This window comes from Leptosomus discolor, chromosome 6, assembly GCF_034619465.1.
Source record: "Leptosomus discolor isolate bLepDis1 chromosome 6, bLepDis1.hap2, whole genome shotgun sequence".
NCBI classification, from domain to species: domain Eukaryota; kingdom Metazoa; phylum Chordata; class Aves; order Leptosomiformes; family Leptosomidae; genus Leptosomus; species Leptosomus discolor.
This window is the reverse complement of record NC_141396.1, coordinates 66,911,010-67,024,369: the sequence shown is the minus strand read 5'-3', so window position 1 is coordinate 67,024,369 and position 113,360 is coordinate 66,911,010. Positions and strand designations below refer to the sequence as shown.

Genomic DNA, 113,360 nt, shown 5'->3' with positions numbered 1-113,360 from the left:
GAGCCGTGGCGGAAGTGAGGGGCGGGAGCAGCGCCGGTGAGGAGCGCGTTGAGGCGCTTCAGCGCATGCGTAGGAGGCGGACACGCGCGCGGGCGCGCCCCCCCCCCCCCCCACGCCGTGCAGAAAAAAAAAAAGGGCCGCCCGCGCATGCGCCAAGATGGCGGCGGGGCTGCGTGGGGGAGGGGCGGCGGGGCGCAGGAGTTGAGGGCGGCGGCGGCGGCGGCGCCGCCGGTGGAGGGGTGGGGAGGGGAGGGGGGGGGCAGGGGTGCACCGGGGGGAGCGGAGCGCACCGGCCCAGCGCGCGGCAGCGGGGCGGGGGAGGAGGGGGAGCGTGTTCCCGAGCATGCCCGAAGGGGCGGGGCTTCCGCCGCTCGACGCATGCGCGGCGTGAGGCGGGTGGGAGGCGCAGGGCCGCGGTGGCGGCGCTCGGCGAGGGTAACAATGGCAGCGGCGGTGGCGGCGGGCGGCGGGACCGGGCCCGGAGCCGCGACGGCGGCGGCCGTGGCGGTGAGCGGAGGCCCCGGGTTGGCGGCGCTGTCGGTGGCGCGGCGGAAGGACGGCGGCCCGACGGGGAAGTTCTGGGAGAGCCCGGAGACGGTGTCCCAGCTCGACTCGGTCCGCGTCTGGCTGGGGAAGCACTACAAGAAGGTGCGGCCCGGCGGGGGACGGTGGGACCGGGCGGGGGGGTTGGGGGAGCTCCCGGCCCAAGGGGCGGGGGGGGTGGGGGACCTCCCGGCCCAAGGGGCGGCGGTTTAACGGTCCCTTCCCGCGAGGGCGGGCGGGGTGCGGGGGGGGGGGGGGGGGGGGGGAGGCACGACGCCGCCGGCCTTTGTCAGCCGCGGCCTCGCCGCCGCGCCCGTCCCCGGGGCCGTGGCGGGGGGGGTGGGGTGGTGTGTGTTTCGGGATGTAGCAGCCCCCGGGAGAGCCTGGCGTGGGCCCGCGGTGTCCCTCAGGGACGCGGTGGTTCGACCGGTGCCCCGCGTCCGTGTTTACACCGGGGCGAGCTGCAGCGGTAACTTTCTTGTGCGGGCAAGTCCCGGCTCAGCTCGGCGGGGTTTGGTACGGCTTTCACTCAAACCGCGCCCCGGAGGTGTCGGTGTGTTTAAAGAAGGGGGAAAAAAACCCAACAATGAAAAGGCGCTGGTGCTGTTCAGACGGGTTTTCGGGGAATCTGGTTCTTAAAGCTCTGCGTTTGGGGCAAGTTCACTTCTGGTGTCGCTGCTCGCTGCGTGCTGCTCTTGCAGCCCTCTTCCTCTCTCACACAGTTCGCTCTGCTCTCTGATTCTTTGCTTTTCAAGTGTTTTTCCTGCGTGATGGTTTTGTAACTTTCGTTCAAAATCTAAGCCTTGAAATATTACCTGAGGTGAACTTTCCAGAAGCCAGGTCTATCTGTCTAGACGGCTTTGTCGCGATCCCGGGGAGAGCATTAGCTGGGCCAGAACGTCAAGGGGAGGTGCTGGACAACGTAAAGGTGCCTTCATCTCTCTGTTTACCGAGATGTGCCGTCCCTCCCTCCGTTCTTCACTAGGTTTGGCATCAGTCACCCACGGACGCGTTTGCCTGTGCTCTGCGGGTGCTGGTGGCGGGATTATTTGTGTGGCAGCGCTCTGAAACGGCCACCTGAACCGGGCTGGGTTCAAAACCAGCACATGCAGGTGTGTTTTACTGGTCCTTCCACATGGCTTGTTCGAGCGCGGCCACGTACAGTTGAGTTGGCACGATGGGGCGGAGGTCGTTTTCGTCGCGACCAGCTTGAGCTGTTGATGTTGATAAGGGGATTGTAGCATAAAAATAGGTCTTTGGTTTGACTTTATTTTGGCTGTGCTTCTCTGCTGTTCCTAGACCGCTGGGGAGGAGCGTTCTTTCCCTTCGTTTCATGACTGAATACCCACAAGAACACAATAAACTTCTGAAATAACCTTGAACTGGCACCTGCCATTTTGCAGAAGAGCAGGTCACCTCATTAGCAGCGTTAACAGTTATTGTCCCTGGCCGTGGGGAGTCAACCTACCTCGACCAGCCGGTTCTCACCTTGCTAGCCTGGCAGGGCCTTTCAGCTGTAGCTCGGGAGTGGGAGCTTTCATTTTGTGTGCCAGAGAGAAACTCCTGCGTTGTAATTGGTTTATGTGGTATTAATGGTTATAAAGATTAGGTGGTTCTATTTATTTCTTAAACTCTGGAAGGCAATTAGAATTGGGCTAAGAAGGAATCTTTACTGGGCAAGTAAATTTCAAGATGTTGTGTAAAATCCTCTAAAAAAATGGAGAATTATTTTCAGTTTGGGAAACTACTACTAGTTTTTAAAGATATATCCTTAATACTCTAAAGGGAAGTGTGAATTCCTTTTTCATGTGCAGTAAAGGGACTGTGGTTCATCTTGGGTCTGTTTGCGTCCTGCTGTAGGTGCCTGACTTTCAGAAAAGTACATGGTGATTATAGCTGACTTTTGCCCAGTTTGTGCTCTTAAAAATGGATACGTGTATGTCTCGGCAGTGGTGAAGCCGTCAGCTGTCATAGGTGTTGTGTCCAGCTCCGGGGACGTTGGGGACCGGCAGAGAATCCTGAGAGCAGCAGCGAAGTTGGTTGAGGATCCGGAAGTCGTGATGGGCAAGGGGAGAGTTAGAGATTTGCAATGACGAATCTTCTCGTTCTTGTCTTTAGATTAGACAAGGCTTCAAGTATCTGGGAGTTTTCAGTGTCTCTAGAATATAACGTAAGAAAAAGAGGTTTAAATAGTGGTATGGAAGACTTGCCCTGGGTATTGGAAGCCTGGCTGGTGGGGAGGAGTGGGCTGCCTAGGCGGTGTGGTCACTCTGTCAGAGAACTTTTGATGATAAAATCTCCTGGGCAGCGATGTGGGTTTTGTAGCTCTGCATTGCTGGGCTGGGCTGTTTTCCCGAGACAAACCTGGGCCTGTTTCTTCTTGGCTAACGTGCTGGCAGCGAGGAGAGCCCTTCCCTGGCCATGCAGAAGGACGGTGTGTGTGGGAGCTTGTGTTGGGGGGGCGCCGGTGGTGGGCGCAGGGTGCCTGTCAAGATGGAGGGAACCCCGGAGGGGCCGTTAGTGACAACAGACCTAATGACAAAACAGGATTGTTTGTTCCAAACTTCCTCCCGCTCCTGTGTGTGGAAGGTGTTTTGCGCCATTCCTCTGCCTTGGGGGTTGCAGGAGGTGCCCCCCTTCTTCCCAGGCCTTGGACCACGACATGGCTGTTTGAGCCCTTCTGCCCTGTGAGCTGGGAAAACGGGTTCGTGCTGTGGTTTTCGGGGCCTGGGAGATCTGATGGGCCTGCACGGCATTTGGGTGGACTAACTTTGTTCACCTGAAGGCGTCCACTGTGAGCAGAAATTTATAGTTCAAAAGTAAAAAATTCACTTTTTATTGTGTTAATGCTCAATGATCTCTAGTATTATGTGTTGTCCAGGTGGTTCCTTGACGTTAAGCAACAAGTTGCTCTTATTAAAATGGTTTGTTATAAAGCAGAGTTATTTCTTGTGTTTAGAATATCTTCCTAAGATAGTTTGTTGGGGTTTTTTTTTTGCGTATGTATTATGAAGGATGCAGAAACTAACCTTGGCCTTACAGCTGTAGTCCCCAAGGACTGTGTCCCAGTGTGTTCCTCGTGTCCAGCCCAGTATCTTGGCCTGCAGGAACTTCAGCTGCTCGGTGGCTCTGAAGGCTGTGCCCTGCCCCTGAGACAAAAAGCTGGAAAAGTGATTTTTTGGGGGGGGCAGGGAGGAGGGTGATTTTGATTTTTAAAGAACGAGTGGAGCGTTGTCTTAGAGGGTGGGTTAGAGGAGAAGACACCGTGGACTGTCCGTGCAGGCACCAAACCGTGCAGAGTGTGAGGGGGTGTCAGCACCTGGAAGTCCGGGGGGGTTTGTCGAGTCTCTGGGACCCCCTCGCCCCAGTAGCAAGTGCAGAATAATCAGTTTTCTTTCCGCCTTAACGGAGCCCGGCGCCTTGGACTGGTGCCGGTGGCGCGCGGCAGTGTTCCCGCGGGACGGTACCGACGGGCAGCGGCGCGGGATCCCTTTAGGCCCTTCTATTAATAAGCCCCAGCCCGGCAGCGAGGAGGGATGAGCCGCTTCGTGGCAGCTGTCACGAAATGGCAGTTGTTCTGCCCAGAGACGTCTGTCTGGAGACCACCTGCTTGTTCACCGCCGGCCAGGAGCTGCACTTAGGGGCATTGCAGTTCTCTTTCGGCTGGCTCCGACTTCTCGGGTCGGTGCGAACCTCAAGTACTTCTTCAGTGACTGACTTTGATTTAATGTGGGGGAGGATTTTCTCTGTGTCTGCAGCTCTTTTGTATCCTCGCCTTTAAAAAAGGCACGAGGTTTATAACCTAAATCAAAGTGTTTGAATGCTGGTTGTCCTTTCCCTGTTATTTAGCGATCTGAGCTGAAGTGTTTGTTGTTTTGGAGGAAGGAAAGGATTTTGTGCATCAGGGCTACAAGGCAGAGCCATAATGTGGTTATTTGAGGTCAGTAGCCACATCAAACCCGGGTAGATGGATCTGGCCCTCGCGCCTGTGACAAAGGCTTCCCAGAGCAGCTGCGGTGGCAGATCTTGCTGGTGAAGAGAAGCTGTTTGCTCTGCCAGCAGTGACTCTCTTACTCTTGAATTATTTGAGTTACACCAAAAGACTTCCGACCGTCTGTGTTTTCTGCTTAAGGCTATGTTTGTATTTCTGCGTGACGTGGAGGGGTCAGGAGAACCTTCGCCGGGTCAGTGGGGCTCTGGTGTTTCAGCCCTTGAGCAAAGTCCTCTGATGCTGAGGCTGTGTGTCTAGAACAGGGCATCGCTCTGTCTTAGGGAATTCGCGGTGTAGAAATACTCATTTACTGCAGAACCACTCTCTGCTGCTGTCCGCTGTGGAGACCAGCGGGAAACGGGCAGGTATGTTGGGACTCTGGTCCTCGTCACCTCGTCGCTTACAGCAGGCAGGGTGGTCTTGGTGACTCGTTTCCGAGTGACGAAGGAACCCTGCCAGAAACCCCTGACCTTTGGCTGTTTCCTCAGCGGTTTGAATTCTCTGGTTTTGTTGGCTTGTTTGTGTGAAGATAAGTTCTTTCTCTGGTTATCTTTTTCGTGCGCTATCTTCCCGTGGTTTATGGGAGCCTCAAACTGGAAGTTGAGAGAACCTTAACTAGAGGCTTGTGCTGGAGGCGGGTTTGTTCTCGGTGCCCCGAAGCAGCTGTGAGTTTAAGCAGACCCTGTGGCCCGAGAGGTGGGTTAGTGAAATTCTGGGGGTTTGGACTGGGTTTTTTTTGTTTTGTTTTAAATGATGGCCACAGGTACAGAATTGCTTTATGCTTTTGTTTCACTCCTGTGGGAGCCATCAGTACTTTGTCTTGTTGTGTTTTAAGCATTTTTGGTGCTTTATTAATTTTAAATGCCGTGTTAAACTTGATGCAAACAGCTCTAAGAGTTAACCCGTATTAAAAAAGCAAATGTAGCAGTACAGGTTTTTTTCCCCATTGAATGAGGTAAAAAAGGTTATGAGGGGTTTTTTCTGTTCAGTGTTGCCAGAATAAAGGCTGTGCCGCTTCAGAGAAAATATGCAAAAGCTGCTTCTGCATTTTTTATCTTCCTGGAGGATGCCTCCCGTGCAGAGCTAGAGGAGTACTGCTACAAGGTACTCTGTTTTACTGGGGAGAAAAATTGTGTCTGCCGCTCTAGGTGTGGACTTGGAGAGGTGCTGCAGCCAGGGGGGTGGGCACTCTTAGCTAGCTGGGCTGAGGTTGGAGCCAGTGCCTTTGTGGTTTGAACATGTTTAATGTGTGTGGCACGTGAACGCGTTCAGGACCAGAGCTGTCTCGGTAACAGCAAGGGGATTATTTAATACAAAGTCTGGCACTTGGTCTGCTGGGCTTTTCTTTTGGCATTTGTGCAAATTCTAAACCTGCCGTTTAGCAGATACCTGTTCTGCCTCCACCTTTTAATTTACATTGGTTTGATGGCGTTTTGGTGCAGCTATGCCAGTTGTAAGCTCAGAGTTTTATTCAGATTTGCATGAGGTGGTGGTGCAAAGGTTAAACGTGCAAACTGGTGGGAGCTTTGGGGCTGTTGGCTGTGGTACATGACGTCCGTGCACATCTAAGGTGGGATAATCAAACGATACAAAAAATAATGCAAGATAAATCTTGTAACGACAGGTATAAAAATACACAGCACTGCATGCATTTCGGTAATCATCCTCCTTGGTTCAGCAGCCCTTAGGACGCTGATAAAAAGGGTTCTGGCGAGTTCAGCAGCAGGGGTTGGAGCATGATCCCGTGCCTCCCTGCTGCAGCACGTCCCCGCCTGTGACAAAGGCGAGAGAAGGGCACGCTGCCCGCGGAGCTGACACAGGGGCTGCGGGGGGGTTCGGTACAGGTGCTGGGTTAACTGGGGTGTCTGAGCGAGGCTCACCCTCCGCCTTGCCATCCTGTCCAAGATCAGTAATTCCAACAAAGGATTGCTTGACCTGCTCTGGGGAATTCAGCTGCAGCCCCCAGAGCTTCTAGTCCAAAAATTACAGGGTAGTCGCTGGCTGAGAGGAGCGTGAGGGTCTCGAGGTTTTAAAAAGCCCCAGAGCGAAGGTCTTTCTCTTCAGCTGAATTCTAGCAGCGGTGACGACTGACTGTGGCTGCTGTTGGTATCTCTGGGGCAGCTGATGTGAATTGATGGGAGCTCTGAACTGGATAAACTGCTCACAGTTGCCTGCTGTTCCTGGGGGGGGGAAGAGGGTGGAGAAAAATGCAGCTTTGGAAATTTAGCCTTCTGTTCTTTGTGGGCTCAGGTTGCGGGGTTGGGTTTTATAGGCGGGGCAGGACACTGAGGAGTCCTACAGGTATTTGTGGCCTTCGAGTCGCGAAGGTTTAATTTCTCAGGCGTGCCTGCCTCTTGCGGGGCGCTGGGGGAACTCGTGCCTCGAGGCAGTCAGGTACTGCAAAATGGCCGTGGGAAAGTCGATGTCTTTGTGCGTCTTTGCCTGTGGAGGTGGTGCTTTGGGAAGCTGGTTACCTCTGACTGCTGTTTAACACCGCTGTGTTAAGCTCTCGAGGGTTCGGGCTCTCAAGATTTTTTTTAAGGGACTTTAGGAGGATCTGATTGGAGGGAAGAGCAGAGGCCTTATGGCTCACAGGGCTGCCCAGGTAGATGACTCTAGGGTAGCTAATGTTACTCCATATTCGACATGAACGAGTCGTGTTGGCTCTGCTCATGGCAGTCTTCTGGCACGGTGAGGAGGTTGCATCCAGTGGGCGAACCCTGCAGCACTAGGAGTGATGAACCCTCAAAAGCTGCGGGGCTTTTTGCATTCCATGCTGTGCTTTCCCCTTTTACATATATGCGTTTGATTAAAGTAGAGCCTTGGAAGTCTTTAGTTTGTTGTAAAGCCTTGCAAATGCTTTGTCCCCATCGGTTTTCCTCTTTGTACGTGACACGCTGTGTAGTACCAAATGGGTGCTCGTGGGATTAACGTGCAGCGGTTGATTACAGAAGGAGCTTGTAAAGTTGCTGTAGAAAGCTTTGTGTGTGTGTGTGGGCCAGAATTAGTCTGTTCCTTTATTAGGAGCTACAAATCAGATTGAAGTAGTTAATCTCTATCTAAAACACCGGCGGCCGTGATGAACTGATGGTGATTCACAGATACGCGCTGTATTTTAAGACTAAAGCTTGAAAAGTGCTTGTGCTTGGTGCTCCTCCTGCCCACACACCTGCCCCCCAGCCACACGGTGATCCTTAAACTGTGCCCTGCAACTGATAGAGTCGTCTGGGGGTTCAGTAAACGAGTCTTCGTGTTTTATTATCCTCTGTCTCAAGTAAGCGTGTGGTTTTTGTCTTTCAGTATGTTCAAGCAGATGCTCCTACCAATAAAACGCTGGCTGGGCTGGTGGTGCAGCTGCTGCAATTCCAGGAAGATGCCTTTGGAAAACATGTCACCAATCCTGCCTTCACAAAGCTTCCTGTGAGTATTGGGGTTAACCCACCGCTGTTTCAGCTGCCTCTTTTGTTCTTTCTCCAGTGTCCGTGCTGCCGGTGGGCGTCTGGGGGACTGGGAGATCAGGGCTTAGTCTGAGGCTTTTGTTGGGGCATCCTCTGGAAGGGGGGAGATAGCGCACCCCTTAAAAGCAGATTTTCGATGTAGTACAGCTTATTTTCTACACATTTGACATGATTTCCTGAATAGTGTGGAAAGGTTTTGGGTTCTGCTACAATTCTGTGTAAGCTCCTAAGTTTTAAGTCAAGACTGCTTGGACTGATGCGTCCTAAACTGGCTGAATCATGTGCACTTTCCGAAACAAACAAGTTTCCCTTGGGCATTTCTGGTGATTAAACACCAAACTTGTAATGCTGTCAATGCTGAAAAAGGGCTTTAGCGTGTTCTTTAGTAGCACATAGTGACTTAATTAGGCTGGCATAGTTTTCCAGTTGCTCAGGCCGTTGGAATACAGAAACACCATCAACGTTTTAAGGGTTGCTCGTTTGAAGTTCAAACTTGGCGCATCTTTAGCAGTGGTACCCTAGCGGTTGTGCTCAGAGATCGGCCCCGCTGTGCTGGAACCCTGCCTGCCACCACAGAACCTTGTCCAAGGGGGTGGGAAGTCTGAACAGCTGGCAGAGGGAAGGGGGTGCAGCCCATGGCGAGGACACAGCGGCCACGGGATCGCGGGTGTGCAGGGCAAGGACGGCAGCAGGGTGTAAGCGCCCAGGTGGCCGATTTAGGGTGGGTTTGGTGGGCCAAGGCAGCTGTCGTTAGCGTGAGCGTGTATGTGAGCGTTGTGGGCGTCAGCAGGGAGGTCTTTGCTCGTCTTTGCCACGGGGTGCTGACTGGGGACCTAAGGTCTTGCAGCCTAGGGTTCTGCTTAGATATATGTCCTAAGTTGGAAATATTTATAACTGACTGCAGTGTCAAACTGAAGCTGTTCCGGAAGCTGTTGAATGCAGAATAGCATCTTGTGTTATTTTATGGTGATTCTTTTTTGCCCCAGACGTTTTCCTTATGTAACTTCTTTTGTGAGGAGCGTAAATTCGTGCGTGTTGCCTTCAGAAGAGGGGCTTTCAGACTTGTCGGGTGAATCTCCTGGTGCTTCGCAAGGCACCACAAGATGCCATTGAGATGCAGCTCACCATCTCCTCCGTTCTGATCCCCTGATTCCTCAGTGGTGATGAGAAGCTTTAGGGGCAGAGCTGAACATTGCAGTGCTTTATTTTGTTGTGGCAGGGTAGACCATAAAACTACACCCATATTCAGCAAGTTAATAAACCGTTTGAGTGCTCTCTAGTCTTAAATCAATTTGTCTTATCTTAAAAATGGGTAATAAAGATTTCAGTGGCATTGTAAATAAGTTGTTCCTGTGTTTATTCTCACTGTTTCGAAGGTCTAATCTGATCAAATTTGCTCAGCTTAAGTTTACAGCAGTCGGATCTCTCTGCTCTCAATTACTTCCGACAGGAGGCAGCTCCTCGGTGCGTCTCCCTTTGTGTTGTTTTTACGTGAAAACGCCGTGTGCTCTCTCCGGACGAGGTTCGCGGTCGCTGCTTTAGACGTGTCACTCCAGGTCCCAGTTTGGGCTGCGGAGGAGGCCGTGTTGCTCTGCCGCAGCCCTTTGAGGACGTGCAGAATGCTTCAGCTCCGCAGGACGATGTCTGGCTTGGGAAGAGAGGTGGGGTGAAAGGGTGCCTGAAGTGGTGGTTCTGCCAGTTCGCCCGGGAGCCTGTCTGTTTGTTTCCCAAGCGCCAGCCAGCGTACCTCACCCTCGTTCTCTGAAGCGTCTGCTCCGCCGTGCTGGAGCAGTCGGTGGCGAAGGGCAGCTGGTCTCTGCCGTCAGTGTTCGAGGTAAAGCTCTCCGACCTGGGCTGCCTCTGAGTCGCTGCGGGCTACAGCTGTTGCAGTAAAGTTCAGACGTTTTATGTAGTGCTTCGAGTGGCTGAAATAGGCCTTCCCTCTGAGAGAGGGCTGTCCCTTCTGTGTTTAAGCTCCTGTTCTTGGCAAGGGTGCCGTGCAGTACAGGCCTGTGACTAGATCTAGGGTAAAGGAAGGACTGTTACAGCTCGACTGCTGTATGTGTCTTCTCGTTATTGCATTTAGAGGCGTATTGTCTAACCTTACTGATGCTCAAAAAAGAGAAAAAGCTGATTAATTCTCTCAAAGGCAGCCTTGCCTGTTTCACATAAAGGCTGTATTACGATATTGACTCTTAAGCTGGCAAGTTATAAGGCCAGTTGATCTTAATTGCCTTGTTATGATTGAATTTTGGGTAAAAATGTTGAAGGGAATCTGGTTTATTGACAGCTGCGTCTCTTCTGAGGAACAGGTTTTGTCGAATTGTTAAAAGCAATTTCCTTTTATGCTCGTAGCAACGACCACAGTTTAACGAGAGGCTCTTACTAGAGTCTGCTGACACTTGGAAGAAGTGATTTAGGTCTCTGAAAGAGATTGGTGTCCTATTTTTTTTTTTTCATGATTAAGTATTGGCTGAACTTCCAGTGTGTGGCAGCGCAATCCTGACTTACTAAAGTCGCTGCGGTTGCTCGTGCTGCTGGGGGCTGCCGGGTCGCTGAGCCCCGTGCCCGGCTGCAGGACGGCCCGCCGGCATTGCCCCGGCAGTGCGGGAAGGGGCCGCCTCGTCCTTGAAAGGTTTGGTGTGGGGAAGCTTGCTGAAGGCGAAGCTGCAGCAGCAGCCCCTGAACTTGAAGTAGGGAACGTTGGGTACGACGGTGGGATCAACGGTTTCCCGAAGTGCAGACGGGGTGAGCTTTGCTGCAGCGATTTCTGCAGTTGCGTGATGGGTCCGGCCCGTCAGCAGAAAGGGAAGCCTCGATTCTGGCTGACCCTGCGGGCGTGGGACAGCTGAAGATAAGTAACAGCAACTGACGTGCTGGTGCTGCAAAAATATTCTTTACAACGAGTCTTCTGGCTTCGTAAGGAGAGTTGTTTTTCTTTTCAGAGCAGCTCGGCGTGTTTGTAAACCAACACTCGCGTTCTCAGAGCCACGTCTTAACGGCAATAAAATCATTCAGCCTGTTAAAACATTTTGTTTTAGTTGAAGCTTCTGATCAGAGACTGCTCCGTCCCTAGAGGACTTTGGTTTGCTAAGAATAGCCCCGAAAGGCAGTCGTCTCGCAGGCTGGCGGGTACCTGTGTGCAGCTTTGAGCTCTCTGTTACCCTCTGGGCACAGCAGGGCTCTCAACAGAAGGCAGACCAGGAGCAGTTCTGTTCTTGTCAAGTGCTTACGAAGGGTTTTATGTTGGATGCTGATTTGTATTTGGTATAAATATATATCTGTATTTCTAAAAGGTAAGATAGGTGCTAGATCAGAAATGTTCCCAGTGCAGAAACACTGCTCGGAAGGCGGCTGACGGCGCGATGTCTCCAGCTTTGTGCTTTCTCTAGTTCCGGCAGAAGGCAGCTTGCTGAAAGCCGCTGGTAACTGGAGCCCAGCCCTTAAACAAGTCCCCAGATTCTCTTTTGGGAATTGCACAAGTTTTTTATTTTGATTGAGAAACACAGACTAGACCGATCTTGGTCTCTACGTTCAGCATGAGCACGGAACGTTGGGTTTCCTTTCCCGTTCTGGTAACCGGCTGGGCATCGTGCGCTGCACGGAGCAGCATCAGAGGGGGTCGGCTCCGGAGGGCCCCTTGGCACGGCCCTTGTGCGCTTCTGGTGGGGCTGGGAGGTGTGGGGCTGCGCTTCTGGCGGGGGGTCCTTCCCTGGTAGTGCCAGGGGGACCGCCGTCAAGGCAGAACATGGCTGCCTGCTGTGGGGGCTCAGCTAGGCGGTGGATCTGCCTCGTTTTGTCGTTTCAGCGGGTTATGAGAACAGCTTTCTCTCAATGTAGCTGAAGTTGTCCGGGAAAAGGACCCGTTTGCCCAGATAAGCTTTTTGAAAGTCCTTCTGGTCCTGTACAACAGTTGCCAAAAGCAGTTTGCGCTGTGATCGATGGAAGGAAGCGTTCCAGGGTAGCCTTCACTGAGTGCCTCTTTGTAAATGAATTTTTACATCTCACCAGAACTTTAAAAATAATAAAAAAAATCCCTTACAGTCAAATTGATGTATCGGTCATATTGTAACGAAAGAGAAGGCCTGGAGTTTTTATTTGTTCTCTTACCATGTCGTGTGTGGCTTTCTTTATCGCTGGTTAGTTCATCAGCGCTGTTGGTATTTTTCTTCTCCCCGTTCCAAACCCTGTGCGGAGAGCCGCGGGTACCCCGGGTGCCCCTGCGCTGCAGATCGCGCTGGAGGGAGGTTCCAGTGTTGCCTTTCTCTGGTCCTGGCTTCAGCTGAGCTGTCCTGTTCCCTTCCGTTTCTAAGGTGGCTTTGGCAGCAGCTCACTTTTCCAAGCACACACAAACATTCTGACCAGAGATATCAGTAAAACAGCAAAGAGGATTCCAAACTAGAATTTACCCGAAAAGTGTACCTTTCTGTGTAGGAAACAGTCCTGGTTTTTTAGTGACCTTTCAGAGAAAGGACTTGGTGGGACCCAGCAGAGCTTTTCGGTCTCCTCGTGCTCCTGTTTGAACTGTGGCTCGGCTGGGCTCTGCTCGAGTGGACGCTGAAGGAAGGCGTTGGAGCTGGTGTTTCAGGGCAGACGGGCACGGTGGCCTTTTCAGACCTCGACTTTCTGTCACGGTGGAGGAGGGCCGTGACAGCTTTAGGAGCCGTAGTGACTACGGAGCCCGGGTGTTGGTGTTCATTTCGAAGGATTTGTTTTGGTCTGCTTGATACAGGTGAAGAGCTTCTTAACTGACGGCTACGATTTTAGGTTTAATTTACTGTGAAATGGGTGTTCAAAGAGTAGTTTGGATTTCTGTTTTACAGCTATGCGGGGGGTTCTTTGCAAGCTACTCACGTAAGGAAGGACTTGGAGCCTTCAGATCTGTCAGGTTCTGCTGGCAAACGTGAAGAATTCTACTTAAACCAAATGCATTTAATCTTGAAACGTTCCTGTAAAGGAGAATATAAAACTCCAGAAGTGATTTATCTGGAAATTAAACTAGGCATGTGATAAGTTAGATGTCTAAAACTCAGCTAACAAGTAGGTATTCGTTCAGAATAATTACATGAAAGTCAATGTCACTGTGTTTTCACTTTTCTTTTGGGTTCTAGGCAAAGTGCTTCATGGATTTCAAAGCTGGAGGTACATTATGTCACATTCTTGGTGCTGCTTACAAATACAAGAACGAACAGGGCTGGTAAGTTTTTATTTTTGATTTATACACCTCTTGCATGAACTTAAGCACATGAAATGCCTATGCAAACTACTTAAAGGTAATACTTTCTGGAGAATTGGGCAGGCAAGGGAGTTGGAGATGGGAAGAGGAAATTTTTTCCTGTTTTGCTGATGGTAGCTTTTATAAGACACACCCCCACGCTTCTAAATTTAAAGAGAAGTTGTCCAAGTGTAATGTCTTGAGCCTGTAGGTTGGAAGTTAATTAGAAGCCTGAGGGTTTCTTTGGCCATTTACTTGCCATTTGACTGAGCAAATCAACCAGTGTCTTAGAATCGCTGTTTCCCATCTAGAAGATGTAAATCCATGAACGGGGAGCGTAAGTAGTTGAGGCACTGCCCACGGAGCTGTTGACACTAGTATTAAAACTGTTCTTGTGACATGCTAGTAGTGCTTTGGCCTGTGTGTTTCTAAGTTCTAATCCTCTTTCCAGGACAGCAGTAGCATGAATTACTATATTTGAGAACATTGGAAAAAATGTGAGGGTGAAAAGCCGGTAGATAAAAGTAAGCAGAGACTGTTCTTGTACATGGATTTAAACCGTTTCTGATCTGGTGTGGTGCAGACCTGGAACTGACTGTGCTTGTGTTGCCCACGAGAGCAAATTAAAAGGCAGCAGTAAAGCTGGTTTAGCATGGTCGGTTGTCTTTAGACCTCGTTTATACTCCTATCAGCTGAAGGGGTGTCTGAGGTGGAGGTGTCGGGACGCTGGGATGGGTAAGCTGCTGCTGTCAGGTTTTTTCCTACTCCAGTGTTGCCACCACCGAGGACACGATAGATGGTTGTGGCGTATCTTTCAGGAGTGTCTTGCTACCTCTTTGCCGTAAGATCAAGGAGTTAAATGGCTCCTACTTCATGAATATTTAAACATTCTAATTTTTTTCCAAATAAATTTATTTTTCAGTCATTGGAAGCTGTCAGCAAAACTTAGATACGTGATTGCCTCCTCTCTTCTCACTCTCTTGCTGATTCGTCAAAACTAGTGTGGGTAGTGTCTTGTGTTTGTGCATGTGGGGTGTAGAGGGAAGTAATACTTGCATTTAACTGTGAGACCAGACGTAGAGCTTGGAATGTATCCTTCACTGACTCAACCAAATAATATGTGGTGTTTTGCCTGAAATATGATTTATTTTTTTTAATGGTTTGCATTGTCGCTCTTGCTTAACCTGTTTGTGAATGATCTGTCTTATAGGAGAAGTACCTTTCCTCGTCACACGAGGTATGTCTGAAAAATGCACTTACCCAGTGCAGCTGGACATACCTTGTCTGTCACTGCAGTTCAAGTAGTCGTTTGCTAAAACCTGACAGAGGAGAGCAGTTAAACTAAGGACAGGAAGAATTAGTACTGCTGTTTTATCTAAATGGGCAACTAAAAAAAGTGCTGTGTCCTAATATATTGACATGCTTCTCTTTAAAGTGTGGCTTTCAAAAGCAGGCAGGGATTTGGGGACGTACGTGGCGTTAAATGAATGCATAACGCAGGTTTTGGGTGACCAAATGTGAAAATTTGGGTCAGACTTGAGTGCTGTAAGTGTCTGTTTCACAGGTACTTTGACTTTATCAGTCTGGGTTAGCTGGTGTGTGTTGGCATTTATCTTCCTTCCCGGCCTCGAAACCCTTACCTTGGAGAAGGGTCCGTTTGAACACGGGCCGTGAAGCCGCCCGTGGCTGAATGCTGGAGAAGGGGCTTGGTCTTGGCTCTTAAAATCCCGCGTCCTACAGGTGTAAAATACTCCTTGTTGTGCAGTGAGCTGACAGCCTTCTTGATGGCTGGCCCTACTTCTAGAAGTCAGTGTAAACCTCCCAAGGTGCGCAGCGCCCTTGAAAGAGGTCGTGCGTTTCTGCTACAAGTGAAAGAGGATTCTGATAAATAAGCCGGGATATTGCCTTAACTCGTTCGCTGGGTCCGTAGGGCGAAGGGAAGAGTCCTCGGTGCTGCTCTAGGAGAGAAGCCAACACCACTGATAGGGAATGTCCCTAGAGCCGCCCAGCACTGCAGCCCGTGCGCGTGGCGCCACCGGCACGGGCAGTTTCTCCCCGAAAGTGCTAGAGAGCCTCCAGCGAAGGAAACCGTGGTGGTCTTCGGTTTAGTAGTGTGATATTGCTGTGACCCCATCGTCGTGGGGCAATGGGTTTCATGACTAAAAATCAATCTTGCTTTGGTTTACCTTCGTTGTTTATCTATAAACTTTAAAAATTGATGTGTGACTGGAAACAAGCGTGTGCTTGCAAGCAGCTGTCATCAGATATGGGCGCAGGAATGAATTCTTGTGTGTTAAGTTGTTAAAGCCTGTCAGTCGCTGCGTGGTAACGACGTGCTGGCTCTTTCACGGTGCCAAGGGTACAGGGCACTCGGGTTTTAGGTGCTGAAGTCCCCTCTGCCGGTATTGCCGCTCCTGAGGAGCAGCCGCTCAGCGCTCCAGTTAAGAGCTTTTTCTGACTCTAGCAACAGCTTTTTCCAAAACTTGGGAGGTACAGAAGTGCACCAGACGTACGTCTCGGAGTCAACCCGATCATCTGAACGTGGCAGGGTGCTTTGGAACAGGCTGAAGGGCCGAGGGTCAGGCCCAGAGCTGTTCCAGAGGCTGCTCCAGCGCTGCTTCCCTGGCTGGCAGTGGTGGTGCTGGCGCAGGCACCTCCGGGTGCTGGGCTTGGCGAGGGACTGGCTGTGGCCCTGTTATTGTCCCACCTCTCGGGTTCAGGGGGGGGGGGGGTCAGCATCCAGAGTCTTCACTTGAGTTGATTCATCCGTGACTTCTGAATGCCTGTAGGGTTCAGGTGGGGACGGCAGAAGGCCTTTGGGGGGCTCTTGTGGTTCTGCCCAGTAGAAAGTCTCAGGTTTGGTGTTTTCCCCCCCATTCCTCATAGACACTTAAATCTGCAGTGTTGTTTCAAGAATTTTGATTACTTGGTCAATGAAGTAGCAAACTTTATAAAGTACCGGAGTCCAATAAAGATGGTCATAAAAGCTTACATGGATTCTTAGCTCCCTGTGTGGTGTCGGGGGGTAGCTTGTTCTCGAGTAGGTGAGTCGTTCACAGCATCTCAGGCAGACAAATTGCTGTGTCTTTCCTGGGTTCGAATCTGGGGCTGGTGGATGGGTACAGCTAAAAGTAAGGGAAATGTAAGAGCTTGTTCACGGTTTTCTCATCTAGTTGTTGAAATCCATCGTGAGCATTTGATTATGTTTCTGTTTAATTATCCCTTGTGACTGTAGTGGAATGCACAACCCTGCTACGGGGTTTGTTGGACAACGCCAACCTTTGTTTCTCCGAAACATTTCACAAATCAGTTGCGTTTTGTTGATTCGGTTCATTGTGATTTTTTTTTTCTTGCTTGTGAGGGCTGCCAAGTGAAGCAAAAATACTTGTGATTGTGCTTTACGTGTTCTTACGTAGCTACCGTGATACACTGTTTTTTATGTGGAACATGAAAGATGCTTGACTGCTGAAGGGAGGAGAGTTGAATTTGATATTTTTGAATCATTTTCCTTAACAGGCGGAGGTTTGACCTGCAGAATCCATCCCGCATGGATCGAAACGTGGAGATGTTCATGAACATTGAGAAAACACTAGTGCAGGCAAGAAATGATGCGTTTGCGTGCTCAGGGGAAGGGATTTGCTAGCTTTTTGTGGACCTCAGCTGTGACCCGCTGAAGAGTTTCATCCTGGACTTCTGTAGCAATATGATATTCTTCCCTCCCTCTCCCACGTGTTTTATCGCTTGAGAACTTCAGAATATTTTCATTGATATTCAGCAGATAGGTATAGGGCGAGAAAAAACTGTAAGGTAGGAGAAAGCATCAGAGTGTCTCAGTCTTCCTGGGAAAGTAGCACCCTTAGGGCTGAGTAGCCTCTGTCCCTGACCGTTCGATTGCTGACTCTCTTGAGACTTTCAGCTTGATACAAGTTTTTTTTCAGGTGAGGGTATATTTTAGACTGTTTTACTTGCTTTATCAAGCAAGTTATTACCAGAAGATAGCAGGTAACAGCTGCGTGGAGTCTTAATTTGAAGTTAAATTGTTTTAATTGCTGTGTATAACAGAATCTTTTTTTCAAACTCTAAACCCAAGCTCAGTATATAGTCAAGATGGAGCTTTCAGGTGCTTGTTAAAAATGGAAATAAGAGGAAGGACAGCAAAAAGAAACAATACTCCTCTCAAAAAAAACTATTGCCGTGGTATGGTGGTTTCAGTACATAATACAGTACATGTTAAAATCCAAAATAAAACGGATGTGTACCTGCAGATGTCATGGAAATGCATGGATCTGCATGTCAGTGCAATGGGGCGGGTTCAGACTGGGAGGCCGACACACAGGGGACTTAAATTCCCTTTCAAGCAAAGTCTTCCCGAGCCTCTCAAAAGTTCTTTGAGAGGAAAGTCGTGGTTTCCATTATGATGTTGTGAAAGCAGGAGCGTGAGAACAGCTCAGTTGGGTCACGTTCCCTCTATCCCTGATGATCTCTGGCAGAGCTGACGGCAGATCTGCAGAGACCAGAGCGAAACCCGGGATAAGACCTGGGCGGGGAGGTGTGCCAAGGAAATGCTGCTGCCACAGGGGCCTCCGGAGCTGGAGCGGGTGTGCCGTGTCACGCCGGGGAGCTGTTATGGGTGCCTTCGGAGCGTTTTCAAGCAGTGGTGATCTTAACAGGAATTTTTTGATGCATGTCACAGGCAGCCTACTAATTTCTTACTGAACTTCTCATTCCCTCCGCTAGAACAATTGTCTGAGCAGACCGACCATCTACCTCATTCCGGATATAGAATTGAAGTTGGCGAATAAATTGAAGGACATTGTCAAACGTCACCAGGTAACCGCTGTTAAATAGCAGATCTTGGGACAAATGTTTTGTCAGTTGTGAGATAAAATGTATTGGCCTGACGTCAGGGCACCGGTTACGTCTGGATCGTGTCTGACAACACGAGGCAGCAGCAGCAAGTCACTTAGGGCTGGAAGTTCAGCACTTGTAAGATGCCATCGGTGGTTACACTGGTGTGGAGGCTGAGTCACGGCTCTGCCCTGAAAGTAAATCTGAAATGGCAGCTGAAGTGAAAAGTGGTGGTGGTGCCTCCCTGAGCTGGTTCAGTGCTGGGTGCCTGCTTGTCCGAATCTGAGAGCGAAGAAGGTAGTGGGTGACGCAGCTGTTCTGGGTAGGGGGGCAGCATAAGGGAGCTTTACTCTTAAAACGACCGCTACCTTTTTGCTTTGCTTCGCTTGCTTTTTCCTTGCTTGTACCGGGCGGGACACAAGCAACAACAATCTCGTGCTTGTTAGGTGGTCAGCGTGTTTCCAAGAGAGTCAACATCTTGCCATTGTACTTTAATTTACTAAGTGAAGAAGTGAAGATGAATAGCTTCATCTCTTTAAAATGTAAATGGTTTTTTCACTTGTTTTGAGAGAAATGTCCTGGAATGTGAACTCTAGATGATCTGGTGGCCTTTTGTGCTATGATAACTCATGGCTGTAGCCAAAGAAAACTGTTTCTTTTCCAGATAAAATGTTTCCTGTGTTGTCATTATGAACCGTCTCTCAACTTCCGTGGTGTAACTTTTCACAAGTTACTCATAGTTATTCAGCTGATTCAGGATGCTTGCTATTCCTTAAATTAGAGTTAATGATTTGGTTTTCCTTTCATAAAGGGATTCTGTAGTGAACCCAAAGCATGCTATGTCTAATGATTTAAGGGACTTTTAAAGCAGCCAGCTCTGTCTCTTAAAGGGATGTGAAGAATTAAAACCAGAAATTGTCCCTAATTCTGCTTTTTGGGCTTTCTTCCTTTGCCCTACCTTTAAATTCTCATCTTGTGTTTGTCTTGCTACCTGTGCTTGCTCGATGTCTTGACTTTTGTTTTTTTTAACCTGTTGCTGTCATCCTCCCTCTACCCCGTCCCTGGTGCCTGCAGCTCCTTCCTCTCTGGTGTTTCCAAGTCCTGGCTGCTCTGTCTGCAGCCTGTGCAGGAGAGTTGTGTGTCTCTTGCCCCAGCAGAGTGCTGGTGTGATCTCTGGGCTTGTAAAGAGGGGTGTCGGGGAGATGGTGGTTCTCTCTGCTGACGAAGATGCTGTTACTCTTTCTGATAGCCACGCTTTTTCTGATTTGCTTTATAAATATTGAGGGTTCTTCTGAGAAGAGCCAGAGTAACGATTTAGGAACTAGAAAGCAGGTAACGAGTGAGATTTAGCGTTTCTATCTGTCCGCTTCGAGAAGAGCGGTTTGTTGCTAGAGGACTCTTCCGTCTTGTTATGCCTTTAGCTTCCAGTCACATTCCGGTTAGCAGAGGCAGGGAATAAGCCTCACCATCTGCTTGCCTCTTGGAGAGCTGTTCTAGTGTAACGTTACCCATCCCTTTGTTTTCCGTCAAGGTGGCGTCTGAGAGAGACTTCCCTGTTCATCTGTGTGTATCGGGTTTTTTAAAGCTCCGTAGGAAACAGGTGACACTTAAGGCTCTGAGTCGCAAAGCTCAGATCAGGTGTCTCGAGAAGCGTCTTTAGCTCATGGGGAAGGAAAGGAGGATTTCCATTATTGTTCCTTAAGCGCTTTGCAGGTTCTTCTTTCCTGCCAGGGCTCTTTCCTTTCCCTTTGAACGCTTTTAAATTCTTCTTACTTTCCAGCTTGCCTTTTTGCTGTTGCTCAGCACACCTCCTCTCCCTTTGCCCGGTTCTGTGAACTCTTGTCGGTGCAGGAGCCCCTGCCCTTCGGCCCCTGATATCCGAGCGGTCTCCAAGCACTGCTGCCATGATGCAGTGCGTCTCCATGCTTTTTTAATTTTCCTTTTTTTGATGCTGTCTTCAAAGCAAGTTCTCGGCGTATTGTTGGCTGTAACCTTTCCCGCCTGCTTTTAAGTCCTTTAAATAAATCTGTCAAGTATTTCTGGGATGTAAGTTTTGAATAACATTTTCATACAAACTGTTCCAAAACAGAACTCGTCTGCAGACTGTGAATTTCATGTACGGAGGCTGGAGGGGTGTCTGCAGCATGTGGGAGAATCCTTATGGTTCTCTGCGCGAGGGAAGGGCAGGGTTTTCTTGGCTGGCCACGCTGAGCAGTGTGATGGGTGTATTTAATGGATACCTAATCATGTAGTGGAATTTTCTTGCGTGATGGTGGGGGTCCAATAGGTTTATAATTATGGCCTGTACTCGTCTGCAGAGCAATGGCTTTACGTGCCACTGCTTGTGGCACCTGCGTAAGCGTGTGAAGGACATCTGTCGCTTCTCATATGTCAAGAAAATGATGTCCTGAAGGAGCAAGGAGAAAAAGTATTTCTATGTTTGACTGTTTGACAAACAATGGTATTTTTAGCCATTTCTAGTTAAGTTTCTCATAGACTTTCTTATGTAAACTGTCATATTTAGAAGTTGTTCTGGACCAAAATGGGTACTTAGTAGAAAAAAGTTAGAGATGTTTTCTTACAGCATACTCACCAATAGGTTTGTATGAACTGGTAGTTGAACAATTTATGATGAAAACTGGGGCGGAGGGAGCTAGGAGAAGGAAGGGTTGAGATTAAAAGAGCAAGTAGTTCGGCAGCAGTCTTGAAATAATTGCCTTTTTCTGGTGGTGCTTGGGGTGGTATTCCTACGCGTTGGCGTTAGCCTTGAATGTTCCTTGGGGTGTGGGTGAAAAGCAGCTGAAGACTTTGGGGTGAGGTGTTGAACGTTTCTTATGTGTGTTTTTCTTTTGTTTTCTGCCTTTCCTGCAGGGAACAGTAACCGAAGAGAAATCAAAGGCTACCCACCATGTTTATCCAAGTCCTACCTCAATGGATGATGGTAAAGTTGCTTTCCAGTTTTGCAGTGGAATTAGCCAAGTAACCAAATTTTGTTAGTGCTTATGGGAGCTTTCATACAGACACGGAATGTTCCTAGCCTGCTCCTGAGAGCCACTGGAAGAGCGTTTCTAGGGTTACCAACTCCGAATAAAATTGTCATGTCCTGCTTCTAACTATTGGGTGTAACAGTCACGTGTTTAATTGGTGCAGCCTTTTCAGCTAAAGGTGCGTAACGCTGACTGCTCTTCAGTGATTGCTTGGAAATGGAGATATTGGTTATTGCTGAATGCAGCCCGATGTTTTGTTTGCCCCAGAGAACTTGCAGGCCGAAGGGGAGCGAAGCTGAGGGTCTGGAAGGACTTAAAGAAATTAACTTAGTTTAAAAATCAAAAGAGAAGGATCGTGAAAGTAGGGGGCTTAATGTTTCCGTTAATTACGTCTGTCTTTTGTTGCTTCTGAGGTGTGCCCCATTGTGTGAGCGTAGGTCAGAATGGAATCAAGCAGGTGTGTGAAAGGTAGATGGATGCTAAAGTAAACGAGAATCGAAGGACTGTGTGCCCTGCTCTCACCTTTCCCGGTGAGGGGTTGGGAATGCTGACACATACCACTGCCTGTGGCTTGGCCAGGTGGACACAACAGCAAGTAGACGTGGAAATAGAGATTGGTGGCTTTATTGTAGCACAGTCTGCCTCTCCGTGAGGTAAATAGTTCCACAAAAGCAATTTAACAGCTGTAACCTTCAGCAAATAGCAAAAAACCCCACTTCTTGACCTTACTGTCTTAAATACGTGTAGTTGTGTAGTGCCTCGTTGTCGAGCCTGAGCTTCACTGACAAGTGAGCTTTTTCTGGCGCTGGTGGCCGCTAGAGGGAAGTGTTCACTGCTGTGTGGGAACGGCCGCGGGTGGACTGTCCTCTGGTGCTGCCTGTGTTCTCTACCTCTGGTCATATCACGTGTAGCCACGGGTTTCTATTTGTTTTTAACCGCTTCAGGTTCTCAGAAAAGGGCCAAGCGTGGTAGATCCCAGCTGTCGTGTAGTCAGTGACCATGTAGATGTGCTAGAGAGCGCTCTTAACTCCTGGTTATGCTGAGGAATCAGCCGTGGATTCCAGCAGGGTAACTCGACACAGGCTCAGATCCTCAGGGTTTCTCTCTTGATGCTGCTCTGGGCCATATTGTCAATATTTGGGTCGCAGGGGGTAGGTTATTACATCGTGTCAGATGTGCAGTTTAAAAGAAAAAAAACCCTTTAAAGCTCAGGTCGGACTGAGCACAGGCCTTGCTGCAAAGTCAACAAAGGGCTAGTGTTGCTCAGTAAGTCTGTGTGAACTGGAAGTCATTATTAGCACTGCTGTGGAAGAAGGGAGTTGAAATCCAAGTGTTGTTGGACTCTTGGAAGTTTTTTATTAAAACTATTTCACCACCATACCCTGCCCTGACGTTCTTCCTTCAAAACTCTGTTGTTCTTTTAAATACCTGTTGAGAGTAGAGTTAGTACTTTTGAAATAAATATAATCAATAGAAGACGTTAATGAGGGGATTCAGGTGTCTAACAAGGCTACAAAAAGACGAGGGGAAACATTTACCACTTGACAGGAAGGCGTTTTGGGAGGAGTTTAGTCTTTTTGTTTATACAGAGATTAAAGAAGTGGCAGACTGGAGCGTGTGTCTGTCTCTCCATGTTGTTTCTGCTGTCTTTACCGAATGTCCTCTCGGAGGATTTGCTCGGTGCTGTTCTGAGGTCCAGGCCCAACCGGCCGAGGAGTTTGGGCGATGAGACGGGACGAGAGGAGGTGGCAGAGGATAGTGCTTCCCCCCGCCAGCCAGAAACGCCTCGTGCTCCATTGGCAGAGAGATGACTGTTTCAAGCCTCTTTGGACCTTAGTCTGCAGTGTGTTGGGGTGTGAATGGACGTGGCAGGAAAGGGAACGTAATAATTCTTAGCATTAAAGTGTCTTCACTGACGTGACATCGGTGTCGCACGCAGGCAGAGCCCCGGCATGCTTGGACGTGGCCGAGGCGTCGCTGTGGCAGGCCAGGCCCTGCAGCGGGCTTTCGTCCGAGGTGGCTGCAGTAACCTCGCTGTGACTGGAAAAGCAGATACAGTGTTTGCTGTGTTTTACGAGCTGGGTGTGATGCTAGAGCTCTTTCTCTTTGCAGATGAATGGCTGAGACCTGTGATGAAAAAAGACAAGCAGGTGCTGGTGCACTGGGGCTTTTTTCCAGACAGGTAAGAAAGCAGACCCCGAATCTTACTGGCTTTGTTGGAGGGAAGGTCCTGATTAAAACTTGCAAGTAGGAAGATCCATGTCCTCAAACAAGCTGCTGCTGTAGCTTGCTGAGTCCTGCCGGTCCGGGCAGCAGTGCCCTGGGGTGATCAGCAGGGAACCTGCCTGCGGAACGGCCCGGCGGCGGGGCTGCACGCACCACGCACGCTCCTTCCTTGCTCTGCAGAACGCGGCGGGCTCGGACCTGGCTCACGCTGGCTCGTCTGAAAAATTAACGCAAACCTGCAGTACTGCACTCCTGCTGCTCTGACTCCGAAGGACTGCGCGTTGCCGGTCCTGTTGGGAGCCAAGCAGCGTTGGCTCGTGGAGCGTAACCACGCGGTAATTTAGCGGTGCTGCCGTTTGGCTCAGTGGCCCAAGCTTGAAAAGACCTAATTGGTGGTTTGAGGCTGCCCTGTGCCTTCCCGTTTGTGACGCTGGCGAGTGGGCGAGGGTGGAAGAGGAGAGTCTGTGGTTCTGCAGGGCCTCCAGTGAGGCTGCCAACTGAACCCGAGTTTCAGAGGGTGGAGTGAGCCTTTCCATCAGACTTTGAAGCCAAAAGGGAGAACTTCCGATCACTTGGCTGAACTTTCTTCAGCAAAGAAGGATTTCACTTGCCTTTAGTCAAGGGCAAGTGGCTGTTGAAAGCAGGTATTTGAGAAAGCTGTCCTCTGTTGTTAGAAGGTGTTAAAAGGTAGTGTGTGTACTGTTAGTAACTTACATGTACTTGGAGTAACTGGTTTCTCAGTCCAGGTTATGGAAAACTCAAGAGATTGATAACCCAGCACTGGCTTCTATTTAAATAACCTTTTCAGGGCACCAAGATCTGCTCTGCTGTGCATGCACAGAATTCTCAGGAGCCAGGTGCCTATTTCGATGGAAGGGAGCAAACAGCAATCACACCTCAGTTTGCTTCTTCGTACGGATGAAGAACCTTTAAATATTTTTGTATTTATATCAGTAGTCAAGTTTGTGTTGACTCTCTGTGTGTGTGTGTATATATTTATAAGTATCAGTATAAACAGGAGGAATGCTGTGTACACATCTGTGCTTGGTACGACTTATCCCAGTTGCTCAGTGTTGCCTGGTGTTGATTACAAAGTATTTTGGCATTAGCTGTTACTAAGTGCAATTTTTTAGGGTTTATAACTAGGCTTTTGAGGGAATAGCATGTGGAAAAGTCAACGTAAAGAATGAATGGTTTCTACAGCAGTAGGGGTTGAAGGAGAGGATGCATACTTCTTCCTGGGAGATACTGGGAATCCAGTAGCTCTTGCTTTAAACTGGTAAGAACAGAAACAAGTTAATGCCAGGGTTTGAACAGGCAACTCAGAAACACGTTTGTACCCCTGAATCTAGGGAGCAGATTTGCAATTTTAAGCTGGAGCTGGCTTCACTGAGATGGCTTTTCAGTTCAGAGAGCTACAAATGGGCAGTAGCTGCCTTGGAGCCCTCCCTTTTCAGTGTGTCCTGTTCCTGTAGCAGAAACCAGTGGTTATTCCTTTAACTTTTCATGGAGTGGAAAGTACTTTGCTATTCTGTCCGAGTGATATGATTTGCACATGTCAAAATTGCTGAATATTCCTGCTGGTGATCTTTCTGGATGAAGAGCCGTGGGGACCAATTTTGTTTTCTCTTGACTCCTCTCGTTAGCTATGACACTTGGGTTCATGCCAATGAAATAGATGCTGAAATTGAAGATCCTCCAATTCCTGAAAAGCCATGGAAGGTAAGTCTCTCTCAAACAGTTTCCCAGAGTTGCTGTACTGGTACAGCTCATGCTCAGGTGCTACTAGAGATGTTTTAGCAGGGTGCTGAGGAACAAGGGCTGTATTTCCATATACATGGAAAAGCAAAGTGGTATTTCTAGAGCTGTAATGAAAACGTTAAAACTTTTCTTTGGTCTGGGGGGAACTCTGTTGAAAAAATACTGTATTTTGTCAGTGAAAAGGAGGCACTTGTGCATTCCTGATAGTGCCAGAGTTACCGTGTTTATTTTGGCGTGGCTTGGGGTGTTTTCTGTTAAAGGTAAGTCCCTCCCTTACTGCTGAGTGCAGCCATCTCTGGGGTGAAAGCTGACAGCTCGTTAGAAGGGGCAGTGGCATTGTACAGCGTTTGGGGAGAGGAAGTGGGGAAAAGACAGTGCCTTCATGATGGTTTTGGAAGAATATTGTTAGAGAAAAGGACTGTCAGGTTAGAAACCGAGACTATCACACACGTAGTACAGGGCTTGAAACCTGTTTGGTGTGCAGACGGTTCATCTGATTCTGTAATACAGAAGTGGCCAAAAATACTAGGAGTTGGAGAATGTGGAAGTTAAGCAGTTTGTTTAGGAGAACAAATCTGAATTTTTGAAGTCTATGGTACCATTGGAGTCTTGTGTGTTCTCTTGGAGTGACTGTAATGGCAGCGTTATTTCCAGCGGATTCAGCTGTTGGAATCAAAGCAGAGCTGTGGTCTGGGTGGCAGACTGTGTGTGGCCCTGGGCTCCCCGTCCCCTGGTTTCACACTGCTACAGAAGCTCTTGAGTGAGCTTGTCTTAGCCCAGTACCACGGTAGATACCAGCTTCTGTGTGCTGTTGGTACAGGGCACCGGTCAGTGTGTGTCCTTGATTTCGCTAAGTTCTCCCAAAGCCTCGGCATTGCTGGTGAATCCTAGGGTATGAATGCAGCTGTCCCTAGGGTGAGGGTCAGCCTGGGAGTGTCTGAGAGAACCAGTAGCTGTTTCAAGACCTGTGAAGGTGATACCTCACCTTCCTTTAGGGAAAGGTTCGATTTAGCGGCAGCTCTGCTCTTACCTGCTGTCGTGATGTGCAAGAAGTCAGCGCGTCTCAGTCTGCTGAACAGGCGAGCGCTCAAACCACGATCAGCAGCCGTGTTTAGGGTCTCTACACAATTAGTTCTCTTTCTGCAGAAATGATTTGCCTTTGATTTACCTCACTGCAGCTGAACCGTACAGAACAGTTACAATCACAGCGGTAAATGCTCTATCGTCCTTTTACTGGGCTTACTCTTCTATACATAACATGCGATGTTGGTCTGTGTATGCACTGTTGGTCTGAGCAGCTGAGGTCAGAAAATAACCTGATTTCTGTTCAAACACCGCTTATTCCAAGTAGTTACCTGTCAGGCTTTTTGTGTATAAATCTTACTATAAATGGTAAGATATAACAGGTTGTGTAAACCATAGATTGTATGATTCTAAAGCTCAAGAATTCAGCTATGTGAACTAGAACTTTATTTGAAGATTGATATTTTGAATCAAGATAATAAATCTTTCCAGATATGGCTCATGCTTCTTAATCTTTTTTGGTCTTTTGTGCCACATCTCCTAAGGTGATCTGGATATTTAGATGATTTTGATGGTAGTTGTCAGCATCCAAAGTCCACTCTTAATGCAGAGCTGTTGTGCCGGCTGTGAGAACTGACCTCACGCTTCGGGAGGCTTAAAGATGACTGAGGAACAGACATGGCATTCAGTAGACTTATGGCCGTGTTCATCTTTTTTGGTATTGCTTCATGAAACCATCATCTGTGGTGTGTAAAACCACTAGGAGATATTTGGATGTTCAGACCCTGATAACAGAGCTGCCAGTACTTCATCCTGTGAGGTCTGTCATTATGTTTTCAAAGAGCATCAGCGTGTCGATATGTCGCTCTGTTCTTTAGGTTCACGCCAAGTGGATTTTGGACACGGATGTATTCAACGAATGGATGAATGAAGAGGATTATGAGGTAGATGAGAACAGGAAATCAGTGAGTTTTCGGCAGAGGATCTCCATGAAAAATGAAGAGGTAGGTGGCTCTCTGCTCAATGAGTGGCCTGTTGATACATTAATATTCTTTATCTCTGTGTAAGTCAAATTTTGGGGACTCAGAGTTGCTAAAGTTAAGCTAGTTGGACAGTTTGAGGTGCCTATGGTAACTTTCTTCTGACACTTCCTTTATCCAGAAGTGTAAACGTGCACTTGGATTTTTAGTTATTATTTCCCCCTTTCTGAGGATGGTAAGAGAGAGGCCCCACTCTGTGCTTTCTCATCAATGAAGCCAGGGGTGTGTTAAACAGCATCGGTTAATCCTGGGTTTCCAAGATCTCTGCACTTGTTGAGACTAATCTTTGTATCCCTCCCCATGCAGGAGGTTAGTTCAGGCTCTGAAAACACCTTCACTCAGCCTTGAGGCCAGGCCTCTCACTGGGAGATCTCTCCTGTTGGGTAGAGTACAGCCAACAAGGCGCGCATTCCTGTTTGAATCTTGCTGGGTTTAAGAGCACAGTTCGGAGGCGCACAGCCATTGCAGCGCCTGGGGGGTGGCTGCAGAAAAGGTGTGGGTTTTCATGTTGGCAAAGGGGAGTATTCTGGAGCTGAACGTGGTGCCTGTGGTGATACTATTGCTATTAGCTTCCCTGTTGTCGGGCGTGCTAGGGAAGAGCGTAGCCTACAGCGTCTCAGTGACTGTAGTATTTGGGATGAGCTAACTACTTCACTTCTCTAACAGCCTGTACGTAGTCCAGAGAGGAGAGACAGGAAAGCAGCAGCCAGTACAAGGAAGAGAAAGCATTCTCCTTCTCCACCCCCTACTCCTGTGGAGTCAAGAAAAAAAACAGGAAAGAAAGGGTGAGTGTCTAAGTCCTGGAATTTGGGGCGAATTTTCTTGAAGAAATGCTTACGGGGAGATCTCTGTCGCCTTGCACTTGTCTCGCCTTAGATTACAGTAGAATAATTATTTCTACCATAGACTGGAGTGATTTGGTTTGTGCAGTATGTGTTCTCTTTACTCCTCTGTAGGAATGATGGCCTGCAGGAGGAGGAGGATCTAGTGCAGGGTGTGTTATCTGTGTCAGTGACAGGGTTCATTGCTGCGGCACGAGTAGAACTTCCCGAAAGTTTTACTCAGCTGCCTCTGAAATCACTCAGGCTGGTTCTGTTTGTGCAGTCACGTGGTGCGTGTGCGCTTTTTGAAGTGTAGCCCCATAAATTACTGCTTTTCATGGAATTTTTTAATCTACGTAGCCAGGTGTTTTAAGTCCGCTTCTCAAATGCAACTTTAACAGAGTAGCATTTGTGGCCTATAGATCAGGGGTTTTTGCTAGTTTGATCTCTGGGGAAAAAAAAAGCCAATATTTATTCAAATAAAAGCTTATTTATGGGGGTTTATGTGTGGATATGGAGGGGAGCACTTCTCAACTAAAAATTCAGATCTTTAATAGACCTCTTGGGCTCTAATAAGACAAACCTGGAAGTTTATCTGAGGAGAGAAGGAATTAGTTGATAATCTGAGTTCCTTTTTGTGCCAAGTGTAAAGCCTGAGTTCAGCTCTGTCAGGAGAGGTGTGGGTGACTCTGCCTTTGCTCCCAAAACGGCTTCCTCGGTACACGGAACCGACCACCCAGCGCACCTTGCAGCGGGCTGCTGCCTCCCACTCTGTGCCCCCCGTGCCCTTGCTGCGCCCCTGAGGAGGGCAGATGCGAGGGGATCGCTGCTCCCTGGAATCTCACTGGGGTGCAAGCGCTGCCGGCGGGCTGGAGACACTTCTGGGTTGGAGTCGAGATTTATTTACAGTTGTAGTCTCCGGTCTTGAAACAGTGGGGAAAAAACGTTTGTTGTTTTTTGAAACTTACTTTGTTTTAGTAAAGGACAGAGGATATTTTTCATTAACTGCACCAGCACCACTTCCTACAGCATTCATGTTCCCGTACGTGTGTTAGCTCCGTCCTTTAATCCTGATGTCTGAAGAGTAACGTCAAGATGGGAACATCTGACACTTGCAGCTGGCAGAGAATTTGTGTATGATCTGTTTTAGACAAGCAGCCTTATATGGGAAAAGGAGAGGGCAGAAAGAAGAAGATGAGCAAGAAGATCTTACGAAGGACATGGAGGATCCGACACCAGTACCTAATATAGAAGAAGTGGTACTTCCCAAAAATGGTAAAATATGCATACGCTGGATTCTTTGAGTATTAAAAGAATTGCTTAAACTGGGCTGAAAAAATACAGATGTATTTTGTCGAATCTTTGAAATACTTTGTAGCCGTGGGGCCAGCTGATCCGTGCTCATCGAAATTTATCTGGTCAGGGGTTTCAGTGTGGCAGCTGGGAAGGGCGGCAGGTTCACCTTCTCTTGGCTTTTTGAAACACGTTTACGAAAATCCGCTGAAATGTTTGGTTTCACCTATTTTAGGATTGCTCTCGCCCATTATGCAGAGTTCATGTTTTGGGGGATGGAGTTTTCTGGAGGGAAATAGCTGTACGCCGAGTACCCAAGATAAGCACATTAAATGAGTGGAAGCTAGCGATGTGCCAGATGCATTCGGGTCTTAATCCTTTTCAGAAAAGTGTTGATCTGTGCAGTACCTCTTAAGTAAAGATAAGTCAGAAAAATAATTCCTTCCATCCAGCCCTTGACGCACAACGATTTTGGGTGTCACACCGTTTGGTTTTCGCCTGGTTTGAACTTGGGCCTAAGAATCGTTACGTGTTGCACAGGTGGGAAAAGTGCCGTGCTTGGTCCCCTGGCTGCGTGACTAGGAGCTGCTTTGGGCTCAGATGAGAAGTTACAGGGAAACAAGCGGCCTGTTGTGCTCCAGGTCACAGGAGTTCCTCTGTGCAGCTGCAACGACACGACCAACAGCACTCTTTATTGATAAGATCGTAGAAGCATGCTAGGCTTTGATAATTGTGTCTTGTCTGGTGGTTACTCATCAGAGTTTCCGTCTCGCTTACTTTTGTAGTGAACCCAAAGAAAGACAGTGAAAACACGCCTGTGAAAGGAGGAACGGTAGCAGACCTCGGTAAACCCAACAAACACCCAGCACCCTCCGGCACCCCCTCCCCAAGCTTTACAGTAAAGTCTTGCTTGCAGGCCAACAGAGTGATGGTTTTAAATCTCTCAGTTTTAAAAGGAGTCTCTAATTCTACTCTTCTATTAAATTAATTCAGTTTTCGTATGTATTTGAGTTGAAATATATTGACTCTTTTTCACTTGTAAGGCTGTTCCCTTGTAGACTTCTGGGTTTTTTAATATATGACATATAAACTCTTTCCTGGCAAAAATTTTGTTTCTCACTGGGAATCAAGGTGAATCTCAGGTTCCTTGGGCTTTGCTGAGCCTTTGGCCTAAGAGAGACAAGCTAGTGTCCTGTATCCTATTATACAAGGCTACTTCAAGGGCACTGGGAAAGGCGGTAATTGGGCGTGGATTCCCAAGTGTGGAAAAATTGTAATTATCTGTCTTCTGTATTCTTATCTGTTCCCTTGCCTGGGATAGTTGAGTGCCTGTGTAAGGATGAGATTGCCCTAATGGTGTGTGGTCCACTTTGCTTTCCCCCTCACTTCCCTCCCAAAACAAATGAAGTCTTCTTTCCAGTTAAGCAGTTGCTAGGAGGCCATGTGAGCGATCAGACGCTTCTTATCAGCGTAACTCTCAACGCTTTTACCTTTCAGATGAACAGGATGAGGAGACAGTGGCAACTGGAGGAAAGGTAACAGCAGCTGTTTCCTACTAACTTTGGTAGAAATTGAGATCATGGAGTCGTGGCATGGTTTGGGTGGGAAGGGACCCTTCAAGGCCGTCCAGTCCAACCCCTGCTCCCTGCTTTAGCTGGATCACGTTGCTCCCAGCCCCGTCCAGCCTGACCTGGAGTGTTTCCAAGGATGGGGCACCCGCCACCTCTCTGGGCAGCCTGGGCCAGCGTCTTGCTGCCCTCATCGTGAAGAATTTCTTCCTTACATCTGGTGTAAATCTCCCCTCTCTTAGTTTAAGACCGTTCCTCCTTGTCCTATGCACATCTTAATCTCATCGTCAGTAACTTAGCCTGTAATGCTTTTCAAGTGATAGGTAAGATCGTTCCTGATAGGAGTGTTGTTTTGCTGTTATAAAAACGCTGCAAATGCGGTGAGATTGTTTTGTATTTTTAAATCTAGCATGTTAAAAATGAGAATGAGGAGACGGATGCAAAGTGTTTTCAAAGAAGGGTTTTTCAGATACGAGATTTTTTTTGAAAGGTTATGCTTTTTCTTTGGGTTTCAGGAGTAAATCTAAACCCTGGATAGCCTTCCTGATCGTTTTAGTGGAGTTGCCAGGGTAGTTTCCGTATCGAATGGCGTTGTTGGTGTGCCAGGCACTATTTTTAACAGCTTGCCTGGTGTAAGAGGGCCGCCGGATCGTGCGGGTTCCCGGCTGCGTTGGGTTCGTGCAGCTGCAGGCCTGCACGGGCACAAACGCTGGGTGTGTCCTTCGTTACACACGTAATGCAGAGAGCCTGACTTCCCGTGCTCGTGGTGCTTCTAGTTTTGCTGCGTTTCGGTTCGTACGTCCGGTCTGTCTGGGTGTGTTCAGCTGTGCTCAAGCATCCTTTGTCGTGGTTTAAAAGGGGGAAGGGGGCAGCTGGAGGTGTGCAAAGCACCGGCTGGCTGGTAGGCGGCCGTTCTTTTGGGGTTTAGGTGCAGGTGTCGCCCTAAAGAGCCGTGGGTTTGAGTATCGAGGTGCAGACAGGCGGCAGAGATCACCAGAATACGACTCTTAGCCCAGCGCTGCTTTCCACGTTGGGGAAACCAGCTCGGGAGGAGCGTGACAGCAGGCTTTTCCAGGGTGGGAAATGCTCTTTTGTTCTGGTGTAACTTCTCCATCCCGGGGTGTTGAGTGACCTGGAACTGTGGGACTCCTGCAGCAACCTTAGTATTTGTTCTGTGTTAGACTGGAAGACGTTTGCTTTTTGCGTCCTGTGCTAAATGGTGGGGGGTTTGGGGTGGTTGCCTGTTTCTCTGTTTAAGGAGTGCATTTTTTAGAGGAGAAGGTGGTGGGAAGTTGAGGGGATGATGAGAGGAAGGCCTTGTTTTCTATGGCCAAACTGCTAAATATATTTAGAAGAATACCTCTGGGGGAATTTAGTCCCAGAAAAAGACACATCATTGATACCAGTGACTCTCTAAGATCTTGCTTTAGCGACTTTGTTATTTTTAAGTCTGTTCTGTTTCTCTGAAATCCGTCTGGATTAGTAATTCAGGTGAAGAAAACCATTTGATGCTGAGTTGCCTATGGGCTCTTCAAATAGCACCTGAGGTTCCTTACACAGTTCGTATCCTCTCCTGACCCTCTCTTTCTGCTGCCTCACTGCCCTTCTCTGTCGTTTTGGATCGGGAAGTGGATGTGTGCTGGAACTCCGGTTGCAGAACGCCTCGTGTTCTTGGGAGGCTTCTGTTGTGAAGCAACAGAAAGTGACCAGAGACTTGTCCTCTGCTCGGGAATCCTCTGAGCTCTTGCTCACAGGAGGCGTCACGGCCCCGTGTGAGCAAACTCCGGGGCCTGGTCACCCTCTGAGTGGAGGCAAGTGCAGAGACAGGCAGAGTTACAAGCTGAACTGGGATATTTCCCTCTTGCGAAGAAGAGATGCTAAGGCCGGCTTTAAGATTGATCAAAGTGAGTTTATCCAAGCAAGAATTTAGTGTCATGAGATGCAGTTTGGCAGACATGAAGCTGTTACTGCTGACAAGTGTCTCCCAGTGAAACTAGAAGTAACGAATCTGATTTCCTCTAATGCTCTTCTGAGGAGTGAGAAAGTTAACGGGGGAAGAGTGGCGAAAAGCACAAGCCGTCTCAGCCAACATTGCGCAGGGGTGCGGTGTCGGTAGCCGGAGGTGGCGGGACGAGCTCGGCTGGCAGCTCGCAGAGTGCTCCGGAGTCGTGCCGATGTGTTGCGCGTGGCTGCAGTACGCTGCAGAACTGAAACACGGCGTTTTCTCCCGTGGTTGGAGGGTGCTTGATTTTATAAACAGGAGGGGAAGAGGGGTCTGACTGCACCGCCAAGTATGTCCCTGAGATTTGAGGGCTGGCTCTGTAAAAACTTCTCACTGGCCTTACGCTTCTTAAAATATTTCTATGAACGCAGGTTACACTTTCTCTGGTCCCTGAGATTTTTTCCTGTTAGCCAGAGATTGCGTCAGGAAAAGTTTCTTGTGCACAGGATTGGGCTGACTTTGTGCTGGCTGGGAGCTGTTCGCCATGTCTTGCAGCCTCCTAACTGTTGCATTCCCTCCATGGTACAGGAAGATGAAGATCCTAACAAGGGGGATCAAAGTCGGTCAATTGATCCAGGCGAAGATAACGTCACAGAACAAACCAACCACATCATTATTCCAAGCTATGCATCTTGGTTTGACTACAACTGGTAAGAAAGGGATTGGGAACTGGGGGAAGACTTAGCGTTTTGATGGGTTTTCTCATCAATCAAGCTGGGCTTATTTGATGAAACAAGCAGACTTCAAAGGGTTGTGCTGGAATACCAGGGTTTCTAAAAGAAATAATTTAAAACGTTACCCTTGCCATCAGTGTTCTCCCCCGAAACAGCCTTTCGAAGGTGTGCGGAGTGCTCAAGGTGATTTAGTATTTGGCAGCTGAACTGTACGTTGTCGTTGCAGCATTCACGTGATTGAACGTCGTGCTCTTCCAGAATTCTTCAACGGAAAAAACAAGTCCAAGACTCCAGAAATGTAAGTAAAACATGTGAATACAGGCGTGTTGGAGTGCAGCAAGGTATAAAGGAGCTTCCAGCGTCACGAGTCCTGTGGGCACTTCAGCTGTGCAGGGGTTAAGCAGATGCTGTCTCTAGGGGACGGAAGAAGGAGAGAGCAGCTGTGCAGCCATTTCTTGTGGTTTGGTAATGTCTGTGCGCTATTGTAGTAGAGGTAAAAGTATAAGTATCAAAGTAATGGTTAATAATGGTTATCCAGGAAAAATAAAGCTATTTCTCCCGAGAAATACTGGAACAAATTGTTGAACTTTTTTGTGTGTCCAAAGACATCTGAAAAAAATCTCAGGATACTGTAGAAACTTAATAATCCTCCTTATTTTTCTCTCTCTTCTCATACCATGCTGTATTTTTGGGACTCGGGAGTTTTGTGTGTAAGCACCGATCCCCGAGTTTGCCGTGGGATGCTGTGCCAGGCTGCGGGATGGGTTTTGCACAGTGATCTGTCTTGATTTCACGGTTCCCTGAGCGGCTGATGGGTAATTTTGAAAGTGCAGGTGGGGGTCAGAAAATGAATCTTCACAGACCTGAGATGTAACTGTGTTTTCAAAGACTTGGCAGTCTGATTTAAATCAGAGAGCTGGAGTTGTGCATTGCAGGAAGAAAAATATTTTTTCTTATATAGCTGTTCCCAGCCCTCTAGTGACATTTTAATTCTGGACACGCCTGTTAAGCCTAGTGGAGTTCTCTCTGTTGAAATTAGAGCCAGTTTGTACCTGTCTCGTCCCCTTGTGCGATGTGGTATCTCCTGCAGAACGTCAGCAAGTGTAATTTTGGATTACACACACGCAGTTGTGTAAGCCGCTTCCCTGAAGCTGTTTAAAATAAACTTTAAAAGCTGATTATTGTGTTGAGGTATTGCAGGCTTTTTGATACATCGGAGGGTTAACGTCGGGTCTGACTCAGCAAGATAAGCTGCTGCTTTTGCATCAAATGCTTGTCTTGGGACTCCAGTGCAAGGCTTGTTAGGTGCACTGCTAAAAGTACGCCTCCCCTGCTCTGAGAAATTTCTGTTACAGCAGTAAATTTAGTTACTCAGAGCGATCTCGAAAGGTGATTGACTAAAGGAAGATGATCAGCGTCAGGCTTTTGAACAATGTGCTTGTTTATTAAAATTATAATCCTGAAACCTGAGAGTCACAAAAAATAAATCATAAATTTGAACACCGTTGTGTGCTTGTCGACTTGGGCGGTGGGACGAGGCTGGTTGTGTTCACTTTGTCTTGGTACCGAGTCTTGGTCTAGGTCCCCCCAAAAGCAGCTTTGGGGGATTTTAAACCCTTTTTTTTGAATTAACTACCAAGTGAAGTGTTTGAGGTGTCTTCTCAGTGCACCAGCAAAGCCGTGTGTCTTTCATCCACAGCATTTCTTCAAACTAACTTTTTTCCTCAGTTTCTTCTTAGTGCAAATGGTGGCGGTAGCACCATCTGCGTCGCTCTTCTGGCGGGTGAGCCAGGCAGGCTTCGGAGAGAGTGGCCTCGTGCTTGAATCTCCTCTTCTCAGGCGCGACTGTTGTTTTGTGAGGCTTCTGATCTAGTGTCCAGACGGAAACTGGAAACTAAGCTTTTTCAGCCTGGAGAAGAGAGAGCTTGGGGACCTCATAGTAGTTGCCCAGTGCACAAGGAGGTTGGTGAGGTGATGGAGCCAGGCTCGCTATTGAGGTGCGTGGCAGAAAAGTAAGTCAAACTGGAACACAGCAAGTCCTGTCTGATGTGAGGGGAAATTTTAAATCTGAAGAAGATGAAGCATTGGGATGGGGCCCTGGCGAGTTGGGAATGTTCTTCCTCAGAGTCTTTCAGGCCTTGCTGGACAAAGCCCTCAGCAACCTGGTCAAAATCCGGTGCTGACCGTGGTTTGAGCAGGAGATTGGCTTAGAGGCCTCCCGAGGTCGCTGGCACCCTGAATGATTGTCAGCCTGTAATCTTAACTCGTGACTCCTCTGCGTGTCTGAGTTGCAGAGGTGACTGTAGCTGCATCATAGTGATTCCAAACTGTATTTGATCCAAAATGTGTTTCACACTAACTCTGCTCCATCAGTTTTACTCTTCAGCGTATTTTTGTTTCGGAGTTTCTAGGACTTGCTGTCTAGGACTGCAAACAGAGTGAATGGTGAAAGATTGCTTCTTTGAAAGATATTTGGCACTGATGGGGCCATCACGTGTAAGCCCGTGCTTCCTTCTTCCATTGACGTCAAAACATCAGGTCTCCTGATGCTCATCCGTGAGCTGCTACTGGTTATTGCCGATGAATGAAGCAAATCAGGGACCCCTCCCACTCCTGGTGTTATCCCAGAGATGTATTTTTGTTGCCATTTAGGGATTGTGGGAGTAGCATTTGGTCTTGGCTTTGTTCTCTTTTTAAATAAAATAGAAACATCCTTCTGAATGGCAGTGTCTTGCCTCCAGCTGAGTTTTCAGGCCAAACAAAATACCGTGCTTCAGGAGCTCACACAGGTTCATTCTTGTGACAGTAGTGCCTGGGGGGTGGTTTCTGTCTTAAAAGGGGTTTTAACTAAATACTAGTTGACTTAACCTTTCTTGCTGTTGACAAGTTGTAGCTGATGGGTCGTCGTTGCCAAAAGCAGATTTCCTTCAGGATGAACAATGAATTTCTGCAGCCAAGACCACTTGAAGGTACCTGTTCTGGAGCAGGTGCCAACCCAGTTCTCCCCCGGAGCATTCAGAAATGTTCCCGAATATTCCTCTATGGAAGATGCTCCCTTTTTGTTTCTTGCCTGCCAAACATTCAGCACGGAGGAGCACACCACCTAGTCCCACGACTTTTTTTTTCATAATTTGGTCGGAATGAAGATGTGGTATTTTGGCAGGAACGTGTTCTTGCAGCATCTGTCTGCTTCTGTCTTGCCTGCAAAAGGCCTTGGTGTTCCAGCTCAGGATGATTTGTATTTTTGGTTACCAGCTGCTTTTGCACACAGCCTGTGAGACGTTCCCAGCTTGAATTTTCCAGAGGCAGAAATCTGCCTATAATACGCTGTTTTGAACACATCTTTTGCGTAGGATACTCCCTTGTATTTGGCAGACGGGTTTTGTTCCATCTAAAGAATAGGGCTAGCAATAACTTTGTTCTGTGCAACTTGTATTAGGAAGCGTTAGTACATTCCAGAAACTTCCTGAAAATACTGAAGAAGCCTGCGAAGCAACGCCTGCAGTGCAGGAAACAGGCTGAACCCCAACACCTGCTTACTTGGGCTGAAATCTGAGGATTTCGTGGGGGGATCACTTCTGCCTTAGCTGTTCCCAGCTCAGCGAGTGGGGAGTGCTTGCTGGCTTCTGGGTTCTTGCCCTCTGCTTGTCAAAGATCTTGTCATCTCCATTTTGCTCTTCTCTAACCTCTCCTTCCTGATGTTTTTATGCGTTATGAAGTTCACATGTAGGAACAGCAGTGTTCTGTCCAGTTTTCTGCATAGCTGCTTTCCTGCCAGGTTCCCAGGGGGTATTGATGAGGATTATTTAGCCTGTTTCCACGTGAAGACCAGACCCTGGCAATTTCTTCTGCAGCCAGCAGTCTCTTGAGTGAGTACTCTGTCAGTGACCAAGCTCCAGCTGTAGTCAGAGCGATTCGGAGTGGGGCAAGGATCTATTTTTTTTGCCTATTTCCACCGAAGATGCAATGTCTGTCTTTAGAACCTGAGAGGGTAAGACCATCCACCCATCCCTGATCTCTGCGTGTAGCCGCAGAGCTGCAGCAAAGGCGTGAGAGGAGGTGCTTACCTTCCTCTTCGGGTTATTAGTGCTGGAAGAGCAGATGGTTTGGGTTGTCGTCCTGTCTTTTACCTTCTGATCCCTCTGGTGCAAGACTCGCTGCTGCTGCTCTTGGTTGCAGTTTTCAGAGTAGTCAAGGTAGCCGTTTGAGTGGCTTCATTTTGTTTATTTGACTAGCCCACGGCTATTTGTGTGTGTTGCAATTTAAGCCTGCTTTGATGTACTGCTAGTCCAAACACAGATAAAATCGAGAATGAAACAATCTGGAAGAGATGGGTCATATTCAGCGTGTGTATTTATTATAAAATTCTGCCTGCCTATTGCTTTTGAAACCAATTTGTGAATTTCTTCAATAGAAATGACCTGTTGCTGTTTGCTTGTCAGTAATACCGGTGTTTGGAGAAGGTGGATCCTAAAACACTCTAAACTTGTTAGACATCGGTGTACATGAGCTACGCCCCGATTGTCTTTCAGATACCTGGCTTACCGCAACTTCATGATTGACACCTATCGCTTAAACCCTCAAGAGTACCTGACCAGCACCGCCTGCAGAAGGAACCTGACTGGAGACGTGTGCGCTGTCATGAGGTAAAAGCCATGGATCCTTCAGCCCCTGGCTTCACCTTAACATAACACATAGGAGATGCGTTGGGAATGGCAGTGTTCCGGTGTGACAGCGTAGGTGTGGGCAACAGCCACCGTGCTGCTGATTAGCAGTTTCCCCCCTTTTAGGGTAACTGGACAATTTTATACTATTTTTTATGTATAATATTCTGTCTGCTTGCTGAACCGTGCTTGCAGCGTTTGGATCTTAGCTTCTGATTATTTAGGTTCTGCTGCTAGTAAGTATGTGGAGTTTTTTCAGAAATCCCAGTTTTGCGGCTCGGTTTTGTCAGTTTTATGTTTCGCCGATCTTAAGCCGTGAGGCGCAGCAGAGCCCTGGGAATTTGGAACTTGCTGAATGTCGATTCAGCAAAGAACAGCTCTAGATAGACGAGGGCAGCAAGTCAATGGTTGTGCAGCCCTCACAATCCGTACGTTGTCTGCCCGTGGGTCCGCGCACGCAGCTCTGGCTTGGCTTTGCCCTCGTCCTTAATTAAGTAATTTCCTTTTGTCTACATGCAACGTGCTGAAGTGCAGTCAAGTCTGCGGAAAGCTCGTGCTGTGTGATTTGTGTTGGTGTTTGTGGTCAGTGAAGGATCATAGAAGATTCTGGATCTGCGTTTGATCCAGAAACACAAACTCCCTCCTTCGCCGTCTCCTTTCCGCGGTGCCAAGCACAAGCAAGGCTTTTGTTCTCCTGACTTTGATTTGTCACGTCCTTTCACAGAGTACATGCTTTTCTGGAGCAGTGGGGTCTCATTAACTACCAGGTGGATCCAGAAAGCCGTCCCATGGCCATGGGCCCTCCCCCGACTCCTCACTTCAACGTGCTGGCCGATACGCCCTCGGGACTTATGCCGCTCCATATCCGCACTCCGCAGGTGAGCCCCGCGGGTCGCCCTGGCGTGCGTTTCCCTCCGCTCCAGCCAGTGTCCTTCAGCACTTCAGGAGAGTGACTTGTGCCCAGTTGGATGAAATGTTCCGTTGTTTTCTCCGCGTAGGTTGAGTTTCAGGTAGAGTCTCCAGAACGAGCCTGCTAGTACTGGTGCTCTGTAAAGTCATCTCTGTAGATACAGGTTCAGCTTTGTTCAGTCTGTGTTGTGTTTAACGTTGGTCTGAAAACCTCAGATAACTTCCAGTTCCTGCCCCCTCTCACCTTTCCCTTGTAACGTTTGTTCACAGGTTCCGGCTGCTCAGCAGATGCTGAGTTTTCCTGAGAAAAACAAAGAGAAGCCTACTGATCTGCAGAACTTTGGACTCCGCACAGACATTTACTCAAAAAAGACTTTAGCAAAGGCAAGTGTGTTGGGATTTTTTTTTTTTCCTCTGCGCCTTCCATTAAGCTTCCTTCCTCAAGTGTCCTCTGCCAGATGACATTGAGATGACTTGTGTTACTCTTACATTCCTGTTTTAGGTTTCTTCCATCACGGTGTAGGACACCAAGGCACATGGTTGTGCTGGGTGTCTGCTTCTGTAGAAGTAAAGACCAGTACCTGTCCCGAGCTAGTCAGTCGTCAGACGCTGAACTCTTGTCCTGTTCCTGCGTATTTTGCCTGACTGGTTCAGAACTGACAACCTATCTAGTAATTCCCTACAGAAACCGAGATCGCTCTGCAGGGTCTTCGTCCTGTTTGCCAAATCTGAGCAGGGGGTTCCAGACAGGGAGAACAGAACGTTGCTTCATTACAAAAGGTGTCCCAAACCCCACAGGGGATGTTTTAGCACGTTGCAATGTGTTGTGTTGGGTAGTTAAAGTTTTGAGACCCCCTTGCAGCGATGTCAGTAATTCCGTAACCTCTTGCCTGTCTCCTGCTGCCCGATACCCGTGTGTGTGCCTGGCAGCGCTCGGAGGTACTGCAGGAATTCCGGGTTACTGCTTCAGCACAGCCGTCAGCCGGGCGGTCTGCAGCGCTCTGCGGATTAGTGCCTCTCCTGGGCTGACATCAGGCTAATTCTCTGTAATTGGTTTCTGTAAGTACAGTGTTCGTTGTCCTAAGAGATCGCCATTTAAACCTCAGAGATAAATATTTATAGTATTTATACACTGTTATTTCTACAATATTTGCCGCCTAAGAGAAAACTATTTAAAAACGCCCAGAAAATCAAAACCACAGTAGTTCTGGAGATCACAATTTATTTATAAAGCCTGATTCCTTATCACATTTTGTGGAGCGACTTTTTCACTTAGTGTAGACAGGTATAAATATTCATCAAATTCATAAACCTTTTGCTGGTTCTAGGCTGTGGTTCTCTTTACAACCATCTACACCAATGCACTTGGGCAGGTTGGTTTGCAGAAGTTGATGTCCTGGGGGTTTTTCTGCGTGTGTGGCAGTTGCTTTTTGGGCTGTTCATACCAGCGGGTTTGAGAAGTGACGAGTTTGAGAAGCTGCTGGATAACTCACTTTGATTAACATTCTGTTTGGGTTGATGACCTAGTTGAAATGCACCTTGAGGTGGGATAGATTTACTGACCCGAATTACCCTTTTCCTCTTGCTGTGGTCTCGCACAGAGACATCCAATCTAGATAATGTTCTTTCACAAGCAGGTGACAAGCTGCTTTTGTCTTTATTTGACATGTAATGGATTAGGCCGTCTGTAATCACGGAAGGGGAGGTTTTCACCAAGAGAGTTTTAACTTTTAGAAAATCCCAGGAGTTAACCGTGAGGTATAGATTTGGGAGCAGCAACCCTTGGAGCACGTGACTGCTAACTATGCAGATTATCTTGCTGTAATTACTCTTGTCTTTTCAGATAGCTCATCTCACTTTTTTACCAAGATTTATTTTTTTTACCAAGTTACTGATGAGCTTTTAGATAGATGAGCTCTTTTTGGGCCAGCATGCACCTTACACAGTCCAGCCTGTCTGCCTTGGAAGCAGAGGTGTGGTGGGGGCTGAGGTTAAGCTGACATAAACCTCGTTCTGCTGAGAGAATCCCGGGTGTGCCTGAACCGAGCGATACCATCTCCTCAAGGGACAGCAGCCTCCTTGGGCTGTGGGGCGCTGCTGAGGGGTTGGGTACTCTGGTGTTGTGGCTGCTGCTGCCCTTCGGTGTGAACTGTAGGATGCCTTGTGGAAACTGCTCTGTTCTTGGCTTAATTGTACTGGGCAAAGTCAAGCTGACCGGAACGCCGTCAGCACTCCCAGGGGTTTGTATTATTTAGGAAGATCCTCGTTTCTGTTTGCTGTATGGGCAAGCGAAGGTAGGTGGGAGCCAGGAGGAGAGGGTACCAAATCACTTTGGCTTGGAACAAAAGAGGAGTTGCAGGTTCTTCTAGACATGTTGGGAAGGTGGGATCTGTAACCCTCGGCTCCGCAGGAGTGTACTCGCCTGCGTGCCTGAGCTACGGAAGTAAATCACGTGAACTGAGCCCTGTACGGGATAGCCGGGGCTGGGTTAGCTGTCATGGCAGGGTTGTGAAAAGGACGTGTTTGAGGGGATTAAATCACGAACTCTTCCCCTTCCCTTCCTGAAGTTTTCTGTTGAAAAGTGCTGTGCAAAGACACCTGTATTTCACTTGGTTTTTTCTGTCTTTTGTAGAGTAAAGGTGCAAGTGCTGGAAGAGAATGGACGGAACAAGAGACATTGCTGCTATTAGAAGTAAGTTCGTGGAGGTGGGAGCCAGGAAACCAAAACACGCAGGATATTACAATGTTTAAAAACCAACCACAATTTTGTGTGGTGGAGCGAGATGACAGCTGCATGCCTGCACAGAACTGGGGTGGCAGAGGAGCGTCTGTAGAGGGGAGCCGTCTTTTCAGACCCGCCTGCTGTAGCTGGAGGAGGGGGGCGGTTGAGTGTCTGTGTGCAAGGCTGCCTTTCTGTCCCTTGGGTAAGGGTTACAGCTCTCCCTTCAAACCGCGTCTCTCTATTTTGACCGTCATGGCTACGAGAATGTTAGTACTAAACCCAGGGGCTTTGTGTACTTTAAGTTTCAGTTCTCCCTGACTTGTGTCTGCAAACCAGGAATTAGGTGTTTAAGAATGTTTGCATAAACTCAGGAACAGATCTTGCAGCGCAGAGAGGTCTCTTCCTTAACAGGAGTTACTAACAGTGTCGAATAAATGCCCTTCAGGTAGCGGTTTGCCTGCCACTAAGATGAATGTTTTGAAATTCTGATGCATTTAAAGGTTCCTGGCTGTGCCATAGCATGGTAAGGGAAACCACTGATGTTTGGAGTTGAAACAGTTAAGAAACAGATGAGCCTGCTTCCTGTCTCCTGCTACTGAGAAGGGAAGCTCTTTATTTGGCAGCTTTTTAATCCCACACATCTACTCCTTCCTTTTGCCACATAGCTGCACTCGATGTATTCTTTAAGCTTTTTCTGGAAGTCTACAAGAAATACATATGAGATGACTCAAATCACATTGGTACTGTAAAAAGGAGGTCAGAGGACTGCTGGCACATAGAATCTGCTCTTTGTCCTCAGATTGCTTAATCTGATGCTCCTGAACCACATGGTGATTGTCAGGTCTCGTGGAGTTCCACTCTGGGATGAAAGCCGTCACGTGAGGCGCGCTGCAGAGGTGGTTCTGGTCTTTCTCGCTCACGCCAGGGCAGCGTTGTTTTCCATAGCACTTCGTCAGAAGCAGCTCGGTGGCCTGAAATAATTAATGTGCTGCCAATTCCTATAAAGAAATCATCGTCTACCTGCTTGCTTTGGCAGGAACATCTTCTTGATGTAAGGGTTGGGTGGCTGATTTTTTTTCCCCTTCATGTAATTCAGGGTTCTGGTATAAGAATTCCAGTCTGGGCGAGGGCGATTGTGTTTGTTTTTACTTGGAGGGAGCTTAAACCAGGCTGCAATCGCGTGATTGTTCTGGCTTTTTTGTCTTTCCATGTGTCAGTAAACCCATTGAAAAGTTAATTTCATAAGGAGAAGCATGGACAATGGATCTTGACAGCGCTTGGCGGTGCTGAACAATACTCGGCTTCTGTGGGTGGCGGCTTTTCTGAGCTCGCCCAAGTGCCTCATCAGCCGCGTGCTTCGGTTCAGCCTTCACCCATACGGAAGTGTGTTCCTCAGAGAGCCAAACCAGATATTTTTGTTAATGTTAGGTTGATGTGCACTGTTTAGCTGATGCTTTTCTAGTGGCCCGTGGAAAAATTTTGCTTGTGGGGTGAAAACAGCGAATGTGTCTTTCATGGCATTCTTGTATGGAGAAGCAGCACTAATATCTTGGTATGCTGGCTGCTTCACTTACTAGTATTGTTATTTAAAATCCATTCTTTTGAATGCTTGTGTCTTATGGTCATACATAGCAAGTAGTAGCCTAATGGAATGATCCAGATGACACATTCTTCTTTGTTTAAAAAACCAAAAAACCCCTAAGTCTTGAGATTACAATTCTGTTTAATGTGAGTTTAAATTAATAATGTTTTTGTTCTTCATTCTTTGTGGATTTAACCTATGAATAAATCAGTAAAGAGTATATCGGTTCAAGCATAAGTAATTCAGCTATAACAAGCCAGCTCAGTCCAATTAAATCCTCGGGGTAGCTTTGGGCAGATAGATGTGCAGTGAAGTTCCAAAGAATAAATCTTATGTAAAATAATTATTGTCCTTCTGCCTGCTGACTGAATAAATTGGGGGGAGGAAATACTGTTTCCCTCCCAGAATCATCTTCCCTGCCACACTGCTGCTCCCTGTCTCCACGGAGCACTATTCTTGCATAGTTAAGTGCACTTTCAGCTATTTATAGTAAGGACAACTATTGTGAGAGCCAGTTCGTCTAGCAGAAAAATAACGAGCAATGAAGGAGAATGAGTGAAAAAACCCTGCATGGCCCTGAAAAGCAGAGCTGATCTAATTTGCCAGCGTGATTAAAAATGGATAGACGCTGACACATAACTTGCAGCACAGAGATGAAATTAGGGAAAGTAAAATGAAGGTTGAACGTGGAAGAAATATTTCCCTGTGAGTATGACCTAGTGAACTGGCAGTTTCTCATTTCTTTAAACACTTGGGCAAGATCAGGCGGGGGTCAGGAGAACCCTTCACGAGCAGGTAGGGACCGGTGATTCCTGTGGTATGGACCAGCCCCATGTGGTCTGTCCGTGGTTCAGCCCCAAACCAAGTCGTTCTTTCCGTTGAGCTTTCACGACCCGTCCTGTTGTCTCGCTCCTGGTCTTCCACAGTTGCTGTGTTGTTCTTGACAGCCAGCTGAGCTCTGCTGGAGCACAGCGCTCCTCTAATCTGGGACTTGCCCGGCTGATCTTACACCCGGGGTGGGAAGGAGCAGGGAACCAGTGGCCTTTTGAAGATATACTGGGGGTTTGTTCCCCTCCTCCCCACCCAGTTTAAGCAGTGAGACCTATTCTGGGAGAGAAACTTAAAGCTTCAGCTTGAATCTGTTTCAGATCAGGGGGCTAAAAAGCTCCACCCGCTGCAGGCAACTTGGTCTGTTTTCTCTTAATTTGTTCAGTGCCTGCTGGATCTCTGGCGCTTGGATTTAGCTCATCTGTCCTTTCAGTTAGTCTGCTTCCACAGCCTGCAACGTCCTGCTCGGTTTGCATTTTTCCCCAGCTGACCTTCAGCATCCCTGACATGGCCGAGGGTCCTGTCCAGGTAGACTGCTTTGTCTTTGAAGGATTCCCAGAGCTTATGCTGTAGCTGCAAAGCCACTACAACACTTTTCCTCCAGAACTGCCGTGAAGAAAACAGTATGTTCGGATACTCCTGGATTTTTTTCAAAAATACTTTTGTGTTGATGAAGGTGACTGGTTTACGTATAGTCCTGCAGGCAAATGTCTTCTGAATGCACAAGCTCCGTGTGCAGCGTAACTTGTTTTGTGGAAATGTCCTTTCCCAGGCTGGGGAACTCTTATCACATGAGGCTGCTGGCTCGGTTGCTGTCATCTCCTTGTCACTAGTGACTCTGCAGGAGCTCTGCGGAGACATCCAGCCTGTTGACTGCGTGTACTTGTGTGCACTCCTCCGTCGTGCTGGATGGATCCTCCTCGTGGTGTCTGAGGTCGAATCCAGCTGAGCAGCCCATTTGCTCCAAAGTCTGCCTTTCTGCTATGAAGAGTTGTGCATGTGGAAAGTCAAGTCAGTCTCGCCTGTTACCCTGAAGGCTGAGATTTCTGGTAGTTCCCAGCCTCGTGGGAAAGCTTTCCAGTCTTGGAAAGCCGTTAACTTCGTTTGTTAACATCCACGCTTAAATGGACGTACTGCTCAGTGGGGGAACTCGGTTGTCATGAGCAGGTAGTTGAGGAGGAGGGTGATTTCTGTGTTGTCCTGACGGCCAGCACGTCGGTGGGGACGTGTCACAGGGATCCTCACCTGCTTCAAACCCTGTCCTTCCCCTCCCTGGGTTGGGGCTGAAACACCCGCTCTCTCGCTGTGAAGCCGTGCAGGAGCCGTTATGGCTGTTGTAGGGCCAGTACAGGGTAGGTAAAAAAACCAGCTTGACTTCTCGGCCAGGTACGTTGAACTTAAAATTGGAAATGGGATCTGCGGCTGGAACAGAAAGGTGTTGCCACCCTGCTCAGGCCTCGGGTGGCAGATCTTCTCAGAAGACTGCTGGCGGCCTGTGAGCTCTAGATCCCATTTTCATTGTTAAGTTTTAACGTATTTTGCCTGGATCTCAAATGGCTTTTTGGTTCTTCCAGGTGACTGGGCTGTGAATCATCTCAGTAATGTGAAAGTTAACGGTTCAGGATACTTCAGTGCTTATTTTATGGAATCCAAATGCTTAAATAACTGAAACAGTTTACAGGAAGAAAACTGCTTGTTAAGGGATGAGATTCTGCCAGGCTTTTTAACAGTGCTGATTTGTTAGTTTTTCGGAAACCAGTGCAGGGACTTCAGTAGCTCGTTGGTTGTAAGTTGTTTTGTTAAGACTTTCCTTATGTAACTCTAAAAAGGGACTGAAATTCTGAATTACAAAGTCTTTGATTTAATCTGGAAGATTTTGCTTTATCACGTGGCTTATCTACATGATGATGATTTGTTAACCCGAATGCATAACAAAAATCGGGCTGGTTAACAGCTGCTGGAGAACTGGTCTCTTCTGCCTTCACGAGATAGAATATATTTTCCCCTGGTATGTTGGTGATGCCCTTTCATTTTCATAACATCCGTTGAATCTAAAAACTGGACTTCACCATTGTAGCTAGTATATATGTGTGAAATAAATCCTGTTCCTGCCCCTTAGTGTGTTAGGATGTAAATGAGACACACGAGTGCCCGCAGGGGGAGTAGTTATGGGAATTAAGAGAATTGGTGAGCCTTGGTAGGATAAGCAAACTTATTTCCCCGTAAAGCTTTTCACGAGAAAGCAAAATGGGGAAACACTAACTATGCAAATATTAAGAGTAAATCTCAAATCTTCTGACAATTCTTTTTGGTACAGTAACAGCATAAAACTCCTGTGATGATCCCTGCAGCTTAAATTTAGCTGATGTCCCAGTGAGATGTTCACATTTCTTATGCAGAATAATTTTGCTACTAGGAAAAAAATACGATTTTAAATAGCTGTCTGATGCCGATTTCCGTCACCAAAATAATTAGCGTTGAAAATCTTTTTGCATAAAGTAGGTTTGTTTTCCCCAGGGTAGTCAACGTCGATACAACGGTTTGGGTCTTTTGCAGGCTCTGGAGATGTACAAAGATGACTGGAACAAAGTCTCGGAGCACGTCGGGAGCCGGACCCAGGACGAGTGCATTCTGCATTTTCTGAGGCTCCCGATCGAAGACCCCTATTTGGAGAACTCGGACGCGTCCCTGGGCCCGCTGGCTTACCAGCCCGTGCCGTTCAGCCAGTCCGGCAACCCGGTGATGAGCACCGTTGCTTTTCTGGCGTCGGTGGTGGACCCCCGGGTGGCATCAGCCGCGGCGAAGGCTGCGTTAGGTATGGGTTTGCCCCGAGAATGTCTTTCACCTGGTCTCTACGACTTTGCTCTCTGTCAGCCTGCTGTTAAATCGACTGGTTGTAGAGATCCTTAATAAGTTGTAAAAACAAATTTACCCAGTTTTGTGCCCTGTTGTTACTGAAGCTGCCAATTTACAGGCAAGTTGGAGTAGCTCTTAAAGGCCGCTGGCTGTCTAAAGGTGGCTTGCGTTCCCCTCCTGTGCGCCTTGACTCCTGGTGGTGTTTGCCAGCACCACCTAGTAGTTGGTGTCGCTGTGGCCTCTGTCCTTTAGTTTAGCTGTGGGTAAATGCACTGTGTGACATTATCTGCCACGGTTGTGGCCCCGAAGAAACTTGATGAAATAGGTCCTTTCACTCTTTTCTGTATTTTTGCACATAAAAGACAATTTTATGTATAATTGAGAAGAGACTTTACTACAACGTTTGAGAGAGAAAATTAACTACATCGTGTGAAAAGAAGGAACTTGCATATTTGAGAATTCACCTTGTCATGAGAGTTACCTGCACATAAATCATAACTTTTAATTTGCCCTAAAACCCTCACAGTATAACGTTTTCTGTGTGATTTTTCAACAGAGGAGTTTTCTCGAGTCAGAGAGGAGGTACCGCTGGAGCTTGTGGAGGCTCATGTAAAGAAAGTCCAGGAAGCAGCAAGAGCCTCTGGGAAGGTGGATCCGACGTACGGCCTGGAGAGCAGCTGCATTGCCGGAACAGGTCCAGACGAGCCGGAGAAGATCGGTAGGCTGTCCTTCAAAATGCAGAAACCTCTGCAGTTGAGATTCCTTAGGCATTTTCTTCTGACTCATAATAAACCGTAAGTTCACCTCCAATAGGAGATGGAAATCGCGGGTAAGGAGAGTGACGGGTCATTCCACTTCTGCTTGCTGCAGGATTAATAACTCTTGGCACTGAATTAATGAATTTAAGACGAGCTTGAGTTTTAGAAATCTGTTTTCCTGCTCTCACTGCATGGAAACGCCATTGCTGGGGATGCACAGAATTCGGTGAGCAGAAGTACCAGAGCAGCACGCTTCATGCTCGTTCTGTGGGTGTCGCAGGAGTCGGAGGGTGCTGCCCTTCTAGCACTGGGGTTACGGTAACGCCAGCGGAGTTTTACTGGCTTTGTGCTGCAGCTGAATCTGGTACAGGCTGTTATATCACGCCTTTTGGTAATCAGTTTCCGGGTAAGTCCGGTACTGCTGGCCGTGGTGGTGGCAGAAGAGGACCTTTTTGTTAAATGGTGGACTGGGACATGAGGATGCCCCAGTTCTTGGCTCTGGCGGTTGTGCCTTGCACTGTGGTTTAGAGCTCTGTTTCGGCTGAGCTCTTTTCTGTGGTGTTCAGCAGATACTCTGGTGTTCAGTCTCTTATCTGAAGCCTTGATAGGTGCAAATTGTTTATTCATTACTCTAGGGAGTAAAAGCATCTCCTGTGGCGATTCCCTCTAAAGCGAAACCACTTCGTGTAACCCTTCCTGCGTGACTCCATTTTGGTTCTCCTGCCGCAGTAAGAGGAGCAGGCACGCCCCGTGTGCCGCGAGCCTGCCGGCTTCCCCAGGGGCTTTCATCTCTGCGGCTCGGTACAGATCACCAGCTTGTCAGTAGATCTTCATTTTTCTCCCCAGCATTCTTGGCTGCTGCTGTGTTCAGCTTATCACAAATAATTTTGGTGAACTTAGTGATGTGTAGCTTTGGGTAAAACGGAACAGAATGTGATCTAGATGGACTGGAAGGTTTGATTTGGGCCGTGCTGCTGCGTCTCATAGTTGACCTGCTGTCACCCCGTCTAGAGACACGAGCAGGGTGCCAGATCGTGTGATGGGGCCTGGGTGTTCCAGTGCTGCTCCGTTGTCAACGGCTCGTCGTTCGGGTGAAGGTGCACATCTGCTGTTTATGGTGCTTACCATCCATTGTAAAACCACACTTGAGATTTAAAAGTACCACTTAACTTGTGAAGATATTTTTTAAATAGAAAAGAAGTTCACAGACCACTCAATCCTTCTGTCACGTTTTTCAGTCCTACACACAGTGGGCCAGACGTGATGTGAGGCGGCTTGGTGCTTCGGGGAGCTGTGTAGTACCTGCTGAAAGGGGGTGCTGGCGTCTGGAATCCCTGCTTCTGCCTGCTCTGCAGTGCTCCGGGCGCAAAACTGACCGCACGCATCGAAGCTGTGTTGAAAGGGCAAGGCTTGGGGTTCATTTTCAGGTCTGCTATAAAACAAATCTCGGTGGTATTCCATCTGGCACTAACTTTAATTTGATAAGTTACTTTAAAGTAAGCTCAGCTTAAGTTCAGGTTTTCTACCTGGGACTCTGTTTCCCTTTTCCATGTTCTCCACGTACAGGCGTCACTGTGTCTGTCCAGGAGCTCTGTAACGTGTGTGCTACTTTGGGTCTTAATTCCTAATCCCGCAGCCCGGCCGTGGAAGTTTTCCGTGGCTGGTCGGTAGGTTAGCCCTTTTTCCAGGAGAATTTGCACTCAGGTTGCAAATCGGAGATTTTGAAGTGCTTGTCATTGAATGTGGGGAGTTGGAGAGCAGATGACCATAACACGATTATTTCTGAATGAGCTGTGTGGTGAGTCCTACAAGTAATACTGTCCTGTTGTAGTTAATGCGATTTGTATTGGGCTGTGACTAATGGAATAAATTAGGACAAGAGCAGATGGTTCTCCCTGGGGGAGCTGCTCAGCAAGAGTGAACTGGGTCACTCAACAATCTGTGGTGCCTCCCACCTCCAAAACAGCTTTGCACTGGCGGGCACGGGGGAATCCATGGCTTGCACTTGCAGAGGTGTGTCTGACACGTCCAAGGATGGTGGTGTGGGGTGCAGCTGCTGAAACGGAGGTGGGGCTGGGGTTTTGCCTGGCTAGACCTGAAGTTTGTGTTGGAGTGCCACTGTGGAGAACCAAAACTACCTACTTTGGGTTCCATACTGTAATTAAAGTTCATCGGTGGTTGTATTTTAGAAATAAAATTGTATCACAGCTCCATAATAATTTTAAGAGCCTTATTATTGGTGAATTACTGTATGCAGTGTGAAAGGGGAAGATAGGACTGGAACAGACTGCAGGAGCTTATGTTAATATCCAAGAATCTCCTTAAAAAGCCTCCATTGTTCGTTTCTCTAAAAGCTGGTGATGGTTCATTTTATATTGACACAGTAAAGCTTCTGTAGAGTTAAGAGGAGATTCATGTGGCTCAGACGCTGTGGTAAGCTTGGTAGACACTGGCTTTTGCTTTCCGAGAGGTACCCACTGTGGGTTGCAGAGTAGGGTAGGTGAAGATGCCCCACATCTGTTTTAGTGGAAGTGGGCTGGGGAGAGCACACAAGGGCTCCTGGCTCTCTAGGCTGGCCATTAAGCTCCAGAGGAGGGAAGGACTGGGTACGCTGGTCGTGCTTAGTAGTTTCAATTAAGTCTTCAGTGAGGTTGTGCACGTTCTTAACGGCTTTCCAAAGGTGATTAACTACATTGACTGCCTATATGTGCACCAAATGAGGCATGAGGCAGCCTCTGAAGTGCCTGTGTTGGCAGCAGTTACTTGCGCGTTTTAGGTCTTGTTCTAACAAGTATTTCACTGAAAGTATTTCTGCTGACACGAGTGTGTGGATGCTTCGAGCTGTAGCTCATCTGTGACAGTGAGCACTGAGGGAACAGTGATCTGATTTACTGGCTCTGCTACAACTGTAGGTGACAAATGGATGATTAAATTTAACATTTTATGGATGATTTTGTATCATTCTCAAATACACATACTAGAAAACTACACACAAGTATGCATAGATGGGAGAAGTTATTTTGCTTCATTTTTGGCAGGAAGGTTTCTCTCGTGGTCTCCAGGGTGTGCTTCAACTCTGAAATAATGCAAGCGTTGCTAAAACGAGCAGACTCCGAGTGCCTCATCCACTGCGCGTGGATCCAGGTGCCTGTGAGCTGGTTCTGCGCCGCCGGAGGACTGAGCCCATCCATCCTCTCGTGAGGGACTCCTGCAGCTCGCAGGAACGCTGCAGCAGCTCTCCGTGACCTCTCCACCCTTCTCCGTGGAAGCCCCCTTGGTTATCGGGCTGCACGCCTCCAAGCTGCGTGAGGAAGCCCTGGTGGCTGCGGAGTCCTGACTCACTGGAAGATGCAAATTAGGGTTTAAATAGTAGCATAATTATTGTATTCAGACCCAGGATTTTTTCCATAGCTATAGTATATTTCCTCTCAATTAAATATTTATTAATATTCAAGCCTGGCTTTTGACAGGTTGTAAGTGTTGCCTTAGTGAAAACAAAGGAGACTGGGCTGTCTTGGGGGCACCTTTAAACTATTTCCTGAGCTGAAACTCACACTAGTCATTTAGTCGTTCTCTGCCTTTATATGTGGGGTTTTGCTTATTGCTCTTGTGATGAGAGCGGAGGTTGTGCATCTGCTTGTGCTGCAGGCCTCTGTTTGCTGGTAATGTGATCAATTCTTGCCATGGAAGTATTTTATAGTTTTTCTTGTCCTCAAGTCAATTTAACTTCCCTGTGAAGTTGCCGGGCTTTGTCAGACATCACTTGTAAGTTCATTGTGTGTTACAAAACAGGGCTCCGTGTTCTTGGAGATAATGCACAAAACAGACCGGGCTTCCGCAGGGACAGAAAGTACTCGCTGCTTCAGGTCTGGAGAGGGGCTTGGAGAGGCGACGTTTCCTGGTCTGCCAGTGGTTTCACCCTCTTGAAGGATGTCTTGTGGTGTCACAACCATCTGCCTCTTGCTGATTTAAGAAATACCATTAATTTGATTCCCCTGCGGCGTCCGAGGTATAATACCAAACCTGCTGGAGAGGGTTAAAGGGCCATCAGTGGTGCCGTGTAAAAGGGATTACAGGGTCTTTCTCATTAAAGTTCAGTCTTCCCCTTTCGTAACGGGGACATGTATCTCCAGCTAATCAATTCCCGTTTGCATTGCCAGTTACGCGTTGTCGTTAACCTCGTTAGATCATACAGAACCAGTAAGGTTGTGTTTGTATCCGGCTGAAAGGCAGGAGTCATTTCAGTCATACAGGGAATCGGAAACGTTTGGGGTTTTTCTGATCCTTTCACGTTTGGATTAGAGAATAATTTTGACGGGACTCTTAATTGTTTTGAGGTACTTCCAATAGCCTTTAGTTTACGAGCGAAAACCTGCTTCAACCCAGATAAACTTATTTAAGCCCCAAACTAATATTCCATAGCTTTAATTTTTCTTTTCCCGTGCAGATGTACTCTTTCAGCACGGTCCCCTCTGTACACAAGTGCAGAATGGCTTGTGCCGGTGGGAACTGCGGAGGCATAGCCCTGTCACTGCGAATAAGGGCGCAGGACCTAATTCGAGAAAACAGTTTTCAAAAACCATTGACTACAACCTGCCTAAAGTTGTCATCCTAATTTTAAAATAACATTTGTTATTACAGCCAGGACTAGAAAACCTGAGTTAAATCAGGATGTTCTCAATAATCTTGCTGTCAGACGTAGGTACCTCCTGACTCTCTGTAGCTGAACGTGTCCCTCTGTGATATAAAAGAACGCTTTGTTTTGGGAAGTCTCTGTCAAATGTGTTACGACACAAGGGAGAGTCCAAGGGCAGTTTTCCTCCCTGGGAGGTGCTCTGCGTGCTCTTTCGAGAAGATTTTCTCTGGAGGGTGGGTGGGTGGGAAGGAGTTTGTCTTTCTGGGACGTCCTGTTTGCCGTGGAACTTCTGCAGCAGCGGTCGCTTGACAGCTCTTGCCGTGGCCTGCGGATTGGTGTGTGGATTTGCCCAGAGAAGCTGCGGATGCCCCATCGTTGGAAGTGTTGGGGGTCAGGTTGGACGGGGCTGGGAGCAACCTGCTCCGGTGGAAGGTGTCCCTGCCCATGGCAGGGGGTTGGATGAGGTGATCTTTAAGGTCCCTTCCAGCCCAACCCATCGTGTGATTCTATGAAATAAAAAAGGAATGTTTAGTCAGACTTGCCCCAATACTTTGAGAGCATTAACAGCAAACACTTAGAATCTGTGCTAATGCTTGGTGCGCAGCACGTCGTGACCTACACCAACTCCTCCTGCACTCGTGGCTTCAGCTGCGGCACCGACTCTCGCTGCTGGACGCTGCTTTTCCGAAAAACTTTACCTTAAGCTGGGAAACCTTGAAATGCGCTGTCATCAGGAAACAATCCCCACAGTCAAAAGCTGAGTTTAGACTGGAAAGGGAGTTCAGTCTTATTGAAGAGGCCCAAGAGCAAACTGACCTTCTGAGGAAAGCGGAAAAGCGTGTGTGTCTTACAGGACTTTATGGCGCTTGTAGGGGCATCTGACATGACTGTTGCCTTACAGCTTTCTCGGTGGGGTTCAGAATCTAGCAAGGAATATTGTCACCTGGGAAGTTTTGCATTCCTGAGCAAATAATGTGCCATTGTGTGACAGGAACCTTCTAGGGAGTTTTTTTCCCCCCTCCCTCAGTGTAAATGTGAAGCTGCAGGTTTCTGTGGGAGCTCCTTTGGACGAGAAGCCTTCAGCAGATGAGGCAGTAGCCGGGTGGTCAAGATGCTCGTGGCTGCTCTGGGATGCTGAGACTTCGGTCTGTGCTCAGCCTGGTTCTAGACTGGAGAACTTGAGCTCCAGGTTCTCATCTTCCAGAAGAGTGAACAAATTATCATGTCATGAGCTGTTAAGAGACAGAAGCCTCCACATTTTGACTTAAAATTGTCCACAGATTAGAGCTTTTCTGGCCTGTTTCACTCTGACTTGGAGTTTCGTAGGGAGCAGAACTTCAGAATTGCTCCGCTTCCCCCATGGTTAAGTTTTGGGTTGTTTATACAAAATTAGAGACTTTTTTTTTTTTAGTTACACTGTATCCCAGTACTAAGAATCTCGAAATTCTTGATGTTTGGGCTAAGCCGCACCAGAATGAAAACTTGGGTATTCCTGTGCGGTATTTTCATAGTTTGAGCTCCTGATCTCCCCGTCTACCAGCCCAAGCGTGCTGGGAGTGTTCTGCACTTTGTTTCCACTTTTTTTGCTAGAGGAGAGAATAAAGCTTTCTTTGTAGAACTCTCTTTCATTTACTAGGGGGGATGACGCTTTTAAGCCCAGTTTGGAGCTCCGCTTCTAGGCTCGAAATAGTTGTCTGACGAAATCTAATCTAGATTTTCCCTGTGACGTTATGAGGTCACTACATCCTAACTCTGAGAGAGCACTTGTGAGGAGGTATGTCCCCAGTCTCCCTAAATGGAATTACAGTGGCAGATACTTCAAATGAGTAGGTTTATCATCTTAAAATAAGCCAAGAGGAAAACCATTACCTTTCCATCAGACATCTTAGTATGTTTTTCTTATATATGGAAGGGACTTTTGTCAAAACTCTGCAGAACTGTTGCTATTAAAGCAGAACACTTTGTACATCTGCTTTTCCTCAGCGTTAGCACACGGGAATTACCGGTACAGTGAGGATTGCCAAAACTGAACACCCAACGGCAGCTAATGTCTTCAGAAGCTTGGAGGCAGGGCAGGGCTCTTCACCAGCAGTTTGGTATCGGCATGGCAGCATGCGTTGGAGTCCGTGATCTAAACAAGCTCCTGCTTTAATGCCCCCGTGCATCAAGTTGTGCTAGAGTTTCTGCTCTTGTAGAACAGAAACTAAGATCCTGGACAAGGGAGTACACTTCCCTCTTGTCCAGTCTTGCAGAGCAGCTGGGAGCTGGAAATAAATTGGGATTTCTTGGATTTTTGAACGATCCGTATGCGAAGTATCGGGAGGTAGTAGCACAGTACTCGGACACCTTCGTGGTATTCTCCATCAATGTGCTTGTTGTTGTCCTCTTGTCTGAGGCCTGCAGTCGTTAGTAGGAACGTTTTCAATTAGTGCTTTGTAAAGGAGTAACTTGAAGAATGAATCAAGGGCTAGCAGCGAACGGCAAGGGCAGCACAAGAACACACTAACTGCTGTTAAACACTCGCTTCTCTTACGAGGGGCACGCATCCAGCACATGGTACCAGGGATTTCTTTTTTTTTCATTATTTTGATTTCTTTCTCCTTCCTCATTTTGGTCTCGCTTGTATACCAGTGAGGCTGTTGTCTGGTCTTCTGTTGTAGATGCTGGGGTCGGATGGGATGGTAACTGGTCAGCTGCTACTCAGAAAGCGATCTGTTGCGCAGGGGCGCCTGGCTGTGTTTTGGCCGAGCGCTTCAGCTGTCTCTGTAAGAGCTGTGTGAATGCCAAGCAGACAGTGGACAAGAGGTTACAGGCTTGGAGAGCTCAGTCGAGCCAGCCGGGAAGACAAACAAAACGAGCAATCGTGGGAAGCACGCGGTTGTGTACTGGAGCCAAGGTTTTTTCACGCCTGGTGGTAGGGCACTCCGAAGGTGCTGGTCAGGTTTTTATGGGTGTCTGGCAAACTTGGGTTTGGTTCCAAACACAAAAGGGTAAGAGGCAGCGGGTGCTGTCCAGACCCACACATCCATGGCGGTGAGAGAACTGCCAAGTGTCCAAGTAGCTCGTACGATCTGGAAACACTTCTTACGAGTGTTTCCCAGATGATTTGTACCCTTCTGTTTTGACCTCTGAGGAGAGGAAGGCTTCTTTGGTCAGACTCTAGATGGAGATTTTTGATGACCAGACTGGAGGCTGCAGTGGTGTAGGTGCCTCTGCTCTCCTTAGAGGTCTCCTCCTGAGCACATGCTTGGCACGCTTCTCTTCTTCCGTAAGGAAGTACTTCATGACTCCAGTATGGGAGCCTTGGCTTGGAGCCCATCTTGGCAGAGGCTGTCTCGTGCGATTCCTCTGAAGATTCAGGTCCTGGTGTAAAGCTGAGGCTCCACCTCCTGGAGAAGTCCAGGAAATGGCTGTTGCCCACCAACTGGTGGTTTTTTGGAGAGCCCTGCACATCTTACAACATCTGTCAGCAACACCTGAAGTCCCCGGGAAGAAGTGAGAGCTCCCCCAATGCTATTGTCTTCTTCAGCTTTAGCACTGAAGGTGTGACCCAGCTCTGTTCTTTCAGAGCACCTTGGAAAGCGTGCTTTTTAAAAAGCTGGGAGTTGAGCAGGCTGTCCTCCGACCGTTGTCAGGAGGTGTGTTCACTCAGCCTCCGCTCTGTTTCTCCCTCGCTTGGATGGCTCTACTTTAGATGCAGGGGAAACTCAGAGCTTTTGTCTGGTAATTGATGGGCTTTTCTTGCTTTATATCTAACCACCAGCCAGCTGTTGTGCTCAAATGGGATTCATACCGTGTTTAGCACCGAACTAGGCGGGTGCGGTTGGGCTCCTGAGGAGCTGCAATGCGGCTTTGTTTCAGTGAGAAGGCGAGGAAAGTGTTGGGGTTTAACTTGGGTCATTTCATCGATCCGCTCTTCAGTACCAACCCACAAGTATTGGTGTCGCTACAGCTGAGGAAGAAGCAAGAGAAGGAGCGATCAAGGTCTGAGTGAGAGCGCTGCCTAGGAACTGCCACCGTAGGGCTACAGCTTTTGGGCCAGTTTCTTTGATTTTAAGCTTCATTGTTCCGTTCAGACTCAAACCTTTGCTTTGAATATATTTCTGAGGGCTTGGATGCCGTTTCAGAGTGCTTTTCTGGAGAAATGTCTTTGGGGGAACAGCACAAAGAGCCACGCAGGGCTGGAGAACCAGTTGGCCATCGTGTTTATGCAGAGCAGCAGGCACAAGGGGTGTGAAATGATGTTTCACTTCAAACCAGTGCGGAGGATAACTCTGCACTGCCTTGAACCCCAGTGGTTTGGGGCCAGAAATAACAAGAGATCCTTAGCATTTAAAAACAGTGATAGTGCTTTAACAAATTTGCTACTGCTTAATGTTACTCTGGTGTTGAATCGTTATTTTGAAGTCTGCTTTGGAGAATTCTGGTGTTTGCACCACCTGCAAAACGGAATTTAAATCTTCAGTTGACCTGCAGCACGTGGCAGTGCCTCTGGGTAGACCTTTCGCCGAAAGCAGCTCAGGGGATCTTGTGCTAAGGAGGCATTACAAGTCTGGCAGCCCCGTAATTGAGGTTAATCACGTAGCTGACAGCCATCTACAGAGTCAAATTGGCTGCATCGGGAAAAACATCTTATAATACTGCAACTTACCGGTGGGAATTACTGTATGACTTGAATACTGCGGATCTGGGCATCAAACTGTCCTTTATGTAGCTGAAATTGATAGATAGGGTGGTTTCTCTCTGCGAGGGTAAACAGGGGTTTCATCAGAGCATAGATAATTTAATGTTTTGTCTTGCTTTTTTGGACTGAAAAGAAAAACCAGTTAAATTTAAATTTGCAAGTAAACTTGATTTTTAAACTAAAGTGAGTGTAATAAGCTTTTAGTCTTCCAGGAGTTTAGTGGTGTGGCTTGAACCACTGTTGGTAGAGAACAGAAAATTTTAGTTAACGGTGAAATAAATGTTGAGTATGATAAATGGATGTTACAGCAATCCTAAAGACTTTGTTTTCGCAGATGGAGCTGAAGAAGAAAAGATGGAAACCGAGACAGAGGGGCAGCAGTCTGAGAAGGTAAGCTTGGCTCAGTACACTGCTGCTGCAAAGGCGCTGCTGACGCTGATGAACCTGCATTGCTACAGTCTAAAATGCTGGTGAGAAAGGTAGATGGCAGCGTGCTGGTCGGTGTGTGTGTCCGTAGGGAGCACTTTTCAGTCTCTGTAGGTGCTTCAGTGTCTTATCTCAGACCGTACAGAGACATTTCTTTTGCTGGGCAAACAGCAGCGAGGTGTCAGTGTGTGGTTTTCTAGTCCTGAGGAGAAAAGGTTGGGTTGGGAGGAGCTGTGAACGGGGCAATACCAGGTGAGTTAGAGACTTAAGCCGCAGGAGGCTGCTGGTACGTTACGGCTCGTGACTTGTGGTGGTCTAAAGCAAGTGTCACTTCGAAGTCTTGCTCTAGAAAAGTTTGTCTTGTGACAAATTGCCCTCCCAAAGCTTTCGGTTCTGAAGAGGTCAGAGAGCTGAGGGCTTTGCAGGCAGTGCGCGAGTCTGGGCTACGCGCAGTGTTTGGCAGCCGCTCCTGAGGGCGGTGTGTGGAGCTGACGGGAGAACCCCAGGGAAGCCCTTCCCCCAGCTGCATCGCAGCTCTCCAGCCGCCGCGCGCTGCTGGGTGCGGGCTGCCTGCGGGCCCGTGGGTGCGGGAGGACGGGATCTGCCTGCCCGAGGTGCCCGTAGCTGAGCTGGCCGATAAAACTCCTTGGCGCAAGAAACCTGGGCCAGCTCTTGGTGCGTGTGTGTACTGCGTGCTCTTGATGTTGGTGTGATGAGTCTGCCCGTGAAGATCAGATTGTGTAGAAATTAACTCCTTCAACCTGTAGGTCGTGCCTGCACGGATACAGTTGTTGGGGGCTTGTTCATCACCCCGTGCCTGCCCACGCAGTACCTCTTTTCAGATAGCCTAAATCACGGCACTGGCGGTGACTGTTCCAGGCCTGCACTGGAGTGGAACTGGTACCCTGCAGTTAGAACATCGCCCTGAGAAGTGAAGGGTGGTGGGTGGTGGGTGTTACTGCGCCTGCAGCCACAGGTGATGTTCGTGTTGCCTGCTTAGTCAAGTGAGTGAAAGAAAACTAAGCTAATGGCCGCCGAGTGTAGGCCTGATGTCAGTTTGCTGGTTTCGGGCAGTTCGTTTGCTGCCTTTCAGGTGACAGGCAGGCACGCTTGGGTGGATGTAGGCGTAGAAGACTTGGTCAGAGCTTGAAGAGATGCGTTAGTCTGTAGAGCAGAGTAAATGAGAGAAACTCAGGTCAGCTTGGAGTATTTCCAAGGGGAAAGTGATGCTTCCAGTGTTAAGCATGAAGCCAACGATGATTTCGTTAATACAATGTTAAGGCACCTAAATTTTAACAAAGAATATTTTTGGTTTGCTTACATTTTGCAAATGTTCCTCTCTCCCACCGGTGCCTGGAGAGAAGCACCCTCCTGTAACACGTAGTTCAGTTGTAGCGTTTATTGCCACAGGAGGCTGTTATGACCACGAGTTCTGCAGAACCTGGAGCTGTGTGGATCGGGGAATACTGGGTAAATGATTAACGTAGCAGACACTGGAAGGGGTGTAACACGTACGGAAATAAATGGGGGCAGCAGAGGGGGCAGAACACGTTCTTACCTGTCATCCTAGTTCGGGATTTCTTGTACCTTCGGGTGAACCCAGGTTGCCCTGGGGTGCTGAGTCTGATGGACTTTGTTCAGTGCAGCAGGTCCTTTCTTTATTCAGATTTGGGTTAGGATTGTGGCAACAGGCCTAAGTAGCAGGCAACCTTTAAAATTTAATCTCTTCTTTATGCTGGTGGATTAATTTGAAAGCTATAAACCAAGTTAACAGTGAATGTCTTCTGCAGCTCTCATTCTTCAAACAGTCTTTCATCCCATTTAGGTTGAAAACAAAGCGGAGAGTGAAATTGAGGAAGGTGATAAAGTACAAGAAGGAGAAAATGAGAGAAATCCAGAAAAAGAGCAAGACAGCGAAGTGACTGCAGACCCCAAGCCAGGTAATGGTTCCCAGCTGTTCCTCAAGCTGTGCTGGCTTTAATAGCCTTCTCTAAAGTGGCTGGAACAGGCTATAAACTTAGCTGTGGCAGAAATACTTCCCCTTGCACATCAGGCTGCTTCATGGTTCAGTAGTAAATATTCTAGTTTAATTTCACTGCAGAGTTCGGGCACTAAATTCGTTCTTGAATTCATTTTAGACCTCAGCTCAGCTTTCTTTGGCTGTGGGTAGTGACTGGGTAAAGAAATAGCAGTGGCAAAGTGAATATAAGTCATATAAATTTTCTTTTGCCTGTATTGTTCACCGTTTCATCACTTTTGATGCAAAGAAATGGGGCTGCTCACTTCCACCCTCAGAAGTTAATATGTTAGCTTAGGTTCCCTGTGAAGTGATGCAGAGCCTTTATTTTGACAGTCTAAGGAGTCCTGGGGTTTTTTCTACATAAGACATTTATTTTTAACATGTTTCCCTTGTACCACGTGGATACACAAGTTTTTTCCTGGAACTTACACTCAGTATTTTAGCACCAGGTAGAACAAGAAGCGTTTGGATTTGATTTAATAACGGGGTTGATTGGGAAACGCAGCTGAAATGGGTCTGGTGAGAGTGAGCTGGTGGCAGAGATGAGTTGACAGGATGGAAACTAAAAGCACATCGTGTTGCCCTGTTTGTTGGATCAGGTGCTCTTAGACTAGGCTTGTTCCCCTGCCAGCGCTGGGCCGAGTAGCCGTCCCGTACCGCGTGTGGCTGAAGTGCTTCGGCTCCCACAGCGAGCCCAGCGACTCCTGTCCTGCTGCCCGGGGCAGAGTGCCCGTAACAGGCTTGGTGGGAAATCTCTTTCAGAAGAAAAGGAGGCGGAAGAGAACAAGGAGAACGTTGATGCGAGCAAAGACAAGGAAAACGAGGCTGGGAAGAAGAAAGTGGAACACGAGATCTCGGAAGGAAACGTAGCTACAGCTGCAGCTGCTGCCCTTGCCTCAGCTGCCACCAAAGCCAAGGTTGGTTTCGTGCGGTACCTGTTGGCGTGGCTTCCCGTGAGAGCGCCTCTGGAAACGGGCCTTGGTTCTGCCTCTGGGCGCTTTCCTGTTCTCCTCTCTGATACCTTGGAGGAGCACGAGTGCCCTCTCGGGTTCTTCTGCTTGAACTCCTGAGCGAAACAGCGTACGATTGTAATTCAGGCAGCTGCTTCTGTGATTGTGAAGTTGATGAACATCCCTAAGAAATAGCCTCAAAACGTGTGGGTAACTTGTTTGGAAAGCCTCTCCTCTGCTCCTTAGGTCTGGCCACAATGCTGAGGGCAGAGGTCTGGGTGACGGAACCCTTCCGTCGCCTTTCTTGCTGCGCCGCTGGCTGTTGCGTGGGCCTCACGCGAGCCTTCTGCGCCCGCGCTTGTCTGCGAAAACCCTGTGATGCTCAATTCGAGCATTACAAGTTTTTATAGCCAACTTAATGATTTTTTTTGTTAAGAGGTACCGTGTGTCTGTTAAAAACACGTTCTTGTCTTTCTGTCATTAAACTTGTTTGTAGTCTCTCGGGGAGCTGTGGTTTGAATCGGTGTCCTATCTACCAGCTTTTCTTTGCCCTGTAATTACTGACTGCATGTTGTCTTTTAAAATCAAAGACAAATTGTCGTCTTGCAGGAACCAGACCACCTTCGCTTCTTGCAGAATATCTTTTTCAAAATCTGCTTGCTCTTGACATATTTTTTTGGATTCAAGTTGTCGCTTGGGTTTCTTAATCACTGGTGGATTCGGTGCCATGTCCCGTGTCACCTACCATACAGGTACCAAAAGCAAAGCATGGATGGTGTTTGTTTCCTGATGGGTTTCCAGGACATAATGAGGTGTTGCACATCCCTTACTGACTTCTCCAGTCTGACCTTTGACTCTTATGACTCTAGCTTTGGACTTTTTTTCCCCGCTGCATCGTATGTATTGAGGATAGCGGGATGATCGGTGGTGTCATCACGATACAGCCCCTCCTTTACGAACCGGGAGATTTGAGGTTATTTTTAGTTCCTGCCCTTCAAGGCAGGTTCTCAAACCACAAGTTGTGTGAGTTCAGCGGTGCTCGCTGCCGGAGCGAGGCACCCTCGCGGTGCGGAATCCCGCTTCGCAGGCAAACTTCAGCTCCATTATTTTGGTGAAGAGCAGAGTCGCAACGGGTGCCCTTGTGTGTCCCTTTGCCTGTCCACGTCTGAACCCGCGGTGCTCCAAGCACCAGGCTCTTCTGAGAGTAACTTCCTTTCCATTCATCAACTGGTTTTTTTTCAGCCAAGTTGAAAAAAACCCGACCTGCATATGTGTAAGGAGGTGTGAAATTTCATCTGTTTTATGGAAGGCTACTTGCTGCAGATGAAGATGGTCTCCTACTTTCCTTCCTTTGGTGATAATGAGTGCTAGAGGGAGAAGGGACTTGGCTAATGGCAGTTTTCATTATGGTGATGATAATATTCTAGAAGAATTTCAGCTTTATATTACAGGAAATAATATATTATAATTAGGATGTTCACATTTCAGAGTAGAATTCAAGTTCAACAGGGATTTAGCTTTCCACTTGTACTTAAAAACCCAGACAACAGTAAGGCTTTCAGTGAGCTGTGTCTTCTCTGAGAGAGTAATTCAGTTCTTCCTAATAAACTCAAGAGCTGGTTATGTGAAGAGCTGTAGGAAGTTATTTTCTTTACGATTTTATAACAGAGGAATGTTGCAGTCGGCTTCTAAGGAGAAATGGGGGTTAAAGGCAGGCGCTTGCAGTGGTTTGGGGTTTTTGGGCTAAGTGGCTTCCCCAGTAAGTTGTGCTGTTTGAGAAATGGTGTGAATGTGTACATTTAGGGGTGAAACTCTGTATTGCTACGTATAGAATAGAGCAACAACTTTAAATGTGGTTCTGTAGAAACAACGTTAGAATTGAGGTCCCTTTTCCTCGTTTTCTTCTCAGATTCCTAAGTCAACATAAGCTGCTTTTTCCTGTCTGTGCATAAGCAGCACCGATAGAAAATGTCTCTCCTGCTGGTGGCTCGTAGCTTTTGTCCAGGTGTGACAGAGCTGCAGAGCTGCTGCCGGAGCCCTCGGTCCATCACTTGCGCTGCCAAAAGGAACTGTCCCGGTCATGACGGGACCTCCTGCATCGCGCTGATCTCATGGCTTCCCCAGCTCCTGCTTTGAGGTGGCTGTGGTTGAGGACGTGATACCGAAACTGCCAGTGATGCCCAACCTCCTGTCGTTGTAAGGTTTTGCCATGGGAGGTGCACTTTGCTGTTAAGCTTTGTTCCTAGTCTGGTGTGCTGCGGCCACTGCCCGTTGTACCGGCGCAGCCCTTTCCCACCGAATTAAAAAGCCTTCGGCCATCAACTGCTTTTGTCGTGTGCTGTAGGTATTTAGAAATGTAAAATTCAGGAATCGATGGGACCCTGTTGCTTAAATCACGTTTGTTCTTTTTGCAGGCAGCTACGCCCCATCTGCTGTTCTCAGGCAGATCAGATTGTCTTTCCTTGGTTCCTTTTTGCTGCTGCTCTAGAAACTCCCTGCAGGACCTTTTTCATCTCCTGCTTGAACGTATGCATGACCGGGCTTCGTTTTTCCCACTGTGTGCCTTCGTTTAGACAGTGCTGTGTTATCTGCCACCTTGAGCTCTTCTTTGTTTTCCTCTTGACCTCACAAAACAAAAGCTGGGCGAAACGTCTCGTGTCCTTTCAGAAAACAGGACGAGGGAAGGAAGAAAGAGCGACTTTCTCTGCCTGTCGCAATTTCCGCTGACCTCTTGCGTGTGGGTGACAGACTTTCAGCACCGCGTTCCAGTGAGACGGTGCGAGGAGGCTCTCCGTTTCCCAGGGGTCCCCTAGTTTTACAGCTGTCTGTACCAGTTGTCAGCTGATTTCACAACGAAAGCTGGGTTGAAGAAGATTAGGGGATGGGCTCGGGTCTGTGAAGCGGCCCGTAACGCGGGCGTGCTGCGTCAGCAGCTCGTCTTGCCCTTCCTCCCGGGTTTGGCAGTGTTCACCCAGAAATACAATTTCTGAGACTGGAACTCGGTGCGGTGGCAGCAGCCCAGGCAGAGGCACCGGTGGCGATACTTGTCGAGGACTCGGTGTTCCACCAGCGACCCAAAGCGTCGTTCTGCGCCCGCCCTCAGCCGGAGGCCCTGGCAGGCTCAGCGGCGCTCGGGTCCTTGGGAACGGCTGGGTCCCAGGACAGGGTCACGTGCCACCACCTTTTTTTGGTTATTTATGACTTAAGGTGGTGGATGCAGCGGTGTGTTCATCAGGCAGTTTAAAGCGCTGTTAGTTTTGTCTTACTATTTTTGGGTCAGGGCAGAGGGAGTAATGACTTGTTCTTTGCCCACATAAAGCACTGGGTAATGCCGGGCTAAGGAGCAGCCTCTTTGGGTCTCTCTAGGAAAAGCTTCAGTGATCATTTTCTTTCTAATGTGTATTTTGAGACCTGCCTTTTACCTAATCACGTGCCTTGCAGATTTTATGTTAATGTGGTTTCATTATCCAAGTCACACGCGTCAAGCGAGGCGAAATGACTGTCAGGAGGCTGTGTGTGTCAGCAGCGGTGCTTCTGCTGCTCCGACTTCCCGTGCAAATGGGTTTGTTTTCCTGAGCAGTGTTAATTGGCGTTGAATTTTCTAGTTCTGTCAGCTATTCAGTTAGTTTATTTCAGATGTGTGCACCGCTGTTGGGTCAGTATTTAGCTGAATAGCCTACTGGAATTTCCCAGTGGCGTGCTGTTAGATGAACTTGGCATCTCTCTGGTTCTCAAACTGTACCTGATGTAAAATTAAGCTTGGTGAGAGTCTCAACTGTGTGTTATCTAGATTTACTGAAGACTTGCTTTATTGCTGGTGGGTTACCAGAGGTGAACGCTGTGAAATGACACAACGTATTAGTGATGGAAACAATATCATACCATTCTGTTTGTAATTAGGATTACCAGGGAGTTTAATAATGCTTCTTTTCTCCAGCTCAGTATTTCTCCCAGTTCTGAGCCAGAGTCTGGGGCACAGCTTGCTAAACATGAGCCTCTGTTTGCAGCTTGAGCTGGATGAGATCCAGCTCTTTTATTTTTTTCCTTCTTCCCCTCGGCTCTCACCTTTCCCTTCCCAAAAGCCAACCCTCCTTCCCCCTCCACCCTTGGATGTGTCAGTGAGGCTTTGCTGGGACACCGTGGTGGGGAAACATCCTTTGACTGTTAATAGAGACTCCCCCGCAGTACGCACGAGGGGGCTTTGAGTGTGTTTTCGTTTTGAACAGCAGGCTTTTAACGAAAGCTGGTGGAAAGCATCGTGAAGAAGCCTTTCACACGTGGAGAATGTGAAACACAGGCTGTCTCGTGTATCACATGTATACACACACATATATATCTCCTCTGTCACTTATGTGTACATGTGTGTATGTACATGGGGTAAAGCTGAAGCCTTGTAAAGAATCTATTTGCCTTTTCCTGCGGCTTGCTTTTGCAGTTTAAATACAGCTCTGCCTTCAGCTTCCTTCTGCAACAGGAACACTGTGCAGCCTGGTTATAAAAGGAAAGTGGAGATGATTTTTTCTAACAGTTTCTTCTAATATCTGCGTGGCGATTTCTCTGCAAGCTCTCCCTAGCCCGAGGCGGAACTGCTGCGCCGAGACAGCTTATGGTTTAGTGGTGTGGTGCTGCATGTAATGGGAGCGTGCTCAACCGGGTACATAGCTGCTCGTTACCTTGAGCACGGAATATTTTAATGGCGAGGGCATGCCAGAGTCCTCTCGCTGCTTTTGTGATCGTTCCAGGTAAAAGCCTCCTGTGTGTGTTTTGGTGAAGGATTTTTGGATGACCTACAGCTGACTCGGTCCAGCGTACCCTCACGGCCTCATTTGCATTTCCACTGAAAGCGCGCTCTGTTGCTCAGCGCTCGGAAGGCTGCAAGGCAAAGCTGGACTGCTTATGAGTACTGAGCGTCCACAATACCTCTTGTATTAAAACTTGACACCTATGTGTTTGATTAAAAGCTTAATAATCTTCCAAAGGCTTCTGGTTCTGAGCAGAAGATTGATAATCTAATGCTTTGTTTTCTGTCCAGAAGCGGAATAGGGCGGCTAAAGCTAGATGCAGGCGTAGTTGGCTTATTTGTTCCCTTAAAGCACTTTATTTTGTGAAACGTGTGTGAAGCAAAAACCTGTGTTTTATCCTCAGCACCTAGCAGCAGTGGAAGAAAGAAAGATCAAGTCCCTGGTCGCCCTTTTGGTGGAAACGCAGATGAAGAAGCTGGAGATAAAACTTCGCCATTTTGAGGAGTTGGAAACCATTATGGACCGAGAGAAAGAGGCAGTAAGTAACGGTTCTGGATTAAATCGGTCACTGCAAGGGTCTGTGTATGCTCACAGCTGGAAAACAAGCTGGTTCCGCTGTTCCTCACCTTTATGTGGGTCTTTCTCCTTCAGCTGGAACTCATGATTACCCCCACACTAGTGTTTGAGCCCTCTCCTTGGTTATCCAGCATCTGCTCTTTACTGTCAGCAGCAAACGGGTGATACCTTGGCTTTGCTTCCTAATCCTTACTCCTGTCATCCCAGCATGAGTGTGGAATTCTTCCTGAGCATCTGCATAGGCCTTAGCGCACGAATACCTGACGTAAGAATGGCTTCTCCCTGTAAAGAGAGTGAAGTGGGTGGAAACCTTCCTTCCCTACGGGAGGGGAAACCAGCCCTGTCTGCCTGTCCTTCCTGATCCAGTTTAGACTGGAGACTTGGTGTTGAGCAGGTAGTTTGGGGGGTTTTCGGAGGGCATTCTCAGTGGCTCTTGGGAAAGTCCTCCAAGCGGGACGTGGTAGGAGATGGATACGTGCTCAGGAGCAACAGCCGCTCGTCGTGCGGTGATGATGGGTTCGCCTGAGCTGAGAGGGCAAGAGCAGCTTCAAGAGAAGGGGAGGAAGCCACGGTGTCAGGAGATGGGGAGAAAGGGGTTGCTCGTAGGGACCAGGAAGGAATCCAAATGGAGCCAAGCTGAGCTGGCAGATCTAATGACGAAGCGTGACCGAGGAGGAGGAGCTGGGCAAGCCAAGCGAGGAGGTGGTTAGTTTCTGTCCTCAGTCGAGTGAGGCTCTCAGCCGGGGTGCAGGCCTCGACTGGGGTCCAGCCCGCCGAAGGAGGGGGTGACACTAAGAGCACCTGTATACGGTGCAGCCCAGGCAGGGCTGTGCTCGCGTGGTGGCACTGTTAGTGACTGGAAGCTTGTCTGTCCCTGAAATCAGGGTGTAATGAGGAAGAGAGGCCGTCTCTGCCTCCCAGGGGCTGCGTTACGCACCGCTTACTAACTGTTCTGCCGTCCCTAGAGCAGCATACTCTGAGAAGCGGTTTCTCCAGCTACTGTGAAGATGACCCAAAAACTTTGTTTTTATCAGAGCGCAGTCAATTTTTTTATTTTCCTGTGGTACGGCTTGCTCATTTTTGTCGATAGGCAATTGCTTTAGATGTGTGGAAGATACTGACTCGTAATTCTAGGGGGTTTCGCGTTTGCCCTACCGTGTGAGTCTAATGAATTTACATCCTCACTTTGGCATTAATCACGTTGATGGAGTTTGACAAACTGCCGTCTTTCTGTTGTAGCAGAATGTCGGCAAGAATTTCGGGATTGCTCAGCATCCTCCACCATTTGTGTGGTGTTTGCCTCTGACACTGACTGGCAGCTCAAGAAATGGACCTAACTATTTTGAAAAGGTTTTCTGTGGATTTCTTTCTTTGGGGGACATACTCTGTTAGTGACAGGGGTTTTTACATTTTGAGGCATATGACATTTTCCTTTTTAAAAATGTGCATACCAATTTTTTTCCCTGGGCTTTCCAGTTGTTAAATTCAGTCTTTTCACCTGTCACTGTGGATATTTAGCGGAATAATTAAAGCAAAAAAATTCCTTCGTGCCATTGCACACTGTGCCTGCGTCCTTATTTGCTGCAAGGCCTTTTTCTTACAGTAAAGGTAAGGCCAGTGTAAGTGTTGAAGGAAATCCGTGCTGCAGACTTGGAGGGTGTTAGATTTTAGGCAAAAACCACATTTACTTCAGTGTTTAAGGTGAAGTAATTTCGGTGCTGCCAACTCTGTGTGCAACCGGGGATCCTATTGGCAGGACCCAGAATTTGAGGCAGCACGTGAATGCTTTCTCTGCTGCCTCTGCTCAGGGAGGAGTTACTGGCCGAAGATGACGTTGTGGTACAGCGATGGTGGCTGTAGGAGCACCCACTAAGCGCTCGTAATAGTCCCTCCTAATTGTGAACCGCTTCGCCGCAGCGCAGAACCAGATTTGGAGAGCGAGAGGGTCGCATTGGTGACTGCGCGCCTGAAAACGGGCCGATTTCGTGAATCGGGCTGCGCGGGGAGGCTGCGGGGCAAACCGGTCCGTGCTGCCCTTCCTTAAGGTGCCGAGCTCCTGCCTGGCGCCCGCTGCCGGTACGCCTGAGGAGCAGACGCAGACCACGGCAGCCTGCCCGCCGGCGAGCGTGTCGCTGCCGGTCGCCTGCGTGCGGATCTGGGGGTACGGCTGTGGGTCGTGGCCCTAAAGCTGCTTCTGAAATGATTGCAGCAAATGCCACAACCTGGTACGGAGCTGGGTGTGTCGGGCTCTGCATCAGGTTGAAGACCAGCTCGTGTCACGGCTTGGGTTCACCTGCCTCTTTCCTCTGCCCAGCTGTCTCTTCTCATCCTGACGGGAGGGGACGTGCGGAAGGGAAGTTTTCACTGGTTTTCCTAAGTACAAGGTGTGTTCTCAGGCACTGGATGCTCTTTGGGGTTACTTGTAAAGACTTTGGGTTTTATTTAAGCTGTAGCAGGGTAGGGCACCGTAAAGGGAGCAAAGCTGGAATACAAAAGAGTAGAGAAAGCCCATACAAAGCACGGTGTAGCCATACTTCTTGCCTAAGCCTTTGTTTCGGGTCATTTGCAGTAATTCTTCCCTGAACTGCCTGCCACCTCCCTGAATCTGTTTCCACACATGCACGATTACACCATTGGTGTACGTACCTCTTCGTTTTATCAAGTTCTTCCCGCTAATGTCTCAGATTGGTCAAGGAAAAAGGAGTCATGGCAGCATGAATAATCACATTGTAGTCCCTACATGCAGAAAACCAGCCCCCAACAAGGAGAATGCATTATTCATGAGGCGCTGTCCCCATCTGGTTCTGTGGGTGAATGCGTGCTCTGTCGCGTTGCGTTTTCACCCGTGCTTTGTCAGCAGTCAAACTGCTGCACACAAAGTGTTGATGGAGCTTTGGGAGTTTTGGAGAACTTCTGCTGGGTGGATGTCTCCTTGGCAACCTGCTTTTCAGATGGATTATGGAGCGTGTCTTAAAGTACGCATGAAATATTTGTAAACTGGTCACACAGACCCGTGTGTCCAATTGCGTCAGAGTAATAGATGTAGAAATGCATCACGATTTCTTAAATCCGTGTGCCACGGGTGTCCTTAACTGGACAGGGATCAATCATAAATGCCCAGTAGTAAGGAATACTTTCTGTAGCTATTTTGTCTTTTCATTTTGGGCTTGCTTGCCCCCTGTGTGGCTTCATAATAAGCCAAAGTAGCCTATTTTATGTTAATTGGCCTAAATTTACATAATAGTGCAGATCACTGCTGTCTGGCTATCACGATGTCCAAGTCTTAAAGGTACGGAGTAGGGTCCTGCCTGTAATCACTGAGCTCGTGTTACTGCACACACGTTCTGCTCTGGTCTTGCTCTAGCAAATCCCTTTCCTTTCCTGTTCCCCCTCGTTCCAACGTGCAGAGGATCGAGCGAAAAACGTGCAGTTTCTTCTAGAGTTGTGTTAAGGCTGAGTGCTCCGCGCAGGACAGTGATGTGTTGTGTTACTGTGAGGTTCTTTAGGACAAAACAAGGTGAGTTTGTCTGTTCCAGCTGGAAAATGCCCCGGATCCTTTACCAAAGCCTGCTGCAAATCGCAGGTGTGTGTCATAGGATAGGTGTTTGACCTGCAGAAACGTGTTTTAAACGTGTAGTTCCTAACTTCACCGTGCCTTTTTCCCCCTTTTTGTGACACAGCTAGAGCAGCAGAGACAGCAGTTGCTGACAGAGCGCCAGAATTTTCACATGGAACAGCTGAAATACGCTGAGTTAAGGGCTCGCCAGCAAATGGAGCAGCAGCACAGCCAAAACCCCCAGCAGTCTCACCAGCACTCCAGTGGGCCTGGGATGAACCCCCTCGGGGCACCAGCACATCCAGGCTTACTGCCTCATCAGCAGCCCCCGCCGTACCCTATGATGCACCACCAGATGCCACCACCTCACCCACCACAGCCAGGTAAGAGCTGGAAGGAGAAAATCCCCTTAGTTAATCACCGTTTGTAATAGAGTAAAATCAGAGGAAGAAGCGCTGCCCGGTGAAACTGCACGCGGTGTGAGGACGGTCTGGGTTGCGTCGGGGTTTGTGAAGGTGCTGCGTATGCAACAGGAGCAGGGGTTGCTGGAAAGAGGAGCTCTGCTTGGGCTGCAGCTTCTTGTATGGCTTTTGCCCCTGGGCCAGGTGCGTGGGGGCAGTTTGGGGAGGAGGTATCGTACCGATGGATGACCATCAAAAGGAAGGAGTGAAAGAGCGCCGGGCTCCTCTCAGCAGCGCCCCGTGACTGGGCAAGAGACGATGGGCACAAATTAAAACATGGCAAGTCTCATCTGGACACAGGAAAATAGTTAGTTTGGTTTTTTTTTTTTTCCTGTGAGGGTTGTCAAACCCTGGAGCGGAGTGCGCGGTGAGGCTGCGGAGTCTCCACCCCTGGGGACAGTCAAGCTCTAAAGCGATAAAATGGAGCTGCCCTTCGTTATCAGTTTCAAATGGTTTTAGCTCGTTTGTATTTCCTTAGACGTATTTCCTTAGACTTTTTTTGTGCCCAGTGATCTCTGCACCTTCGAAACCAGTCATGGCCTCAAATTCTCCAGTTGGTGACACCCCTAACTGTATAGAAAAGCTTCGGGGAAGGGAGCGGAACGAGCAGCAGAGGCAGGAAGCTCCTTGCGCAGTTGCCTTCGGCAGGACGCCTGGTTCTGGTGTGCTCCCGTGCCCTGCTCGGGGCTTTGCTTTCCGGCTTCTGCCCTTCGGTCATGCTTGGTGCCGGTGAGAGTCGCGGAACCGTGTTGGTCAGAAGGGTCACTTGGGAGCCTGCAGCCCGGAGCAAGGCCAGGGGGACCAGATCGCAGGGGGCTTGTCCTTTTGAGCTTGGCTATCCCCAAAGGTGGAGATACTCCTGAGACCAAAGGGTGGAGAAACTGGGTGGCGGTGTGGCTGTGCCTCGCCTCAGAGGAGGAACATCCACTGGGCATAAAAATACTACCGCCATTTATTCAAAACAACTCTGTGCTTAATGGCAAAACTGACAGCCCTGCTGTTAACTAACTGAGCTGCTAACAGCATTTGCAGTCTCACCCTTAAACCATTTTACTGCTAAAAGGGATTGGGACTACCAAATGTTGTGCTTCTGCTGTGAGGATGCTTATGGGAATTGGAACTGAAGGCTTTGCTTTACTTGCTCAATGTTGTTGAAATGATCATTTCGAATAGAATGGCACCACCTGACACGTAGTAACCTGATTGTCTGGCTGGACCCCGGCGAAGGAGGATAGCTTTTATCAGTTTTCAACTGTTTGGCCAAAAACTGTTCTAAAAGAAGACCTGATCAGTTATGAGCTGAAGGTATTGCAGCAGATCTTGCACGGGCTGCTGCTGCTGAAGAAGCTGGAAAGTTTTGGGGGTGATAATCAAAAATAGGATGTGGTGGCAGAAAGCCTGCAGGAGCTGAGTTTTCATCTTGGGAAAAGGCCGGGGTTAAAGGCGTGGTTTGGGAAGGAGTAGAAGTGCGTAGGGAACTAGCGGGGTTTGCAGAAGGCCTTGGAAGTGTGAAGCATCTAATCCAACTGCCTGCATCTGCCCAGTAATGAGTTAGGTACAGCAGATGGAGAGTAATGCTCGTTGGAGGGGAAGGCAAGGGTTAGTTGTCGTGTGGTCTGGGGCTCAGGCTAACTAGCTTTGTAAGAGATCAGTGAGCTCCTGGGTTCGTAGGCACTTGTGGACGAAAAGTTAGTGCTGATTTTGTTTTGGGAGCTGGTTTGGGTTTTGCTGAAACTGAGTTGGGACTGTGATAATGTACGGTCTGGTTTTCAGATTCAAGTAACATTGGAGCTGAGTTTGTCGTGCGCTGTGTTGACAAGGCAGGTCTGTTCACTCAGCAGTGGAGCGGAGGGACACCCTGTGCCACGGGGAAAATGGCTGGTTGAAAACAGATGAAAGGGGGGGGTCGTTGCGTGTCGTTAGACTAGCTCTTCCTTGCAAGCTGCGGGTGAGAAATGAAGATGTAACAAGATTAAATGCGTCGTTGTATTCACTAGGGGACTAATAAAACTTGATTTCTAATATCTTCACATCCTCGGTTCACATACTGCCTTGTTACTTCAGCCCCATCGTAATCATCCAGGCCCTCCATATCCCCAGTGATCCCTTTCAGTGTATTGTGGGGAGCGTGGTACTGTGTTAATTAGTCAGTACGTCCCTGTTTGAAATTTGATTGAAGTTATTCAATAGATTGACTTTTCCATCACCACCCCCCGCCCCGTTAAGGGCACCAAACTGATGGATGAGGCACAGCGCTTCTGGCTCCTGCGACAGCGAAGCATCTGGCGCTGTCTCCTGCCGCACAGACACGCGGCTGGGGTCTTGCCCTTCACCTCGTCCGACAGTTTGCTGGTTTGATGCTTCTGTGAAGGTTAGAGTCCAGAGAAGGCAGTCTGAAGACAAACCCTTCTGCTGCTTCTACCGTGTCCCAACTGGTCTCGCCTGGAAAGCAGGATAGTCTCTTTTCCTCAGGCTCTGCCGCAGGAGTTCGTTAGAAGTGCCTGCGAAGTCCACAGGTGCCAAAGCTCTTCGGCTTCACAGTAGAGTCTTGTGTAACTTGAGGGCAAGGAAGGAAAACTGAAAAGTTCCCTGTTTCCTCGAGTGGGTTCAGCACTTAAACTCTGAGACAGTCCTGGGGGGGTGTAAACAGGAACTGAGGGATCCTTCAGTCCCCAGAGACAGCGACTCGCAGATTGACCTGGTTTTCTGTGGAGGTAGTTCAAGATGCTCAGAGTTTGACTTCTCTTGGCGAATCACCAGAGGGTGAATCTCTGCTGGAGATACCTCTGTTGTGTGCAGCGGTGTCCAGAAATGTTCCTGACACGCTGACGTGGTCTGCAGTTGTGTTTTGGGTACACACACCCCATGTATTGCGTACACTAACAAATAATCCCTTCTCCCGTCACGTTGGTCACGCTGAGTCTGTGATACAACAGAAGTTCTGCACTTGTTATCCTACGTATTTTCCTTACTTTCACGTTTTTAGGGCGGTTGTGGTGTATTTATTGGACTTGCAAGGCTTGGAGCATTAGTAGTCCAATACTGTCCTGGCAGACCTGTGCATACATAGATCAGTAGCAATTTTTGCTGCTCAGTTGCTAATTTGGGATCCTTTGAAAGGAACTGGCGAGCTTCACCTCGACGACCGCCCATCCCTAGGTTCCCTCGCTGCGTGCCTGCCCGTCTCTTGCAGCGTTGGTGGAGACGCCGAGATTCGGAGAGTGTGGGTCGATGAATTTCACGTGCTGGGGGGGCTGAGGTACGCTTGCGGAAGGGATCTGGAAGCTCTTTCGTGCTGCTCTTAGCCCTGCAGATGAACCTCTGGCCTCAGAGCTGGCGGTGCACAGCTTCCCAGCGCGGAGCTTGGCGTGCTCTCAGGAAAAGGAGGAGCAGTTTCCTTACCCGAGTTCTCAGCTTCTCTCCCTTGACAACCTGCTGTCCCCGAGGTGGCCAATTTTGAGAAACCTCAGTGATGACTGCCGCGGCGTAGTTCTTCAGTCAGGTGTAACGATGTTATTGGAGGCTGGAGGTGCTGCCTGCTGGTCTGCCGAACGGCTCTGCGGGAAGAACCGACCCGTTCAGTTTGCGTTGAGAAAAATCCCCAAACAACTCAGCAGTAACCGAGACGCACCAGTGGGCAGCCTTCCAAAACACATCCCCAAGGGGAGGCTGGAGATGGAAATACCCGGCACAATTTCCTGTTCGGCTGCACGGTTTTAGCTCCAGACTTTACCTTGGTTCTCACTGATGTTTTCGAACGGGTTTCTGACCTTAATAGTGACTAAAAGTGTAACTGTTGGTTCAGTAGGCCGTGAGCAAAATGCCAAGTCAGATGTCTTTAAAGTGATTGACGAAAGCTGAAGAGATGGTAGGAAACACAGCGATGAAAGGATCTGAAAAGGCATTTATACATGAAAGGGGGGAAAAAAAAATAAAATCCTGCTTACGGCGTTTCTGGATTCAGAGGCGGAAGTGGTTGAGCCAAAAATCTCTCACCTAAAAGTTAACAGGGAAGCTTTTTCCAGAAAATGTTCTTTAGCTTAGCTGTCAGTCTCTAGGCATGGCTGGTGGACGTCGCCGGTGGAGGGTCGGCCTGGACGCGGCTGGTGGACGTCGCCGGTGGAGGGTCGGCCTGGACGCGGCTGGTGGACGTCGCCGGTGGAGGGTCGGCCTGGACGCGGCTGGTGGACGTCGCCGGTGGAGGGTCGGCCTGGACGCGGCTGGTGGACGTCGCCGGTGGAGGGTCGGCCTGGACGCGGCTGGTGGACGTCGCCGGTGGAGGGTCGGCCTGGACGCGGCTGGTGGACGTCGCCGGTGGAGGGTCGGCCTGGACGCGGCTGGTGGACGTCGCCGGTGGAGGGTCGGCCTGGACGCGGCTGGTGGACGTCGCCGGTGGAGGGTCGGCCTGGACGCGGCTGGTGGACGTCGCCGGTGGAGGGTCGGCCTGGACGCGGCTGGTGGACGTCGCCGGTGGAGGGTCGGCCTTTGCATCGGCACGGCCGCGTCTGGCTCTGCTGGAGCACAGATTCGTTGGGACCTGTCGAAGAGCTGAAATCTGTCCAGAGTCCAGTGCCCACAGGCAGGTTTGGTGAGGGAGAAGCCAAGATGAGCCAGGAGAGCTCCTCCAGAGGGGAGAGCTCTTGGCGAGTTCCACGTAAAGCAAAAACTTCCCGGCTGGCAGTGGGCGGCGCGCAGCCAGAGGGGCTTCTTGGAGGCTTTCGCTGCTTCTCCCAGGGCTTCTCGTCCCGGGTCTGGGTTAACTGTCTCTTTGCAAGCAACGTGGCTTGATGGTTAAATCTTGGGTTTAAAGCCTGGCGATGGAGCTCTGTTCCCGGTTTGCTGGGACGTACGGTTGAAGTTGATGCTTCCCAGTGCCAGCCCGTGCTCTGACTTTGGCTGCCTTCGGTTTGTCCTCGGGCGCCTGGGTGTGAGGAGACTGGTTGACCGCTGACAGAAGCATGCTGCTGTTCACGGGCACTGGTTTCAGACAAGTCCCCTTACTGGTTCCTTTCCCACATTTTTTTTCATTTACTCCATTTTGACTGCGCTTATTTTGTTCTCTCCGTTCCCCTGGAATGACGGCTTTTAAAACAGAACAGTAAATTGGATTCCAGTTTCACCGTGAAAAGCTGTACCTTGTAATTAGAAAAGGAAATAAAATTCCTGATTTCTTCCCGTGTTACCAGCCTTGCTGCTGGTTGCATCATTTGAAGCACGTTATTGATTTCTTTGTGCTCTGTCCTGGTTATCTGTGAAACGGTGAGAAGTGTCTCGTACTAGTGATGCGTGTGGTGTGTAACACGAGAAACTTCTTCAAATTCTTGGGGGAAGAGAGAGAGAGATGTATTAATAGCTGTCATTAATTAACTCTTCCCTTCGGGGAGGATTTTCAGCTAATAAATAATTCCTGACCCGAAGCAGAAGTGGAACGAGGAGGTAAGGACACACTTTCCACGGCAGCTGGATGAGTAACTTTAATATCCTTCCCCCACGCACTGTGTTTTACATAATTTTCTGTCGATGGTTGAAATATTCAGAAGGATGCTTTGTAAGTCGTTTTTGACTTGCAGTTTTCCAAGGAAGGGTTGTGCATTTCGTTATTTAAAACTTGTGGGTTTAAATTGAGCTACTGGATGCGATTTACTTTCTGAACTGATTGCAATTCCAGGGTTTTTGTGGACTGGGTAAGGATTTCGAGGTCACTCCTTCTGGTAAATGTCTTCTAAGAACTGTCAGCGCTTTCTTTTTATCCATCGTGTGTCACGAGCTGGCGGGCAGAGGGCCCGCAGGGAGCAGCCAGGTGAAAGGAAAGCAGAGTCAGGCGGGCGGTAAATCCACGGCGCCGTCCTACGCACGTGGCGGTGGCTTTGCAAGGCGTGGACGGCGGTTGGGAATACAGAAGCGTTAAAGCCGCGTCTGGTGCTCTCGGGGATGTTCCTGACTGTACGAAAACCTGGCCAGGCCAGAGGCTTCGTGGGCCGGAATCCTAAACAGGAGTCAACCACGGGAGAGCGGGTGCGTGCGGGTGCCGCGGGATGGCGAAGCGACTTGCGCTGTGCTGTCGTCGTAGCGTCTGCAGCGCCTCTCCCGCGGGTCTGAGCGGCTCCGAAGGCCTCGCAGGGATGTATTATTGAAGATCCATGAATATTTGAAGGTTACCGGTGCCGCAGAGCGGTTGTCCTTGCTGCTGTGACACACGAAGCAGCTTCTCGACAAAGGATCTGCTGTCGTACGTGCTTTGCTGGAGAAAACTCATGGTGAGCCCTCAGGTGGGAGGCGGCGAGGCGCCGCAAGCCCGGCACGGTGCGCCTCGGCGCTGGCAGGTGCCCGACTTCAGCCTCCGGCGGCGGCGCCGGGTGAATCGCGCCGGAGGGGAGCGACAGCGGCGCAACTTGCAAGTGAAGTGGAAATCCTGCCTCTTCCCCCCCCCGAGACGCGCTGCTCAATGAGTTATGGCGGTTAATTATTCACAGGTCTTGGCTACGGGGTTGTCCGCTGCAGCGGGGGTGGGGAGAGGACGTGCCAAAGGGAAGGACGAGTCTGGGAGGCGGGTTAGGAGCAGAGATTTCCAGGTCTTCTGAAAACCCTTCTGGGTGGGAAGGAGCACATCTTGCGGTGCTGCGGAGCTGCTCTGCGGCGAAGCTAGCGGGCGTTCCCTGGAGCGGCGCTCTGCTCGTTCCCCTCTCGGGGCTGCGAAACAATTCATTCCGTAGTAAGGGAGCGAGATTCCAGCCAGGCACGGCCCCTGCGGAGCTCAGAGGAACCCGCGCTGCTCCTTTCCGAAACCCTGGCTGCCAAAGGAGAGGCTCCCTTCACGGAGCACCGGCTGCGTTGGCAGATTGATCTGTGAATGGGAAGCAGGGAGAGGTGTGCAGGAGGGTTTGAATCGGCTCCAAGCTTTATGCATCACGCCCCGCCGGCTGCTACAGCGAAGCAAAAATGCTAAAACTGTTTACCACTCCAGTGCCCCTCAAGTAGCTGATTTAATAGAGGTAGAGGCTGATTTAATAGAGATAAATACCTCAGAGAGCCTTTAAAAACTGTTCCTCATCCGTTTCGCTGTAACGTGGGTCTGCAGTTGGCAGTTTGCTAATAGTGGAACGCTTCGGAGCACGCGTTAGGAAACGCCGACAATCTCCAACGTGTAAAGGATTTTTTTTTAGCCTGCTAAATCTCGTTTTATTGAACCTTTTGGCTTTATCTCTTCCTGTGTCTGCTGTGTTTAAGCTCTCCCCCTTATATAGGTCACACTTCCACATTTTATGCTTGAGCCGCTGTCTTGAAGCGGTATCTCTTGTAGCACGAAAAGTATGATCTCTATAGAAACAGGAGCTCCTTTTTTGCCATGTGGTGGTGGTAGTTTCCCCTGGCTTGATCCCAGTTCGGTTGGGTATTGCTTGATTTCTGCTCAGCTTCAGCATTTTGGAGTTCTGGTACGCGTGAAGCCACGCAGTGTGTAGTGAGTCTGATCCAGCTTCAGGTGTTTCTGAAGAGATTGGGGTTTTTTTCATAGTAACGACTTCGTTAGCGCGGAGAGAATCTTGTAGGCATGTGGTGTTAGACGGAGGAGGGCCGAATTACGCTTGGAGAGGTCGAGGCTCCTGTCAAGCAGCAGCTCCCGGGCTGGGGATTTCTTAGCTCCCAACTTTCCTCGTCTTCTGAAACACAGCTCCGTTGTTGCAGTTCTTGCGTTTTTATTCTCTGATCAGCCTTAATTTTGCCAGTGAATAACATCCCTCGTAGCTTGCCAGCGTCTCCTCCTTCTGCCGCGAAGCCCTCTACGTCTTTGGGCCGTGTTTTATCTCCAGTTTCTTGTTCTGGCAAGGTTCAGCCCCTGCCACCCTTCTGCCCCCAGCAGCTTTGAGCGGCCCTGTCTCTGCTCCTGCCCGTCTGCCGTGGCTTCTGCGTGCTTGTAGCTGCAATTGTTTCTTTTTTTGGAGGGGGGTGAAAATACAGGAGTTCATTAAAAACGAAAGATCTACTCAAGCCAGAGTTCTTAAGAGCATAATAATGTGATCTGGGTGTACCAAGTGGCTGCTCTTCCGCTGCGGTGCCTTTCAAGTACAACAGTGGAGCCCAAGCGTGGGAGGAGTGCGAGGATGAGGATGGAGGAGGAAGCAGTGCTCCTCTCGCTTGTGTGAGTGAGATCCGGACCCTTTCCAGTGTGGCAGCGCTGCTCTCCAGCAAACTGGACTTTTCACAAGTCGGGGGGTGGGGGTGTGTACGGGGTCAGCCCAGAGGTTCCCATCGCCGCCTCTGATCCGAGATACAGCAAATGCTTCGTGAAGACCCTAAGAAACAGTGTGAATGCAGCTCAAGCCTTCCACAGTCATACTCCTGAGGTATTCTGATGCTCAGGGGCTGCTTTGAACTGGTGTGTTCCCAGCCGCCGCCAGCCCTACCCTCCGCCAGTTCGCGGTAGCGGGTTCCACGGGGCAACCAAGTTCTGTGAAAAGCGGGTTTTTAAACCTGCAGCGTCAGAATTGCGGCGGCCACCTCTAGTTCTGTATTCAAGGAGAGAAAAGCTTCCTCTTTGCTTCTCCCACACCTTTTATGATCTTGGACACGTAACAAGCTGTCGTCTCGCCCCCCATCCAGACCCTGATGGCCGTTAGTTGTCTCTACGCTGAGGTTAAATACTGCTTTGAGCCCGCTAGGAGTCTTAAACTGACCAGGAACATGCAGCCTCTCAGTAGAGCGAGGCAGATGCTCGAATTCCCTCCTTGCCTATGAAACGACACGAACCTGCAGTGTCTTCTGTTCTGGGCTCTAGGGAATAGACTAGATTTGCAAAAGCAGCTGCTGAAGGTACGAGCTACTCTTGGAAGACTTCTCGCACAGGTAAATGGAGCAGGAGAAGAGAAATTTTTCCTGGAAAGTGACTACTTGGAGTTGAAGTTGTCAGGACGTTTTGTAAGTGAAGAGAGCAGGGTGTCAGCTGCTGAAGTGGCAGATAGCCCCCTTTTCTTCTGTATAGGCTGAGGTTGCTGGTGATACGGTTTGGGGTTTGTTTTTTTTTTCTAATATTTCACCCAGAACCTGCAGCAACTGAGATTCAAGCTGCTGTTTCATACGCCGCGACCGCAGTGCCACAGGTCATCACGTAACATCGGGCATGTCAGAAGTTCCCACATCTGTCCCCTGCAAATCGGGGAAAATCCTGACTTCTGGAGCCTGACCAGCTGCCCTTGCGCAGCTGCGTGCTCCGACCGGCTGTGCTTCGGGGCCGCCCTGTTCGGGCGGAGCGCGTACAGACCCCCGTGGTTTCGGCAGCCTTGCAGGGAGGGGAAGAGCTCCTTGCTTGTGGTCTGCCTGCTGTGCTCCTCTTTGAAGCTCCGAGATGAAGCATCCTTTAAGCTCAGCACTAGCGCAGAACCGATGACAAAGGATCGGCGGTTGGGGGCTGTTGGCGAACGCAACGGCGTTTTGTCTCTCCGTAGCTCTTGGACGCTCCTAATACTGAGGCTTGGAGGCTCAGCCGGTGCTGGCTGCTGTTTTCGGTGACGGTGTTCTCGCGTTGCCTGCCGTGCCCTTTCTGCCCGTCTCGGGGTGAGCTGGACCAAAACAGCTGCGCGAACGCCAGCGGCGGTAAATTCATGCCGTGTCTGCTTAAATCTTCCTCTCTCCGTGTGTTATCCTCGATAGCGCTCGAGGGCAGGGCTGCCATCCGGCAGGGCTGAGGCAGGCGGGAGGAACGGGCTGGCAGAAGCCGTGTGAGGTTCAGCAAGGACGAACGCCAAGCCCTGTCCCCGGGAGGACTAACCCCGAGCAGCAGCTCTGCAGCACAAGGGCCCGTGGGTCCCGGTGGGCAGCGAGCCGAGCGTGAGCCGGGGCGACCCGCAGCGTCCCAGGCTGTAGGAACAGGAGCACAGGCAGCAGATGGAGGGATGTGGTTATTCCCCCTCCCAGCTGTTAGGCCACGTCTGGAGGATTGGGTCCCCCAGTGCAAGTACAGCATTGGTTAAACTGGAGCGAGTTCAGCAGAGGGCCACCAAAGGTGGTCCAAGCACTTTCCCCATGGAGAGGCTGAGGGAACTGGGCTTGTTCAGCCTGGAGAGGAGAAGGCTTTGGAGGGACCTGCCAGCAGCCCTACAGTTCCTGGGAGGGGGTCACCGAGAAGACAGAGACAGGCTTTTCAGTGATGTGTGGTGGGAACAGGGGGCACAAGCTGGACTTGTACGGGGAGGTGGCGCAGCCTCCCTTCCTGGTGCTTTTAGAGATCAGTCAGGTCTTGACAAAGCCATGAGCAACCTGGTCTGACCTCAGAGCTGATCCTGCTCTGAGAGGAGGTTGGACCAGAGGCCTCCTGAGGTCCCTTCCAGCCCGAGTTATTCTGCGGTGGAGGTAACACTAAAGTCCTCTTGCTGCGGAGGAGGGGAGGGCGGATGAGCCACACTGAGGAACGTCCAGCTCAGCCTGCCTGCAAACGGGAAACCAGACACTGGAGCTGTTGTTGTGTAGGGGACTTGGTCACCTTGAGCCACCCACAAAGGCTGCCACGTCGTTTTAGGAAATGTCTCGTGTTTCCTCCCGCCTTTAGGTGGTTGACAGTTCCGAGGGGCTTCTTCAAAACACTTCACCATCACCAGAGCAGAAAATATTTGGTTAATAGTGGGGACAAAGGAGGGGATTAAAGGCTCCAATGTACTCAGCTTTTCTGGTTGGCTGCTGCTGCTCTTTAATATATAGCGATGGAAATACCATGGTGTGCGCTGCAGGCTGCTGATCAGCAGTGGAGTGTGTCCAGGCATAAACTTGGAGTTCTTTTCCTTTGTAAACGTTTGAGAAATCTGATGGTTCTGTAGAGCTTCGTGTCTGCGGCTCGCAGGTCGCTAGGCTGGCTCCTGTGATCAGGCAGCGGCAGGTTGGCACGTAGACCTCTCGCTTGCATGACCAGGAGTCCAATATTACGTTTGCTTGATGCTTCAGAGTCCCTGGGAATTTAAGGTGGCTCAGCACCTCTGCCACCCATCTCCAGGACTGTGTGAAGCCAGTGGGCTGGGCCGGGCTGGATCCTTTTGCACGTGGCTCCGGTTTCAGAAGCACCTACTGCCTTACGCCGTCATCCTGCCTTGCCTTTGTGAAGGACAGCCTGTCTTTCTCAATGGGAGGTTACTGGTTTAAAGTACCGTGGAACTACAGGCAGAGACCAGCCACCGAGGGCTAGACAAGCTGCCAAGGGCTTTAGATGTCCGAGATGGGCGTCTTCTGGAGGGCCGTGGCTGAGCGGGGCAGACTTGTGTGGTTGGCCAAGGCACCAAGCGCGGGGGGAGCGGAGCAAGTCCGTCTGTGTTGTGGGTTTTTTCTGTCATAACACTTGTTCAGTAGATATTCCTGCGTGCTTGGAGCGCTCTTCAGTGGTCCCCCTGGCTTTCTGCAGAAGGGTGGTGATGGAGAAGGATTTGGGATGGCTGGTGGACTTTGCCTCTGTGGGAGCGTGGGACGCGCCCCTCGGTCAGAGGCGGCTCTGCAGGCATTAAGCAGTGGCAGGTCCCGAAGAGCAGGGTTGGCTTCTGATCACCAGGGTTGTTTTTAAAGGGCAGATTATTCTTCTTCTGGGTCAGGCACAGACCAGCCCACCCTGTCTCACGCCCAGGCTGTGCTGACTCGCTGGTGGGCCCGTACGGCCCTGCCGCTGGCTGGAGGCTGCTGGCTGAGAGCTGTAACCTGTTCCAGGCAATAGCTTGTGAGCCGGGGCGATTTCCTGATGTCCTAGAAAATGGAAGTAACAGACATCACTGAAAGATCGCTCAAAGCTCTTGTTCCGAAGCTGAGCATCAGTAGGAGTTAAGAGTGTTTGCAGCGAAGTGTGAGCTCGGTCCCAAATCCAGAGCTCCCCCTTTCCTGGCTGTAACTGCTGGTGGGGCCGTGATGCTTTTTGTTGGAGGATGCTGTCATCACACTTTATTTCACATAATTGCCTGGGGTTTGGGGTGGAATGAGCTCTTCTGGAGGAAGCCTTTACAATCCGTGCTTAATAGCTGCTTTTCTGACTAAAATACTGTACCTTTATGTAAGTGTGGAAAAGTAAATGTAATTGGATTATGCAAAGTAATCTCTTCAAATGAGGTTTTAAAGCATCAATCAGCAAGTTGTAGGTGTCTGAAGCTGGGCGATTCTTGCAGTTCCTTTATGCGGCTCGACACATCGAGGTCTCTCACGCCGCTGATGTGGAGGGAAGACTCACTGGAACCCTCCCTCACACCAGAACGGGGGGTTTAGTGGTAGAAACTTCCGTACAGCACGATTTTTAACTGTATGATTTCAGTTCTCCCATGGAATTAATCCGCCAGGCTTTGTGGCTGCTCTTTTTTTCCCTCCTCCCGTGCAGTTTGCTCCCCGCGCCTTGGTTCCGATCGCTGCCGAGCTCCCTTTGAGCAGGGCTTCCCTGAAAGCGCCGGGCGGGAGGGCGGGGGTGACCTTGCGCCTGCCGCTTGTGCTGACCTTCCCGAGAGGTGACGGACGCCCCCGGCCCTCCCTGAAGGGAGCGCGTTGACTTTGGGGGGAGGAAAAGGCGTTTCCTTCGGTGTTTGGGGCACGTACGGCGCTGGGTCTCGGGCACGAGACTTGTTTCTCGCTACTCGGAGAACAGCTGGGCGCTGCTTTTCCCTTCGGATCGCTCCCACGCGAGTCTCACCGTCGTGTCTCTCCGCTGCTCTTGCAGGTCAGATGCCGGGGCCCGGTTCGATGATACCTGGACAGCCCATGCCAGGCCGGATGATGCCAAGCGTGTCGGCCAACATCCATCCAGCCGGCGGTGGTCCCCCCCCAGCTGGCATGTCCCCCATGTCGGGAAATCTCATTGGACCTCGTGTTCCTCTCGCGGCTCCGAATGGCATGTGTAAGTGGATCTCCAGTGGAAAACGTTTGGAAAATACCTGGTGCTCGCTGGAAAACTCGGTGTAGCTGAAACCCCTTTATCTGCTGCAGGAATGATGGGATCTGTGCACGTTGGCAGCCAAAGACTGGTGCCAGAGGTGTGCTTTAAGTGCTTGTCTCCCCTCTAGGCATCCAAACATACTCCATTGTCCCTTATTTTATTTATAACATCCCTTATTTTATTTATATCATCCCTTATTTTATTTATAACATCCCTTATTTTATTTATGATGACACTAAGGCTCTGTGGTCATCATCAAAAACCTCTCTCGACTTAAGTCTGGGAGAATGCACCGCAGAGGTTGGGGATTTAACTCGCAGCTCAATCCTTGAGTAGCGCAGGTCAGAGCATAATTCACTTCAACAGCACCTTACAGAAGACTTAGCACTGTGAAATTAGAAAGAGGAAGTCCTGATTAGGAAGAGGCAAAATATTGGGAATGTCCCTTACGTGGTATAAATACCTGCGCCTCCGAAAGTGAAGCTGCTTTGTGCCAGCCAAAAACCGGCAGCTGAAGCCAGCTCTGACTGGGCGTGAGAGCGTGTCCAGACCCGGGCAGGGAAAGCAGAGCCGGCACGGCTGGGGCAGGGCGCTCTGTCGCGATTTCCTCGATAAGCTTGTCTCTGTGGCTTGCAGCCCTGGGACGCGCCGCTGGTCTCCTTCGGCGCGGTGGGGTTCACCCCAAAAACGTTGTTTAGCGTGACTGTCACCGGACAGGCAGGGGTTGTGATCGCTGGCAGTACCTCTCCCAAAAAAAGGAGTTGGGAAAAGCCATCGTCCCGTGCTGGCTTCCGCTGAAGGGAGCTGCTGAGGAGCACTGACTCACCGGTGTTCACCAGCGCAGGCGTGAAATACTCCGTCCTGGTGCTGTTTTAGTTCAGGCATTTACTCCTTATTCCGCTGCTGCTCTAGCTTTCCGTAGCTTTCCTTCCTTTTTCTGAGCCTCTACCGCTGGGAATATCTGATGTCAGGTTGTATTCCTCCTCGCTCTCTTCCCTTATCTTAATTCCCTTTTTTTCCTCCCTGCTAAACAAGTCAGTCATGTTCCATTAACATCTCCTCTCTGCGCATGAAAGCCGGCCTTTTGTGTCCTTCGTTTCTTTCCTCCTACTTGCTGCATCTGTGGCTTCCTCTGCTTTAACCTACATACACTGTGCCGAGCTTAAGTGCAGGCTCTGTTTATGTAAAGTCTATTGTTCCCTCGGTTTGAAACAGCGGAGAGCCGCGATCTAAAGGCTGGAGCACAGAGCTGGGAGAGGAGGAACGCTGATTCCAGCTCCGAAAGTTGCTTGGCGTGAACTCGGCCAGCTCCTGAGCTGCCCGCCTGTCCTCTTCCCTGTAAGAAACGGGGGAGTCTTTCCCCTCTTTCGCAGGGTCCGTGCGCACTGAAACAAGCTTCACGTGAGGCTTCGCAAGAGACGGGGGAGCCGCGGTTGGGGCCGTTTCTGGGGACGGTCCCCGCTGCCTTCCCCTCGGACAACCGCGTCTCCGAGCCCTGGCCGTTGCCGTTGGGTTCCTTTCCCACCCCCGGCCCTTCCCAGCGTCCTCCTCACTGTTTCTCTGGTGGTTTTTTTTTTTTTTTGCAGATCCCCCTCCTGCACAGCCGCCTCCGCCGGCGGAAGGGGTGACCCCCCCTCCGGCAGGAGCCCCGCCGGCCTCAGCCGCTCCCTAAGCAGCCAAGGAAGAAGGAACTTCTACAGCAACACAGTGGCGACCAAAAATGAATTCCTCAGTTACCTGCTGTTCCCTGGGAGGTTCTCGCCTCCCGTTGGCCTGCCCCGCTCCTGTGTGTGTGTGCCTCACCGTGCACCCCCACGAGCACCCGCGCACAGCGTCTGTCCCCTCCCCACCGCTCCCAGCCGCGGCAGTACTCGGCATTCCTCTGGGAAAGCTTTGGCTCCGAGGTGCCGGTAGTGCCTCCGTGTTGCTGGTGGGGGAAGTCCTTTACGCTTTGGTCCGCTTGCCTTCCAGAGCGTGCTCACCTCTGGTTTCGTTCCTCTTGGTGTTCCGAGCTTTGGGTTCTCCTGGGGAAGGTAGAAAAACCGAGCTTTTAAAAGCGGAGGCATTAACTGAGCTTCAGGACGTAGCACGTGCCCGCTCCCCCTGGGATTCAGTGTTCCGGGTTCTCCGGGCGCCGCAGAGCATCCGGGTCGGGCGCCAAACCCGTGGCTGGAGCAGAGGAGGAGAATGAGGGCGGGAACGCTGGCGGCGCCCAGGACGGGTCTCTGATCGTCCAGGGCAGCGGCCGAGTCCCGGGGCTGCCTCGCTGACTTATTAACGAAAATATTGATCCAGCTGAATGAAGCCAGGAGTGACTCAATTGGAATAAAACCACTCACCGGTAGGAGTTTCCTTGCTCCGGTTCTTACCTTTTGCCTTTGGAGGTGGTAGTCGAACCTTCCCTCTGCGTAGCTTGGTACAGTAGCCAACTGAGGAATAAAACCATGATTTTTAGTCCCTCTTTTTGGAGCATATACTTTTTACTTTTTAAAATGAACAAAAACAGAAAAGAAAAAAAAAAAAAAGTAGGTAGCGAAGAAGTGGTAGCGTGCGGGCTGGGGGGGCTGGGGCGCCAACGCCAGAACTACCTCCTGCCGCCGGCCCAGGCGCGCAGAGCCGGCGCCCGCGGTACGAGGCTTGGGGCCAGCTCGCACGTCGCCTCCCGCCGCCGAGCGGCCCTGGCCCGGGGGCTTGCGGGTCAGGGAGCAGCTTCAGGCGGCGAATCCGGCAGCGCTCGTGGAGCGGGACCCCCGGCGCGGTGCTGCGGAGCGGACCCCCGGCCTGCCCCCGCGGCCGCTCCCCTCCTCGGTGGTGACTGCTACTGCCCTTTGCCGATGGGGGGGGGGGTCGGGTTCTCCGCCCTCCCCCTGGCCCCAGAGGGTCCGACAGGTTTCCTTGCCCGGGGGCTGAAGACGCTGGGTTAAAGGGTGGCTTGGCCGGAGAGCCACCTCCCAAATCACCTGAAACCTGCAGAACCACTTAAACCCTTGAGGAAAAAAAACAAAAAAAAGGATTTGCTGTGAAGAGCACTCAGGTGATTGACTCGTTGATGTTCACGGTTGAACTTCCCAGGTCCTGAGAGCGCAGGAGTGTGGGGTAACCACGTCGGGGCTGCCCGCACCCCCCACCGTCGTCTGCAGCCCCGTCCCTTCCCGCGCGGGGGGACGGTGCCGCCCGCCGTCGAGCTCTACCCACCCACAGTGCCTAGCAGAGCGGCCGGGGCCGGCCTGCCTTCCCCCTCCCGCACCGGGAATTCAGCCCCGCTCTTACCTTTCCCTCCAGGGTCTTTGGGGTGAGCATGGGATTTTCTGGGTCAGACCGTAGTCCAGTTTAGAATAACCTCAGGTTGTTTTTAGCGTGATCAACTTCAAATACAAAGGATCCAGGTGGAGACTTATTTTTTACTGTACTAGTGATGATCCTGCAGAGTACCTGAATTCTTGACACTGTCGTGTTTCTGTATAAATAATACATGTGCTGACTTTTTCATCTGATCCTATGTATAGGGCCGGTTTTATTCCTGCAACGCAGCCACCCGATTTTGTGAAATAAAAATAATAAAAAAAAAAAAAAAAAAAAGGCGGTTTTTGTACAAAGCTCGTCCCACTTTGTCTGGAGTCTCCTTTCCCTCCCCGCGTGGCGTGGATGAGCTGAGAATCGTTAATATGATCCGGGTCTATTTTTGGGGCCGCGTCTTAACTACAATGGAGTAAATACAAAGCCCGAGCTCGTTACCCGGCAGGGCGGAGGCGCCGAGGGGAGGCAGGTGAGCGGAGGGGACCCGCCGCTGTGGAGAACGGTTTGTCTGATTTGAAAAGCTTCATGAATGTGGACGAAGTAGAACGGCCTTGGAGGCCTAAGGGGATTCTCTCTGTTTGATTCCCGCTGCCGCGCTGCGCTGACGGGCGGTTGCTCCGGCGCACCTTCCCCCTCGCGTCGCCCCCCGGAAAGGAGGGCTCCGAAGTGGCAGACTTTGACGGAGGCGGCCTGGGCCCGCTGACCTGGCGGGGTCCCACCGCTCCTCGTTCCCCTGCCGGCCTCGCTGTTAATTGTTCCGGGGAGATGCCCGTTGTCCGTCCCCTCCCGCGGGGCTCCGGGGGCTGCCAGGAGAGTCGGCCTTTAGGGTGAAACGGGGAATCCGCGCTGGGTTCTGCCCTGAACGCTCCTGCTGCCTCGCCAAGGAAGAGCCTTTTCCTCCGAACGAGGGTGCTGAGGGCCCTTCTTCCCAGCGTCCTGCCCGCTGTCCCCAGTTCCCTGAAGCTGAAGAAGGATAAAGCACAGGGGCGGAGGTGTCTCCCCAGGTCCCGCACACCCCACGAAAGCCCCGTCCCCAGCTGGGGATCCCTCCTTCGCTGGCACGGGATGTCCCCAGGGCTGGGGGCTCCCTTGGGCTCCTGAGAGCAGCTCCTGCTTGGGGCCAGGCAGGAGAGGTGAGGAGCTCCTGGGGCCTTCAGCGGGGCTTCTCCCTCGCGCTGGTGCCTTCCCATCCTGCGGCGCGGTCAGCACTCGCCCTTTTTCCTCTTCTCCTCGACCTTTTTCCGAAGGAATGCAGAGGATCGGGCAGATCCCCGTGTCGGGTTTTGAACCGTTTTCCTATCGATGGGCCTTGGAAGCTTCGCGGTCGCGGAAGGTGGCTGAGGCTGGGCCGTTGTCCTGCGAGCAGCTGGAAGCGAAGGCGAGCGGAGCTCTAGGGGCAGTTTGGGACCCTGCTCCTGGTGTTTGGGGGGGTTCAGGTGCCCCTCGGCTGGCCCTAGGGAGGGTGGGAGCCAGCAGCAAAGGGCCGGGGCGCGGAGGGGTGTGGGGTCAGAACAAATTCACTCCCGCTCACAGCTTTGCTGTACGATTCAGGTAAGCTTGGGGGCAGGTTTAGGACAGGGCTCTAACCTGTAGCTTTTCTAAACTGGCTCCGTGTCCGCCCCAGGGCTGCAGGAGGGTCGGTTGAGACCGAGATGTTGTCGGGGCCAGTGGAAGCTCCCCCGCTCGGTGCCGATGAGCCCTTCTGCCCTGTCCCAAGAGCTGGCTGTCCCTCCTGCGACCGCACGCCGCTGGGGGCTTCGCATCTTCATCCGCCCGGTCCCATCCTGCCCGCCCCAGCAGCCCTGCGGTGCCGCTTGTCCTCAGCCCTGGTGCCTTGGTGGCAGGAGGAGCGATGGGGGCAGCGGAGCAGGAACGGGAGCAGCCCTCCCCGCTCCCTGCCCGCGCTCATCTCCGCCTTAACAACATCCTAAACCTCCCTGTTGTGGCTCTGTCCTGTCTGGCCGTACCAGCTCCACCCTGGGGTGCCTAAAAAACTGCAGGTTTGTGGGTTTGTTGTTTTTTCCCTGGCTGACTTCAGGCCAAAAATGCGCATTAGGACACTAAAAGAGTTTGGGGTGTCCGAGGATACGAGTGCACCTTGTCCCCTGACACTGTTACTTCACTCCCTGGGCCTTTCTCACCAGAAGCTTTAAAACGAAAGACTTGGCAAGGCTGGAACCGCCTTCTCAAACTCGGCAGGTTTTACGGCAACGAGCCCAACGGAGCCGGGGTGACCCAAGGGGTGTTGCCAGCCACCTGCGCCCATCCCGTGGACTCATCCCCCCAAATCCCGGTAGGAAACGACGTGCCCCGGACAATCGGTGGCAGCGCGGGGCTGGGTGACCTGCCAAGGGCTTGGCTGTGCCGCAGCCGCTCCCTTGCCCGGCTCTCTAGGAACAGAGTCGCTCTTTGTCTGCGCCGGCTCCCGCCCGGCCGCGTGTGCTGCCCGCGTGGGAATTTCCCCTTTCATTGGGACCTCCTGCCGCTGCCGGGGGTCACGGTTCAGGGACCCTTTTCAGCAGCCCTGGGAGCTGCTGGGTGTCGCCTGGAGGCTGCAGCGGGAAACCTCGGGGTGAGGAGTTGGAGGGGTTTTTTCCCCGCAATCCCTCATTTTCTGTCTGTCCAAGTCAAAGCGTGATAAAAACAACCGGGTAGATTTAGATTTAGGTGAAATGTAAGGACAAAATCCTTCCCCGTCAGGGTGGTGAGGCGCTGGCACAGGTTGCCAAGAGCAGCCGTGGCTGCCCCCTCCCTGGGAGAGCTCAAGGCCAGGCTGGATGGGGCTGGGAGCGACCTGCTCTGGTGGGAGGTGTCCCTGCCCAGGGCAGGGGGTTGGGTTGGGTGACCTCTAAGGTCCCTTCCAGCCCAAACCATCCTGTGATTCTATGGTGTCCACCAAAACCAGCACCCTCCCAGGTTTCTGGCACGGGATGTTTGGCCACGCTGGTGGTCACCAGGCGCCAGCACCGGGGTTGCCCACCTGGGCTCACCTTGCTGAGCTGGCCGAGCGCCGTGGGGAGCGGCGGTGCCCCGGTGATCTGGCGGACAAAGCCGTGGACCGGCACCTTCCACAGCCCAGGTTCAGCCCAAGTCCTGCTGGGAACCCTGAGGGCCGTCTCCTCCCTGGGTGCTTGTCCGCTCTTGGAAGAGCCGCCAGATCCCTGCAGATCACTGCGTGGGAATCCCATGTTCCCTCCCAGCGCTGGGGACCGGGATGTTGTAGAAGACGCCTTGAAAGGGGGACAGGCTCTGCCCTCGGAGGATGCTCAGCGCAGCGCTGACTTCTGGTCCTCTCTGCTGCTGTGAGTTTGGTTTCCCTCTTCCGGATGAAAGAGAGCCCGAGTCTTGGAGGTCATTAAATCCCCGTGTCGTGTTGAGAGGGGGATGAGGTGTGTGTGTCCAGCACTCCGTGCACCACCGGGCTTCAGCTCTTCTGCCCTCCCGAGCTTTTTTCCTTCATTTTCTGTTGGGTGAAGTGGTGTCTTCGCTCCGTATCCTTCACTGTGAAATAGCTGCTTTGATTCCTCCTGGTTTCCAGCAGCAATAAAAGCAAAACCTTGAAGATAAAGAGCATTTCTGAAGCACATTTAGTGCCCTCTTTGCAAAATCACAAGTATTTATCCGGTTTCTTGAGCTAGGAAGGAGAGGGGGGGGAAGGTGCTACTGCTGGCAGCTGCCTTACCCCAGTCCGTGACAGTTTTATTTGTCACTCCTCCAGACTGTGAACACGAGAGGTGTTGAACACCGCTGGCGGGTGCTGTGCTCCGTCCTTGGGACGCGGCTCTCTGCTGGCTCTTGTCCCCAGAGCAGCTCAGGCCCATTTTACTCAGGTCTTTTTCTTGGTCTTCGCAGCTCGGAGCTGTAGCGTGCGAGGATTAAACCTCTCCCACCTTTTCCCTCTGCAGCCGCAGAGGAGCGTGGCTCGAAAACGGCCACTGCAGGGAGAGCACGAGCCGGGGGCTCTGCCCCTTCCCCGAGCCCAGCTCTGCCCCTGCGACACCGAACCCTGGAGCCAAACGCACCAGCTCCCTGTGCAGGGCAGGGAGGGCGTTTTTTGGAAGATACCAGCTTGCTTATCCCTCTGGCCGGAGGGCCTGGAGGGCTCCAGCACCGCAGGGCACGCAGGGGTTGCGGAGCCGTGTATCTTTACCCGGTGGTGCCAGCACTGCTCGAGCACTCCTAAACCCAGCTCCTGTTTTGAGGGCTTTGAATTACAGCAATTTTCAGATCAGCTCAGTGTCGGGAGCCGTTTGGCGCGTGACTGATACGTGGTGGGTGAGTTTGTTCCCTGCAGCAACGGTGTGGATGCTTTTGTGGGGTGTCTGAGGCTGAAGGCAGCGGGGGAGCGGGGCCCGGGTGAGCACGGAGGAGGCCGAAGGTTGATTTTTAAGTCTCGCAGCTGAAGCAGGCGGCAGCTTCCTCCAGCTATCGGTGTCGCATCAGGGCTCGTCACCTCGGAGCCGTGCCCCGTGTGGTGCCAGCCCCAATCAAGGGCAAAGCTGTCCCTGGAGAACCCTGCCTGCCGGAGCTGAGCCTGGCTCTGGGCTCAGACTCACCGTGGAGGACGCTTTGAGAGAGGGAAGAGCTCGTGTGTCCAGGGCCAGCGGTGCCCGAGCTGGGGCGGGGAACACCGACCTCCACCCTGTCCGTTCAGCTCAGCCTTGTCTGGAGTCAGGATTTCTTACACCGTTCCAATACTTGTGAATTTAAAGAACTGGACAAGGGGGTGGTCTGAGCATCTCTGGTACCCAGGCGAGGAGGGAGGGTGTCCATCAGGCAGCCCAGGGAGAGGCGGTGGGGGGAAACAAAAGCTGGGGGAGAAACGCCAGCCCCAGCCCATCCCGCACCCTCCACCGACCCCCCCGGTACCCTGGGGGCCTGGATGCAGCCCGGTGAGGGTCCCGGTCGGTGGGGACACCATCATACAAGCGATTCCCCCGTGCTCAGCTGATGGGAAGGAGCTCAGTCTGTGCCTCCCTCCAGCCTCCGTCTGTCTGTCCGTCCCCATGGGGTCCCTGATCGCAATACAGCCCGTCACCCACACCCAGCGGCTGCCAGAGCCGATCGACCCCCAGCCGCTCTCAGGGATGGGGTGGGAGGAAGGTGCTGCTGTGGGGCTGCCCCACGGCTGCTGGGGCTCTGGGAGATGCCAGCCGGGATGTGGGGCAGCCCCTGCGTGGCAGAAGCTGAGGGGGGGGAGGGGGATGAGCAAAGCCCCTCCTGTGGGTTTTTGGGGACCCCCAGGCAGAGCAAGACCCATGAGCAAGCTCAGCTCCCAGCGCTGAACCGGGCAGAGAAGGGGTTTGGGGTGAGAGCCCTCCCCAGCTGCGTGTGACCCACAGACAGACAGACAGAGCTCACACCGATTTCCTCCGGAAAGGCTGAAAATGGTTTGCCGATGTGGCTTTTAATTCGCCTTAAATATTTTGAGTAACTCCCCCAGGAAAACACATGCCCGGCAGCAACAGCCGGTTCTGCTCGATTTCTTCTGCGAGACTGAGGAGCCGTCGCTGTCTGTCCGTCCGTCTGTCCTGCTGCCCCTCATCCAACCCTCTGCTCCTGCGAAGACAAGCCTGGGGCAGGTTCGTAGGGAATGTTGGCGAGAGCAGGCTCTGAGATGGCTCCGACACCCGCGTCGGGCTCTGCTGCCTCGCCTGGTCCGAAATCCAAGCGTCGCGACGGAGCCCGATGCGTTACGGCTCTGCCACGCTCTGCCCGGGGCTGTGGGATGGGGGGGTGGCCCCCCAATTCACCCCCCAGCTGGATGTCCCTGCCTGCTGCACAGTGTCACGCCACGGAGGGGGGGTGACACCCTCAGTCCCCCCTTGCCCACCCAGGCTGACAGCTGGGGGGGGGCCTGATGGGGAGCCACCGGCGCGGGGATGGGTGCGGGGAGGTGGGGGCTCTTCCCACGCGAAGGTGGTCTGCAGGGTGATGCGGTGGGCACCGTCCCCCCGGGACCGGGTGGGGAGCAGCCTCCGGCCAGGGTGGGGAGTGCCGACACCCCCTCGCCCCCCATTGATCCCATGGGATCCGGGGCACGGTCCCTCCTCTCCTTGGGGTGATGCTGGCTGCAGCCGGAGGTCTCAGGGTGCCGATACCCCGAGGGGACACCGGCTGCCCCGAGGGCTGGTGGAGCCTCCAGCCATGGAGATGTCCAAGACCCGACCAGACCTGCTCCAGGCTCCAGCAGGGGTTGGCCTGGGTGGTCTCCAGGGGTCCCTGCCAACCCCACGGGCTTCTTGCCCCCCAGGAGCTCCTGCCGCGGGATTCGCAAGCACCAGCCGCTGGAGCATCGACACCTTGAGCCGTCGCTGCACCCTGCCCCGGTGCTGGGGAAGGGCTTTGGGGGCAGGATGGGTGCTGCTACCCTGCCCGGCCTCCACCTCCCTGCCCCGTGTGTCTCCCCCAGCACCATCCCCGTCCCCACGATCCCACCCGTCTTCCTTCAGCCTCTTGCTGCGATGGCGGGGACCCAGCGGAGGGACTCCCAGCCCCGGGCAGAGCATGGGACCCCGGTGCCTCTTCCCAACCCTTTTTCCCCTGCTGTCGTGGCCGTGTCCCCCCCCTCGTCCATCCCTGCGGCCCCTCGGACGGTCCCCTTGGAAACGCATCCAGGGGCGGAAGCGCGGGGAATATTAAGCAGGTGCAGCCCCTTCAATCCCCCTTTGAGCGGGGACAGAGCGCGGCTTGTTCCCGGCGCGGGGAGCCCGGCCAGGCGCAGCGGCTGCTGGGGGGGGTGGCAGAGGGGACCCCCGGCCTCGCCATCCCCCCGCAGCCCAGCTCCCCCAGCCCCTGCAGCACCCCCGGCCCCGGGCAGACGGGACCCCCGGCAGGACGGGGTGGCGTGGGCGAGGGGAGCATGGCGGGTGGTGGGAGGGTGGCATGGCCAAGCCGATGGGGGTCCCACGCAGGGGCTGGGGGGCTGAAATGGGGTCCTTTGGGAGCACCCACTGCTCCCCAGGGCCCTGCCCCGAGCATCCTTCCCCGGTGCGGGATGCGGGAGCGGCCGTGGCCATCGCGTTCCCAGAGGACACACGGTGACCTTGGGAAGCCTCGTCCAGCCCCGGGGAGGACGAGGTGGCCGTGGGGCGAGCGGAGCGGGGGGCACAGCCCCCTCTCCCATGCAACGGGGCCCGGGCTGAGCCCCCCCAGGAGGCAGCTCTGGGTGTCCCCACGCGTGCGGGTGTCCCCAACACACCCACGACACCCCCCGCAGGGGTGGGGTTGGGGGCGGCGAGGGGCCGGGTGTCCCGCAGGGTTTGGGGGCTGCCCTGGCTGCGCGGCTTCCAGCAGAGCTAAGGCCGGGGGGGCGGGGGGTGTCCCTGGGGGGGTCCCTCCGTGCACGCCGTGGGGGTCCTGCCCGCTGCCTGCCCGCAGCCCCATTGCCAGGCCGGTCACATCTGTGTGGCTTCTCCTCTCCCAGCGCTTCCCCTGCTCCATCCAGCCACTGGTTCGGCTCCATCTCCCCGTCTCACACTGGGCCACGGCCTGGAGCACCCCCTGCCCGCACCCCCTGCCCGCACCCCCTGCCCGCAGCTCCTGCCCGCACCCCCCTGCCCGCACCCCCCTGCCCGCACCCCCCTGCCCGCACCCCCTGCCCGCACCCCCTGCCCGCACCCCCTGCCCGCACCCCCCTGCCCGCACCCCCTGCCCGCACCCCCTGCCCGTTGGAGAAGGCCCTGTTCGTGGTGCCCACATGGATGGGTCTGAGGTGATGGAGACCATGGTGGTGTCCTGGACCAGTTTGGCACTGGGAAGCAGTGCTGTGGCTGTGGGGTGCCTACCTGGGGGGTCTGCTGACCCGGGGGGGGGTGGGGGGGGGGGTGGGAGGGGGGGGGGGTGGGGGGGGGGGTGGGGTCTGAGTGGCCACAGCCCCCCGCCCTGTGCCACAGCCCCTCGGTGACCCCAGGGCTATGGCTGCACCCCAGGGTTTGGGGCGCTCTGCCCTCGCCCCGCTGCTGCTGGAGGGGCCCCCAGTCTCCCCCCCCAGGGCTGTGCATGAGCGGGGGGCTCGGGGGTGCAGCGTGGGGGTCCCCCTGCACCAGCTGAGGATGCTGGGAGGGGTTCCTGGTGATGGCACAGGGATCCACCCCCACCCCACCGCCGTGCAGGAGCAGTTTTAGGGGGGTGGGGGGTCAGCGGGGGGACCCCGATGCTGGGGGGGGGTGCAGGGGGAGCAGTTCGGGAGGGGGGCAATGAGGAATCCTGGTGCTGGGGGGGGGATGCTGGGGGGGGGGGTGTCCCGGTTCAGGGGTGCCCCCCCCATGCACGAGCAGATTTAGGGGGGCTCAGTGAGGGGTCCCAGTGCTGGGTGGGGGGGTGCAGGGGGCTGTCCTGGTGCTGGTACAGGGATGCCCCCCCCCCCCCATGCAGGAGCAGGGGTTTTTTTGGGGGGGAGGGGGCGTGTCAGCAAGGGATGCTGGTGCAGGGGGGTCCCAGTGCAGGGGTGTCCTGGTGCAAGGATACCCCCCCTCCTCCATGCAGGAGCATTTGGGGGGTGGGAGGTCCTGGTGTAGGGATGCCCCCCCGTGAAGGACCAGTGGGGGGGGTGGGGGGGTGGGGGGGTCGTGTCAGCGAGGGATCGGGGTGCAGGTGGGTCCCGGTGCAGAGGGTCCCGGTGCAGAGATGCCCCCCAATGCCGGAGCAGTTTGGGGGGGGGTCAGCGAGGGATCGGGGTGCAGGGGAGTCCCGGTGCAGGGGGTCCCGGTGCAGAGATGCCCCCACCGTGCAGGAGCAGTTTGGGGGGGGGGGGTGTCAGCGAGGGATCGGGGTGCAGGGGCGTCTCGGTGCAGAGATGCCCCCCAATGCCGGAGCAGTTTGAGGGGGGTCAGTGAGGGATCGGGGTGCAGGGGCGTCTCGGTGCAGAGATGCCCCCCAATGCCGGAGCAGTTTGGGGGGGGTGTCAGCGAGGGATCGAGGTGCAGGGGGGTCCCGGTGCAGGGGGGTCCCGGTGCAGAGATGCACCCCAATGCCGGAGCAGTTTGAGGGGGGTCAGCGAGGGATCGGGGTGCAGGGGGGTCCCGGTGCAGGGGGTCCCGGTGCAGAGATGCCCCCCAATGCCGGAGCAGTTTGGGGAGGGGGTGTGTGTCAGCGAGGGGTCCCGGTGCAGGGCAGGGAGGAGATGCCGGTCTGTATCCCCCGGTGCTGCCCGGGGCGGGGGGGGGGGATCCCCCGCGGATCCCAAAGCGGGGTGTGTGGGGGGGTGTGGGGTGTGGGGGTGTCCCGGTGCTGCCGGCGGCGTCCCCAGTCCCGCGGGCGGAGCCGGTGGCTGCCGCCGCCCCCAGCCCGGCCCGGCCCGGCCCGGCCCCCCCCCCCCCCCCGGCGCGGAGCGGGAGCGGCGGCGGCGGCGGCGGCGGGAGCGCGGGGGGCGCGGGCGGAGCCGCTGCCGGTGCCGGCCCCGGTGGCGGAGCCGCGGGTCCCTCCATGCCGCCATGGCCCCCGCGGCCGCCCGGCCCCGCACCCGCGCCCTGGCCCTGCTGATGGCGATCGGCGCCCTCGGTACGTACCGGGGGGGGGGGCTGCACCCCGGGATGGGGCCGGAGCCTGCACCGGGGGCGGGGGGGGGGGGGGGGCGGATCCCCGTGGGGGGGGGGCGGCTCGGCGGTCCCGGGGCTGCATTCCGCTGCGGGCACCGGGGAAGGGGCGGGGGGGGGGGGCTGGATCCCCCTCGCCAGGCTGGATCCCTCCGGGGCGGGGGAGGCTGGATCCTTCGGGGGAAGGCTGGATCTCTTGGATGGGGCTGGATCCCCCCCGGGGGTGTGTGTGTGTGTGTGGGGGGGGGGGGTGTTGAATCCTCCTCGCCGGGAGCTGGATCCCACCGGGGGGGGAGGGGGGGGGACACACGACTGGATCTTTCGGAGGGGACTGGATCCCCCTCGCCGGGGGCTGGATCCCATTGCGGGGAGCTGCATCCTCTTGCAGGGCGGGCTGGATCCCCCTTGCCGGGGGCTGGATCCCTTGGGGAGGTGGGGGGGTGGGGGTAGGCGGCTTTGGATGCTCTTGCAGGGGCTGCATCCCCTTGTAAGGGGGTTGGATTCCATTGCGGGGGGGTGGGGGGGGGGGGGGTGGGCTGGATCCCCTTGTGTGGATGGGGTGCAGCTGCAGGAACCCGAGGAGGGCTGGATCTCCCTTGCCGGGGGCTGGATCCCCTTGTAAAGGAGCTGGATCCCCTTGCAGGGTGGGGGGTGGGCTTGATCCTGTTGCAGCGGGCTGGGTCGCCTTTCGGCGCGGGGGGCAGCTGCGGGAGCCGCGGGAGGGCTGGATCCCCTTGCTTGAGGATGGATCCCCTTGCTTGGGGCTGGATCCCTTGGGCGGGAGGGGCTGGATCCCGTTATGTGTATGGGGTGCAGCTGCAGGGACCGGAGGAGGGCTGGATCCCCTTGCGGGGGCGGGGGGGGGGGGGGGGGGGCTCGATCCTCTTGCAGTGGGCTGGATCCCCTTTATATATGGGGTGCATTTGCAGGAGCCTGAGAAGGGTTGGATCCCCTTGCCGGGGGCTGGATCCCTTGGGGGGGGGGGGGGGGCAGGCGGGTTTGGATCCTCTTGCAGGGGCTGGATCCTCTTGTGATGATGGGGTGCACTTGCAGGAACCAGAGAGGGCTGGATCCCCCTGTAAGGGGGCTGGATTCCATTGCGGGGTGGGGTGGGGTCGGGTGGGGTGGCTGGATCCCCTCTAAAGGGGCTGGATCCCCTTGCAGAGGCTGGATCCAGTCGTGTGTGTGGAGTGCACTTGCAGGAACCAGGAGGGCTGGATCCCTTGCAGCGGGGGGGGGGGGGGGCTGGATCCCCTTGCGGGGACTGGATCCCCTCGTAGGGCAGCTGGGGGATCTGGGCTGCAGGCAGCTTGTCTTGGGGGGGGGGGAGGCTGTGTCCCAGTGGGGGGGAGGCGTCTCAGATTTGGGGGGTGATGATGGGGCTGTGGCTGGGGGAGAGCCGGGGGCTGCCGCGGGGTTTGTGCCATCAGACCCCAGGAGAGGCTGTAAAAGACTCGGGGGGCTGCAGGCAGGGACCACCCCCCGGGGTGCGGGGGGCACCTCTGACACATCTTTCTCTCCTTGTCCCCCTCCAGCATCCGAGTGGCCCCCCCAAAACACCAGCGAGGCGGAGGGGAGAGGCTGGGAGGGCTCCCTGGAGAGCAGCCCCCCACGGTGGGACCCAGCGAGCAGAGACCCCCCGGGGGGGCCCAGCAACGGTACCAGCCCCGGGGGGGCTGCGGTGGGCGACGAGCCCCCGGCAGGATCCCAGCTAGAGCCCCCCGGGGGGGCCACGGCCGCCACCACGGACCCGTCGGCGATGCCGGAGGGGTGCGCGGGATGCACCGGGGAGGGCGACGCCAGCGCTCTGCCCCCCAAAACCGGCTCGGCGGAGGATGGCCAAGCGGCGGTGACCTGGCCCGGTGACGGGGGGACGGTGGCGGTGGCCCTCGGCAGCCCCGAGGAACCGGGGAGCGGCGAGAGGCCCACACGAGCCTCCCTGCCCAGCCCGGGGGGTTTTGGGGGGCTCACGGCTGCCCCGCCGAGCCCCCCCAGCCTACAGCTCGCCACCGACTCGGCCGAATCCGACCTGCTGCTGGCGGCCGGGGGCTCGGCCGTGCCGCGGACCCCCGTGCTGGGTGACCCCAGCCCCGGGCCAAGCACCGGGGGGGACTCGGGGCGACCCCCGGAGCTCTGGGTGGCCGCATCCAGCCCGGCCCCGGCGCAGGGGGCTCGTGGCCGGACGGATCTGACCTGGCTGGAGGTGGAGGAGCCCGTCACCGTCACCCCGGGCCCCACCGAGCCGCCGGCTGACCGGACGGCCTCCGAGATCATCGACGTCAACTACTACGACCTGTTTGAGGGGGGCGAGGGACTGGGGGGCTTCCCCGGGGGCGGCCGGGGAGCGGCCGGCTCGGCGCGGCGGCGGGAGCCGGAGGAGGCGGCCACGCCGTGGGCCCTCCATGAGCTCTACGACGACTTCACGCCCTTCGACGAGGCCGATTTCTACCCCACCACCTCCTTCTATGCCGACGGGGACGAGGAGGACGAGCTGGAGGAGGAGGAGGAGGAAGAGGAGGAGGAGGAAGATGGGGGGCTGGAGGATGAGAACAGCTACCGGCCGCCTGCCTCGGCCGTGCCCGGTGCCCAGCCGGCACCGCGGGACCCCCGACCCACCGGCCGCCGCAACGTGGCCCCGCCGCAGCCCTCCGGCGTGGCGGGGGGCAGCCCCACGCCACGGCCGCGGCCGGGGGAGCGGGGCCAGCTGGAGAACGGCACCGAGTGCCGGAGCGGTTACGTGCGGCACAACAGCTCCTGCCGCTCCCTCTGCGACCTTGTCCCCAGCTACTGCCACAACGGCGGCCAGTGCTACCTGGTGGAGAGCCACGGGGCCTTCTGCCGGTAAGGGATGGGGACCCAGGGCCCGTGGGGAGATGGGGGGTGCATGTGGGGGTCCTACATCCCTGTGCACCCCATCCCCAGGCTCTCCATCCCTGTGCACCCCATCCCTGGGATCTCCATCCCTGTGCACCCCATCCCTGGGATCTCCACCTCCATGCACCCCATCCCTGTGCACCCCATCCCTGGGATCTCCACCTCCATGCACCTCATCCCCAGGCTCTCCATCCCTGTGCACCCCATCCCTGGGATCTCCATCCCTGTGCACCCCATCCCTGGGATCTCCACCTCCATGCACCCCATCCCCAGGCTCTCCATCACCATGAACCTCGACCCTGGGATCTCCACCTCCATGCACCCTACCCCTGAGATCTCCATCCTTATGCACCCCATCCCTGGGATCTCCACCTCCATCCACCCCATCCCCTGTGCACCCCATCCCTGGGATCTCCACCTCCATGCACCCCATCCCCAGGCTCTGCATCCCCTGTGCACCCCATCCCTGGGATCTCCATCTCCATCCACTCCATCCCTGTGCACCCCATCCCTGGGATCTCCACCTCTACGCCCCCCATCCCCAGGCTCTCCATCCCCCGTGCACCCCACCCAGGTCCCTTTGCCCCCGCAGCCCCATCCCGCCGGGGCGCAGAGGGGCTTTCCCTGCCCCCCAAGCAGCGGCTGGGCAGGAATTAGGTCAGGGCTGTGCAGCCGAGGCTCCGGGGCCGCCGCGCTAATCGGCCCCGGCAGATTGCGCCCGGGGAGGGCCGACGCCGGCTGTGCCGTACGGCTCGGCACGCGTCGCGGGGCTGGCACCGAGCCCGCCTGCACGGGGGGACGTGGATGAGTGGCATGGCGGGGCTGTCCCCTCCCGGGGCTGAGCGGGGCTGGGAGCCGTGAGTGTGGGGTGCAGGGGGCAAGCATCGCCCCGGGGGGGGGGGACCCCGACCCCACTCCCGCCATCCCCCACTGTCACCCATCTCGCTTGGCCCCAGCGTTTAGGGGTTCACCCCTCTCAGAGTGGCCCTTGGGGACCCATTAATCTCAGATGCCGGCGCCCCCCGAGGATGTTCTGTGGGACAGGGGCGCGTTTTTTTTGGGGTGGGGGTCCCTAACGGTGTCCCCTTGCAGGTGCAACACGCAGGACTACACGTGGCACAAGGGCACGCGCTGCGAGGCCATCGTCACCGACTTCCAGGTGATGTGCGTGGCCGTGGGCTCGGCCGCCCTCGTGGTGCTGCTGCTCTTCATGCTCACCGTCTTCTTCGCCAAGAAGCTCTACCTGCTCAAGACGGAGAACAGCAAACTGCGCAAGACCAAGTGAGTGGCACCGGGAGGGGGACCAGCACCCCCTAAAAGTGTCCCCAGACAAGGTGACGGTGGGTGGGCAGGGTCCCCGAGGCGGGTGCCCTGCGGGGAGGTGGCTCCTGCTCCGCGGTTAATCCTTTAAAGCTGCTCCTGACTGGCACCAGTTAATCTGCTGCACTGGGAGCTGGGGCCACCAGCTGGGCTCACCACGCTGCCCAGGGGCCACTGGAGATGGTCCCCACTGTGTCCCTGGGGACAGGGCTGGGGGGTGGTGACATGGGTGAAGGTTGGGGTGTCGTTCCTCCCCCCACTGCCACCGCAATTGCTGCCCACCTCCCCGGAGGAGCAAGCCCTCCCAGCCTGGGTCCCTAATGAGCTGTTAATTAGTGTTTGGAAGTGCCAAGTGTAATTAGCAGCGAAGATCCCTGTGCCAGCCCATGGGTCTCCCTCTCAGGCCCCCCCCTCCGGGGCTGCCTGCCCTGGGCTGCCCTCACCGCTCCCCTGCCTGCGCCTGCCGGCACCTTCTCAGAGCCGGGGGGGTATTTAGCCCCAAAGTCCCTGGTCCAGGGGCATTTAATCCCCTAAACCCCCCAGATCTGGGGCATTTAGCCTCCAACCTCCATCCCTGGGGACATGTAGCCCCAAACCCCAGAGCTGGGGACATTTAGGCCCCCAATCTCCATAGCTGGGAGCATTGAGCCCCCCAAACCCCCAGATCTGGGGGTATTCAGTCCCAACCCTTCGTCCCTGGGGGCATTTACCCCCCCCCCCAACACTGGGTTCACCCCAAAACGCAGCTGGGGGCGCAGGGGATGCTCAGTGGTGTCCCTGGCCTCACCGCCGTGCTCTTCTCTGCCCCCCCCCCGCAGATATCGCACCCCGTCCGAGCTGCACAACGACAACTTCTCCCTCTCCACCATCGCCGAGGGCTCCCACCCAAACGTAAGGAGGCTTCGCGGCACCGTCCCCGGCTCCCGCGGGCTGTCCTACCCGTGTCTCTCTGTCTGGTAACACCTTGTCTGTGTGTCCCCCACCCCCACCCCCACCCCACCCATAGTCCCCGCTCTGCCTGGGGGATGGTGTCACCACCGGGTCCCTCCGCACCCTCCTGTCCCCATCCCGCTGTGGCCACCGCTCTGTCCCCTCGCTGTTGGGTCCTGCCGTGCCGCATTCTGCCCCGACTACCCAAACCGGACCCACACCAGGCAGGGGGGGCATCGGTGTCCCCCCACTGTCCCCCTGCCCTGTCCCCTCCTGTCCACGTGGCTCCCCGGGGAACCACCATCCAGAGCTGCCTGGTGGCTTCGGATCCGTGGGTGGGTGGCAGGGGCGGCCGAGCCGGCATTTCCAGGGAGGGGACAGCCGGTGCCGTGTGGCTCCGGCGGACGATGCTCCCTGGCTGCGGCATCGCTGGGGCAGGACCGGTGGCCAACGGCCGGCAGCGGTGGGCGATGCTGGAGGATGAAACCCTCCGGGATGCTGCTGGCGTGGTCGGGAGGCGCCCTCCCTCCCGGGGGTCCCCCCTTCCAACCTCCCGTCTTTCGAATCGCAACAGAGAGAAGCGAAGGGCTTTGCCGAGCGCGAGCCGGAGGAGGAGCGTAGGTCCCTCTAGCCTTTGCCTTAGCCCACCGCCGGTTTGCCCCGTCTTTCGACCGCCTTTAGCAGCCGTAGCGTCTGCCGCCGCTCGGCCCGGCCGCCCTGGCAGGAGGCTCCTGGAGCCAGCTCGCTCCCCGCTGCGGAGAGGATGAACCTTGGGATGAATTCGGTGCCGCTCCCCGGCACCTCGCTGGGGTCTGCCCTGCCCCCTCGTCCCCTCCGGGGTGCGGAGGACTCGGTCCTACAGCGGCACGCGGTGCCCGGGACACGTGGTGGTTGCAGAGGGGACAGCGGGGTCGACACCCCTGGGAAAGAGGGTTTTGGGGACACGTGGTGCAGCCCCTCTGCCGGGCGATGGAGCTCGGTGCCCTGGTAGCGGTGCCCATCCCACGGCGTTTGCCGTGGAGCCGATGGCGTGACCCCGGGCTGGCTGGGAATCGCTCGTGGCGCCACTGCCCAGGAGATGGAGGTTTCCCGTCCCCATATGAGGCAGCCCTTGGGGGTCTCCATCCATCCACCACTCGCCGTGCGGCGCCGGGAGCACCATAACCGCTGCGATGCAGCCACGGCCCATCCCGCCCCCCACGCCAGGGCTCATCCTGCCCCGCCGACGGCGACACCGGCACCGTTTGGGCACAGGCGTTACCCAACAGAGCCGGAGCTCGGAGCCGGTGCCGGGGGCGGCCGCTCTCCCCGTGGATGTGGGACAAACTCGGGGCACAGCCCAGCCCCGGGGGGAAGATGCTCCCGGCAGCCGTGGGGGGATGTCGGGAAGTGGCTTTGCCACCGGCGGCTCCGGCCAGCGGCACGGCGGGGCTGGCTGTACGCTAACGAACGGCAATAAATCCACCCCACCGGGCCTCCTGCCAAGCGCCGCTCGCTCGGGGAGTTGCTGGTTGTGGCGGGGACGGTGGGCCGAGACGGGCTGGAAACGGGAGGAGAAGTTGGGCGGTGGTGGGGGCGGCTGGAGGGGCGGTGGGTGGGACGGCTCCCGTGGCTCTTGGGTGCAGTTGGCGAGCGGCTTTGGGTGCTGGAGGCACCCCAAGGTGGGGAAGCCGCGGTGGGGAACGGCAGCGAGTCGGGTCGGACCCTCTCACCCACCTGCTCCCCCCAGTGCCGTGAGCCCCACGCTCCCCCCCGTGTGCTGGGGAGGGAGATACTTGTATTCCCCTTGGGGCATTGGGGGTTGGGATGCCGGTGGGGACGTTGGCGGCTTCACCCACGTCACCCCCCCAATCGCAGTGCTGTCCCCCACGTCACAGCCACCTCCTGACACCCCCCCCCCCCCCGCACCCCCTCCCCCCCCCCCCCAAATCTCTCCTGGCAGGATGACCCCAGCGCTCCCCACAAGCTGCAGGACTCGCTGAAGTCCTGCCTGAAGGACGAGGAGCCCTTCAACATCCACAACTCGACGTCGCCCAAGCACGACGGCGGCAAAGGGGAGCAGGACGGCGGCGAGCTCAACTGCCTGCAGAACAACCTGACGTGAGCAGGGGAGGAGGAGGAGGCGAGAGCGGGAGCCAGCCCTCCCCTCCCCTGCTGTACAAATCTCCTGCCTCCTCCCCGGCCGGTATCTCTTTTTCCCGCTCCGTGGCATGCTTTGGTGTGTTTTGTACAGAGGAAAACAAAAACAAAATTAATTAATAATAATACAAAGCCAAAGGCTGTAAATGGTCTTTGGCCGCGTCGTGTCGTGGGGGTGTTTGGTTTGTGCTCCGTGTCTGTCGCTTGGGTTAGTTCAGCGCTGTGATTTCTAAACCTTTGCCGTTCCGCAACTGACTTTTTTTGTACTTTTACCCCACTTTTTTTGAAATATAAGTAAAACCAACAACAAAACCCCACCCCCCCCCCCCCAAAAAAAAGGAAGATCTTGAAATAAAACTTTTTTTTTTTTTTTTTAAAGTTAAGCCTCTTGCCGGTGCCTGCGACCTCCCGACACAGACACAGCAGGTTCGGTGCCTGCTCCCCTGGGTCCCATCTGAGCCTCACCCAGGGGGCTGGTGGGTTCCCGGTCGCCCCTCCCCGGCTTTGCCAAGCCAGGGGTGCAACACGTCCCACCGGAGCGGGGGCCCTGCGGGGTGCTGCCGTCCCAGCCACGCTCGGGTGCAGACGGGACACCCCGGGATGTTTGGCGGAGGAGCCTGGGCTGCACCTTCCTCGCGGGGGCTGCTCCAGCCCCGTCCCCATCATGGCGCGGGTGCACAGGGGGTGTAGCCGTCACCGACACCGTGCCCCCGGCCGCCGCCTGCCCAAACAGCCTCCTTTCGGTGGGGCTGCCCGGGCTGTTGGTGGGATTTGGAGCCAAAACACCCTGGTGTCACACACACACACACACACACACACACACACACCCCCCCAGCTCCTCGTTTCCAACCGGCAAAACCCCCGGCAGCTTTCGTGACGGTGGCCTGGTTTCTGCGGGGAGCAGGGGGTCTCTCCAGTACTCCCACCGCCCTCCCCTCGGGCCACGGCTCCGTCTCGCTTCCCGCAGGAGCCGATTTCTTCCGGAGACGGATCCATCCACGAGCCAAACCTCAGGGCTCCTCGAGAGAGAGGAAATGAAGCAATTAATCAACAGACAATATTAAGCGTGCCGCCCGTTAGGGATGCAGCCGGCAATCTCGCTCCCTGGGGCAGGTAGGAGCCAAAGCCGCAGCTCAGCGTGTTTGAGCTGTTCCCGGTGCTTTCCGTGAGCTGCTAAATAATTAATGCTCAGCTTACTCGGGGAGATTAAAAAAATGAGGGGTGGCAGCGGGAGCCTGCAGACCATCCCGGGGGTGATGCAAAGCAGAGCCAGCAGCTCACCGGCGCTTTCGGCTTTGCCATTCCCCTTCCAGCACGGAGCTGTAGGACGGGTGAAACCGGGACTAAAGCACCGGGGCAGCACGGACACGGCAGGAAAAGGTGGCTGGGGCCAAGCCCAGGGTGGGGAGAGCAACGTGTGGAGGGAGCAGGAGCCTGGCTGAGGGGAGGGGAGATGCTGGTGCTCAAGAAAGCCTCGTGGAAAGGCTGGCAGGGGCAGAGGCTGGGCATGAGATTCCTGCGGGACTGGGCAGGAGGGAAAGGGAGATGGAGGAGGATCGGGATGAGCATCGCTGAGACAGGAGGGAGAGGAGCCGTGCTTGCGTACGAAGAGCAAGGGGAGAAGACATGGTTGTGGGCGGGGGTGAGGAAGGGGATGTCGGAGAGGCTCGGGGATGACGTGGGCTGTGGGTGCGAAGCATCGGCGAGGAGGAGGAGGGAAGGGGCACCGCGGGGATGGGGGAGGCCACCCCACGTCTCCGGCTGCCCTTGGAGGGAGCCGGCGGGGCTGGATGCAGAGAGACACGGGGCGGGATGGGGCGGCCGAGGAGCGAGTCCAACCGGCGAACGTGCGGCTGCCTGGTGGGCTCTGGGAACCGTCCGCTCCTCGCTGGGATCCCTCCCGGCGGTGCCCGCGGGTCCGGCCGGCTGCTGCCTGGGGAGAGAAGAAAAATCTCCTTCGTGGGGAAGCAGCAGCCGTCGTAACGCTGGTCCCTGGATCAGACAGAGAAACCTCATCCCTGTTCTGCCGGCCAGCGGCGGGCAGGTCTGGTGCCTGGGGATGGGGCAGCCTCCGTCCCGCGGGCGAGCTGGGCGAGCAGCCGTCCCTGCCGTGCTCCTCCTTCTGCTTGGGGGCCAGGCTGGCACGGCACAGCCCCTCCGTCACGGACGGTGCCCACCTTGGGGGCGAGGCTGGCACGGCACAGCCCCTCCGTCATGCTCCCAGCACAGCCCAGCCCATCCATCCCGGATCTGCCCTGGCTCCTCACGGAGGTGCCCGCGTTGGTAACTGGGGTTGCTTGTCCTTCGCCACCCCCTTTTTTGTTTTTATGTCCTTTCAGAGGAGCCCAGCACGTGGCCAAGGTGGGCCGCGGGGCAGCAGCCTCTCCGCAGAGCCGGGGCGGTCGCCCCTCGGTGTTAAGCCCTTGGTTAAGAGCAGCGAGCGACGGACCCGAGGTGGAGCCGAGGGGACGGGTGTCACCCTCGGGGGGCACGGGTGTCACCCTCGGCGCGGCACTCGCGGCTGCAGCTGCTCACCCACACGGGCTGGAGGGACTTACCGGGATCCAGGGCAAAATTGGGTCACCAGGATTTAAGGAGGGCTAAGGATGCTCCTGTTCACAACACAGACGTTAAGAAGACAGCTGCGGGCATCCGCCCCCCTCCCTCCGCTCTGGGGTATCGCTCTGACCCCCCTAATTCCCCTCCTTGCCGTGCCCCCTGCTTCGGACCCTACTCACCTACCCGGCACGCTCCCGTTTTCCACGTGAAGACAGAACCTCTGTTCCCCATCTCGCTCCAGCCGGCCACGAGCCCTGGAGCCTCATCTCGCTCTGGAGTCAGCGTCCCTCACCGTGCCTCGGTTCCCCCCCCCCCGGAGCAACGGCACGTCCCCAGCCCGTGGGCTCTCCTCCTGCTCTGGCTTCGCCGCAGCCCCGAAGGAGGAAGGAGGGTGGTTTGCACGCGTGGGTGCATCGGGATGGAGGGGGTTACCCGAGGGGCTGGGCTCCCCATCAGCACCTCATCTGCCACGGGGAGAGCAGGGGGGGACAGCGAGGAGCATCCGCTGCGTCCCGTGCCAGCCGCTGGAGCCGATTTCACGGGCCCTGCGGAGGAATTTGCCTCCCAGCCAGCAAAGCAACACACGGGCTTTAATCAAACGCCTAATCACTTTGAAACGGCGAGGCTGGGGACAGCTATTAAATTTAAATGCTTGGTTAGTTCGCTGGGAGGGGAGGCGGCCTTTTGTGGCCGGGCGAGGGCTGGCACGGGACGCGGGGTGCGGAGGGAAGGGAATTGGCACCGGGACCGGGTCTGTCCTCCCCGCTCCGTCGTCCTCTTTTCTCCCGCAGACACATAACAGGATCAGAGCCGCGACCCCGAGACAAGGAGCCTTTCTTCCCTCTGACAGGCTCCGGCTGCCTGAAACAAAATGGCCCGAGTCCCGATTCACCGGCCGAGCCCTGGCCAGGACGGCGGCGGCGGGGAGGAGGGGTGGCGGTGGCGGCTCCGCGGTCCCTGGCAGGCCGTGTGCCCCCCGAGCCGCGCTCGACGCCCTCGGTGCGGGACGGGGCGGCTTGGGGACCCCAGGGCTTGGCCGTCCCTCGCCGAGCTGCCGGGAGCTCTCCCCGGGAGCGGAGGTTGGGGATTTGTTCGATACCGGTGGAGCGGGAGCTCGGCGCCCGCATCCTCTCCAGCACAGTCTCTTGGCCGAGCGCGGCCGTCGTCGTGGGGTCCTGGACCCCGCCACGCTGGCAGAGGCACCCGCTTCGCCCTAGGCACAGCCTCGGGTGCTCCCACCTGGCCCCAAACCCGCACCCTGCTGCCTCACCGGACCGTGCCGGTGTGCCAACGCCGTGTCCTCCCTCCCGTGTGCCATTCTTAACCCCCCCCCGATGCCGGGTCTTTGCCTGAGAGCTGGCCCCGTCGCCCCGGCGGCTCCCCTTACCTTTGAGGCATATCTGGAAGATGAGGCTGGCTGCCTCCTTTCCCCTTGGCCGGTGCTTGTGCCACATCCTCCGCCACGGCGCGGTCTGTCCGCCTTTGACTACAGCCGTAGCCCTGACGTGCTCTGGTCGTCCACCTCTACCTACGGCCAGATGAATCCCACCCTTGCTGTCCCACCTCCAGCCTCCCACCACCCGGGGAAAGGAGGGTGAGGCTTGAGGGACCATTCCCAAACCTTCCTGACCCACCCAGCCCACCCCTGGGAGCTGCTCTGCCAGCCCCCAGCACAGGACCGCCGCATGGGGAGCTCAGGGTGCTTCCCGGTGATCCCCCGGCACATTCGGGAGGAGACACGTTCTGTAGGTCAGCGTGAGGAGCTTGTGGGAGCACCTCCGCTGCCATCCAGGTCTTCCCACCATTGCTGGGCTGCCTCCTGGCTTGTAGGAGCCCTTCACTGGTATTTGCATGGCCAGAAAGCACCAGGAGCTCAGTATTTAGTGTTGGGAAATATCTATTACTCCGTTATTCTCAGTCTCACCATAACAGGGAGCGAATCCAGTATTAAACTGGCTCCGTGTTGGTTTTAGAGAGAGGAGAAAAGCAAAATCCTCTTAGCTTCATAACCTGCCAAATGCTCAGTGTGGGAACGAACAGCTGGGCACGCGTTCACTGACGCTAGTGATGCTCCGGGGACGGCTTTAACCGCAGCAGCCCCTGTTTGCCACCGCTTTGCGCCACGCCGGCCAGCACACGGGTTGGGTGAACTGGTTCTGCCGGGAGAGGAAGAGAGCAGGGCGCAGGCAGCGATGGCCATCAGCCACCGGAGAGTAAAGGCAGGAGGCAAGTTGGCCGAGACCGAGCGTGGGGTGATCAAGCTCACGACCCTCACGAAGGGATGTGGGAGAAAAGGGAAATAAAGACGAGGGACCCTGAGATGCTTTGAGGACTGTAAGTAAGATCTCATGGGAGGCACGTTTAAAGGTGAAAGGAGTTAAGGAAACTGGCAGCTCTTCAAAGAAACGATGCAAACAACACACACACAAACCATCCCAATAGGAAACGTAGTAGGAACCAGCTTGGCTACGTCGCAGGCTCCTCACTGACCTCAGCCTCGAGAAAAAAAGTTTACAAAAAGCGGGAACTAGGTCCAATTACTAAGGGCAGTCCTAAGAGTAGCATAAGCATGTGGGGAAACATCAGACAGGCCAAGGCACAAATTGAGATGGAAATAGCGAGCAGCATTATGCGGAAGGAGAAAAGACTGCATCAGCAGGAGAAGGAGCACGGGAGCGCCGCTCCAGACGCAGCGAAGAAGGAAGGCTGCTGACAAAGGAGGCCGAGAAGCCAAGGGTTTCACTGTTGGGGTGGGTTGGGGTTTTTTTTTTCCAAACCCGGTCTTTAACAGTGTCAGCCGCGAGCAGACGCCGACCCCAATAAATAAGACACTGTGCTCTCCACCGAGAGAGTGTTCACCGCAGTAGATGACAAGACCAACCCGCGTACACAGACTGGTCAGGCGCTTTCTGACCTTCGTCCTGTGGCGCTTAGAAAACCGGTTGAAGCCACCTCAGATCCGGTAGCGCAAGGGCTGGGTAAGGTTTTACAAGACGGGGTCCAGTTCGAGGCGTGCCACTTCAGGAAGGATGCAGCCCATGGGAGAAGGTTCAGGGGAAGCAACAAGAAAGACGGGAGATCCGGAATAGACAACCTCTGCGGGGTGGGGTGGGCAGTGTGGAGAACTGAAGACCAAGGGGGACACGAGAACAGCCTGAAAGCGGGTCAAGGGCTTCTTCAAAAACACTGGGAACAACCAGGGCCCGTGGTGGCAGGTCAGAAGACCTCCGAAAAGGTGAGCTTCAAAGGGTGAACTTCAGTTGCCAGGAGAGCCAGTTCAGGGGGGCATTAGCCAGTACTCCCTGGGCGCAAGGAGGAAGAACCACCTGGCCAGCCTGCCTGGGGAGGGCGGGCAGCTCTCCTTGTAGAGGTCGTCACGAGCAGGTTAGACGCATCTCAGGGTGACAAGAATTGCTGACTCTCCCACACGGCGAGGCTGCGGGATCGCTGATCCCCGCTGTCCCTCTCAGCTCTGTTTTCTACAATTCTGTGGTTTCCAGCACACCACGGACAGCGGTGGGGCTGAAGGGCGAGCGAGTCTGGCTTCTCTACCCGCTAGGCACTTCACACCCGACTTTTTGCTCCTTTCACTCCCCAGTATTTCTTGATTCAGGCATATTGCTCAGATCTATGCATACAATTTGCCTGCATCAAATGAATCAGAAGTGGTTCTACAGAAGCACCCAGGAGTCTCGGTCCTGAGTGACGATCTCCTTTCGGTAGGTGCTACGAAAACGCAGCATGGAAGTACGGTTCTTGCTTCAGATGGCTCAGAGTTTAACTGCAAGGCAAGAGACAGCAGATGGAGACAGTCTGTTGGGTGGAAGAGCACAAAGAAACAGCGAGACAATACTGGCTGGCATGGCAGACAGTCGGCTTTCGCACAAGACGAGCCAAACTTGCCGGGGTTTTGTGCAGACGCTGGAAAAGAGGAGATTTCCTCTTTGGAGGAGGAAGATGGGATTCTTCTGCAGCTGTAGAGTTCTAGCTGCTGCCCGGTGACCCGGGCCAGGGATACAGCTGTGGAGCGGAGAAGTGGGTCTCTGAAGTTGTCTGTACCATCCTCAGGCTGCCAAGTGAGAAAGAGGAGAGGGCAGGAAAAAAGGAGCCGTGGGAGAGCTCCGTGAGCAAGAGTCGGGAGGAAGAGAAGGCCGTGCTGCAGAAGGGGTGATGGGAGAGGCAAGAAGACGAGCAGGACGGGGCAGAATGAGGAACGGAGTCAGAAGAGGGGAAGAAGCGTGAAGGAGGAGGGGATGACGGCGGATGGGAAGGGCAGAGGATCTGGCGGAGAGCGGTGTCTTTAGAGAGCCTGGGAGAGGAGAAGGGCAGCGTTTGCTCTGCCTGCTTTGAGCCCATTTTGCTCGCAGCCATCCTCAGGATCGCGGCCGTTCCCCGCTGAGACAACTTTGCCGCCGGATCCCCGATGGTGTCAGCACGTTTCCCAGGGATTTTTCTTCAGTTTCTGCTGGAAAAGGCCTGGAGACCCCTCGTGGAGAGCCAGCAGGCATTTGGCTTCGAAACGGTAAAGTAAATTTTAAAGGTGACCTGAAAATTGAATCAAACCTTGGTTTTTTTCCCCTTGCTTTATGAATGCAGTAAATTACTCTTCACAGCCACCGGCAATCAGCGAGCACACCGCAGTTAAACGTAGCGAAGGACCCTCGGGTTTGACATTAGCGGCAAGTGTCTGAAGTGGGGATAATGAGGCGCCGGAAAGAAATGCCAGGAGAGGGTGCAGAGTCATCGTCACGGAGGGTTTCTGAGAACAGGTTGGACAAACATCTGCCAAGAAAGGTTTAAGCTGAGCTGATTTTGCCTGGCGGCAGGCGCTGCTCTATCTACACGGCCTCGCCGGGTCCCTCCAGGCTCATGCTCAGTGATCTTGCGGTGCTCCTGCTTTCTTCTCTCCTCGGAAATGTCAGGCCTGCTCCTCCGGCCCTCTGCCAGGGTCGTTGCCTCTGCAAAACAGGTTCGTGAGCTTCACCTTCACTGGGGGCTGACAGAACAATAATGCTTAATCGTTTTCTCCAACGTTTTAAACAGTTGCCACATCCACAGAGGGATATATAGGTATATACCACCACAAATAGGCAAAAAGTAAGATTTTTAAAAGGGAAAGAATAAAAAGCATTGCCCTTCCTGTCTAGTTTCTCTGTTTACCTTGTATTTATTCTGTTCCCGTCGTATCAGTCCCCCACAAAACCTTCCAGGACAAGGAATACCCAGACGTGAGACTAACCCCACCCTGAAGCGTCCATCTGGCTCCCCGGCTTCACGCAGCCGGCGTACGACGGGGAAGGAGGGGGACGGACGCGCCGACGCTGTGCCGCGTTTTTCCTTTGCCGGTGTCTTTTAAAGGCAGCTCACGTGTCCCGGCTGTTTTTCCGCGCCCTCAGGCACCTCGATTCATATTTATTTTCCCCGTCTCCTCCCTGGCGCTTTGTCCCTACAGCCCAACCCAAACTACCCTGCGATCTGCGGCCTCGGAGGACCACGAGAGGCTTTGTTAATACCTGTGGGATTCCCTTCCAGCAGCAGCGCTTTTCCCAACCACCGCCAAGCTCAAGGAGACGGGAATGTGGAGGCCAACGCTCCCTGGCTGCTCCTTGGCTCTTTCACCCGCTGCATTTCTGAGCCAGTCCCCGAGGCAGACGGTGAGGTCCCTGTCACAGCTAACCCCCGGGGAGGTCACACCTGACAGGGGAGAGCTGCCAGCCGCCAACAGCGGGAAGAGCGGCGCCAAACGCAACGGCAGGCAGCGAGGTTTGGGATCAGGAGCTGACCCCAACCAGCTCTGGTCTTCGCTGCTTATTTCCAAAGCACGGACCAGCTGGAAAAAAGTCAGTTGGGTGGCCGGACTGCTAGTGCGACCACAAGAAACCCGTTTTCCCTGCGTTTTCCTACAGAAAAGAGCGCTGGGGGGGTGCGGACCGAGGCAAGGGCAGGGTGACGGGTCTGAGCACGGCAGGAGCAGGCAGCCGCCGCCCCCCCAAGAGCAGCCCTGCCTCTCGCGCCGCGCTCCCTCTTCCCACCGCCTGTCACCGGGAGGGAACCCGCTGCCTTGGAAGTGCTTTTCAAACTCTGGCTCTTGCTTCTGAGAAATCCGGCACCTGGTTCAGCTCCTCCATTATTCCTTCCAGCTGCTCTTCGCCACGCCAAGGCCCGAGCACTGAGCGGGCTGAATTTATCCCCAAACACAAGCTGAGTTCAAGGGCCAACGTGCCCGTTCCTTTTCTCACCCGCCCGTTGACCCGGCCCCACATCTGCTCTCATTAACCTTCTCTGGCCTCAAAGCACTAACGATCTTTTTACGACCCAAAGCGCCACTAAGGCCTTCGGCATTCCATCAGCCACCACGGAGGCCTGCGGAGGCGAGGAAACCCTCCCGCTTCCGTCGGCTCCTTTCGCTGCGGCGTGATTTGGTTAAAATCCCAAAGGACGGGAATACCCCGGGTGGCTCAGCGATAAACCACGCAGGCGTCTCTGTCACCGGGAACGGATCATCAGGGGAGGCAAATCAAAGCGCCTCCTCCCTAAAAATTGTCTTCCAGGCGCTCGCGTCGAGCAGCCCGGGGCTTTTGAGTTCACTTTCCCTTGGGAATTACCTCCAACACCGCAAGATTAATGGTTTTGGTTTGTTCAGAGGGTTTTTAATTTGGCTCTTGGTCATGAATTGCGTTTTACCCACCGGTCTGACACAGCAGAGGAGCTCAATTGTAAGCGGCATTGTTACCTATGGATGCCATATGGCTCCGCTCTGCAACACTTAGGAGGTTGGCTGCATGGTAAATACTGCAAATAGGCACGGAGCAGATGGGAGGGAAGGGGCAACAGTTCTAACAGCAAAATCCTCGCTGCCTTCGCGCAGTAGCAAGTCCTGAAATGTGAGCAGGAATATATTAAGGAGGACAAGAGGTGTTTTGAGAGATGCAGCTGTACTTTGCATGCGGTTTTGGTCCCCTTCCCGCTGCAAAGAGGAAAAAAGGGAGGATTTTACATTTCATTTACAAGGCATTTAGGGCTCTGCGGCTCCTGAAGGAGCTGGAAGAAAAGTGCGACAGAGAGAGAGATGTGACAGGGCGGACAAAAGGTGGTCGGAAAACGGCACGTTCGCCAGCATACAAATGCAGCCCCATAGAGAGCTCCCAGGTAGGAACATCTCCAGGCTCTTCTCCTTCCGTGAACTCCCTTTGCTGTGGCCTGTGCCGCAGAACGGGGCTCTGCGGACAAACCCGGTGAACCAGGAGGCCAGGAGCCAGGCGATTTCAAAGGGCAGCGAAGGAATTAAGGCTCTGGCTGCACCAACACAGAGCAGGGACTTAGCGGGTTACTGGACTCCCTGAGCTCAGACCCAGGTTCCCAGCTCTGTGAAAGGGCAGGGAAACAAAAGCGAAGCGATTTGGACTTTTAAAGAAGCTTTCAGCTAAAGCTTTTACAGAAATGGAGCCGTCGAGGGGTAAGAGGGGAAGGAGAGGAAGTCCTTTCACAGCTAAATAACTGGTTAAAAGGCAGGAAGCAAAGGGCTGACACAAACGAGATCGGTTTCTGCAACCAACAGAGATTCCAGACGGGATATCTCAGGGTCTGGGCTGGGAGCTGGCTTACCCAGCATATTCCTGGACACTCTGAAGAAGGGATGGAGAACGGGATGATAAATCTTACAGGTAATACACATGCAGACATAGGAAATACAGACACAAGGACAGCTGCAATGGCTCGACCATACAGCCCACCCTCTTCTGTACCACAGTCATCCTAACCAGAAGGGGAGGGGAGACTGAGGCAAGCACTTCTTGGGTTCCCACAGCTCTTCCCCCACACTCGGGGCTTCCCGAGCCGGCGGTGGCCCTCAGGAGATCTCTCTCTTCCACGGACTTGTCCCATTTTCCTCTTGATTCACCCTCAACCCCCATAAACCTTCATTAGCGATAATTTGTGGTTCTGCAGAGCCCCACGCTAAACCACGCAGGCGTTTCCTCTCTCTTGCTCGGCACTTGCCATTTAT

General features: G+C 52.9%; 2 protein-coding genes across 3 annotated transcripts; both read left to right on the top strand.

Moving 5' to 3' along the window:
* The first annotated feature begins 378 nt into the window (after window positions 1–378).
* SMARCC1 (SWI/SNF related BAF chromatin remodeling complex subunit C1) lies at window positions 379–85,268 on the top strand. Its single transcript, XM_086466319.1, has 28 exons — window positions 379–648; window positions 7,835–7,954; window positions 13,104–13,189; window positions 16,724–16,805; window positions 17,945–18,037; window positions 20,927–20,996; window positions 23,155–23,224; window positions 24,915–24,990; window positions 26,931–27,056; window positions 27,759–27,877; window positions 29,064–29,188; window positions 29,992–30,051; window positions 30,704–30,741; window positions 33,305–33,426; window positions 33,677–33,748; window positions 37,983–38,096; window positions 38,839–38,992; window positions 39,294–39,407; window positions 41,656–41,715; window positions 46,712–46,970; window positions 47,568–47,729; window positions 57,424–57,479; window positions 59,341–59,455; window positions 60,298–60,452; window positions 65,631–65,765; window positions 69,484–69,742; window positions 82,485–82,661; window positions 84,287–85,268. Exons 1-28 carry the CDS (start codon window positions 379–381, stop codon window positions 84,370–84,372), a joined length of 3,375 nt encoding a protein of 1,124 aa, XP_086322445.1. The 3' UTR covers window positions 84,373–85,268.
* A 10,163-nt stretch (window positions 85,269–95,431) lies between these two features.
* Window positions 95,432–102,761, top strand: CSPG5 (chondroitin sulfate proteoglycan 5). Of its 2 annotated transcripts, XM_086467059.1 has the most exons (6): window positions 95,432–95,498; window positions 97,069–97,534; window positions 97,622–98,374; window positions 99,500–99,688; window positions 100,546–100,618; window positions 102,600–102,761. In XM_086467059.1, the coding sequence occupies exons 1-6, from the start codon at window positions 95,432–95,434 to the stop codon at window positions 102,759–102,761; spliced, it is 1,710 nt and encodes a 569-aa protein (XP_086323185.1). The 2 variants fall into 2 exon arrangements, with proteins under 2 accessions (XP_086323185.1, XP_086323184.1); XM_086467058.1 differs by having other exon boundaries at window positions 97,069–98,374.
* The last annotated feature ends 10,599 nt before the right edge of the window (window positions 102,762–113,360 follow it).

Bases quoted from the DNA above. Each gene is read 5' to 3' on its own strand.
- SMARCC1 (XM_086466319.1), top strand. From the start codon at position 379: ATGCGCGGCGTGAGGCGGGTGGGAGGCGCAGGGCCGCGGTGGCGGCGC. The intron at 33,749-37,982 runs GTAAGTAAAACA...ATTGTCTTTCAG, and splicing joins AAGTCCAAGACTCCAGAAAT to ATACCTGGCTTACCGCAACT. The intron at 69,743-82,484 runs GTAAGAGCTGGA...CTGCTCTTGCAG, and splicing joins ACCTCACCCACCACAGCCAG to GTCAGATGCCGGGGCCCGGT.
- CSPG5 (XM_086467058.1), top strand. From the start codon at position 95,432: ATGGCCCCCGCGGCCGCCCGGCCCCGCACCCGCGCCCTGGCCCTGCTG. The intron at 98,375-99,499 runs GTAAGGGATGGG...GTCCCCTTGCAG, and splicing joins AGCCACGGGGCCTTCTGCCG to GTGCAACACGCAGGACTACA. The intron at 99,689-100,545 runs GTGAGTGGCACC...CCCCCCCCGCAG, and splicing joins AGCAAACTGCGCAAGACCAA to ATATCGCACCCCGTCCGAGC.